Raw genomic sequence first — 144,179 nt, forward strand, 5'->3', positions numbered from 1 at the left:
CAATAGAATGTTATTTATATGGTGGATACAATCTGCCAGCTCTGCAGATTTTGCTGCGAAGAGACATAATCGTTAGATCATTTGTGGTCCTCTGTAGCTCAATTGGTAGAGCATGGCGCTTGTAACGCCAGGGTAGTGGGTTCGATCCCCGGGACCACCCATACGTAAAAATGTATGCACACATGACTGTAAGTCGCTTTGGATAAAAGCGTCTGCTAAATGGCATATTATTTTATTATTATTATCATTTGTTTTGGTACTGTCCATTTGTAGCTTGTTTTTGGACACAGGTCCAGGAATGGCTAAAGGATTGCAATATTTACCTGGAGCTAACCCTGCAGATAGCATTACCGGGTGATCTGAAAAGTCAAAGTCAAACGATCAATAATATAATAATACTTTTAGCAAAAATGTTTATTTTCAATTTACAATCTGTAGAAACAATGAGAATAGAAAGGTTCAGAACTTTTGTAAAACATCACAGTACAGTTGAAAAATATATGGCAAATAGAAATCCAATATGGATGGTGTTAAGAGATAGATGGGTGGTGTTGAATGGAGTTGAAGGATGGGACTAATAACAACTAACAACAACTAATAACAACAAGATAACTAAAAATGTACGCATACTGTGTCCATAATAAGTATATAGGTTATAGGTTGAGAGCTTTTGTGAAAGAGCACAGTTAGAAAGATATGGCATATAGAAGCGAACCGGATGGACATCATGAAAATGATCGGAGAGGTTGAGGGTAGAGGAAGTTCAGGAGTAAAAAGAAACAAAATAGAATTATTGTAAAATGGACTGTGTCCATAAAATGTATATAGAATGTATAAGCTGGAAGTAGAGGCCTAAGCATTGTTGTTCACTAGTTTACTCCAATTAGGGAAGGGGTGGTGGGGTTGGAAAGTAATAAAGGGAAATATATATTTTTTTAAAGGAAATGTACAGTGGGGAAAAAAAGTATTTAGTCAGCCACCAATTGTGCAAGTTCTCCCACTTAAAAAGATGAGAGAGGCCTGTAATTTTCATCATAGGTACACGTCAACTATGACAGACAAATTGAGATTTTTTTTCTCCAGAAAATCACATTGTAGGATTTTTTATGAATTTATTTGCAAATGATGGTGGAAAATAAGTATTTGGTCACCTACAAACAAGCAAGATTTCTGGCTCTCACAGACCTGTAACTTCTTCTTTAAGAGGCTCCTCTGTCCTCCACTCGTTACCTGTATTAATGGCACCTGTTTGAACTCGTTACCTGTATAAAAGACACCTGTCCACACACTCAATCAAACAGACTCCAACCTCTCCACAATGGCCAAGACCAGAGAGCTGTGTAAGGACATCAGGGATACAATTGTAGACCTGCACAAGGCTGAGATGGGCTACAGGACAATAGGCAAGCAGCTTGGTGAGAAGGCAACAACTGTTGGCGCAATTATTAGAAAATGGAAGAAGTTCAAGATGACGGTCAATCACCCTCGGTCTGGGGCTCCATGCAAGATCTCACCTCGTGGGGCATCAATGATCATGAGAAAGGTGAGGGATCAGCCCAGAACTACACGGCAGGACCTGGTCAATGATCTGAAGGGAGCTGGGACCACAGTCTCAAAGAAAACCATTAGTAACACACTACGCCGTCATGGATTAAAATCCTGCAGCGCACGCAAGGTCCCCCTGCTCAAGCCAACGCATGTCCAGGCCCGTCTGAAGTTTGCCAATGACCATCTGGATGATCCAGAGGAGGAATGGGAGAAGGTCATGTGGTCTGATGAGACAAAAATAGAGCTTTTTGGTCTAAACTCCACTCGCAGTGTTTGGAGGAAAAAAGAAGGATGAGTACAACCCCAAGAACACCATCCCAACCGTGAAGCATGGAGGTGGAAACATCATTCTTTGGGGATGCTTTTCTGCAAAGGGGACAGGACGACTGCACCGTATTGAGGGGAGGATGGATGGGGCCATGTATCGCAAGATCTTGGCCAACAACCTCCTTCCCTCTGTAAGAGCATTGAAGATGGGTCGTGGCTGGGTCTTCTAGCATGACAACGACCCGAAACAAACAGCCAGGCAACTAAGGAGTGGCTCCGTAAGAAGCATCTCAAGGTCCTGGAGTGGCCTAGCCAGTCTCCAGACCTGAACCCAATATAAAATATTTGGAGGGAGCTGAAAGTCCGTTTGCCCAGCGACAGCCCCAAAACCTGAAGGATCTGGAGAAGGTCTATATGTAGGAGTGGGCTAAAATCCCTGCTGCAGTGTGTGCAAACCTGGTCAAGACCTACAGGAAACATATGATCTCTGTAATTGCAAACAAAGGTTTCTGTACCAAATATTAAGTTCTGCTTTTCAGACCTCTACATGCTTTGTAAGTAGGAAAACCTGCAAAATCGGCAGTGTATCAAATACTTGTTGTCCCCACTGTATGTGTATATATGTATGTATGTATGTATGTATGTATGTATGTATGTATTGTGATGTCACGAGAGGCTGTGTCCTGGAGGGACGTTACATCCCCCTGAGGTGGCTGCAAACCCAGACAGCTATGGCTCCATCTGCTGGTATGGTCGGGAACTCCACCCCTCTATGGCCAATCTTCCCACGCAGCTGAAACAAATGAGGAGCTGATGAGCTGAAGGTTTGGGAAGGGAAGAGACACAGTCTCCAACCTGGGCTCTCTGGAGAACAAGAGTGCTGCACGTCCACTTCCATGAGGAATATAAGGATTTGGAGATACTTACCTTTGGGAAATACTCACCTTTGGATATATGCACCTGTGGAAATACGTGAGAGACATTTGGAAGGACTTTTTGCTGGGTTGGCCACTAGCTGCAACGTGGACTACAGTAAGGCTGGGGAAAAGTTATCTGAGCGAGTGAGAATTATGATTTTGGATGTGGAAGAGACATCCCTGAACTGTTAACCCTTAAAGAGCCACAAGAGAACAGAATTTTGTTATATTTTCGTTAATTTCCCAAGACCTATAATAAAATCCTTGTTTTGTTTGAACCTTGTCTCCTTGCACTACTTGAGCAATCCCGCTGAAAGCTGTGTAGCCTCTCGTGACGTCACAGATGGTGGAGAATACGGGCACGCTCAAGCGTTAATAGTGCATGTCAGAGGAGGATACCGAAGGTTTGATCACCCAGTTTTCCAAGTTGGCCGTAGGCTCCCCGCCGACTGAAATGGAGGACATATTGAAAGCCCTGGTTGCTGGCCAGCAAGCCCAGATGCAAGCAAACGTGGCTCTCTTGGAGGAGCAAAAGAAAGCCAACCTTCTGAAGGCAGAGGAATTGCAGTTGCAGAGACAGAGGGTGGTCCAAAATACCCGCCCAATAAAGGCAAGTGACTTTATATCTAAGATGGGAGCTACCGATGACATTGAGGCATACCTGCATGCATTTGAGGCCACGGCCACTAGGGAAGCCTGGCCCAAGCAACAGTGGGTTGGTCTGTTAGCCCCCTTTCTAACCGGGGAATCGCTGAATGCTGTCCGGGACCTGGGCCCTGACCAGGTTACTGACTATGATGCCCTGAAGTCTGAGATCCTCAGCAGATATGGACTCACAAAGTTTGGTATGGCCCAGCGCTTTCACAGCTGGACCTTCCAACCAGACCAACCTCCTCGGGCGCAGATGCATGAACTTGTCCGAATCGCAAGGAAATGGCTGGATCCGCAGAGGAATACAGCAGCGGCGGTGGTGGAGGCCGTTGTGGTGGATCGTTACCTACGCGCCCTGCCTTATGAGGCAAAACGGGTCATCAGTCAACAGGCCTTGACCACGGCTGATCTGACCGTGGAAGCTGTGGAAAAGTACCAGGCCACAGCGGAGATGCTGAATGCTTCCCGAAAAGACCCCAGGAGTGCGGCCCCACCACAAATGGGAAGAACCCGTCCAAAGGACCCCAAGGTCTCGAACCCAGCCACGTCAGGACTTATCCCGGCTCCAGGGGGAGCCAGAAACCAGGCGGGTCCAAGAAGAGTACACCAGGAGGGGGAAACTCGACAGTGTTACCGGTGTGGGGAGATGGGACATATCTCCTGGCAGTGTGGGAAACCAGCCGATGAACCTATGCCCACTGCGGAGTCCTCCAGCTCAGCACCCACACACCGTTTTGCCTCGCTCTTGGGAGTCGTAGATGGCGGCCCAGATCGACCCCCCCACCTGCCCGGTAACTGTGAATCACCATGATGTGGAGGCCTTACTGGATTCTGGTAGCCGGGCCACCCTGGTGCGTAAGGATTTGGTGGGCCCAACGTGTCTGACCCCGGGGAAAGTCCTCCCAGTTTCCTGTGTCCATGGGGACACCAGAGAATACCCCATTACTGAACTTACAATGACCAGCACACGGGGAACCATACACACGACGGCGGGGGTGGTTGATTCCCCTCCCGTCCCTGTCCTAATTGGACGAGACTGCCCAGCCTTTTACCCACTCTGGAGAGAGTCTCAGGAGAGGATAACCCGAGTACCTCGGAAACGGAGAGGCAAGACTCATCCTGGGAAGGCTCCGGTGCAATCCTCCGAGTTACTCACTCCCGCCCGGGCTCTGATAGGGATGGCAGGTGCCCAGACCGACACAGAGACGGAGCTACAGAATCTGGACAAAGAACTGTCTGGTCTGAAGGGGACCGCTGAGAGGTATCGTTTGTTAAAGCAACAGTTAGACATGAAGACAGAAGAGTTAGATATCCTCCAGGCTAAACTCCAACAGAGCTCCTTCCCTAAGCAACAGGAGGAGCTGGAGAGGCTGCGCAGGACCATCGAGGAGTGTGAGGAGACCCTGCGCAGTAGTAAGGAGGTCCAGAAGAAGGCAGAGGAGAAGTACAAGGTGTTGGAGAACAAGATGAAGAATGCGGAGGCAGAGAGAGAGAAGGAACTGAAAGCTGCTCAACAGAAGCTAAACTCTGCTAAAACCAAGGCTGATGCGTTCAGTAAGAAACTCAAGGAGAGACAACAGGAGGCTGAGTCCCTGGTCCTAGAGTTGGAGGAGTTGAAGAGAGAGCAGTCTGGCAAGCACCACGGCAATGCGGACGCCCTCTCCCGGCGTGATGCCTTCTTCGCTGCCTTTACCCGACGAGGACGTCGGTCCCGAGGAGGGGGATGTGTGATGTCACGAGAGGCTGTGTCCTGGAGGGACGTTACATCCCCTGAGGTGGCTGCAAACCCAGACAGCTATGGCTCCATCTGCTGGTATGGTCGGGAACTCCACCCCTCTATGGCCAATCTTCCCACGCAGCTGAAACAAATGAGGAGCTGATGAGCTGAAGGTTTGGGAAGGGAAGAGACACAGTCTCCAACCTGGGCTCTCTGGAGAACAAGAGTGCTGCACGTCCACTTCCATGAGGAATATAAGGATTTGGAGATACTTACCTTTGGGAAATACTCACCTTTGGATATATGCACCTGTGGAAATACGTGAGAGACATTTGGAAGGACTTTTTTGCTGGGTTGGCCACTAGCTGCAACGTGGACTACAGTAAGGCTGGGGAAAAGTTATCTGAGCGAGTGAGAATTATGATTTTGGATGTGGAAGAGACATCCCTGAACTGTTAACCCTTAAAGAGCCACAAGAGAACAGAATTTTGTTATATTTTCGTTAATTTCCCAAGACCTATAATAAAATCCTTGTTTTGTTTGAACCTTGTCTCCTTGCACTACTTGAGCAATCCCGCTGAAAGCTGTGTAGCCTCTCGTGACGTCACAGAATGTATGTATGTATGTATGTATGTATGTATGTATGTATGTATGTATGTATGTATGTGTGTATATATATATATATATATATATATATATATATATATATATATATATATATTATTTGCGAGAGAAAAAAACATATGGGGGATTGGAAGTGATGCAGACTATTACATTGATGGAAGTTAGAATCTATCTGCAATATTAAAGCTGATCTACCCCCTAAAAAAAAAAGTAGGTGTACCAAAACATTTAAGGGCCATTTTCTCAAAAGTGGGGTTACAAGTTTATCAACTTTCAAAACAGAATTACTTTCCCATTGTTCCTCAACTGCAGTGTATGATATGATATATGATCTACTTTTATCCAATGTGAAAAACACAATTTCAAATGTTGCTACATAGGACCAAATCCTGGTGGTTGGTCACATATGTATACTGACCGATTATATTTTATTTCATTCACTGGCTACGAACAAAACCTGGTGGATTTGTTGTTCAGCAGTGTTGTGGGAACCCCCCTAACATATCAGGAGCAGAAGGCTGAGGCAGTACGTGGCAGGCACCAGTCCCACTTCAGGATGGTCACATTTGATCTGCTCATAGGTCAAAATACTATCACTTGTCTGTCCTGGATTTCACCTAACAACCATTGATAATGTAATCAGTGCTGTGTGTATCAACCATACCTTGTTTTTCTACAGATGGAGGACAGGAGAGATGGTTTGTCATGGAGTCTCCTGACTAAAAGACAGGTTGATACAGATGTCTGAACTTGCACTCAGCATTAAAATTATACAAGGGGGTATACAAATGGGTGACTTGTCTCTAGGACAAGTCACCTTGTCCTAGAGAGATTTACACGGTTATCAAAATGTCACACCAGGGTAAGCCTACACAAAACACAGCCCTTATTTTAAGTGTTTCTAAAATCCCCTATGGGAAAAATGAATGGTGGGAAAACGATTGGAACCATTTTCTTGTTTAACCGCTAGGTTTAATGGGTATTATGACTCATACTGTTGTACTCTACTGCACTCTTGCAAGAACCTTGGTCAGTAGCTACAGAGTGGTGTGAGAAGAGTGCCATCTCCCTGCATCTCATATCTGCCTGTATTTATTGAACTCCGCCTGCTGGACCCATGGGTTGAGTTAAACTCTTCACCATTCCTGCCACCTGACTGTACCTGCCCATAACCTGTCATACATTACATAGATGGAAGGGACTTCATCACCCACTGGAGACTTGAAGACAGAACCTAACCCAGAGAGCTGTGCACGTCAGTGTGTGGTTAGATAGCCAAATCCTTAGAATAGATCATAGAAATAGAATGCCCTGCTAGTTCTGGGAAAGCTAACGTTGTACAAAAGATGTGTACGCTCCTTGTTCTATCTGTGCTTAAACTATACACACAATGCATTTTCATTTGCTAGGTAAAGTGTAGGCATACTGTCTTTCTAAGCAAATCAATATTATAGCCTATTTACAGCAGAAAATGTATTGTTTTTGTAACACACACACACCCATTGACTTTTTGTTGATAAATGTATCTACACTTAAGCTTTCCATGTTTGTGCAATGTCCACATGTAGCCTACACATGTAGGGATATTAATTCTACTCTACCCTACTCTGCTCTGCTGAAGAAAAAAAAATGTGGTTATTGAACTACAATAAGTGAAGTGGATGAACACCAGGTAATGGAATTACGTTAACGGAATTACATAATGGGTCCCTGATCTGTACTATACAGAAATTGATAATTATAGATATGAATGTCATTCTCCTCATGTTTCACAAGTTTGGACATTACAGCGCAGTAGAGCACAGTAGAGTACAGTGCAGTACAATTCAGCACAGCAGAGCAGAGCAGGGTAGAGTAGGATGGAGTACAGTTCAGAATAGTTCAGTAGAGTACAGTAGAGTACAGTAAAGTAGAGTAGAGTACCGTTCAATATACTGTACTCTACACACCTGTACTATACATTTCTGTATGGTATTGTACTGAACCTTACTACTGTACTGTATTGTACTGACGGTGCTCTACTTGTATTGTATTGTGCTATCCAAACTTGTGAAACATAATTCTATGATAGGTTCAGATTTGGTCCAGTCCGGTCCGTCTGTGGCCAGGGTGGACTGACCAAATGTCAACTACTTTTCAATGTCCGGTGTCGGTCAGAGCGCAGTGGGTGAGGATGATAGAAAGAGAGGGTGCTCATGGATAGGAGCTGGGAGAGGTGACATTAACTGGAGAGTGAGAGATAAAGGCAGAGAGGGAGAGTGAGAGAGGGAAGGGTTGTACAGATGACAGAAAGACAAAGAAAACAGTTTTAAGCTGAACATAACAGTATGCCAGTGGAAGGGATCATAGTAGCAGGTGACCCAACTGTGGTTTGTGACCATTATGATTTCCCATTGTAGCCAATTCAGTTGCAGTAATTCCATTACAGATTTTTTAGTAATCCCGTTACCAATTTGGTACCAGAATTACGAGTTTTAATCACTTAATAATTCATACACAAAATTGATATTAGTAAAATAATTATAACTAATTGGTAGGTCTACCATTATTGTTACTTCTGTGAACTTTCATTATCCTCCCTCATCATGAGAAAGAGAAAATATAAAATCTAATGAAATTACAAGGCACAAGGCAATATTCCTTAAATGTACAGAAGATAAACAATTTCTCCAAAACTAAATATAAGTGTTCATATTAGTTGGCAGGGGTCTTTAGGTCAACATAATTGTGTTTTGATGTATTTCAGATACCTTTTCCGACTTTTTCTGGTAGATGTTTTCTAAGACCCCTTTTCTATCTATTTATCCAGAAATTCAGAGCCTTTACTTATGCTTCTATGTATCTATACCTTCATTCTCTCAAAATATAGACTCTTAGATTTCATTTGACACCCAATTTGATATGCTCCTATGAACTTCACACGTTGGTGGTCATGGGTCATTTTTGATGGAAATGCCCAGTAGTAGAATACACAAGATTCAATTTCGAAATTTCAGCAGTTGTTCTCTTATTATGTCAGTCACTGACAGTCACTCAATTAGCCCATGGGTACACAGACCCGAGAACCACTGCGGCCCCTCATGATGAGTTCTGATTTTTTTGTGGCCCTCACCCCCGTAAAAGTTGCCCATCCCTGGGGTAGATTGTAAACAAAATAAAAGCTGAAGCCACACCAAACAAGCTAAAAAACGTGGAATAGCACAACACAGAGTGTACCATATAAGGGTACCCTGTGGTACAGTGGCAGAAATATAATCAAGGTAATACCTAACAAATCTGACACCTCGATTCTAAACTCAGCAAAAAAAGAAACGTCCTCTCACTGTCAACTGCGTTTATTTTCAGAAAACTTAACATGTGTAAATATTTGTATGAACGTAACAAGATTCAACAACTGAGACATAAACTGAGCAAGTTCCACAGACATGTGACTAACAGAAATTGAATAATGTGTCCCTGAACAAAGAGGAGGTCAAAACCAAAAGTAACAATCAGTATCTGGTGTGGCCACCAGCTGCATTAATTACTGCAGTGCATCTCCTCCTCATGGACTGCACCAGATTTGCCAGTTCTTGCTGTGAGATGTTACCCCACTCTTCCACCAAGGCACCTGCAAGTTCCCGGACATTGCTGGGGGGAATGGCCCTAGCCCTCACTCTCCGATCCAACAGGTCCCAGACTTGCTCAATGGGATTGAGATCCAGGCTCTTCGCTGGCCATGGCAGAACACTGACATTCCTGTCTTGCAGGAAATCACGCACAGAACAAGCAGTATGGCTGGTGGCATTGTCATGCTGGAGGGTCATGTCAGGATGAGCCTACAGGAAGGGTACCACATGAGGGAGGAGAATGTCTTCACTGTAACGCACAGTGTTGAGATTGCCTGCAATGACAACAAACTCAGTCCGATAATGCTGTGACACACCGCCCCAGACCATGACGGACCTTCCACCTCCAAATCGATCACGCTCCAGAGTACAGGCCTTGGTGTAACGCTCATTCCTTCGATGATAAACGTGAATCCAACCATCACCCCTGGTGAGACAAAACCGTGACTCATCAGTGAAGAGCACCTTTTGCCAGTCCTGTCTGGTCCAGCGACGGTGGGTTTGTGCCCATGGGCGACGTTGTTGCCGGTGATGTCTGGTGAGGACCTGCCTTACAACAGGCCTACAAGCCCTCAGTCCAGCCTCTCTCAGCCTATTGCGGACAGTCTGAGCACTGATGGAGGGATTGTGCGTTCCTGGTGTAACTCGGGCAGTTGTTGTTGCCGTCCTGTACCTGTCCCGCAGGTGTGATGTTCGGATGTACCGATCCTGTGCAGGTGTTGTTACACATGGTCTGCCACTGCAAGGACGATCAGCTGTCCGTCCTGTCTCCCTGTAGCGCTGTCTTAGGCATCTCACTGTACAGACATTGCAATTTATTGCCCTGGCCACATCTGCAGTCCTCATGCCTCCTTACAGCATGCCTAAGGCACGTTCACGCAGATGAGCAGGGACCCTGGGCATCTTTCTTTTGGTGTTTTTCAGAGTCAGTAGAAAGGCCTCTTTAGTGTCCTAAGTTTTCATAATTGTGACCTTAATTGCCTACCGTCTGTAAGCTGTTAGTGTCTTAACGACCGTTCCACAGGTGCATGTTCATTCATTGTTTATGGTTCATTGAACAAGCATGGGAAACAGTGTTTAAACCCTTTACAATGAAGATCTGTAAAGTTATTTAGATTTTTACAAATTATCTTTGAAAGACAGTGTCCTGAAAAAGGGACGTTTCTTTTTTTGCTGAGTTTAGAAATAGAAATCCTTCCATTTAAAAATGTGTTCCTCTTGTTCCTTTCCTCTTGTACATGAATAGCGAATAAGGGTGGGGCAGTCAATGTCCCTTCTGTCGGGACTCAAAGACACAGAGCTATGAAGGTTAAAGCGTGAATTGTCCGAGTGCTGGGCTGAGCAATGGCGACCGAGCTCGGTCATGAACAATTTTGCAACTGTTTAAAAAAAATACTGTGTCTACCAGGGTCAAAGTGCTAATACGCTAACACTGTCTGACCGCTTTGAGAGTATAAATGGGGAAGATTATTAACGGTCGAGAGAGAGAAAAATTATGCGTTTCAGCTTCGCAAGGGATTAAACCCTTCAAATGGCAATTAAACAGTGCTTTTCCAGTCCCAGAGAGCAAAAGTTAAAAGCAAGGCAGTTTATTCATGAAAGCCTCTGAAAGCCAATACACTGTTTTGTCTTCTCCCTTGCTCCCTACCTTTTTCTCAGTCACTCTAATCCGCATATTTTCGCTAAAAGCCCGCTAGTGTCTGAGCTTTGGCCCTGCAAAATGTCAATTAACCTGCCAATGGAAATCAGGGTGGCCCGACCTGAGTGTTCTTCCAACCAAAGGTTTGCCATCGCCTTCAGGAAGCTTCACCGTGACTAAATCTGAATGTAGACCTGGCAGCTTGGCCTTCTGGGAAACGCCAACACGTTGCCACCATGATTGGCATTTTCTTCTCTCTCCCTCAAGACACTGTTTCTTGCCAATGCATGTGTCTGTGTCACAGTCATTACATTGGTCTCCTTTCATGCATGCGAGTGGGAGAGGCACGTGTGCATGTGGTGTGAATGGGCATCTACATAGAAGGGAAATGTCATACAGTATATCACTGCCCCCTAGTGTTGAACCAAGGACTTTGTCATGACATGTCCAAGGCACAGTATACAGGGAGTTTCCTATTTATTACGAGACTTCAAAGTGACTTCATATGGTAAAATAAATACTATTAATTTGTTCCATATCGTAATATGGTAAGGAATCAGCCTGAGGAAGGTTGGTGGGGAGAGCTTCTTCAGTGTGGTCTCAAACCTCCAGCCTAGCCTCCAGTCTGCTCTGTCTGTGTACTCAATTAAGCCACCCTCTCAAATCTCAACATTTGGTAAATCCCCAGAACAGACTACACCACTACCACTTTACTTCCCCAGCCTGCCCAGTTTTTAAATCTTCCAAAGCAATCAGATTTCACACGTTCTACTGCCCCAAATTAGAGGCGTCTTTATATAATCCAGTTCCTACTACAGAGGCCTGGGGGCTTTGTGTGTGTGTGTGCGTGTGCGTGTGCGTGTGTGTGTGTGTGTAGAGAGACACATATGGTACAGAAAGAGATGTCGAGTTTGTGATGTTCTGAAGGGAAAGAGAAACAGACACAGAAAGAGGAATAAACAACAACAAGGTTGAAAAGGAAAGTCCAAAAAGATGAACTAGAGGAGGAGTGTGTGATGGAAGGAAGACGACAGGAGAGAGAGGGAGGCAGAGTGACGGAAGGGGTACATTTATCAAGGGGAAAGAGATTAAGGGAGGTTGACAGAGTAAGGATCACATGGAGATGTGTGGTGAGAGAGGGAGAGGGGAAAAGAGAAAGCAGAAGCCTGCCTCTGACAGTGTGCTCAGCCTGGCTGATGGCTCCTAATGAAGTAAGCCAGCTGCAGACGAACCGCGCTGACAGGCAACTAGACAGAGGAGGGAACACACACAACTCTCGGAGTCAGCCAAGACTAAAACACCCAAACTCTGTCTGTGACAGACAACCCATGCAATCAAGGGGTAGACTGCTACCCAGACGGCAGAAAATATATAAATGGTCACCTTAGTTCCTTTGCCATGTTACGTCTCACCAATAGGGGTTTTGTGATTACCAAGTGAGTTTACTCACCCTTGGGAGTGAAAGAAAACAGTGACACCTCAATTCATCACAAGAGCCACCTAATCAATGGATTGTGGTGTCTAGTATTTATACCCATCAATTGCAATTTCAACCATACCATTGACAGAGTTTATATTATTGATGACACCGAATCACTAGTCTCAGGAACTTTGCAAAGGCATCATCGCACCTCTTCTCCTTCTCAAATGAAAAGTAGTCAGCTGGCAGCGTCAGCTGGTTTTTAGTCAAATAACGGTCGACTACCTCGCGGCACTGACCTGGAAATAGGAACAGAGAGATTGGAGAGAAGAAGTGAGCCGTGCAATTTCCATCCAGTCTCCTTCTCTTCGAGGCGCGAATGGAGACAGTCCCGGGATCAATACCCTATTTCTGCATAGAAATTGTGCCGGGATGGTAGGCTAATTAGCTATGATTAGTAAAATGGGCTGTGGTCGAGAGACTCCACATTTACTACAACAAATAACGATCTATAAATAAATAAATAAAGTTTGAGGCTGATTGCATGCAGGGATTAATGAGATTAGGGGCCCTTATCTTGTAGATGAAATGTCTTTTTGTGAGACTTCTATCTTTAATTAACCTGCCTGTTATGGATTCTGTGATAGTTTTGGGTAGACAGGTGTTGAGGAGACATGCAAGGGCATTCGTTATTTGTTATGCTCTGCTGCCCTCTAAGGGACAAGAGAAGGAGAATAGCCTAATGTGGTTTCTTCTGACCTTATCAAATCGATTTTTATTTGTCACATGCGGCGAAAACAACCAGCCATACAACAGGTGTAGACTATAACGTGAAATGCTTATTAATGATGAAGGAGGGATGGATGGAAGGTACAAAGAGGAATAAAAGAGTGAAGACTAATGTAAAAAAGGCCAGTGATGTTTAGAGAAAATATTTTATGCTTATCGACTGGAACAGTTCAAAAACCATGCTTGTAAAACAGTCAAAATGTGTTAACAACTACAAAAGGGGTTAAGTCAGGAGACTCAAGCTTCCGTCTGCATGATGCCAGCACCTTTCTCTAATTACCCAATTACTCTTATCCACGGTGCCAATAATATTACATATGGGCTTAAACTGCCCTAGAATCACATTAAGGCAATCACGGTTTAGCGTGGGTTTATCTAGCTTGACGAGAAAGCAGTTTAAATGCATTCGCCATTCGCTTCCAGGTGTTGAATATTTCAGGGGCCTTTGAGTGGAAAATGTGATGTTTATCTGTGACAGAGTGTCAAGATCTGCCCGGTTCCCGTGACATCTCGGCCTCCGCTGCTTTCTAGTTAGTCAATCAGACAGACTGGGGATATGCCACACAGTGTTGGCGGTCTCTATGCAATGTTGTTGGTAAAAAATAAGGTTTTTAGTGATGATATGTGTTGGGCTATAGATAGTTCACAAGGTAGCCACATTCTTTTATGTTAGAGCCCAAAAACGATAAGGGTATTTTCAGTCAAGAAACTATAACACAATGGTTTACAGCACAGTACATTGTAATGTATAGTATCAGATAGTTTGTTTGTGTCCAGCAACAAAATCGACACCAAACACATCTTGAATTTAAGTGATTAATGTTGTATGCATTGAAAGCCTATCACCAATTTTCACCCTCCTTTGAGGCACACTCATATATATTCTATTTTAATTATGTCTGTAAGCAGAATGTAGCCCTGGGCAACTTTGTGTATGATCATGATATCATCTTACTGAGTCTACCTTTTAATGGGGCCGGGACGATACCGGTATCATGATAGTCGTTAGTATCATGGCAACGAAACAAAACACAAAGCGAATTTGGTCTAAGGCACTGCATCGCAGTGCTAGCTGTGCCACTAGAGATCCTGGTTCGAATCCAGGCTCTGTCGTAGCCGGCCGCGACCGGGAGACCCATGGGGCGGCGCACAATTGGCCCAGCGTCGTCCAGGGTAGGGGAGGGAATGGCCGGCAGGGTTATAGCTCAGTTGGTAGAGCATGGCGTTTGCAAAGCCAGGGTTGTGGGTTCGTTTCCCACTGGGGGCCAGTATAATTTTTTTAATAAAAATCTAAATTAAAAATATATAAAAATGTATGCACTCACTAACTGTAAGTCGCTCTGGATAGGAGCGTCTGCTAAATAACTAAAATGTAAATGTAAAATGGATTTCATTTCTTTAGGATATCAGCCCTAATTTTGGATATAAACATCATTATGTTGTCATCCAGAGTCACACTTATTTCTTTTCCAAGTTACAGCACACAATATTTTACATACAGCAGTTTTTTTTAAACTTGTATCGTCCCGGCACTACCTTTGCAAAAAAATTAAGTTTGACTGTTTATGTTTGCACACTGAGTTTACAGTGCTGTATTGAGAGTAGCTACAGTGCATTCGGAAAGTATTCAGCCCCTTGACTTTTTCCACATTTTGTTACGTTACAGCCTTATTCTAAATTGGATTAACTTGTTTTTATCTCTCATCACTCTACACACAATACCCCATAATGACAAAGCAAAAACAGGTTAAATGTATTAAACATTTAAAAGAGAGATATAACATTTACATAAGTATTCAGACCCTTTACTCAGTACTTTGTTGAAGCACCTTTGACAGCGATTACAATGCAAATAGTCTGGGTAGCCATTTGATTAGATGTTCAGGAGTCTTATGGCTTGGGGGTAGAAGCTGTTTAGAAGCCTCTTGGACCTAGACTTGGCGCTCCGGTACCGCTTGCCATGCGGTAGCAGGGAGAACAGTCTATGACTAGGGTGGCTGGAGTCTTTGACCACTTTTAGGGCCTTCCTCTGACACCGCCTGGTATAGAGGTCCTGGATGGCAGGAAGCTTGGAACAGTGATGTACTGGGCCATACGCACTACCCTCTGTAGTGCCTTGCGGTCGGAGGCCGAGCAGTTGCCATACCAGGCAGTGATGCAACCAGTCAGGATGCTCTCGATGGTGCAGCTGTAGAACCTTTTGAGGATCTGAGGACTCATGCCAAATCTTTTCAGTCTTCTTAGGGGGAATAGGTTTTGTCGTGCCCTCTTCACGACTGTCTTGGTGTGCTTGGACCATGTTAGTTTGTTGGTGATGTGGACACCAAGGAACTTGAAGCTCTCAACCTGCTCCACTACAGCCCCGTCGATGAGAATGGGGGCATGCTCGGTCCTCTTCTTTTTCCTGTAGTCCACAATCATCTCCTTTGTCTATTTTCAGGTTTCCAGAGATGTTAGATCGGGTTCAAGTCCGGGCCACTCAATGACATTCAGAGACTTGTCCCGAAGACACTCCTGTGTTGTCTTGGCTGTGTGCTTAGGATCGTTGTCCTGTTGGAAGGTGAACCTTCGCCCAAGTCTGAGGTCCTTGTCACACCAGCCTTAGCTTTGGCTCCCCCTCCTGTCCAGCTCAGGCGTTCGGCGTCACCGGCCTTCTAGCCGCTGCCGAACCTGCTTGATCCTGACGAGTCTCCCAGTCCCTGCCGCTGAAAAACATCCCTACAGCATGATGCTGCCACCACCATGCTTCACTGTAGGGATGGTATTGGCCAGGTGATGAGCGGTGCCTGCTTTCCTCCAGACGTGACGCTTGGCATTCAGGCCAAATAGTTAAATCTTGGTTTCATCAGATCAGAGAATCTTGTTTCTCATAGTCTGAAAGTCCTTTAGGCACCTTTTGGCAAACTCCAAGCGGGCTGTCATGTGCCTTTTACTGAGGAGTGGCTTTCGTCTGGCCAGTCTACCATAAAGGCCTGATTGGTGGAGTGCTGCAGAGATGGTTGTCCATCTGGAAGGTCCTTCCATCTACACAGAGGAACTCTGGAGCTCTGTCAGAGTGACCATCGGGTTCTTGGTCACCTCCCTGACCAAGGCCCTACTGCCCTCGATACTTGTAAAAATGTCAATTCTTAGTGTGCCTATGTTTGTCCTGTGCACCTGCATTCCTTTCTTTGGATGCTGAAATCCGTAGTTTTTGATAAAAGTAGCATTTTACGCGACCTCTGCCAGGGGAACCTTTGTTAACAGAGAAGGAGCATACCGTCATTGCATGGAAGATTTTATAGTTTTGACAGGGGATGTATAGAATGCAATTTTATATTAAAAAAGTATTGATTCCAACTGACAACTCTATAACAATTAGGACAAGCACAGGTAAATAGTAAGTGTTAAGGAATATATATTTAAGAATGCATCGAGTGGTAGTGCACATTTGAAGTCACTAACGTCCTACTCCTTTGGAAAATAGTGGGTTACCGGGTGCAATTTGACAGACGTTTTTTTCAAAAACTACAGATTTCAGCACCCAAAGAAAAGCTTGCATTTATACAGGACAAACAAATCAAATCAAATCAAAAACATAGGTTAGTGACAAGGTAAGCATTAAAGAATCAACATTTTTACAAGTGACTCGATGTAGTTGGTGGTACATGCAGCATGCTAGAACTCTGTATGGAAAATATGGCACAGGGATCTAACCAGAGGTTAAATTGGGATTTGGGAGGTGGGGGTTCCCTAGTTCACAGGCTCTTAATTAATAAACTGCTGTAATCTAGCTAGAGCTACAGTGAGAGTTAGCATTGGCTGCAAGCACACATTTTGACAGTGCTGTTATTGTTGGGTTATACCTTTTGTATTGTGATATGTCATTGATTGCTTTTGTTCTGTAAACGTTACTTGAGTTTGAGATGAAGAACAACATGGTTGATTAGAAATCGCTGTCACAGAGTTATCATTCTAAACACAACATAGACACTATTCAGAATAAACTCTCTTTGGAGACAACGTCAAGTTAGTGCAAGCCTGGGGATCGGGGGAGCTGTCGCACCTGCACTTAATAAGTGGTGTCTCGCTTGTTCTCCAGACCACGTCCCGTCTTGGTAGTGCACCAACTGAGGAGTCTGTCTTTGCCCATAAATTAATAGAGCCTTGAGTTAGCGCTTCATCAGTGTGGACCTTTGTCAAGTGTTTAGTCAGTTAATTAGCTGAGGGACCAGTCCATCTGGTGACCAATACCCACATCACCTGCCTGTTTCCCTCAGTATCGGCCCCTTCTGCAGCTGTTTGTGGCCAATGCAGTGACGTTTAGAAAGGGGATTTGTGGGGCTTGACACTCGCAACTGTGTTGGCATGTGCAGCATTTCCCAGGCGAATTATGAGTACTATGATAAACAAACTAGAACTCTCGAAGATCGGGTATTAACCAAATGTTATGGTCATTCTGTAGTCAACTCAAATCAAATCAAATCAAATTTTATTGGTCACATGCGCCGAATACAACAGGTGCAGACATTACAGTGAAATGCTTACTTACAGCCCTTAACCAACAGTGCATTTATTTTAAACAAAAAAGTAAGAATAAAACAACAACAAAAAAGTGTTGAGAAAAAAAGAGCAGAAGTAAAATAAAGTGACAGTAGGGAGGCTATATATACAGTAAAATAAAGTGACAGTAGGGAGGCTATATATACAGGGGGTACCGTTGCATAGTCAATGTGCGGGGGCACCGGCTAGTTGAGGTAGTTGAGGTAATATGTACATGTGGGTAGAGTTAAAGTGACTATGCATAAATACTTAACAGAGTAGCAGCAGCGTAAAAAGGATGGGGTGGGGGGCAGTGCAAATAGTCCGGGTAGCCATGATTAGCTGTTCAGGAGTCTTATGGCTTGGGGGTAGAAGCTGTTGAGAAGTCTTTTGGACCTAGACTTGGCACTCCGGTACGCTTGCCGTGCGGTAGCAGAGAGAACAGTCTATGACTAGGGTGGCTGGAGTCTTTGACAATTTTGAGGGCCTTCCTCTGACACCGCCTGGTATAGAGGTCCTGGATGGCAGGGAGCTTTGCCCCAGTGATGTACTGGGCCGTACGCACTACCCTCTGTAGTGCCTTGCGGTCAGAGGCCAAGCAGTTGCCATACCAGGCGGTGATGCAACCAGTCAGGATGCTCTCGATGGTGCAGCTGTAGAATTTTTTGAGGATCTGAGGACCCATGCCAAATCTTTTTAGTCTCCTGAGGGGGTCTAAAAGGTCATGCTGAAATCCCATTGAAGCTGGTTAAATAATGTCTTCAATTCAGTCATATATTTATATATATATATATATATATATATATACAGTGGGGAAAAAAAGTATTTAGTCAGCCACCAATTGTGCAAGTTCTCCCACTTAAAAAGATGAGAGAGGCCTGTAATCTTCATCATAGGTACACGTCAACTATGACAGACAAATTGAGAAAAGAAAATCCAGAAAATCACATTGTAGGATTTTTAATGAATTTATTTGCAAATTATGGTGGAAAATAAGTATTTGGTCACCTACAAACAAGCAAGATTTCTGTCTCTCACAGACCTGTAACTTCTTCTTTAAGAGGCTCCTCTGTCCTCCACTCGTTACCTGTATTAATGGCACCTGTTTGAACTTGTTATCAGTATAAAAGACACCTGTCCACAACCTCAAACAGTCACACTCCAAACTCCACTATGGCCAAGACCAAAGATCTGTCAAAGGACACCAGAAACAAAATTGTAGACCTGCACCAGGCTGGGAAGACTGAATCTGCAATAGGTAAGCAGCTTGGTTTGAAGAAATCAACTGTGGGAGCAATTATTAAGAAATGGAAGACATGCAAGACCACTGATAATCTCCCTCGATCTGGGGCTCCACGCAAGATCTCACCCCGTGGGGTCAAAATGATCACAAGAACGGTGAGCAAAAATCCCAGAACCACACGGGGGGACCTAGTGAATGACCTGCAGAGAGCTGGGACCAAAGTAACAAAGCCTACCATCAGTAACACACTACGCCGCCAGGGACTCAAATCCTGCAGTGCCAGACGTGTCCCCCTGCTTATGTCCAGGCCCGTCTGAAGTTTGCTAGAGTGCATTTGGATGATCCAGAAGAGGATTGGGAGAATGTCATATGGTCAGATGAAACCAAAATATAACTTTTTGGTAAAAACTCAACTCGTCGTGTTTGGAGGACAAAGAATGCTGAGCTGCATCCAAAGAACACCATACCTACTGTGAAGCATGGGGGTGGAAACATCATGATTTGGGGCTGTTTTTCTGCAAAGTGACCAGGACGACTGATCCGTGTAAAGGAAAGAATGAATGGGGCCATGTATCGTGAGATTTTGAGTGAAAACCTCCTTCCATCATCAAGGGCATTGAAGATGAAACGTGGCTGGGTCTTTCAGCATGACAATGATCCCAAACACACCGCCCGGGCAACGAAGGAGTGGCTTCGTAAGAAGCATTTCAAGGTCCTGGAGTGGCCTAGCCAGTCTCCAGATCTCAACCCCATAGAAAATCTTTGGAGGGAGTTGAAAGTCTGTGTTGACCAGCGACAGCCCCAAAACATCACTGCTCTAGAGGAGATCTGCATGGAGGAATGGGCCAAAATACAAGCAACAGTGTGTGAAAACCTATTGAAGACTTACAGAAAACGTTTGACCTGTGTCATTGCCAACAAAGGGTATATAACAAAGTATTGAGAAACTTTGGTTATTGACCAAATACTTATTTTCCACCATAATTTGCAAATAAATTCATAAAAAATCCTACAATGTGATTTTCTGGATTTTCTTTTCTCATTTTGTCTGTCATAGTTGACGTGTACCTATGATGAAAATTACAGGCCTCTCTCATCTTTTTAAGTGGGAGAACTTGCACAATTGGTGGCTGACTAAATACTTTTTTTCCCCACTGTATATATATATATATATATATATATAGTTGAAGTCGGAAGTTTACATACACTTAGGTTGGAGTCATTAAAACCCGTTTTCAACCACTCCACAAATTTCTTGTGAACAAACTATAGTTTTGGCGAGTCGGTTAGGACATCTACTTTGTGCATGACACAAGTAATTTTTCCAACAATTGTTTACAGACAAATTATTTCACTTATAATTCACTGTATCACAATTCCAGTGGGTCAGAAGTATACATACACTAAGTTGACTGTGCCTTTAAACAGCTTGGAAAATTCTAGAAAATGATGTCATGGCTTTAGAAGCTTCCGATCATTTGAGTCAATTGGAGGTGTACCTGTGGATGTATTTCAAAGCCTACCTTCAAACTCAGTGCCTCTTTGCTTGACATCATGGGAAAATCAAAAGAAATCAGCCAAGACCTCAGAAAGAAAATTGTAGACCTCCACAAGTCTGGTTCATCCTTGGTAGCAATTTCCAAACACCTGAAGGTACCACATTCATCTGTACAAACAATAGTACGCAAGTATAAACACCATGGGACCACGCAGCCATCATACTGCTCAGGAAGGAGACGCGTTCTGTCTCCTAGAGATGAACGTACTTTGGTGCAAAAAGTGCAAATCAATCCCAGAACAACAGCAAAGGACCTTGTGAAGATGATGGAGGAAACAGGTACAAAAGTATCTATATCCACAGTAAAACGAGTCCTATATCCTGAAAGGCTGCTCAGCAAGGAAGAAGCCACTGGTCCAAAACCGCCATAAAAAAGCCAGATTACGGTTTGCAACTGCACATGGGGACAAAGATCGTACTTTTTGTAGAAATGTCCTCTGGTCTGATGAAACAAAAATAGAACTGTTTGGCCATAATGACCATCATTATGTTTGGAGGAAAAAGGGGGATGCTTGCAAGCCGAAGAACACCATCCCAACCGTGAAGCACGGGGGTGGCAGCATCATGCTGTGGGGGTGCTTTGCTGCAGGAGGGACTGGTGTACTTCACAAAATAGATGGCATCATGAGGAAGGAAACGTATGTGGATATATTGAAGCAACATCTCAAGACATCAGTCAGGAAGTTAATGCTTGGTCGCAAATGGGTCTTCCAAATGGACAATGACCCCAAGCATACTTACAAAGTTGTGGCAAAATGGCTGAAGGACAACAAAGTCAAGGGATTGGAGTGGCCATCACAAAGCCCTGACCTCAATCCTATAGAAAATGTGTGGGCAGAACTGAAAAAGCGTGTGCGAGCAAGGAGGCCTACAAACCTGACTCAGTTACACCAGCTCTGTCAGGAGGAATGGGCCAAAATTAACCCAATTTATTGTGGGAGCTTGTGGAAGGCTACCCAAAACATTTGACCCAAGTTAAACAATTTAAAGGCATTGCTACCAAATACTAATTGAGTGTATGTAAACTTCTGACCCACTGGGAATGTGATGAAAGAAATAAAAGCTGAAATAAATCACTCTCTACTATTATTCTGACATTTCACATTCTTAATATAAAATGGTGATCCTAACTGACCTAAGACTTTTACTAGGATTAAATGTCAGGAATTGTAAAAAACTGAGTTTAAATGTATTTGGCTAAGGTGTATGTGAACTTCGAACTTCAACTCTATATATACAGTGGGGAGAACAAGTATTTGATACACTGCCGATTTTGCAGGTTTTCCTACTTACAAAGTCTGTAATTTTTTATCATAGGTACACTTCAACTGTGAGAGACGGAATCTAAAACAAAAATCCAGAAAATCACATTGTATGATTTTTAAGTAATTAATTTGAATTTTATTGCATGACATAAGTATTTGATACATCAGAAAAGCAGAACTTAATATTTGGTACAGAAACCTTTGTTTGCAATTACAGAGATCATACGTTTCCTGTAGGTCTTGACCAGGTTTGCACACACTGCAGCAGGGATTTTGGCCCACTCCTCCATACCTTCTCCAGATCCTTCAGGTTTCGGGGCTGTCGCTGGGCAATACGGACTTTCAGCTCCCTCCAAAGATTTTCTATTGGGTTCAGGTCTGGAGACTGGCTAGGCCACTCCAGGACCTTGAGATGCTTCTTACGGAGCCACTCCTTAGTTGCCCTGGCTGTGTGTGTCGGGTCGTTGTCATGCTGGAAGACCCAGTCACGACCCATCATCAATGCTCTTACTGAGGGAAGGAGGTTGTTGGCCAAGATCTCGCGATACATGGCCCCATCCATCCTCCCCTCAATACGGTGCAGTCGTCCTGTCCCCTTTGCAGAAAAGCATCCCCAAAGAATGATGTTTCCACCTCCATGCTTCACGGTTGGGATGGTGTTCTTGGGGTTGTACTCATCCTTCTTCTTCCTCCAAACACGGCGAGTGGAGTTTAGACCAAAAAGCTCTATTTTTGTCTCATCAGACCACATGATCTTCTCCCATTCCTCCTCTGGATCATCCAGATGGTCATTGGCAAACTTCAGACGGGCCTGGACAAGTTCAAACAGGTGCAGTTAATACAGGTAATGAGTGGAGAACAGGAGGGCTTCTTAAAGAAAAACTAACAGGTCTGTGAGAGCCGGAATTCTTACTGGTTGGTAGCTGATCAAATACTTATGTCATGCAATAAAATGCAAATTAATTACTTAATTTAATAATACAATGTGATTTTCTGGATTTTTGTTTTAGATTCCGTCTCTCACAGTTGAAGTGTACCTATGATAAAAATTACAGACCTCTACATGCGTTGTAAGTAGGAAAACCTGCTAAATTGGCAGTGTATCAAATACTTGTTCTCCCCACTGTATATACACTGCTCAAAAAAATAAACGGAACACTAAAATAACACATCCTACATCTGAATGAATGAAATAATGTTATTAAATACTTTTTTCTTTACATAGTTGAATGTGCTGACAACAAAAGCACACAAAAATTATCAATGGAAATCAAATTTATCAACCCATGGAGGTCTGGATTTGGAGTCACCCTCAAAATTAAAGTGGAAAACCACACTACAGGCTGATCCAACTTTGATGTAATTCCTTAAAACAAGTCAAAATGAGGCTCAGTAGTGTGTGTGGCCTCCACGTGCCTGTATGACCTCCCTACAACGCCTGGGCATGCTCCTGATGAGGTGGCGGATGGTCTCCTGAGGGATCTCCTCCCAGACCTGGACTAAAGCATCCGCCAACTCCTGGACAGTCTGTGGTGCAACGTGGCGTTGGTGGATGGAGCGAGACATGATGTCCCAGATGTGCTCAATTGGATTCAGGTTTGGGGAACGGGCGGTCCATAGCATCAATGCCTTCCTCTTGCAGGAACTGCTGACACACTCCAGCTACATGAGGTCTAGCATTGTCTTGCATTAGGAGGAACCCAGGGCCAACCGCACCAGCATATGGTCTCACAAGGGATCTGAGGATCTCATCTCGGTACCTAATGGCAGTCAGGCTACCTCTGGCGAGCACTTGGAGGGCTGTGCGGCCCCCCAAAGAAATGCCACCCCACACCATGACTGACCCACCGCCAAACCAGTCATGCTGGAGGATGTTGCAGGCAGCAGAACGTTCTCCACGGCGTCTCCAGACTCTGTCACGTATGTCACATGTGCTCAGTGTGAACCTGCTTTCATCTGTGAAGAGCACAGGGCGCCAGTGGCGAATTTGCCAATCTTGGTGTTCTCTGGCAAATGCCAAACGTCCTGCACGGTGTTGGGCTGTAAGCACAACCCCCACCTGTGGACGTCGGGCCCTCATACCACCCTCATGGAGTCTGTTTCTGACCGTTTGAGCAGACACATGCACATTTGTGGCCTGCTGGAGGTCATTTTGCAGGGCTCTGGCAGTGCTCCTCCTGCTCCTCCTTGCACAAAGGCGGAGGTAGCAGTCCTGCTGCTGGGTTGTTGCCCTCCTACGGCCTCCTCCACGTCTCCTGATGTACTGGCCTGTCTCCTGGTAGCGCCTCCATGCTCTGGACACTACGCTGACAGACACAGCAAACCTTCTTGCCAAAGCTCACATTGATGTGCCATCCTGGATGAGCTGCACTACCTGAGCCACTTGTGTGGGTTGTAGACTCCGTCTCATGCTACCACTAGAGTGAAAGCACCGCCAGCATTCAAAAGTGACCAAAACATCAGCCAGGAAGCATAGGAACTGAGAAGTGGTCTGTGGTCACCACCTGCAAAACCAGTCCTTTATTGGGGGGTGTCTTGCTAATTGCCTATAATTTCCACCTGTTGTCTATTCCATTTGCACAACAGCATGTGAAATTTATTGTCAATCAGTGTTGCTTCCTAAGTGGACAGTTTGATTTCACAGAAGTGTGATTGACTTGGAGTTACATTGTGTTGTTTAAGTGTTCCCTTAATTTTTTTGAGCAGTGTATATATAACAACGCCTAATCTCTTTACATGTTTCATGATCCCTCATTTAAGTCAGTTAAGAACAAATTCTTATTTACAATGACGGCCTACACCGGTCAAACCTGGACGACGCTGGGCTATTTGTGCGCCGCCCTATGGGACTCCCAATCACGGCCGGTTGTGATACAGCCTGGAATCGAACCAGGGGGTCTGTAGTGACGCCTCAAGCACTGAGATGCAGTGCCTTAGACCACTGCGCCACTCGGGAGCCCATACACCTGAAAGAGTTGGATGGCATCAGCAATATGGCACAGGAGGTTGAAATGTTACAGCAGGCTCAGCCAAACCGTCTTTCGGTACCTGGCTTTTAAATTCTGACTTGATTCCTCCAAGTAGTGCTCAGTTGTGAATCATTAACCTAATTGCAATGGCTTGATCGGCAGGTTTCATTTGAAAACATGCAACTGCAGTTGGCGAAGGGACACTCTTTTCACATCACTTCGATACAAGGTGATTTTCGTAGCAGGTTATGAGAGCATTTTTCGCTAACCCTAATCCTTTTCCTAACCTCAGTCTATTAACCAGTGCTGGAAAAAGTACCCAATTGTCATACTTGAGTAAAAGTAAAGATACCTTCATAGAAAATGACTCAAGTAAAAGTGAAAGTCACCCAGAAAAATACTACTTGAGTAAAAGTTTAGAAGTATTTGGTTTTAAATATACTTAAGTATCAAAAGTAAATGTAATTGCAAAAATGTACTTAAGTATCAAAAGTAAAAGTATAAATGATTTCAAATAGCTTATAATAAGATCAGACGGCACAATTTTCTTTTCTTTTTTTATTTGCGGACAGCCAGGGGCACACTACAACACGCAGAAATAATTGACAAACGAAGCATTTGTGTTTAGTGAGTCCTCCAGATCAGAGGCAGTAGGGATGACCAGGGATGTTTTTTCTCTTGATAAGTGAGTGAATTGGACCACTTTCCTTTCCTGCTAAGCATTGAAAAGTACTTTTGGGTGTCAGGGAAAATGTATGGAGTAAAAAGTAGTCCAAAATATTAATAGTAAAGTACAGATACCTAAAAAAAAACGACTTAAGTAGTACTTTAAAGTATTTTTATTTAAGTACTTTATACCACTGCTATTAACTTTTCTTAACCTGCTACTAAAAAGTAATTTCGGTATCGGAGTGCCGTGAAAAGAGTGTTTCCCGTTGTGCAAACATGCATAAAGATCGCAGAATTGAGATACAGTGGGGAAAAAACGTTTTTAGTCAGCCACCAATTGTGCAAGTTCTCCCACTTAAAAAGATGAGAGAGGCCTGTAATTTTCATCATAGGTACACGTCAACGATGACAGACAAAATGAGAAGAAAAAAATATCCAGAAAATCACATTGTAGGATTTTTTATGAATTTATTTGCAAATTATGGTGGAAAATAAGTATTTGGTCACCTACAAACAAGCAAGATTTCTGGCTCTCACAGACCTATAACTTCTTCTTTATGAGGCTCCTCTGTCCTCCACTCGTTACCTGTATTAATGGCACCTGTTTGAACTTGTTATCAGTATAAAAGACACCTGTCCACAACCTCAAACAGTCACACTCCAAACTCCACTATGGCCAAGACCAAAGAGCTGTCAAAGGACACCAGAAACAAAATTGTAGACCTGCACCAGGCTGGGAAGACTGAATCTGCAATAGGTAAGCAGCTTGGTTTGAATAAATCAACTGTGGGAGCAATTATTAGGAAATGGAAAACATACAAGACCACTGATAATCTCCCTCGATCTGGGGCTCCACGCAAGATCTCACCCCGTGGGGTCAAAATGATCACAAGAACAGTGAGCAAAAATCCCAGAACCACACGGGGGGACCTAGTGAATGACCTGCAGAGAGCTGGGACCAAAGTAACAAAGCCTACCATCAGTAACACACTACGCTGCCAGGGACTCAAATCCTGCAGTGCCAGACGTGTCCCCCTGCTTAAGCCAGTACATGTCCAGGCCCGTCTGAAGTTTGCTAGAGTGCATTTGGATGATCCAGAAGAGGATTGGGAGAATGTCATATGGTCAGATGAAACAAAAATAGAACTTTTTGGTAAAAACTCAACTCGTCGTGTTTGGAGGACAAAGAATGCTGAGTTGCATCCAAAGAACACCATATCTACTGTGAAGCATGGGGGTGGAAACATCATGCTTTGGGGCTGTTTTTCTGCAAAGGGACCAGGACGACTGATCCGTGTAAAGGAAAGAATGAATGGGGCCATGTATCGTGAGATTTTGAGTGAAAACCTCCTTCCATCAGCAAGGGCATTGAAGATGAAACGTGGCTGGGTCTTTCAGCATGACAATGATCCCAAACACACCGCCCGGGCAACGAAGGAGTGGCTTCGTAAGAAGCATTTCAAGGTCCTGGAGTGGCCTAGCCAGTCTCCAGATCTCAACCCCATAGAAAATCTTTGGAGGGAGTTGAAAGTCCGTGTTGCCCAGCGACAGCCCCAAAACATCACTGCTCTAGAGGAGATCTGCATGGAGGAATGGGCCAAAATACCAGCAACAGTGTGTGAAAACCTTGTGAAGACTTACAGAAAACGTTTGACCTGTGTCATTGCCAACAAAGGGTATATAACAAAGTATTGAGAAACTTTTGTTATTGACCAAATACCATAATTTGCAAATAAATTCATTAAAAATCCTACAATGTGATTTTCTTGATTTTTTTTCTCATTTTGTCTGTCATAGTTGACGTGTACCTATGATGAAAATTACAGGCCTCTCTCATCTTTTTAAGTGGGAGAACTTGCACAATTGGTGGCTGACTAAATACTTATTTTCCCCACTGTATGACGTCATTGTTTTAGGACTATCCATCAAGTTTTTAAACTATGCCGCACTACACGGTTAAATGAGCCAATAAATCAGCACAATCTACTTTTGGGTTTTTTGAAATTGCTGGCGTCTTGAAGCAAAAATTGGGATCATGTATACCATTATAAAAATAGTAGAGTAGAGCAATCTACAATGCGGCAAACTTAGCAAAACGAGGAATTTGTGGAACGTGCATGGGGGCCGCCATCATTATGCCCATCCGCTATTCTGATTGCTGAATTCAAAAAAGATTGTCAGTCCCATTAAGACCACAAGTTGGTGCAATGTCCTTAGAGGAGTGCAAATTGGCAACATTTGCTGTACATGTCACCATTCGAGGATCTATAAAGAGGTCACCAGTCGTGTACTAAAGTCCTCTTCTGTCTCTCATTGGCTCCGTGATTTACAGCAGTTTGTGATACAACATAATTTCTATGCACATAAATAATCGCACAAGCATGTAGGAGACAGCACAATGTTGGTGTAAACATTTTTGTGTGGACAAACTATTATATTACAAAAATATAATTTATTATTTTCATTTAGCAGACGCTCGTATCCAGAGCGAATTACAGGAGCAATTACGGTTAAGTGCCTTGCTCAAGGGCACAGATTTTTCACCTAGTGAGGTCAGGGATTTGAACCAGCAACCTTTTGGTTATTGGCCCAAAGCTCTTAACCGCTAGGCTACCTGTCGTCAAATGCGTTGTATGTCAGTTGTACATATGGGGCCATGATGTGAGGCTACATCACTACACATCTAATGGTATAACAAAAAATATGAGCTGCACATTGAAACCCCAGTTGTCTCTCCTTTCTCCCAAAGTGTGCACTTGGGTACTCCCACTTGCCCATGCCTCCTCCAACCCAATGCTTTTAGATTTGTGGGAAGTAGTAAACCGGTGTACACTTTAGGAGAAAGGAGATATTATGTGGACACACCCCCTGTACATACAGTGCCTATAGAAAGTCTACACCCCCTTGAATTTCGTCATATTTTATTGTATTAAAGTGGGATTCAAATGTATTTAATTGTAATTTTCTGTCAACGATCTGTACAAAATACTAATGTCAAAGAGGAAGAAAAATTATAAAATTTTTAAAAGATTAATGAAAAATAAAACACAAATATACCTTGATTAGATAAGTATTCCCCACCTGAGTCAATACATGTTAGAAACAACTTTGGCAGAGATTACAGCTGCAACTCTTATTGGGTAAGTCTCATAAGAGCTTTGCACACCTATATTATGCAACATTTGCCCATTATTCTTTACAAAATTATTTAAGCTCTGTCAAGGTGTTGGGGATCATGCCTAGACAGCAACTTTCAAGTCTCGCCATAGATTTTCAAACACATTTAAGTCAAAACTGTTACTTGACCACTCAGGAACATTCACTGTCTTCTTGGTAAGCAACTCCAGTGTAGATTTGGCTTTGTGTTGTAGGTTATTGTCCTGCTGAAAAGTGAACTCCTCTCCCAGTCGCTGGTTTAAAGCAGACTGAAGCAGCTTTTCTTCTAGGATTTTGCCTGTGCTTAGCTCCATCCTGTTTCTTTTCATCCTGAAAAACTCCTGTCAAGCATACCCATAACATAATGCAGCCACCATCGTGCTTGAAAATAAGGAGGCAGTTATTCCATATAATTTATGTGATTTTTTAAACCAGATTTTACTTCTGAACTAATTTAGGCTTGCGTAAACAAAGGGGGTGAATACTTATGCAACAACTATATTTTAGTTATTAAATTGTTATTAATTAGTACAAAATCTGTAGAATTGTATTTTCACTTTGACAATGAGTATTTTGTGTAGATCAATGACAAAAAAATTACAATATCTATTTTAATCCAACTTTGTAACGCAACAAAATGTGAAAAAAAGTTCAATGGGGTGTAGACTTTCTACAGGCACTGTATGTATTCCAAATCCGGAGGCTTAGCATAATCTAGATGGCAGCAGAGCTTCAGGTTTCCAAGCCTCCATGGCTAAGCCTCTTGTTCTCCATGTATCACTTCAAAAGATCCAATGCAGCAGTTTTTTCTCAATATCAAATAATTTCTGGGTAACAATTAAGTACCTTAGTGTGATTGTTTTAAATTAAAATGGTTTAAAAAAATAAACACAATAGCTTCTTAGAAAAAAGCAATTTCTCAAGCAAGAATTTTGCTACGACTGTCTGGGAGTGGTCTGAGGGGCCTAATTGGAGTGATGTCACCAGGCGGTCCAAAAACCCCAAAACCAGCCAAACAATCTGAAATTTCAGGCGGTCTTTTCAAACAGCTCGTTACACTAAAAGTACATTATCATAATTTTCACAATTTCACAGTGTTATTCCAACATCAGTGTGTTTCACTGCACTGCCCCTGTATCACTTTACTGTGGGCTTCCTATTTACTCTCTCTGTACAATGTATATATTTATGTAGACTTGTTTGATTACATTTACCCTAATCTTTCGTGGACAGGCGTAGCCATAAAATACAGTAGTTTATGTGAGATCTTGGTTCTGGTTTGCAGAGATTATATTTACCCCAAGTAGCCCATTTCTAATGATATAACCATGTTATATGAGAATAACTTACAATAGTGAGAATTTTATGGTTTAGAAAAAACTTGGACATGGCATGGTTAAATACAATTATTTATTAAACAATTGTTAATCAAAAATTAAATTGAATGTTAAAAAAACATTTTTAAAAATAACATATTGTACAAATGATGGCTCCTATTTCAACTCGTTTCGACATAAAAAAAACTAGAAAGGCACTGTGCAGTGAAGTCTGCTGAGCAATATATCAAAACACAAAATAACATTTTTACAGCATCTCTAGAATGTCACCATGAAATACATAGGATGTACATGTAGACAATGTTCTGATAATTTCTGGGGGTCAAGATAGAACAATACCTGCAGAACAGCAGGCCTTTTCTACTTCATTAAGACACTCCTAAAATCCTTACTTAACATCCATTACTCAATCCATTCTTGAGGTTTTGGTTTAAGTGTAGGTAAATCAACAGACCTGGGTCAAATTCATATTTCAAATACTTACACAAGTTTGAGTTGGGCTGGATTTAGCTTGGAGTTTGGGCATTTGGATCTAATTCAATTGGTTCCATTGTACAGGAAAATCTAAATTAAACACTCCTAACGTATTTGACACGTGTTTGACCCAGGAGACAAATGTACTCGAAGACAAATATACAGAAGCATGGTTTGACAACATGAGAAGTAACATACCTTTAACATACTGCCCAGTATGTGACAGGAGAAACATTAAAGAGCGAACACAGAAGCTTATATCTGGAAAAGAGTGTGAGAGGTGATCTGAACTGGGGATAGAAAGCCTTACAAAACATAGCAGCAAATGTTCAGGGGTGTATTTGTTAGTGCAAACCATTTAACGAAAATTAGTGTTTCTTATTGAACAAGTTCAGGTTAGTCCCTCCCCATTTCGTCCATTTGGTTCCTAGTGAATACACCCCTGGGATGGCAGGGTTAAAAAGGCAGCTTAGAACATACACCAGATGCCAATGACTTGAGATGCTTCTCTCCTAACAATTATTAAAAAAGGTCCAATGTAGCCGTTTTTATCTCAATCTCAAATAATTTCTGGGTAACAATGAAGTACCTTACTGTGATTTGTTTTAGACATTTTTTTTTCAAACATTTTCAAAAATAGCCTCTTAGGAGAGAGCCATTTCTCAAGCAACCTCGGACTGGAACAGATTCACCCAACACCAGGTGCCTCTGGCCACTCAGGGGGACCCTTGGGATTTATTTTAGATGTGCTCCTACAAACACAATGCATAAGTGTACACAAACTGAATCTCCCTTATTCCATGAATGCATCAACACTGGAAATTGACAGTAAAAACCTGCTCAAGGCTTATGTACCTCACCTTGTTACATAGGCAGAAGTAGCGCAGTCACCGTATAACACTGAAATGACCGTAATTCAAGAAATAAATACAAGCATTCCATAGATTTTCTGCGTAAAGGTTAGAGATGAGTTATTGTCATTGTTACATGTAGTTTATTTGATAATCTCTGGAGGGGAAAAGTGGTTTCGTGGGAGATATTCTTCAGTGAGCAAACCCGTGAATGACCTTGGAAGTAAGTTCGAGCAGGTCCCTGCGTCGACCAAGAACCATCCTAGATTTGGATCCTCTTTCATTATTTATTTTTTTGCGTTCTACTGTGCAAATCCACAATTACTGCTGCTGCCATCTAGTGGCCACAATCACAATCGTACGAAGACTGTTCTGCAGGGGTGGCGCAAGACTCCTGAGACTACTGCTGAACTGAAGAGTACTCTTCAGACTTGTACTGCCTCTGGGAGTTACCAATCTCTTTGGCATTCCAGATTAATATCTGACTTCTGATATGACATCTGTACAAGCATATAAGCGTCACCGTAAGAGGGTTTCAACACTTTTAGAAGGAGATGAAGATTGTTCTAAATGTGGCTTTCATACCAGGCCCCTTCAACGGTAGTTTCCATCACAGAAACCCATGTTCATCAAGTCCTTTGGGTGTTACAGGATTCCATTTAGCTATAGGTTTACTGGTGTAGTAACCTGCAAAAGACCAGGAACATATTAGAATACACCAAGAAAACATATTTTCCACCCCTGTAATAGACTTTTTAATGAAAGTTTTTTAACATTTATTGATTTCCAAAAAAATCTATCACTTTGGTCATACTAAAAACACAAATGGTGACATGGGTATGACCACAAACAACTAGGGCTCCAAGTGTCTTCCACGTCCCGTAGCAAATGATCTACAGACAGCTCCAGTTACCTGATTCAGGCCGGCTCTTGGGGGGCTCTGTAGGTTGGGCCTCTGGGATGGGGAGTCCCCCCTCTCCCAGGTCGCTGTCACCAGACGACACGTGTTGTTCCCCGCCTTTAGCGTCCGTCATCATGTACAGGGTGGGCCTCTGGTGGTATTTGGCCCGGTATGTTTCCGTCATACAATTGTCCACAGAGAAGTAGGTGGTGGGGAGGCCCATAGGTAGAACCATCTCCACTGTCACCGGGCACTCTAAGTCGTCCGTGTCGTCCCCTGGCATTGAGCTGGGAAACTTCTCCTCTCCGCTCTCACTGGCCGACAGATCATTCCGGTCCTGGTCCGACGAGCCTGACTTGGAGCTAGCGTCCGATGAGAGCTTGTGCTCGGCGGGCATCTCAATCCACCTGCGGAGGGTGGTTTTGGAGAGGGAGGGGATCGGACCGTTTTTGGTCTCATTTCGGGGGCTTGTCCGAAAGGGCTCCTGGAGCTGGGGAACGCAGAAGCCCGATTGGTCTGTCAATCGGTGGACGTAGCTCTTGGGAGGGAGAAGCGGGGCCAGGATGTGGTAGTGGGGCTGGGGGGAGGGGTCTCTGGGGACCAGGGGTGCTGTCTCTTCCTGTTCGGAGAAGGGGTCGGCGAGGTCGTCATGGCTGTTCCACTCTGAGCTGCTGGTCTTGGGCAGGTATGGGGGAATGGGGCTGACCCGGCTGAGGCTGCCATCGAGGTTATCCTCCTGCTCGTCATCCAGACCTTCACTCCTCTCCAGAATTCCATGCGTATATCGGAAGGCTCTTCTTCTGTCGCAGGGAGAATAGGACATACATCAATATATTTTCAAACTTGAAAGAAAACAGTCTATCCAGAATAAGATTGAATACTTTATCACGAGCATCAATACTGGCACATCAAAATGGGTCAATAGCAGAGGCTAATCTGGGAAGTCTTTACTCATATCCAGTTGACAGATTACTTTTCAGTTATAGTAAAGAATCAAAGAAACAACCCTTTCACTCTACTGAAAGTAGTACAATGACCATGCTTTACCTTTGTGAACTTGGACTCAATTTGAGGAGATGTGCATCTTGCAGGTCTGGAAACTTTGCTGGGTGTTCACCTGGAAGAATAGATTAAGTTCATTAGATTTGGTAAATTGCTAATTTGTTAAAGCATTTGACATACCCTGCATAAGGTATGAATTTATTGCTATTATAAGAGTGATTATAGTTGGCATGTTCCTCCATATCTAATAAAACATACAAAACAAACAAAAACGCTTAACCCAAAACAATTAGAAACAAGACTGCCCTATTCTGAATCAAGTACCAAAAATGACTTCTCTAAATACATTTTCAACCCTTACCCTCACTGACACACACAACTAAAATATTGATGTGCCTCTGCTCTGCTCCCATGTTCGAACAGGGTCACAGCATTTTCCTGCCCGTCTCTAGCTCAGACATGTTATCTAACTGGGGTCATGTTAAGGGTCTAGCCAGGTGCTGGGGGAAGAGGTATCAAAGTAGGACGGTAGTCTACCACTGTCTGATCCGGCATGAGTGAGGTGGAGGCCCCTCAAAGGGAGCTGGAGCTGAATTCCCAAGCTGATACCCATTTGCTAGCCTGAAGGCGAACGATGCAAATCCTTGCTAACGCAAGGTGAGAACTTCAACCTAGTGAGGAGAGGGTCTTACCCTGAAACGTGGGGGTGTGACAGGCAGGGGGTGCCCAGCGTCTGAACTTTCTGCGCCTTGCAGAGTTAGGCCCCAGTGGCAGAGAGCTATGTCAACTAACCAAGTAACAAGCAGTTTAAACGAGGAACCATCAGTGGGACAGTTGCAGAGAAGGGCATGACCACAATGAAAATAAACTAGGGCAAGAAAGTCAGGCCATGTCACATTTATCTTTCATTTCATTGCAAGGAGAAGTGTCAAGATGACCTCTAAGGCCCTTAGGCTCTCACAGGAAGTGTGGCTAAAAGAGGGTTGAAAAATTTTAACTGAACATAAATATAAACGCAACACGCAACAATTTCAAATATTTTACTGAGTTACAGTTCATAAGGAAATCAGTCAATTGAAATAAATGAATAGGGCCCTAATCTATGGATTTGACATGACTGGGAATGCAGATATGCATCTGATGGTCACAGATACCTTTTAAAACAAAGTATGAGCGTGGATCAATAAACCAGTCAGTGTCTGGTGTGACCACCATTTGCCTCATGCAGCGCGACACATCTCCTTCGCATAGAGTTGATCAGGCTGTTGATTGTGGCCTGTGGAATGTTGTCCTACTCCTTTTCAATGGCTGTGTGAAGTTGCTGGATATTGGCGGGAACTGGAACACACTGTTGTTACAAGGCACAACAATGGGCCTCAGGATCTCGTCACGGTATCTCTGTGCATTCAAATTGCCAGCGATAAAATGCTATTGTCCGTAGCTTATGTCTGCCCATACCATAACCCCCACCGCCACCATGGGGCACTCTGTTAACAACGTTGACTTTAGCAAACCGCTCGCCCACAAGACGCCATACACGCGGTCTGCCATCTGCCCGGTACAGTTGAAACCAGGATTCATCTGTAAAGAGCACACTTCTCCAGCGTGCCAGGGGCCATCGAAGGTGAGCTTTTGCCCACTGAAGTCGGTTACGACGCCAAACTAAAGTCCAGTCAAAACCCTTGTGAGGACGACGAGCATGCAGATGAGCTTCCCTGAGACGGTTTCTGACAGTTTGGGCAGAAATTCTTCGGTTGTGCAAACTCACAGTTTCATCAGCTGTCAGGCTAGCTGGTCTCAGACGATCCCGCAGGTGAAGAAGCCTGATATGGAGGTCCTGGGCTGGCGTGGTTACACATGGTCTGTGGTTGTGAGGCCAGTTGGACGTACTGCCAAATTCTCTAAAACGACATTGGAGGTGGCTTATGGTAGAGAGAATAACAATAAATTATCTGGCAACAGCTCTGGTAGACATTCCTGCAGTCAGCATGCCAATTGCACGCTCCCTCAAAACTTGAGACATCTGTGGCATTGTGTTGTGTGACAAAACTTCACATTTTAGAGTGGCCTTTTATTGTCCCCAGCGCAAGCTGCATCTGTGTAATGATCATGCTGTTTAATCAGCTTCTTGATATGCCACACCTGTCAGGTGGATGGATTATCTTGGCAAAGCAGAAATGCTCACTAACAGGGATGTAAACAAATTTGTGCACAACATTTGAGAGAAATAAGCTTTTTGTGCGTATGGAAAATGTCTGGGATCTTTTATTTCAGCTCATGAAACATGGGACCAACACTTTACATGTTGTGTTTATATTTTTGTTCAGTGTATAAGCACACTGACAGGGTGGGTGTGTTTGCAGCACTGTGTCAGACTTAGAACATCTGACTGGGTTGGAGACGTGAATGAGTGGCTTAGGATGTCTGTGACACGTCAGCACACTCAGCTTCTCCCTTTCCTTTTTTTGCACTCTCCGCGGGAGCATTACGGTCTAAATCCCTTCTGCTGGCATGCAATTATTACGCTGGGATCGGACTCCAGAGTCCAGGCTCTGTTTTCAGATTTTTTTCCCCCTCCCTCCCCTACCCTCCCCACGCTGCGTGTTTTTAAGCCGCTAAATCCGTGTGCCGATTCTCAATTTGATGCGGTTGATTTGTAATGTTGACAAGCAACCCTAACAATATGAATATGAAAAACAAAGCGGGGATGCAGTTTACAGCCCTCCATTACATTGCTCCTTACTGTAGCAAATCCTTTCTCTTCTTTACGGTCATGTGGGCTGTTGCCAAGAGAAAACCTGAGGGACTGGGGAGAGTAGCTGTTGTATAACAAAGAGCATGGCTTACAGAGATGCCTCTTGTCGCACTTTAAATCACAAAATGTTTCAGACATCGGCAATCAGATTAATATCTAATCAATGGCTGAATAATCTCTTAAGTGATTAACGGCAGAGTCGGGGTCACTAATAGCATTGTGGTGCACTTTTCACTTAGTGTTACAAATATAACCATTAGAGACCCACAAAGTCATTGAGGTAGTGTGTTTTAATAAGGTAATGTGGTTTTGGTTAATCTCCTAGAAGTTAGGGGCACAGCAAGTTCAAAAGTATAGTTCAGAAACTGTGTGGCTAACAAAACTGCTAATATATAAAAATAAAAACAATATTTCAACATAACGAGAAAGCATACTTGAATATATATGCTTTCTTGTTAAACACTGTAAAAATACATTTGTTTACTGGATAAATCCAAATGAGCACATACACTTTGAAACCCAGTTACTGTCTTTGATTGACTATGGCCTCTGGTGTTTGTGTGTACGTCATACAGTATTTAGTGTTCCAGCGGTGATGGTTATGAAGATACTGTTTCTGTGGACCTAAATCCCTGATCCCATTTCAGTGAATGGGACTACACTGAGCAGCCGAAAGGACACCTTCTCATGTGCCGAAAGCAAATCAAATCATCATCTTACTAATCACAGTAGTGATGTAATTTTGTTTCAAAAGCATACCATCTTAGCTCAGCATCTTTATGGGAGCTTCAGGTTATTTTGCAAATATCACACGTGTCGTCACGAACTCCAACCTAACCCAGTTTTTTTAAATGACAATACCAGAATGTGTTGACAGCTCTTTGAACATCTTAAATAGCTGTGTTGACGCAACGAAATGAGGCAACTTAAGACGTTTCAATTTTAAGATTGCAGAGTCAAGATTTGTAGAGCTCAGGGTTTTCTGCTGATCTGCAGTCCTTCAAATTCCTCAACATCAATCATACTTGCATTCACATTGCAATTCAGTTTCTTCTGTGAATCAATTATGGGAGGAGAAAAAGCTAACCATGGCAAAAATGTAGAGCTTTCGATAAATATAAATTTGATCTGATCAACGTACACTCATTTGAAAACAAAATGGACGACGTAAGATCAAGAATATCTTACCAACGGGACATTAAAAACTGTAATATCTTATGTTTCACCGAGTCGTGGCTGAACGACGACATGGATAACATACAGCTGGCGGGATATATGCTACATTGGCAGGATAGAACGGCTGACTCCGGTAAGACAAGGGGTGGCGGTCTGTGTATATTTGTAAACAACAGCTGGTGCATCAAATCTAATACTAAGGAAGTCTCAAGGTTTTGCTCGCTTGAGGTATAGTATCTCATGATAAGCTGTAGACCACACTATTTACCAAGATAGTTTTTGTCTATATTTTTTGTAGATGTCTATTTACCACCACAAACCGATGCTGGCACTAAGATTGCACTGAATGAGCTGTATAAGGCCATAAGCAAACAGGAAAATGCTCATCCAGATGCAGCGCTCCTAGTGGCCGGGGACTTTAATGCAGGGAAACTTACATCCGTTCTACCTAATTTCTACCAGCATGTTAAAATGTTCAACCAGAGGAAAAAAAACTCTAGACCACCTTTACTCCACACACAGAGACGCATACAAAGCTCTCCCTCGCCCTCCATTTGGCAAATCTGACTATAATTATATCCTCCTGATTCCTGCTTATAAGCAAAAACTAAAGCAGGAAGCACCAGTGACTCGGTTATAAGGAAGTGGTCAGATGACGCAGATGCTAAACTACATGACTGTTTTGCTAGCACAGACTGGAATATGTTCCGGGATTCTTCCGATGGCATTGAGGAGTACACCACATCAGTCACTGGCTTCATCAAAAAGTGTATCGATGACGTCGTCCCCACAGTGACTGTACGTACATACCCCAACCAGAAGCCATGGATTACAGGCAACATCCGCACTGAGCTAAAGGGTAGAGCTGCCGCTTTCAAGGAGCGGGACTCTAACCTAGAAGCTTATAAGAAATCCCACTATGCCCTCCAACGAACCATCAAACAGGCAAAGAGTCAATACAGGACTAAGATTGAATCGTACTACACCGGCTCCGACGCTCGTCGGATGTGGCAGGGCCTGTAAACTATTACAGACTACAAAGGGAAGCACAGCCGCGAGCTGCCCAGTGACACGAGCCTACCAGTCTAGCTAAATCACTTCTATGCTCGCTTCGAGGTAAGCAACACTGAAGCATGCATGAGAGCATCAGCTGTTCCGGATGACTATGTGATCTTGCTCTCCGTTGCTGATGTGAGTAAATATTTTAAGCAGGTCAACATTCACAAAGCCGCAAGGCCAGACGGGTTACCAGGACATGTACTCCGAGCATGCGCTGACCAACTAGCAAGTGTCTTCACTGACATTTTCAACATGTCCCTGACTGAGTCTGTAATACCAACATGTTTCAAGCAGACCACCATAGTCCCTGTGCCCAAGAAAACGAAGATAACCTGCCTAAATGACTACTGACCCGTAGCACTCACGTCTGTAGCCATGAAGTGCTTTGAAAGGCTGGTCATGGCTTACATCAACACCATTATCCCAGAAACCCTAGACCCACTCCAATTTGCATACCGCCCCAACAGATCCACAATTGATGCAATCTCTATTGCACTCCACACCGCCCTTTCCCACCTGGACAATTGGAACACCTACGTGAGAATGCTATTCATTGACTAAAGCTCAGCGTTCAACACCATGGTGCCCTCAAAGCTCATCACTAAACTAAGGACCCTGGGACTAAACACCGCCCTCTGAAACTGGATCCTGGACTTCCTGACGGGCCGCCCCCAGGTGGTAAGGGTAGGTAACAACATATCTGCCACGCTGATCCTCAACACGGGGGCCCCTCAGGGGTGCGTGCTCAGTCCCCTCCTGTACTCCCTGTTCACCCATGACTGCATGGTCAGGCACGACTCCAACACCTTCATTAAGTTTGCCGACAACACAACAGTGGTAGGCCTGATCACCGACAATGATAAGACAGCCTATATGGAGGTCATAGACCTGGCCGTGTGGTGCCAGGACAACAACCTCTCCCTCAACGTGATCAAGACAAAGGAGATGATTGTGGAACAGGTTGAGAGCTTCAAGTTCCTTGGTGTCCACATCACCAACAAACGATCATGGTCCAAACACACCACGACAGTCGTGAAGAGGGCACGACAAAACCTATTCCCCCTCAGGAGACTGAAAAGATTTGGCATGGGTCCTCAGATCCTCAAAAAGTTATACAGCTACACCATCGAAAGCATCCTGACTGGTTGCATCACCGCCTGGTATGGCAACTGTTTGGCCTCCGACCGCAAGGCACTACAGAGGGTAGTGCGTATGGCCCAGTACATCACTGGGGCCAAGCGTCCTGCCATCCAGGACCTCTATACCAGGCGTGTCAGAGGAAGGCCATGAAAATTGTCAAAGACTCCAGCCAACCTAGTCATAGACTGTTCTCTCTGCTACCGCACGGCAAGCGGTACCGGAACGCCAAGTCTAGGTCCAAAAGGCTTCTTAACAGCTTCTACCCCAAAGCCATAAGACTCCTGAACAGCTAATCATGGCTACCCGGACTATTTGCTCAGTTGTTATTGTTATTTTAAAAAACAAGGACATTTCTAAGTGACCCCAAACTTTTGAACAGTAGTGTACATATTACTCAATTACCTCGACTAACCGGTGCCCCCGCACATTGACTCTGTACCGGTACCCCCTGTATATAGCCTCCCTACTGCTATTTTTTACTTAACACTTTTTTTCTTAAGGATCAGACCCTTTTTTCCCATTTTCGCCTAAAATGACATACACAAATTTAACTGCCTGAAGCTCAGGACCTGAAGCAAGGATATGCATATTCTTGATACTATTTGAAAGGAAACACTTTGAAGTTTGTGGAAATGTGAAATTAATGTAGGAGAATAACACAAAAATTATATGGTAATACAAAATGTAAGTTTACACACTCCCAGGAATGTCATATATGACGGATCATTAGCTGATACACTAACTTTCACACATCTAGATGGCCGGGCGGGGTGGGTGTGGAGCCAGAGACAGCAGGGGTTCAAACTGTAGATCCCAGGTCCTACATTTGAATATAAAAATTGATTTTATCAAACAAAACTATACTACATTTTATCTCTAGGACCCTTAGGATGACAAATCAGAGTAGTACATCATTTACCTTCAGAGGTGAATGTATCAAACCAGTTGCCGTGATACGTTTTTTGTTGTTGTGCACTCTCCTAAAACAATAGCATTGTATTTTTTCACTGTAATAACTACTGTAAATTGGGCAGTTCAGTTAGATTGACAAGATTTTAAGCTTTCTGCCCATATAAGACATGTCTATGTCCAGTCATGCTAATCACATTATATAGTTAGCTCAACCGTCCCGTATACGGGACACCGATCCCGTAGAGGTTAAAACTGCATTGTTGGTTAAGGGCTTGTAAGTAAGCATTTCACTCTAAGGTCTACACCTGTTGTCCTTGGCGCATGTGGCAAATGAAATTTGATTTGATGCTCAAAGTGATCCGGGAACCCAAAAAGCTTTCAAGAGTATTTATTGACATCTAAAAATGGTTCCTTTTCCAGCTTGAAACCCCGATAGCACACAGATCAGAGGAATATAACTCAAGCTGGTATGGATGACAAGGACACAAAGATATAGGATCTCACAAGCAAACGACTCGTCGCGTTGCTCAGATTCACAGTTTTAAATTCAACTTCTGTACTTCAATACATTAATCACTCATATCATGATCTCTCACTCCATGATCGCGCCATGATCTTGCCATCACGGTTGACAACTCCATTGTATCCTCCTCCCAGAGTGCAAAGAACCTTGGCGTGACCCTGGACAACACCCTGTCGTTCTCTGCTAACATCAAAGCGGTGACCCGATCCTGTAGGTTCATGCTCTACAACATTTGCAGAGTACGACCCTACCTTACACAGGAAGTGGCACATGTCCTAATCCAGGCACTTGTCATCTCCCGTCTGGATTACTGCAACTCGCTGTTGGCTGGGCTCCCTGCCTGTGCCATTAAACCCCTACAACTCATCCAGAACGCTGCAGCCCGTCTGGTGTTCAACCTTCCCAAGTTCTCTTACGTCACCCCGCTCCTCCGCACACTCCACTGGCTTCCAGTTGAAGCTCGCATCTGCTACAAGACCATGGTGCTTGCCTACGGAGCTGTGAGGGGAACGGCACCTCCTTACCTTCAGGCTCTGATCAGTCCCTACACCCAAACGAGGGCATTGCGTTCTTCCACCTCTGGCCTGCTGGTCCCCCTACCTCTGCGGAAGCACAGTTCCTGCTCAGCCCAGTCAAAACTGTTTGCTGCTCTGGCACCCCAATGGTGGAACAAGCTCCCTCACGACGCCAGGACAGCGGAGTCACTGACCACCTTCCGGAGACACTTGAAACCCTACCTCTTTAAGGAATACCTGGGATAGTATAAAAGTAATCCTTCTAACCCCCCCACAAAAAAAATATAAAAAAATCATATATATATATATATATAAAAAATGAAAATAAAAAAATATACTCTAGAAATAAAAAATAACAAAATTAGATTATTATTTATTTTTTTCTAAAGTGGTTTCCCCACTGGCTATCATAAGGTGAATGCACCAATTTGTAAGTCGCTCTGGATAAGAGCGTCCGCTAAATGTCGTAAATGTAATGTAAAATATCAGTATGATAATCCTCTGGGGTGTCAACTCCACATTTACTTCGGCAGTTTGTTAAAATGTTATTAAGAAATAATTGACCATTTGGCCACTTAGTCATTTCATTTAATTCCAAAGTCATTACAAATTTCGTAAATACAATATTTGAGATTGTTATTAAAAGTGATTGAACGGGATTTTAAGCACCTACACATTTGTAACATATTGTACAAATTATAATTTGCAACATATCATACGAATTGCAGGAAAAAAACTAATATTTTTTCAGAACGTAACATATCATACGAAATGGTTGACGTTGTACACAATTTTGGCTCACGATCACTCCTTTCAAAACTACTAGCTGAAATTATATAAAAACTATCTAGCATCACTTTAACCCCCAACCCTGTCCATATTGTCCATAAGACCCATCATCACTCAACGTAATCCACCCACTCTGTATGGTTTATAGGTGTGTTGATGAAACCCTGGTCTAAGAACATGAAACCTAAAAAGGCACAATATTAATGTGGACTCTATCCCAGGGCGTTAACACTAAGGTTAACACATCAGTCACTGGCTTGTTAAGTGGCGTCAATGGGCTAGCTAAGCCTGGGAGCGTGGGAGCGTTACAACCCAGCTCCCAAATGGCACCCTATTCCCGATATAGTACACTACTTTTGACTAGGCCCATAAAGCTCTGGTCAGAAGTAGTGTACTATACACAGAGTGTACAAAACATTAAGAACACCTGCTCTTTCCATGACAGACACCAGGTGAAAGCTATGATCCCTTATTGATGTCACTAGTTAAATCCACTTCAAAATCAGTGTAGATGAAGGGGAGGAGACAGGTTAAATAAATATTTTTAAGCCTTGAGACAATTGAGAAGGTGTGCCACTCAGAGGGTGAATTAATTTAAGTGCTTTTGTACAGGGTATGGTAGAAGGTGCCAGGCGCACCGGTTTGTGTCAAGAATGGACATCCAGCCAACTTGACAACTGTGGGAAACATTGGAGTCAACATGGGCCAGTATTCCTGTGGAACGCTTTCGACACCTTCCAGAGTCCATGCCCCGGCGAATTGAGGCTGTTCAGGGGACAAAAGGTGGGGGTGCAACTCAACATTAGGAAGGTGTTCCTAATGTTTGGTATACTCAGTGTATTGTGAATAGGGTGTCATTTGGGACAGAGCCATAGACTAACGTACAGTATCACACCACAACACAGGACTGAGAGAGAAACCCTGCCTGGAAAAGGCTTTATGTTAATCATTTCCATTAATTTAATATAGGTTATTCGATTTACTATGTTCATTGAAATATGTGAGTATTAAAAAAAGGAGAGATATAGTAGCACACGACTGGATGAATGTTTGGAATTAATATGCAAAAGAGGCCTATTAAGCCATTGAGAAAGTGGACATGGCTTTGGTTGTGCTTGGTTATCCATTGGGAGTCAAAGGCACTATTTCCATCTCAACAGGTAGAAGCAGCAGAGCCAAGGAGTGCTCTCACACACACACACAGACACACACAAAAGCATGCACCAAGTCTTAGACACACACTAATACACGCCACAACAAAGGCTTGAGCACAACGACGTTCACTTGTTTGCTCAAAAACCTTCCGTCTTTCACAGACAAATGAACACTCACATACAGTGGGGGGAAAAAGTATTTAGTCAGCCACCAATTGTGCAAGTTCTCCCACTTAAAAAGATGAGAGAGGCCTGTAATTTTCATCATAGGTACACGTCAACTATGACAGACAAATTGAGAGAAAAAAAAATCCAGAAAATCACATTGTAGGATTTTTAATGAATTTATTTGCAAATTTTGGTGGAAAATAAGTATTTGGTCACCTACAAACAAGCAAGATTTCTGGCTCTCACAGACCTGTAACTTCTTCTTTAAGAGGCTCCTCTGTCCTCCAATTGTTACCTGTATTAATGGCACCTGTTTGAACTTGTTATCAGTATAAAAGACACCTGTCCACAACCTCAAACAGTCACACTCCAAACTCCACTATGGCCAAGACCAAAGAGCTGTCAAAGGACACCAGAAACAAAATTGTAGACCTGCACCAGGCTGGGAAGACTGAATCTGCAATAGGTAAGCAGCTTGGTTTGAAGAAATCAACTGTGGGAGCAATTATTAGGAAATGGAAGACATACAAGACCACTGATAATCTCCCTCGATCTGGGGCTCCACGCAAGATCTCACCCCGTGGGGTCAAAATGATCACAAGAACGGTGAGCAAAAATCCCAGAACCACACGGGGGGACCTAGTGAATGACCTGCAGAGAGCTGGGACCAAAGTAACAAAGCCTACCATCAGTAACACACTACGCCGCCAGGGACTCAAATCCTGCAGTGCCAGACGCGTCCCCCTGCTTAAGCCAGTACATGTCCAGGCCCGTCTGAAGTTTGCTAGAGTGCATTTGGATGATCCAGAAGAGGATTGGGAGAATGTCATATGGTCAGATGAAACCAAAATAGAACTTTTTGGTAAAAACTCAACTCGTCGTGTTTTGAGGACAAAGAATGCTGAGTTGCATTCAAAGAACACCATACCTACTGTGAAGCATGGGGGTGGAAACATCATGCTTTGGGGCTGTTTTTCTGCAAAGGGACCAGGACGACTGATCCGTGTAAAGGAAAGAATGAATGGGGCCATGTATCATGAGATTTTGAGTGAAAACCTCCTTCCATCAGCAAGGGCATTGAAGATGAAACGTGGCTGGGTCTTTCAGCATGACAATGATCCCAAACACACCGCCCGGGTAACGAAGGAGTGGCTTCGTGAGAAGCATTTCAAGGTCCTGGAGTGGCCTAGCCAGTCTCCAGATCTCAACCCTATAGAAAATCTTTGGAGGGAGTTGAAAGTCTGTGTTGCCCAGCGACAGCCCCAAAACATCACTGCTCTAGAGGAGATCTGCATGGAGGAATGGGCCAAAATACCAGCAACAGTGTGTGAAAACCTTGTGAAGACTTACAGAAAACATTTGACCTGTGTCATTGCCAACAAAGGGTATATAACAAAGTATTGAGAAACTTTTGTTATTGACCAAATACTTATTTTCCACCATAATTTGCAAATAAATTCATTAAAAATCCTACAATGTGATTTTCTGGATTTTTCTTTCTCATTTTGTCTGTCATAGTTGACGTGTACCTATGATGAAAATTACAGGCCTCTCTAATCTTTTTAAGTGGGAGAACTTGCACAATTGGTGGCTGACTAAATACTTTTTTCCCCACTGTAGCAATAAGTTGTCAGCCTTGATGAATAGAGACAGTTTGTGTCTTGGTGACTGAGGTTGGTGCGTTAAAAGGAGGGGTTATTTGCCACTGCAAAAATGTGGCTTTCATTGTTAATGAGACAGGTCCATATTTGGAGGAAGAATAAGGGGGCATATTCAGTTAGCATTAGGGATGTTGTGCTAACACGATAGCAAAACAACAATTAGCATTGCAGACGAGCGTCTGGGAAACCGCAGGAGCCAATCGGAGTAAATCAAGTGAGGGCATGATTTACTGCTTGGATATGGCCGTTTGAAGCGGCTGGACTTCCTCCCCCCACCCCTCCCCCCAACTCCCAACGGCCGTGACCTTTCAAAGCAGTCACACAGACAGAATGCCTTCTCTGAAGGCATTCTATCCATTTTAGCACGCTGTGGTTAGGCTGGCATCCCGGCAACAAGGAATATAACGCTGTCATTTAGGTGGGCAAAATCTTGGCTGTTCCAGAAGAGAGACATAACAGCCATATTCTCAACTTTTATTACTGTTGTTTGTAGACGTAACACTGCATATCCAGACAAAACAAAGTTTTGTAGTTTCTAAAATGGTGTTTACTATTTACATCTTATATTATTTTTTCATTGTTTTGCCATCTATTCTCCCACCCACATACCCATGTGCTTTTAAAAAGGATTTTAGCCTCTAATGGACCTCTGGAATCTACTCAGACCTATCTGCAGCACAGCCCGGACCAGAGTACCACAGCTGAACTCCTGCCAAATTGACTTAAAACACTGGAGCTTGTCAATACACAATTTGTAAATGGCAGGGAGTAGATTAAACATCCCAGGCTCAAATAGGGTGACTACGTCAAACACTCAGGTTATCAACAAGTAGTGCTGGGGGAACAAAATCGATACAGTTACCTATCGGGATATTCATTTTCATGATATATTGTATCGACAATATTGCAATATTAATTTTTTGGCACTAATTGGCTGTATCTGCACCAAAACTCCATTCATAGCTTGTTCTCCATCTTCTAGGGAGCCAATTTGTTTTCAGCACTTATTTTCATGACTGATCAAAACTCCTTTCCTCATGGCTCTCTCATCCCTCTGCAGCAGACATATGGTGAACAATATGTTTGCAACATCGAATCGCAATAAAATGACAGTATCGAATCGCAATACATATCGTATCGGCACCTAAGTATCGTAATAATATCGTATCGTGACAACCCATGCAATTCCCAGCCCTATCAACAAGTAAGCATATTTTATACAGTATATATATTTTATACAGTATATACAGTTGAAGTCGGAAGTTTTCATACACTTAGGTTGGAGTCATTAAAACTTGTTTTTCAACCACTCCACAAATTTCTTGTTAACAAACTATAGTTTTGGCAAGTCGGTTAGGACATCTACTTTGTGCATGACAAGTAATTTTTCCAACAATTATTTACAGACAGATTATTTCACTTATAATTCACTGTATCACAATTCCAGTGGGTCAGAAGTTTACATACACTAAATTGATTGTAACTTTAAACAGCTTGGAAAATTCCAGAAAATGATGTCATGGCTTTAGAAGCTTCTGATAGGCTAATTGACACCATTTTAAAAAACAAACAATTTATTTCACCTTTATTTAACCAGGTAAGCCAGTTGAGAACAAGTTCTCATTTACAACTGCGATCTGGCCAAGATAAAGCAAAGCGGTGCGATAAAAACAACAACACAGAGTTACATATGGGGTAAAAACAAAACATAAAGTCAAAAATGCAACAGAAAATATATATACAGTGTATGCAAATGTAGCAAGTTATGGAGGTAAGGCAATAAAAAGGCCATAGTGCAAAATAATTACAATTAGTATTAACACTGGAATGATAGATGTGCAAGAGATGATGTGCAAATAAAGATACTGGGGTGCAAATGAGCAAAATAAATAACAATATGGGGATGAGGTAGTTGGGTGGGCTAATTTCAGATGGGCTGTGTACAGGTGCAGTGATCGGTAAGGTGCTCTGACAACTGATGCTTAAAGTTAGTGAGGGAGATAAGAGTCTCCAGCTTCAGAGATTTTTGCAGTTCGTTCCAGTCATTGGCAGCAGAGAAATGGAAGGAATGGCGGCCAAAGGAGGTGTTGGCTTTGGGGATGACCAGTGAGATATACCTCCTGGAGCGCATACTACGGGTGGGTGTTGCTATGGTGACCAATGAGCTAAGATAAGGCAGGGATTTGCCTAGCAGTGATTTATAGATGGCCTGGAGCCAGTGGGTTTGGCGACGAATATGTAGTCTGGTCTGATGAAACAAAAATAGAACTGTTTGGCCATAATGACCATTGTTATGTTTGGAGGAAAAAGGGGGTACCTTGCAAGCCGAAGAACACCATCCCAACCGTGAAGCACGGGGGTGGCAGCATCATGCTGTGGGGGTGCTTTGCTGCAGGAGGGACTGGTGCACTTCACAAAATAGATGGCATCATGAGGAAGTAAAATTATGTGGATTTATTGAAGCAACAAGACATCAGTCAGGAAGTTGAAGCTTGGTCGCAAATGGGTCTTCCAAATGGACAATGACCCCAAGCATACTTCCAAAGTTGTGGCAAAATGGCTTAAGGACAACAAAGTCAAGGTATTGGAGTGGCCATCACAAAGCCCTGACCTCAATCCTATAGAAAATGTGTGGGCAGACTGAAAAAGCGTGTGCGAGTAAGGAGGCCTACAAACCTGACTCAGTTACACCAGCTCTGTCAGGAGGAATGGGCCAAAATTCACCCAATTTATTGTGGGAAGCTGGTGGAAGGCTACCCGAAACGTTTGACCGAAGTTAAACAATTTAAAGGCAATGCTACCAAATACTAATTTAGTGTATGTAAACTTCTGACCCACTGGGAATATGATGAAAGAAATAAAAGCTTAAATAAATTATTCTCTCCACTATTATTCTGACATTTCACATTCTTAAAATAAAGTGGTGATCCTAACTGACCTAAGACAGGGAATTTTTACTAGGATTAAATGTCAGGAATTGTGAAAAACTGACTTTAAATGTATTTGGCTAAGGTGTATGTAAACTTCCGAATTCAACTGTATGATATATATATATATATATATATATATATATATATATATTAAAGCTGATCTACCCCCACATTTTTTGGGTGAAATATCTGACATTTTGTTACAGAAAAATATCACGGAAGCCAAGAACAAGGCAATGAATCAACATGGTGCCGGAACAATTCAATTTACATTTACATTTTAGTATTTTAGCAGACGCTCTTATCCAGAGTGACTTACAGTTATTGAGTGCATACATTATTTTTTTATTTTTTCATACTGGACCCCCGTGGGAATCGAAACCACAACCCTGGCGTTGCAAACGCCATGCTCTACCAACTGAGCTACATCCCTGCCGGCCATTCCCTTCCCTACCCTGGACGACGCTGGGCCAATTATGCGCCGCCCCATGGGTCTCTTGGTCGCAGCCGGCTACGACAGAGCCTGGATTCGAACCAGGATCTCTAGTGGCACAGCTAGCACTGCGATGGAGTGCCTTAGACCACTGTGCCACTCAGGAGCGTAAATCAATTGATTCTCTTGTAGGCCTACTGTGTGTGCAATAAGCTATGAAAATTATTACATCTATTTCATTGGTCACCACTTTTTTTCTAATGAAAAACTGCTCAGTAACAGATAAAAAAAAGAACAAAAAAAGGGGAAAAGGTAGAGAAAATAAATCCCAGCGGTGAAAAATACATGAAGGCTTCAAAAGCATTTGTTTCCTAGCCAGGGAGTATTTCCACATGGATTGCTCTGCATACACAGACACTCAGGGGCCAGCACAGGGCCGACATAAAACACTACCCTTTTCCGCTTCAATTAGTCAGTTCACCAAACTTACATAAAACTAACCCACCTTCCCTCTGCTCTAAACACATTGTTTTAGACCTCACATTCACCCCATTCGTTGTTTCAAGAAGGGACACAATAAAGGGGGGGAGGGGAAAATGTGTGGTGCCACAGAAAAGTGCCTTTTTTTTTTATGTGCATGTGGGAATGCCACCTTCTGACAGGCCCGGTCGTGGCATTTTCTGCTCAGCTGGGCACAGCTGGGAGGCCCCTGTAAGCTCGCTCATCATCCCTGCTCTGTAAGGACAAACTCCATGGATTTCAATTCTGAGAATTGGTGACGGCTGTTTAAAGGGCTTCCGTAGATACAAAACAATGTTTTTTCTCTCCCTCCTTCTCTGTTGGGATGGATGGATCAGACAGTGGGAACATGTGATGGAAATCAGACCTAGTATGTAAGGTGTGTCTGAGCTGGGGATGTAACACATGTAAAAAAAATCTTAATGTTTAAACTGCCATTTTCTTACCAGTTTTCCGTAACAATTATAAGAAAAATTCAACATGAATTCACAATGCAGCGGCACTGCTGCCAGCAATGGTCCTCGACTCCTCTCAAGATTCGATTCCGCTAGGAGTCGACTCCTAAGATTCAGTATTTTTGGAAAGGAGGAGACTGATTAGTTGCCATACTTCCGAGAACACAAACACTTGCATCTTTTATAGCGAGCCAGCCAGGGATGGAGAGAGAGGGGAGGGGCACAGTATAGTCAGGTTGGCCACCAGGCAGACAGAGTCAGACCCGTGTACTAGACCTATCTATCGCAATGGAATGCTGTATCTCACAATTTCTTGGCTTGCAATGTCTCACAACTTCAGTAAAGCAGGGCCTATCATCAATGAATAGGCTAAGATATTCTACACACAACAGACCGAAGACCGAACACACACTTGCATCATTACCGAAGAGAAAGAGCAGTGGTGTAATCAATAGTCCAAACAGTATGCAACTAAAACTAGTTTCTATTGGACAAATTCAGAACTTCTATTAGACAAAATCTCGCAATGTCTTGCATGCCTCGCAAATTCACCAAAGTAGCCTAAAGGACACAGATTATGTTAGCTGTTGGTTTTCGGACATTTTCAATCTCTCTAGCTCAGGCCGTTATCCACACCTGCTTCAAGATGTCCACTATCATCCCGTGCCCCAGAAAGGGAAAGTAACTGAACGATTGCCGACCCGTAGCACACACTTCCGTCATCAGGAAGTATTTCAAGAGGCTAGTCAAAGACTACATCACCTCCTCCCTCCCCGACACACTCGACCCTCTCCAATTCGCCTACTGCTCCGACAGATCCACAGACAACGCAATCACCATTGCACTGCACAGTGCTCTCACCCACCTGGACAAGAGGAATGCAAATGTAAGGATGCTGTTCATCGACAACAGCTTGGCCTTCAATACCATAGTGCCCTCTAAGCTCACCACAAAGCTCACAACCCTGGGACTGAACTCCTCTCTATGCAACTGGGTCCTGGACTTCATGACAGGCCAACCCCAGGTGGTAAAGGTAGGCAACATTACCTCCTCCACACTAAGGCTCCACACTAAGGCTCCCCTCCTGTACTCCCTGTATACCCAAGACTGCATGGTCTCAGAGTTCCAACTCCATCATCAAGTTCGCTGATGACACGATAGTAGTCACGATAGTAGTAAGCCTGAATACCAACAACGACGAGACGGCCTACATGGAGGAGGTAGGCACTCTGACGGTGTGATGCCAAGTAAACAACCTCTCCCTCAATGTCAGCAAAACAAAGGAGCGGATTGTGGACTTCAGAACGAACCAGGCTGGGCACGCCCCCATCCTCATCAACGGGGCCACCGTGGAGACAGTCAAAAACATCAAATTCCAGACACCGTGGTGAAGGCTGTACGACAGCGACTCTTTAACCTCAGGAGGCTGAAGAAATCCGTCCTGACCCTGAGGGCCCTCACAGTGTTCTACAGGAGCACCATCGAGAGCATACTGTCAGGCTGCATCACAGCCTGGTACGGCAACTCCACCGCCGCTGACCGCAAGGCACTACAGAGGGTGGTACGCTCAGCCAAATGCACCATTGGGTGCACACTGCCTGCCCTCCCTGACGCTACAAGCTTGGCTCACCTGTATCTGGGGAGTTTCTCCCATTTTTCCCATTTTGCAGATCCTCTCAAGCTCTGTGCAGGTTGTATGGGGAGCATTGCTGCACAGCTATTTTCAGGTCTCTCCAGAGATGTTAGATCAGGTTCAAGTCTGGGCTCTGGCTGGGCCACTCAAGGACATTCAGAGACTTGTCCTGAACCCACTCCTGCATTGTCTTGGCTATGTGCTTAGGGTCATTGTCCTGTTGAAAAGGTGAACCTTCGCCCCAGTCTGAGGTCCTGAGCGCTCCGGAGCAGGTTTTCATTAAGGAGCTCTCTGTACTTTGCTCCGTTCATCTTTCCCTTGATCCTGACTAGTCTCCCAGTCCCTGCCGCTGAAAAACATCCTCACAGCATGATGCTGCCACCACCATTCTTCACCGTAGGGATGGTGCCATGTTTCCTCCAGACGTGACACTTGGCATTCAATCTTGTTTCTCATGGTCTCAGAGGCTTTAGGTGCCTTTTGGCAAACTCCAAGTGGGCTGTCATGTGTATTTTACTGAGGAGTGGCTTCCGTCTGGCCAGTCTACTATAAAAGGCCTGATTGGTGGAGTGCTGCAGAGATGGTTGTCCTTCTGGAAGGTTCTCCCATCTCCACAGAGGAACTCTGGAGCTCTGTCAGAGTGACCATCAGGTTCTTGGTCACCTCCCTGACCAAGGCCCTTCTCCCCCGATTGCTCAGTTTGGCTGGGTGGCCAGCTCTAGGAAGAGTCTTGGTGGTTCCAAACTTCTTCCTTTTAAGATTCCAGTATGAAAAATAAATAAAAATGTATGCACTCACTAACTGTAAGTCGCTCTGGATAAGAGCGCCTGCTAAATGACTAAAATGTAAATGTAAGAATGATGGAGGCCACTGTGTTCTTGGGGACCTTCAATGCTGCAGACATTTTTTGGTACCCTTCCCCAGATCTGTGCCTTGACACAATCCTGTCTCGAAGCTCTACGGACAATTCCTTCGACCTCATGGCTTGGTTTTTGCTCTGACATGCATTGTCAACTGTGGGACCTTATACAGTAATCCCTCGTTTATCGCGGGGGTTACGTTCCGAAAATGACCCGCGATAAGTGAAATCCGCGAAATAGATTATTTTTTTTTTTTTACAATTAGCAACTATTACATGTATACAAATACAGTGACTCACGTGTAGGCCGTTTCACTGCTCTTCAGACTGGGCCGCTGCATCCTGACTGCGCTCTGCAGTGTTCTCTTCTTCTGAAGCCCGCGGTGCAGGTGTGTTTGTTCGGGAGAAGAACATAGTGATAGGCAGCTGTTGTCGCTCTTTTTTCTTCTTTGCAAAAAGATCCTTGTACACCGACATGCCACCATCGATTACGTTGTAGAACTGTAACGAACGGCTCATCAAAGGGTCCCATTTCATTAGGAGATGTTCGAAATTACAAGATAATTTGGCCAACTTAATGTAAATTTGCCAAGCTGTTTTATGTACGTACACATAACTGCACGAGACGACAAAATGATAGCACAATTCGTAGCATGTTTTGATACAAGAAGCGGGAGTGAGTTTTTAGCGAATCAGAATGCAGAGCACAATGCACCAAAAAAAAAAAATGCATTATGAAAATCCGCGAAATAGCGAATCCGCGATAAGTGAACCGCGAAGTGGCGAGGGATCACTGTATAGACAGGTGTGTGCCTTTCCAAATCATGTCCAATCAATTGAATTTACCACAGGTGGACTCCAATCAAGTTGTAGAAACATCTCAAGGATGCAACAGAGTTCAATTTCGAGTCCCATAGCAAAGGGTCTGAATACTTATATAAATAAGGTATTTGCAAAAAATTCTAAAAACCTGTTTCTGCTTTGTCATTGTGAGGTATTGTGTGTAGATTGATTTTTATTTATTTAATCCATTTTAGAATAAGGCTGTAACGTAACAAAATATGGAAAAAGTCAAGGGGTCTGAATACATTCTGAAGGCACTGTACATGTTAATCATTTAATCCAAACTGCTTGCGCGTGACTGCGTAGCCAAGCGCTAAAATAGAACTTGGTTCTATTATAGACGCTGGACGCTCAGCAAGTCCCACCTCTCCCATCTACTCATTCGTTTTTATGAGCATATACCCACGTGGGTGATTGAAAGACGAACGAGGTCCACACTCCAGTCGGTGGCGGTAGTTCACCTTAAAGTTGGTTGCCAACCGCCATATAAAATCCACAGAAGAATGAACGAGGAGAGATGAATCAAAGAAAACAAACAAAAAACTAACTAAGTTTCCCCTTTTATCTGTGGATTAATTATTAGAGTAGAGAACACAGGATTTTGTGTGACTCAAAATGGGCCAACATTCTACAAAGATCCAGCAAAGAAATTGACCATATGCATTTCAGGTAAAAAAAACAACCCAATATTCATCTCCCAGGACAAATTAGCTAGCAACAGCAAGCTATTTAAATGTCCATTAATATTTCATATTTGTTTTGACCTGTCCCCAAATTAATATAGCTGGTTCACAGTTGGATTTGGTATTTTAACCTGCGTGTCATAAATGTGTCTGGTGGGGATAGACAAAATCATCATGCGCACGATGGCAGGCGGGCGGACGCATGCACGAGCGGAGCCGGTTTGGTAATCATGTAAGGATCCCAATCTCGTTTAGATGTTCACACCCCTAGTCTGAGCAGCAAACCCCCCTGCTGCTATTCATGTCAACTAATCTCCCTCTATCCTGTCTGGGGGCAGAACATTGCTTTTATAGCTAGTTGTAAACCTGGCTTTTATTCAGTTTCAGTTCTCTTTGAAACTGGTTGATTAAGTCTTAAGTGTTAAAAATGACCTTACATATTAAGTGTTCAAATACTTTTTACATTGATATTCACCCCTCTCCACCCCACTTTTCATGCTCATACATGCATTGTTCAGGGCAGGACACATCATATTACTCTATGCACTGCACAAGCACACATTAACTTTCCTCTGGAAAAGGTCAGATCCAGTAAATGAGGAATCGGTCTCACATGTACTTCCATACAGAATCTCCACCATTGGGCTATGACCTTAGCACCACTGATGGGACCATAAATCAAGGAAATTACAGAGTGGTGTTTCTTAATATCTCTAGACCTTATACTTCACATTAAACTTCTCGGGGGAAATTAAACTTTAGGACCTAATGACAAAGATTATCATTCTCTGATGATAATGACTCCACCAGTCTTCCTTCCCTCCATATCAGACACAGAGGCTGACAGAAAACTATATTTCCTACCATCGGAAAGGTTCAGCTGCCTCTTTTTCACTCATCGTCACTTTACACAATAATCAATATATTCTAGATGAGGTCTCATCCAGGTCGTCAAAATATTGACTTAAAATTAGCACAGCTGCCTCGTTTAATATTTTTTGCGTGTTCTTGCTTTGGGCAAAAGTGAGAATTTTCCCAGATGCTTTGGCTTTTCTGAGAACTAACAAACAAGGACAACATCATTAAAAATACCTGAGAAGCAAGTGTAAAAAACTAGCAAAACAAATAAGGAGTTGTGTACGTGAGGGCCGAAAGGCAACTGGCACAAAGCATCATGGGAAGGCCGGACAATTAATGGTGAATTACCACAGCGTTTGGAGGGGAAGCAGATCCTAGATCTGTACCTACTGTAGGGGAAACTTTACCCTGTAGTGCTTACCATAGGAGAAGGAGGAATGCAAGATGTCGGTCTTGGAGTCGTCACCTCGCCAGTGAGGGAAGGGGTCCCTGAAATTCACAAATTGGGAAGGGTTGAGTCAAACTCTGACACCACATGACAAAGGCCTTTCTTTCTAAGCATGTCCCTTTGTATGGTGTCTCTCGACATGCATGTTTTTCCACTACCAAATCCACTCCACACTACTTTGTTCTGTGAATGATTTATAATAATATGCCATTTAGCAGACGCTTTTATCCAAAGCGACTTACAGTCATGTGTGCATACATTTTTACGTATGGGTGGTCCCGGGGATCAAACCCACTACCCTGGCGTTACAAGCGCCATGCTCTACCAATTGATACTAATCTACAAAACTGCTTTTTTATTTTAGTACATGTATGGCTAAAATCCATTTCTCTTCTCGGTTGGTGCATTGATGAATTCAGGTGACTGAGAAGAGTCAATACTAATTGTGACCTAACAGGAATGGAACACTGAATTGAGAGGTGTTAACACAATAAGCTAGAGTGTTTCAATACAGTTGCACTATCACCTCTTAAAATCAACTAGCAATGAAGTTCAGTGATCTACAGACGCATGTAAAGAGATTATCTACATGAAGGCCTTTTAGAGAGATTTCACTTACCGATTTTGACATGGATATCTTGGTCTAAATAAAGTACCTACACTGAGTGTACAAAACACTTTTCTTTCCATGACAGACTGACCAGGTGAATCCAGGTGAAAGCTATGATCCCTTATTGATGCCACTTGTTAAATCCACTTCAAATCAATGTAGCTGAAGGGGAGGAGACAGGTTTAAAGACTCATTTTTAAGCCTTGAGACAACTGAGACATGGATTGTGTATTCGTGCCATTCAGAGGGTGAATGGGCAAGACAAAATATTTAAATGCCTTTGAACGGGGTATGGTAGTGGTGCCAGGCGCACCGGTTTGTGTCAAGAACTGCAACGCTGCTGGGTTTTTCACACTCAAGGTCATCCAGCCAACTTGACACAACTGTGGGATGCACTGGAGTCAAAATGGGCCAGCATCCCTGTAGAACGCTTTCGACACCTTGTAGAGTCCATGCCCCGACGAATTGAGGCTGTTCTGAGGGCAAAAGCTGGGGTGCAACTCAATATTAGGAAGGTGTTCTTAATGGTTTTGTTCACTCAGTATACAGTGAGGGAAAAAAGTATTTGATCCCCTGCTGATTTTGTACGTTTGCCCACTAACAAAGACATGATCAGTCTATAATTTTAATGGTAGGTTTATTTGAACAGTGAGAGACAGAATAACAAAAAAAAAATCCAGAAAAACGCATGTCAACATTTTTATAAATGGATTTGCATTTTAATGAGGGAAATAAGTATTTGACCCCTCTGCAAAACATGACTTAGTACTTGGTGGCCAAACCCTTGTTGGCAATCACAGAGGTCAGACGTTTCTTGTAGTTGGCCACCAGGTTTGCACACATTTCAGGAGGGATTTTGTCCCACTCCTCTTTGCAGATCTTCTCCAAGTCATTAAGGTTTCGAGGCTGACGTTTGGCAACTCTAAACTTCAGCTCCCTCCAAGATTTTCTATGGGATTAAGGTCTGGAGACTGGCTAGGCCACTCCAGGACCTTAATATGCTTCTTCTTGAGCCACTCCTTTGTTGCCTTGGCCGTGTGTTTTGGGTCATTGTCATGCTGGAATACCCATCCACGACCCATTTTCAATGCCCTGGCTGAGGGAAGGAGGTTCTCACCCAAGATTTGATGGTACATGGCCCCGGCCATCGTCCCTTTGATGCGGTGAAGTTGTCCTGTCCCCTTAGCAGAAAAACACCCCCAAAGCATAATGTTTCCACCTCCATGTTTGACGTTGGGGATGGTGTTCTTAGGGTCATAGGCAGCATTCCTCCTCCTCCAAACACGGCGAGTTGAGTTGATGCCAAAGAGCTCCATTTTGGTCTCATCTGACCACAACACTTTCACCCAGTTCTCCTCTGAATCATTCAGATGTTCATTGGCAAACTTCAGACGGGCCTGTATATGTGCTTTCTTGAGCAGGGGGACCTAGCGGGCGCTGCAGGATTTCACTCCTTCACGGTGTAGTGTGTTACCAATTGTTTTCTTGGTGACTATGGTCCCAGCTGCCTTGAGATCATTGACAAGATCCTCCCGTGTAGTTCTGGGCTGATTCCTCACCGTTCTCATGATCATTGCAACTCCACGAGGTGAGAACTTGCATGGAGCCCCAGGCCGAGGGAGATTGACAGTTCTTTTGTGTTTCTTCCATTTGCGAATAATCGCACCAACTGTTGTCACCTTCTCACCAAGCTGCTTGGCGATGGTCTTGTAGCCCATTCCAGCCTTGTGTAGGTCTACAATCTTGTCCCTGACATCCTTGGAGAGCTCTTTGGTCTTGGCCATGGTGGAGAGTTTGGAATCTGATTGATTGATTGCTTCTGTGGACAGGTGTCTTTTATACAGGTAACAAACTGAGATTAGGAGCACTCCCTTTAAGAGTGTGCTCCTAATCTCAGCTCGTTACCTGTATAAAAGACACCTGGGAGCCAGAAATCTTTCTGATTGAGAGGGGGTCAAATACTTATTTCCCTCATTAAAATGCAAATCAATTTATAACATTTTTTACATGCGTTTTTCTGGATTTTTTTTTGTTATTCTGTCTCTCACTGTTCAAATAAACCTACCATTAAAATTATAGACTGATCATTTCTTTGTCAGTGGGCAAACGTACAAAATCAGCAGGGGATCAAATACTTTTTTCCCTCACTGTATATAGTCCCATATAGTCATAGTACTGACTCATCGAAAACAGATAATTCACTCATTGAGTAATGTATTTATATAATATATTAATCAATTTGAAATATATACATAGGGATGAATTAACATATTGAACTATGTTGTTATAATGACTACACTATTGTCAGTAGACGCTGGATTGCATAATGTATTTTGGTCAGACTGGCGTTGGCCATCGACTGACTGCGCCTCTTGGGAGGAGAGCAGTCGTCAGCTAGTTGGGATCATTATCGCCAAACAAGACACACTGCCGAGCCAACAAATGAAAACCCTAGCATAATAACCTCAGTAGATTCTGCTGTGTGCACGTACAGTGCCTTCGGAATGTATTCAGACCCCTTGACTTTTTCCACATTTTGTTACGTTACAGCCTTATTCTAAAATGGATTGAATAAAAACATTTCCTCAGCAATCTACACACAATACCCCATAATGATGAAGCGAAATGTTTGCAAAAAAAAGTATAAAATAAAAATACGATTATTTATAGACCCTTTGCTATGAGACTGGAAGTTGAGCTCAGGTGCATCCTGTTTCCATTGATCATTCTTGAGATGTTTCTACAACTTGATTGGAGTCCACCTGTGGTAAATTCAATTGATTGGAAATGATTTGGAAAGGCACACACCTGTCTATATAAGGTCCCACAGTTGACAGTGCATGTCAGAGCAAAAACCAAGCCATGAGGTCAAAGGAATTGTCTGTTGATCTCCGATACAGATTTGAGGAAGGGTAGCAAAATATTTCTGCAGCACTGAAGGTCCCCAAGAACACAGTGGCCGCCATTATTTTTAAATGGAAGAAGTTTGGAACCACCAAGACTCTTCCTAGAGCTGGCCGCCCGGCCAAACTGTGCAATCGGGGGAGAAGGGCCTTGGTCGGGGAGGTGACCAAGAACCCGATGGTCACTCTGACAGAGCTCTAAAGTTCCTCTGTGGAGATGGGAGAACATTCCAGCAGGACAACCATCTCTGCAGCACTCCACCATTCAGGCCTTTATGGTAGAGTGCCAGACTGAAGCCACTCCTCAGTAAAAGGCACATGACAGCCCGCTTGGAGATTGCCAAAAGGCACCTAAAGACTCTCAGACCATGAGAAACAAGATTCTATGGTCTGATGAAACCAAGATTGAACTCTTTGGCCTGAATGCCAAGCGTCACGTCTGGAGGAAACCTGGCACCATCCCTATGGTAAAGCATGGTGGTGGCAACATCATGCTGTTGGGATGTTTTTCAGCGGCAGGGACTGGGAGACTAGTCAGGGTCGAGGGAAAGATGAACAGAGCAAACTACAGAGAGATCCTTGATGAAAACCTGCTCCGGAGCACTCAGGACCTCAGACTGGGGCGAAGGTTCAACTTCCAACAAGACAACGACCATAAGCACACAGCCAAGACAACACAGGAGTGGCTTCGGGACAAGTCTCTGAATGTCCTTGAATGGCCCAGCCAGAGCCCGGACTTGAACCCGATTTAACATATCTGGAGAGACATGAAAATAGCTGTGCAGCAACACTCCCCATCCAACCTGACAGAGCTTGTGAGGATCTGCAGAGAAGAATGGGAGAAACTCCCCAAAATATAGGTGTGCCAAGCTTGTAGCGTCATTCCCAAGAAGACTCAAGGCTGTAATCGCTGCCAAAGGTGCTTCAACAAAGTAAAGGGTCTGAATACTTATGTAAATGTGATATTTCAGTTTTTAATTTTTAATAAATTACGAAACAATTCTAAAAACCTGTTTTTGCTTCATCATTATGGGATATTGTGTGTAGATTGATGAGAGGAAAAACACAATTTAATCCATTTTAGAATAAGGCTGTAATGTAACAAAATGTGGAAAAAGTCAAGGGGTCTGAATACTTTCCGAATGCACTGTATATTAACTAAATCTCTTAATGCTTCAAATGATCTTAAGAGAATCAACAGCAGACGGAAAAGAACACTCCTGTTTACCTTGTCAGGTGTACCTCAGGTATGGGCCTCAGCTCTTTGGACGTGAAGTTCTCCACAACTGGCGAGTCCAGGTTAGCCGAGCCGTTGCTAAGGCGGTCGCTGCTCTCGTATCCCGACTCGGTGCGCTGGAACTTCCAGTTGTCACTGCGCACCTTCAGCGTGCTCGCCATCACCGTGCTGCCCTTTGACCTGTCCTTGCCCTCTGACTCCAGTGAACTGCGGCTGCCGCCCGTCTCGGGCCGCTGCTCGTCCTCGTAGATGGTCATCAGGCTCTTGGGCTTGTGCTCCTCGCACCCGCCCCATGTGAAGTCCCGGTCCCTGTCTCTTTCGGGGGAGGGTGGCGCCACCTCCTGGCTGGAGGGTATCCGGTGGGGACTGTGCTGCCGGTGCGCCTGACTCCCTCCACCACCACCACCAACGCCACTTATCACACTATCCACGTTTAGCACCTCGCGCATGGGCTTCCATGGCCGACTTGGCCTGCTGCTACTACTGCTGCTAGAACTGGAGTTACGGCCACCGTCCCGGCTCCCAGGGCGCTCCCGCGAGTCCTGGCTGCTGTCCGTGTCGTAGCCGTTAGAAAGCTGCTCCAGTCTCCGGCTGTAATGGCCGCCACCGGAGCCCCCACCGCCGCTGGGCAGGGCTGGTAGTACCTGGACACTGGAGTGAGGAGGCCCCTCATGAGTGGAGGACCTGCCGCCAAAGTGGGGGGTCCTCTCGGTCCTGGTGGGCCCTTTGCCCTGGCTGGCATACAGGTGCGGCTTGAAGCAATTCTCCGGCGGGGAGGCGGAGCGCGAGTACCTCTCTGGTATTGGCTCTGAAGGAAAGAGAGCGGGATTTTATGAGAATTTATTCAAGTGTAGTGTTTAGGAGGACATGGACAGTGTGTGGGTACACATTTCGTAAGGACATTGGCCTAGAGGTCTGTCTGCTACTTACAAGGATGTGGTAAGCTTTTTCTACAGATATTGCTGTTCAAATATGAAAGAAATATCAAGATCATTTACCCTAGATGTTAAAAGCTGCTGTCCTCTTCAAATTTGTTGGCTACAATGAGGTAGAAAACATCCAGCAAAACGTATTTAGAGCTTCCATGTTTTTCTTACAATATGAGACAAAATAAACACGTTGGGCGACATCTATAATAATATAATATGCCATTTAGCAGACACTTTTATCCAAAGCGACTTACAGTCATGCGTGCATACATTTTTGTGTATGGGTGGTCCCGGGGATCGAACCCACTACCCTGGCGTTACAAGCGCCGTGCTCTACCAGCTGAGCTACAGAGGACCACAGTCAATGACACATCTGTCATTACAAAGTCGCCAAGGCTTGTCTGAAAAGAGGCAAACAAAACCCACTGAGTCACATCAATTCCTCCGAGGCCAAAGTAGGGTGGGAGGAGAGGACCTTAAAAAATCCTTAGGAAAATAACCTTTTCTGGTTGATGTCGCTAAGAAAGTCACTTTTTCTACGGGGGAAATGCTGATTCCAACATTGCACTCGAGCTGGCGTACTATCCAAACTGCTGCCTTTAATGCCAAATGCCAGTGTATTGTGAAAACCTTGCCAAGTGCAACAACTCTCGACTTTTAATGCCATTCCAAGCCAGACACAGGGTTTTCTAAGGAAGACCGCAGGGGTGTAGTGGGGTATGGGAACAATGAGGTTGTGGTTTATTGTACGTCTGTAGACATGAGGAAGGTATAAATAATGGACGGCGGGATGCCGTGTGTGTCTCCGTGGCGTAGCAGTATGGGTAGCAACCTCACGCTGTGATGTCTGTGGAGATATTAATGATGAAAGGTGGCCGTGTGTGTGTGTGTGTGTGTGTGTATACGTACTCCCTGCTGGCTGTCCATGACTCCTTGAATAGAGGAGTCTGTTGCCTAGAGATGTGTATGACTGAGGACAAATTGTTTGTGTGTGTACGAGACAGAGTCATGCCGGCCACTTTCTAAAAATATGACTAGACTGGACATCTCCACTGGAACAGTACAGTGATATATGTTATTCAATGGGAGGGGTATGCAGTAAAGATTAACTTGTGAAATATATGCCCTTTTAATTGCCGTTCAACTATATTTACTGAAAGCGCTTCATCAAAGACTAACAGAAGATGCACTAAGGGACAATTATTCAACATTAGGATGACTGGGTCCAATGGGTCTGTTGGATGGAGCATTCATTGTTCCTCCAACATCAGGGTTGTGGGTTTTATTCCCACACATGCTACATTTGTACTGGTCTGGATGTACAGTTGAAGTCGGACGTTCACATACACCTTAGCCAAATAAATTTAAACTCAGTTTTTCACAATTCCTGACATTTAATCCTAGGAAAAATTCCCTGTCTTAGGTCAGTTAGGATCACCAGAATGTGAAATAATATAAATAAAATAATAGTAGAGAGAATAATTTATTTCAGCTTTATTTCTTTCATCACATTCCCAGTGGGTCAGAAGTTTACATACACTCAATTAGTATTTGGTAGCATTGCCTTTAAATTGTTTAACTTGGGTCAAACATTTCAGGTAGCCTTCCTCAAGCTTCCCACAGTAAGTTGGGTGAATTTTGGCCCATTCCTCCTGACCGAGCTGGTGTAACTGAGTCAGGTTTGTAGGCCTCCTTGCTCGCACACACCTTTTCAGTTCTGCCCACACATTTTCTATAGGATTGAGGTCAGGGCTTTGTGATGGCCACTCCAATCCCTTGACTTTGTTGTCCTTCAGCCATTTTGCAACAACTTTGTAAGTATGCTTGGGGTCATTGTCCATTTGGGAGACCCATTTGCGACCAAGCATTAACTTCCTGACTGATGTCTTGAGATGTTGCTTCAATTTATCCACATAATTTTCCTTCCTCATGATGCCATCTATTTTGTGAAGTACACCAGTCCCTACTGCAGCAAAGCACCCCCACAGCATGATGCTGCCACCCCCGTGCTTCACGGTTGGGATGGTGTTCTTCGGCTTGCAAGCATCCCCCTTTTTCCTCCAAACATAACGATGGTCATTATGGCCAAACAGTTCTATTTTTGTTTCATCAGACCAGAGGACATTTCTCCAAAAAGTACGATCTTTGTCCCCATGTGCAGTTGCAAACCGTAGTCAGGCTTTTTAATGGCGGTTTTTGAGCAGTGGCTTCTTCCTTGCTGAGCGGCCTTTCAGGTTATGTCGATATAGGACTCGTTTTACTGTGGATATAGATATTTTTGTACCAGTTTCTTCCAGCATTTTCACAAGGTCCTTTGCTGTTGTTCTGGGAATGATTTGCACTTTTCGCACCAAAGTACGTTCATCTCTAGGAGACAGAACCCGTCTCCTTCCTGAGCGGAATGACGGCTACGTGGTCCCATGGTGTTTATACTTGCGTGCTATTTTTTGTACAGATGAACGTGGTACCTTCAGGCGTTTGGGAGGTCTACCATTTTTTTTCTGAGGTCTTGGCTGATTTCTTTTGATTTTCCCATGATGTCAAGCAAAGAGGCACTGAGCCTTGCAATACATCCACAGGTACACCTCCAATTGACTCAAATGATGTCAATTAGCCTATCAGAAGCTTCTAAAGCCATGACATCATTTTCTGGAATTGTGATCTGTCTGAAAACAATTGTTGGAAAAATTACTTGTGTCATGCACAAAGTAGATGTCCTAACCGACTTGCCAAAACTATAGTTTGTTAACAAGAAATTTGTGGAGTGGTTGAAAAACGAGTTTTAATGACTCCAACCTAAGTGTATGTAAACTTCCGACTTCAACTGTACGTTTTATAACTGGAAGTCCCCTGATATAAAAATGTGTCTAAATCACCATATGAATATTCATTAATAGCATGACAGGGCGTGTGATCTTGGATTGAGGCCTTCACTGAGTCTCAGGTGTGCAGAAAGAGTTATGGGAGGTTATATTCCACAGCGCCTCGGATGTAACCTCCCCTGAGAGATGGAGTCGCTACGGATAGGGAATCTGCTGACGGGGCGTGCAAGAGTTAAATCACCTCGAACATAATTTACGCTGTTCACATTGTGTGTGTGAGAGACTCGTGTGATATTTTACGTGCGATTTTGTGCATGTGTGTCCGTCTATGTAAGCGTTTCTGTGAACTGGTCTAGCTGTGTGTGTGCGTGCATGTGTACGCACGTGCGACAAAGACAAAGATGGTCTAACTATGCATGTGTACAATGCTAACACAGCATGCTTGTCATTTAGGGTTGGAAGCTAAATGTCAACACAGTTACACTATGCAAGATGAAAACAGGGAAAAATGTGTCCTGGTAACACTAACTGCAATGTCCCAAATGATAACCTATTTCGTACATGGTGCACTACTTTTGACCAAAGCCCTGTGGTCAAAAGTAGTGCATTATATAGAGAATAGGATGACGCCAATGTCTCCCATTGACACCAACTCTCCCTATCTGACCTTAATGCTAACTTTCTTATTTTGCTATTATTTTTGTGAAGGGACAGAAAATCGTTAAAGACTCCAGCCACCCAAGCCATAGACTGTTCTCTCTGCTTCCGCATGGCAAGCGGTACTGGTGCATCAAGTCTGACACCAGCAGGCTCCTGAACAGTTTCTATCCAAAAGCCATAAGACTGCTAAATAGCTAACAAAATAGGTACACGGATTATCCGAGTTGATCCTTGTATTTTATTTTTCCACTGTCTCTATGCACACTCACAGGGCCCTACACACTACACACACTGACACTCCAACACACACACAAACACTCACATCATAATTTGCTCACACACACACGCACACCCCCTCACATAAAATTGTCATATGCACTGCTGCTACTCTGTTTATCATTTATCCTATACATATCTACCCCTATCGATTCAGTATCCCTGCACATTGTAAATATGGTAGTGGAACTGACCAGGTATATAGTATTCTTACTTACTTTATCGTGTACTTCTTACATATTTTTCTCGTATGTTTTTGTTCTACCTCATGTTATTTTTAGTATTACATTGTTATTGATTACTGCACTGTTGGGTTTAGAGCTCGCAAGAAAGGCATTTCACTGTCCTTGCGCACGTGACATTAAAACTTGAAACTAAAACTGTCAAGTAGCTTTGAAGTCAGCATTTTAGCAGAGAGCTAGCCTGGTCACGAGCAGCATTAGAGATAGATTTATTCCACTTACATGAACTCACCTCCAGCATCACCATTCATCAAGGCCATGACGCTAGCCTCTGTTAGCCTGGTGCATTCAATCATAATGGGACGTGAGCCTGGTGCTAACAGGGTGGCTATGGGGGCTAGTTCAATTTCAGTTCCTTGCACCTTGCCCTTAGTTCCAACCCGTTTGGTGTTCACAGAAATGAAACGACAGGACAGGTGAGGAAATATGACAGAGGGTTAGAGACCAAGGAGGAAAGGGGTGAAGTTGCCTGTAGACACTGATCTATGATCAGTTTGGCATTTTCCTCCAATGGTTCAGGTTAGGCTTTGGGGAGGGTATGCTGATCCTATTTCCGTTCTTATGAACAATTTAGAGATTGCTTTCAAATCGATCTACATGTAATTCCCCCACCAACACACACAGCAAACCTCAATACCTTTGAGGGACTATTTATGGTAGCATGGGAGGGGTTAGGCTATAGGAGGGTGGTAGTGGGTCTCCTGTAACCATAGATGTTGCCTTATTTCTATTGCTGGCCTAGATATAAGCAATATGGGTCCAGGGCCATGATCCTACTCTCACATACTCCACTAACGCTGTCATGTGAACACTCAAGACATTGAAATGGCACTTACGGACAGCAGCTAGGAATCCAAATAGAACAGGGCTGATATAGCCACTACCACAGTATCCAGTAGTGAGAGAACAGTATCCAGTAGTGAGAGAACAGTATCCAGTAGTGAGAGAACAGTACGTGGAAGGGCCTGATTAAAAAGGGAGGGAGAGATGATCCCCATCCTGACACATTGCTCCCAAACCACCCTGCCTGGTTGGCCATGCTTGTTTGTTGTGCATTTTTATGTTGGTAATGATGGGTTGTGTGTGTACTGTGTAGAGCATTGTGTCAAGGGTAATATTGTATTTTCATTGGTGTGTGTGTGTACATGCATGGTGCAATGCCACTATTGTTTCATATCAGTTGCTTTTCCTCTCTGTGTGTGTAGTATGTGTGTGTAGATTTGCCTGTGTGTGTGTGTGTGTGTGTGTGTGTGTGTGTGTATAGCTCCATACCACGGTAGCGGGTGTCCTGTCTCCTCCTCTCCGTCCTGTCCTGGTCTCTCCTGGAGGGGTGCATCCCCCGGACCTCCCCTGCCTTCTGGACCACCTCTCTGGAGATGTCCTTCAGACGGCTCTTAGGATCACTGGTGCCCAGCTTCACTGCACAACAGGGAGAAAGAAACATATTCTACACTACATTCCATTTCAGTCATTTTGAGAAACAGAGTGACATCCAATAGACAATACAAGGAGAACAACACACCAAAAAGAACAAGTAGTCAAACACGGAGGGGTAAAGTCCTTTCTACCTCTAATCCCAACACAAACTACAGTCACTTAGGGAGGGAGTGGGGATGGCCTATCTTCCACCTCCACCCCTCCTCTACTCCTCCTCCCTTCTATCCCCTGACTAGCCCCCAGGAGGCATTGAACAGTCCTGAGTTTAAGGAGAAGTTTAGGGCCGATCGATGTGCTGATGTATATGCCGGGCTTTTCTGCTTCACAGGGGGAAATGCACTGAGGTGGAACCAATCGTGCCGCGGAATACATTTTCTCTCCTCCAATCCTCCCTGAGTCTCATCTTTGTAGCCTCTTCTCTTGTAAAGTAGGAGAAAGCCAGATACGATGGATAGAACTAGAAGTATGTGCTGCGGTAATTGAAAATACCAAACAACCCTGTGAAGCACCCTGGTTAAAAGTAGTGCACTATATAGGGAATAGGGCACCATTTGGGACAGAGGTTAAAAGAGTCTGCCCTTAGGATCTTTCCTTGCTTCTCGTGGCCCCTCGCTTGTCTCTTCTCTTTGGAGGTGTACATACTCCTGATCCCTCGCTCACATTTGTCCTCATTCCCTTCCTGTTCCATCATTAAGGCCACTTTCTGAGCTCTGGCCCCCCTCCCTCCTCCCCTCCCTCCATCTCCCCCTCCCTCTCTCCCAGGCCTTACTCCTCCTCTCAAAGTCTGTCCCTCTACCCTTTCACTCTTTGGTTGCCTCTATCCATGCTCCCCCCTCCCTCTACAGTAGCTCTGTAATCTACCTCCAATCTCCTCTACCTCTAACCCCGTCACATCTTTCAGTCTCTTCTCTCAATCTATCATCTACCTCCCCAATCTCTCTCAGATAATACCCATTTTCCATTGCTATATGTAGAAATACCCATCCCTCTCCCTGTCTCCCATCATATCCATTCTCCCCCCCCAACCGCTTGTGTTGTACCTGGTCCTCGGCCCCCGCTAGTCTGGCCGCTGCCCTTGGTAAAGGTGGAAGGGGTCTGGCTCTTCTGTTTGAAGCTGCCGGGGCCCAGCAGGGCATTCAGGTTCTCCCTGGTCAGATCCAGCTTCTTGGGACCCGGAAGTGGAGACTCGGGTGCTGGTTGGTCGAAAAGGAGGAGAGGGATAGAATATTATTTAATTTTTACATATGGATAGCCTATGTCTCTTCATGAATATGTTTCTACTGGTGAGACAAATCAGGGTTGGGATCAATTCCAAACAACAATTCTTAGGTATTATGTAAATAAGCTGCCTATTATCATTCACTTTTCAGTAAATCCCAAAAATCTCTGGAAAAATGTAAACAAAAAAACAAAAGTTTAGCGCTACCCAATTAACATATTTGAGAAGATTGAACTGAACAAATGTACATTTTCTGTCTTTCTTCTTAAGCCAGCCTCTGAAGGCCAGTGAGCCGCAGTCACCATCACGACCTGGGGGCAAGGCCAGCTCAGAGAGTGGATCATTAAGGGGGATAAACCCCACCCCAAACAAATCCAGAGGTTTTTAATCCTCACACAGAAATGTTCAGCTCGTCATCAACAACTTCTAGGGAGGCTTTAGCGACGGGTATTATGGTCGAGGTCGACGTAAAAAATATATTAAAAATAAAATGTTTAATGCCGTCGCTGTTGGCAATGCTGCTGATGAACTCTCGTAGTTCAGTATCAAATCAAGTATTGATTGAGTGGTACAGAAAAGGTTGGAACACCATTAGCTAATACACTAATAAACAGTAATCCAACTAGAGTGCAAAATTCTAGGAACTTTCCCCAAATTGACAGCTTTTCCAGAAATCCCGGTTTGGAATATTACTGGAATCAGGAAACATTAAGCAGGAAATTTCGGGAATCCTCCAACCGGGATTTGGGGAATTTTAGTGAAGTTATCAGAATTTTGCAACCCTAAATCCAACTGAAGTGATGGGCATCCAAACTTGTTTTGAAGTTCAGCACGTATTTGTAAAGTCACTTTTGTCAACAGCACGTCTTTTCTGGTCATACAGTAAAAAAGAAAATGTCAAGCACATTGTGAGACTTCAAAAGATGCCAAAATGGTGGCCCGAACAGAATTCCACACTGCAACATGTACTGTAGTTACCCTTTTTAGAGACTCTCTCTGACTGAATGTGGTGAGGCTGACAATTAATAAAAGCAATTAATGTGCGTCTGGCACGGGGCACAAATTTAGACCAAAATATGTAAAGGAGATGCTAACCAAAAAGTTTGAGACCCACTGCTCTGTGGCAGTGGTGGTCATTTGGCTAGTGCATGCTGTTAAAAAAAGTTGTAACCACAGTCACACCATTGGCAACACTTGCTGGCATTAATTCCAAATTGCTGGTGCCGGAGAGCTCTACTCTTAGAATCGCTTATTTTAGGACCCCCTCTCGCTGTGAATTTACTGCACCGACTTAAATATAGCATCCCCCATGTTAAGCATGAATTAAAAGGAACTATGAATTATAAACGTGGTGTGTGGTTCCTGGAAATCATCTCGAGTGAAGCTAAGGGGTTGTTCAACCATTTTGGAAAGGGGGGCCGTTTGAATCTGGTCTCCAAAAGACCTAAACCAAGACCACATTTGGTCTCAAGTAAGAGATCATGAGATAGAGACTGCATCGCCATCGCAAAACACCTGAAGTCACATTTTGGGATGATAACACCATGAAAAGTGATTGTACATTTGACTTCATATTGTTGGCATCCTGGAAAAACCTATATTTTTGCATAGATTTGATATGCAAATGTAGGCAGTTATTTCCCTCAATGTGCTGTAAAAGTTCCATGACTCTAGGGGTAGTGGTGTAGTTCTTCCTATAGAGGAAAGAAAAGAGAATGTCCCTTTGTCCGATGTCTTGTATACCTTGGACGTCTCCGTTGACGGGGGACTTGTAGTTGGAGCGGTCACTGTTCTGGCGCGAGGCGTCGTCTACGGAGATGGCGCTGCCATCTGGGTTGGAGTAGAATAGGAGGAGGGGCTGGAAGTGGCCCTTGATGCATTTGGTGACCACGTCTTTCCACCGGGTCCCAATCTAAGATAGGGGAGAGGAGACTAGGAGGTCAATAGAGAGACACATGAAGAGTGTGTGTGCGCGTGTGTGTGCTCCTGCTTGAGAGGCAGAAAGGCAAAACTGGCATCTTCCCAATGTGACAAGAAAATAAAATGTCACCTATGTCTTACTGGCACTGACCAGTTTCCTCATCTCATTAGACAGAGAGGTCTTGTCAGAAGCCAAATGTGTCGTTTAGTGCCAGTCAATACACCTTACTACTTTCGAAAAGCCTGTATTTATTTGATGAGCATCAGTTGCCAAAACCTAAATATGTAAATGTTAGGTACCTTTGAGTACATCTTTCAGAAAATGCTGACTTGTAATTGAATTGGTTCATCCATTTAAAGGGCTTGGGCTCTAAGGAATAGTCTTCTCAGAGTATATACACTATATTATGCCTCATTTAAATGGATAGCGCACAAATAACAAAAACCATGGAGGAAAAATGTTGACACAACGCTTGCTTGAATTCAGGGACATTCTTTGAACCATTACCCTCAAAATGTATGGTGACCATAGACCAGAAAAATCGTATTCAGGCATGTCACGAACTGTTCAGAGAGGAACTTTCATTTTAGAATTCCACACAAAACTATGTCCAAGGAGACATTGCTGTGCACTGTAAAAGCACATTGTCCCTTTGTTCTTAAGTGAATATTATGTGCTAAAGCACTCACAATCACATTAGCTGAGCAGAGTTAGGCGCGTGCCTCACTACAAAACGCCACAGAGGCAGACTGGAGGCTAACAGATGCTAGTGTGCTCCTTAATTAACCAAATGAAGGAGAAGGAAAGAGGAGCAGAAAGAGAGAGACAGGAAAGAGAGAGACAGGAAAGAGAAAGAGTAAGAAAGGAATGTGACAGTAAAATGGGGGGGGCACTGAACCCCGCCTGGGACAACAACAACAACAAAATAGGCTTAGGGGAACCGCTGAACCACTGGTGCTGCAATAAATGATACAAGCAATTATGACAAGAATGATAGTCAACAAACCGCAACCATAAATGTCAAATATAAATATGGTTTAAAAGCTATCCATAAACTGTAGGGTATTTCTCCTCATTACTTGGTGTGAGTCCATAAGAGAATGAGTAGCAACACAGCAGGTGTATGGCGTGTTATTTGGTTGGCTCGGGTGCTGTACTGTAGTGCTCTGTCCCAGTCGGGCTGAAGTGCATACACAGCACAAACTGCTGCTGGATTGACTCCGAGCCAGCCAGCCCCTGCACCGCAGACCAGTCAAATGGACTGGACACACACCCAGTGTTGTTCATTAAACACATACACAAAATACACATTTTTCAATTTTTCAATTTGATATCCTGAAATGTGGAAGTCCACTAAACAGTGTAGCTCAACTGTGGATGACTGATGATGCAATTAACTGGGGAAAGACTGAAGGTGCTTCAATAGTTTCCACTGGGAAAACCTAGTACAAGTGCTGCTGTGTGTGTGTGGGTGTGTGTGTGTCCCCACGCTTGCGAACATGTGTGGGTGTTGGTGATTATTGCAGACTTTTCAACCCCACTGAAGGCTCATCAACCCGGGGGTGGTGAATGGTGATCGATGTGGCCCTTATAGGAAGATGGTGGCGATGGAGTTAAGACATGGCTCAGGGAGCTCCCTGCTCTCATTCTCCTTTTCATCAGCTCAACCAAGTACATTTCTGCATTTTGAGTTGCTGGCTAGGGAGGCTTTAGCTCCAGATAACAGATGATTTGTATCCCATGATATCATACATCAGCTTCCTGGAAAATCCTCTCATGTCAGATTGTATTCCTGATTTTATTTCAAATCAACTGGTTGAAGCCCTTTAAAGAAAGTTACCAACAAAATGTTACTTTAGTTACTATTCTATAATATTATACTGTATCTTAGTCCATGCCGCTCTGTCATTGCTTGTCCATATATGTATATATTCTTAAATCCCATTCCTTACTAGTTTTGTGTGTATTGGGTATATGTTGTGAAATTGTTAGATATTACTGCACCGTCGGAGCTAGAAGCACAAGCATTTCGCTAAACCCGCTATAACATCTGATAAACACGTGTATGTGACAAATAAAATTTTATTTGATGTGGTGAATTCCTTTTTCTTGTCACAGAGTGTGTGTGTGTGTGTGGGGGTGTGTGCATCACTATAGCAAACGAGACAGGGGAGAGTGTGTGTGGCGTGCGCCTGCCCATGCATGTATATGTGTATGGTCCGAGCAGCATATGTCACCACAGCAAAAGAGTGAGATGTTATGAGAGTGTTGGGTGAGGTGTGGTGTTTTTGCTCCCTTACTAGAGGACTTTTTGCTTATGGTCTTTTTCTATATCTATCCCTAACCCTCACCTCTTTGACCGTGGCGTCGTCGAAGAACACCCATTTGGCGGATTTGGTGTGGAAGGCGAAGGCACAGTAGTGGCGGCTGGAGTAACAGATCATCCCAACCAATAGAAGCTCTCCCTTTTTGGCGTCCTCGTCTGTCACCCGGTAGAAGAGCTGCGGACACACACACATTTCAATTACTTTATTTGGTTAAATTTAGCCCAAAACACTCCCACCCTGCCCTAAGACCTAAAGACTTAGGTTGGCTCCCCAAACTAATGTGTAGACTTTAGCTCAATGGATTAACACAGTCTTTTATCACACAGCAGAACCTTCTCAGTCAGATATACAGACATTTAACCAAAACATTCATGTTTGTCATCCACACGCATTAGCATTTGGACAGTCAAATTGCCCTTCAACTTGGATTGATACTGGCCTCGCTTACATGGTACATTTCCACATCTCTAGCAGCTTCCAGCGTGGTAGTTCAGGCGATCGTCAGTATAATTTCATCCTCCCACCAGTTTGAATAGACCGCTGGATGAGGAGGTTGTGAAATAGCCTCTTGTTTTTCCTGAATGGCCGGTTCTCTTTGGCCATGGGAGACAATGGATTCCTAGGCAGGGGGGAGGTTTTCTCCGACACCCAGCACAGTCACATGAACAGTACGAGTATGAATCAAGCCCTTTGTGGTACTTGGTGGGGGTTCTGCTAGACTAATCCAGTTCTGGAATGCGCTCAAAACGAGGGGAAAATAGGAATCTGTGCCTGTAGTCTTCAAGGGAGATGGTGTTGTGTAATATGTTGGGCCTGGTCTGTGACAGTTTGTTCTAGATTTGTAGCAGGTTTCAGTGAAGCTCATTCCTTTTCTTCTTGAAGGAACAGGGACAGTGTCAGCCAGAGTTGAGTGTTACAAATGCCAAGGACACTCTGTACTCCAACATACAGTCCCAACTCATACACAGACCACACCTTCCACACACGCACCATTCTCTTACACAAATATACACACACACACTCACATGTAACCTTTCTATGACCCACCCTCTCTCTCACACAATCGCACATAAACATCGTACTCTTCCATCGTGGCACTGAGGGGGCGTTGACACGATCTGGTCCTGCAGCAGGGGCTTTTTGATCAGCAGCGTGGGCCAACTGGGCATTGCACCATGCACTGCTTACGCAACGCTCCGACTTACGCAGGGATAAAGCCCACTTTATTTCCCCCATATGCTCCATGGCACCAAAATAAACTGACCCCAACACAACCAGGGCAAGGAACACCAGCTGTGGAGGCTCCAACAAACAAACAAACAAAAAAGACAGAAAGCAAATAGAGTAAAACCAGAATGCAGTGATTCTAACCATATTTTAGGAGTTCGACCAATTGAAAATGGTGTATTATTGTTGTTTTCCTATTTCCAGGGTTCGCATTTGGGGAGGTGAGGCGGCCATTTTGTTTAGGTGCAATCACTGCCTTGGCGATTTTAAAATCAGACTACTTGACTAATCTGTTTTATTCCGGGCTGACAGTCGAGAATTAGACGTGTTTTAAACTTATGTGGAGGTTCTTGGCCATCTCTAACTTTCTTCACAGGTCTTTGCCTTATCCCCGATCAAAGATCCAACTGTTTTCATGACACTTTCCTATTCTGAATTCTATAGATTCTTCTCCACTGTTTGAACCTTCTTTACTTTATCTACAACCCATCACTTTCATTAAACGAAACACAAGAGCAGACTGACTTTGACAAAGCGCTACACCAGTGTTTCCCAAACTCGGTCCTGGGGACCCCAAGGGGTGCACGTTTTGGTTTTTGCCCTAGCACTACACAGCTGATTCAAATAATAAAAACGTTGAATCAGCTGTGTAGTGCTGGGGCAAAAATCAAAACGTGCACCCCTTGGGGTCTACAGGACCAAGATTGGGAAAGACTGCGCTACACTATTGAACTGAGCTTCGTAGTAATATAATCCATCTGTTGTGCTTTTTGTCCCTGCTGGCTTGCCGTCCTTACCCCAGAGAGGTTGAGGTGTGGCCCCAGCGAGCGAATGACGTCCTCTGTGAGGTCTGACTGGTCTGAGTCCCACACGAAGCCGATGGTGACGATCTCCGGGGAGTTCATGAGGACCCGGCGGATCTTGATCCTCTGGCCACAGTTACTCTGGTGACAGCGAGCGAGGGAGAAGACAGTTAACTCGAGGAGCAGAGCTAACTAACCAGCTTAGCTAACAGGGCCGGGACGATCCCAGTATCGCAATCCTCGTTTGTATCGTGGCAAGGAAACAAAACACAAAGTGGATTTCACTTCTTTAGGAAAACAGCCCTAATGTTGGAAACAGACATCATTATGTTGTCATCCAGTCACATTTATTTATTTTCCAAGTTATAGCATGCAATATTTTACATACAGCAGGTTTTTAAAGGACCAAAAGAGTTTGATTGGCTTCGTGTTTTCATTTTTGCCATGGTAAAAATATTGCGATACTGCTGTCGTCCCAGCTCTATTAGCTAACTAACTAGCTAAGCAAAGTAACCAGACAACTAACTAACAAGAACCCTAAATACAACTTCACAGTGGGGGGGGTTTCTGCTGTTGTCCTGCTAGTGACTTTCTGACTTTCCCCTCCTAATAGTTGTTTAGTGTGATGAGAATGGAGGTGCATCCTGACTTGAGATATGTGTGCGCTAGTTTTTGCACAAAACTGCCATTGACATCAATGTATGATTTTCTTAATGCTTGAAAGGACAGACACTTACCGGACAGTTGCGGGAATCCCCTACGGTGCTGGCAGCTTGCAGGAGCTCTCCAAATGACTCGTCCCGCCTCTGATACACCTGTTGACTGAGAGAACCAGAAAGAGTGTGAGAGAACCAGAAAGAGTGTGAGAGAACCAGAAAGTGTGTGAGAGAACCAGAAAGAGTGTGAGAGAACCAGAAAGAGTGTGAGAGAACCAGAAAGAGTGTGAGAGAAAGTGTTTACAGAGAGAGACAAAGCTACAAAAGTCACTCAGTAACCCTAAGAGAAACATAGAGAAATTTGTGTTTTGTGTGACGTCAATAAGCATGGCTTACCAGAGGGCAGTGGTGGAGACATAATGCACTAGCTCAGTGAAGGGCAGGGGGTCGGAGGATGCCCCACAGCTACGGCACACAGACTGCAGGGGAGAGGGGAACAGGAACACAACACAGACACATGGCCGTTAGCTAGGCGCCGCTTAGCCACAGCCAAGCACTAATTATCAAGTCAGCGTGTCATTTCGCGAGGTGTAGTAGTTTGGGGGCAGTTATGGGGAAATTACTACTTTGGGGTGTTTGTGTGAACTGTGATGGGAGAGAGTGGAGTGTTTGTCAGTTGAGAGGAAAAGTGGCAGGTGGGGTGGGTTTTGGTTCGTGTCCGGTCTTCAGACTTAATCTATTGCCTCCTTTCTCAACTCTGGTCCACAGCACTGCTGGCTTTTACACTATAGGGCCTCTACCGAAACATCAAAGCAACCCTCCTGCTGGAGAGCTACTGGGTGTACAGGCTTTTGTTCCAACCCTACTGTACCCGTAGCACAGCAAACTGTTCCGCTACAGCGCACTCGACCACGACATGTTCTGACCCCAGCGGTCCCAACGCCACACGACACCCAATTCCACTAATTAAGGTCCTGTTGAGCAGCTGATTAACTGAATCAGGTGTGTAAAAGCAAGCTGGAAGAAGGGCCTGCATACCTTCTTGCTCTCAGGGAGGAGAGTTGGCCACCTCTGCATCACCATCAAACCCTGCATCAAAGCTGTCTGATACGTTGACGACAAGACTGCTCTGGGGTTTAGAGATGAACATCATACCGGCAGGGCAGGGAGGGAGGGATCTGAGGAAAACCCCCCTCTGTATTCCAGAGTAGCAGCCCCACTCTGGAGATGGGACGGATTGGGTAGCTCCTATCTCAGACAGTGATCCATGTGGCTGCTGCTGTACCCCCGGATGGGGTGTGTGTGTGTAATCCCTGTGCCTGCAACTGGATTTGGACCTGTCTGTCTGTCTGTGTCTGTGTGTGCTACCAGATGCTAGGAGTTTCCTTTAACCTGTTCATAGAGTGTCATGGCAAACTTCTGGTGTGTGATGCAGGACTTGGAGGTGCAGGCATCGGTCTCCTCAGGCACAATGTGCAGGTGGATCCGCTCCAGAATATTCTCCTGTGGAAATATAGCATGCCGATAAGAAATGGGTCAAAACATACAGGTAACAGTTTTCACCGAAACACCTTTAGCAAAGTTAGCTTGAGCTTATCCATAGGAATATTCACAATTCCAAATTGAAACTTTGGTAATCGTCCCACTCTATTGAAATATTAGCAATCATCAGCCAATTATTTTTCCTCAGCATGTATTACCCTCAACTCACCCTCAGCTATACACTTATCTCCTTAATGTACCAGTAAAGAGAAAAATCATGTCTGGTAAATCAATACTTCCCCCTGATTCATCTGTATAAACCTGTATTGTTTTGTGACGTTTAACAGCTAGGGAGTTATGCAGTGCCTCACTACTGTAGTTAAGGAACCAGTCTGAGTGCAAGCGGCCTCCACTAGAAACTCACTCATGTTGATACAGAATCCCACTGGGTTTATGAAACAGTCAGGCTGCTTTTAGACCTTCCTAATTTCACAGCCATTTAATCTGACACTGGCTAATTCTGCTCATAAATTACAGGGCCTTGATTCTGTCTTGAATTTACGCACGTGAACCTAAGATTCACATGGTTATTAGGGGATTATTAGGATAAAGAGAGAATACCTATATGGCCTTGCCAAATATGAACATGCACACAGCGAAACGTACATGTAACGCCCACTGAGAATTAAACACAGAATTAAATCAGTTGTAACAATGTTAGAATGACAACCAATAACAACAAGATAACTAATAATGTAAGCATACTGTGTCCATAATAATCATAATAAGTATATAGGTTATAGGTTGAGAGCTTTTGTGAAAGAGCACAGTTAGAAAGATATGGTATGGCATATAGAAGCAAATCGGATAGACATCATGAAAATGATCGGAGAAGTTGAGGGTAGAGGAAGTTCAGGAGTAAAAACAAACAAAATAGAATCATTGTCAAATTGACTGTGTCCATAAAATGTATATAGTATGTATAAGCTGGAAGGAGAGGCCTAAGCATTGTTGTTCACTAGTTTACTCCAATTAGGGAAGGGGTGGTGGGGTTGGAAGATAATAAAGGGAAATATATATTTTTAAAGGATGTGTGTATGTATGTACAGTGAGGGAAAAAAGTATTTGATCCCCTGCTGATTTTGTACATTTGCCCACTGACAAAGAAATGATCAGTCTATAATTTTAATGGTAGGTTTATTTGAACAGTGAGAGACAGAATAACAACAAAAAAATATGTCAAAAATGTTATACATTGATTTGCATTTTAATGAGGGAAATAAGTATTTGACCCCCTCTCAATCAGAAAGATTTCTGGCTCCCAGGTGTCTTTTATACAGGTAACGAGCTGAGATTAGGAGCACACTCTTAAAGGGAGTGCTCCTAATCTCAGCTTGTTACCTGTATAAAAGCCACCTGTCCACAGAAGCAATCAATCAAAATAAATCAATCAATCAGATTCCAAACTCTCCACCATGGCCAAGACCAAAGAGCTCTCCAAGGATGTCAGGGACAAGATTGTAGACCTACACAAGGCTGGAATGGGCTACTAGACCATCGCCAAGCAGCTTGGTGAGAAGGTGACAACAGTTGGTGCGATTATTCGCAAATGGAAGAAACACAAAAGAAATGTCAATCTCCCTCGGCCTGGGGCTCCATGCAAGATCTCACCTCGTGGAGTTGCAATGATCATGAGAACGGTGAGGAATCAGCCCAGAACTACACGGGAGGATCTTGTCAATGATCTCAAGGCAGCTGGGACCATAGTCACCAAGAAAACAATTGGTAACACACTACGCCATGAAGGACTGAAATCCTGCAGCGCCCGCAAGGTCCCCCTGCTCAAGAAAGCACATATACAGGCCTGTCTGATGTTTGCCAATGAACATCTGAATGATTCAGAGGAGAACTGGGTGAAAGTGTTGTGGTCAGATGAGACCAAAATCGAGCCGTGTTTGGAGGAGGAGGAATGCTGCCTATGACCCCAAGAACACCATCAAACATGGAGGAGGTGGAAACATTATGCTTTGGGGGTGTTTTTCTGCTAAGGGGACAGGACAACTTCACCGCATCAAAGGGACGATGGACGGGGCCATGTACCGTCAAATCTTGGGTGAGAACCTCCTTCCCTCAGCCAGGGCATTGAAAATGGGTCGTGGATGGGTATTCCAGCATGACAATGACCCAAAACACACGGCCAAGGCAACAAAGGAGTGGCTCAAGAAGAAGCACATTAAGGTCCTGGAGTGGCCTAGCCAGTCTCCAGACCTTAATCCCATAGAAAATCTGTGGAGGGAGCTGAAGGTTCGAGTTGCCAAACGTCAGCCTCGAAACCTTAATGACTTGGAGAAGATCTGCAAAGAGGAGTGGGACAAAATCCCTCCTGAGATGTGTACAAACCTGGTGGCCAACTACAAGAAACGTCTGACCTCTGTGATTGCCAACAAGGGTTTTGTCATCAAGTACTAAGTCATGTTTTGCAGAGGGGTGAAAAACGTATTTCCCTCATTAAAATGAAAATCAATTTATAACATTTTTGACATGCGTTTTTCTGTTTTTTTTTGTTGTTATTCTGTCTCTCACTGTTCAAATAAAACCTACCATTAAAATTATAGACTGATCATGTCTTTGTCAGTGGGCAAACGTACAAAATCAGCAGGGGATCAAATACTTTTTTCCCCTCACTGTATGTATGTATGTATGTATGTACAGTGGGGAAAAAAAGTATTTAGTCAGCCACCAATTGTGCAAGTTCTCCCACTTAAAAATATGAGAGAGGCCTGTAATTTTCATCATAGGTACACGTCAACTATGACAGAGAAAATGAGGAAAAAAAATCCAGAAAATCACATTGTAGGATTTTTAATGAATTTATTTGCAGATTATGGTGGAAAATAAGTATTTGGTCAATAACAAAAGTTTCTTAATACTTTGTTATATACCCTTTGTTGGCAATGGCACAGGTCAAACGTTTTCTGTAAGTCTTCACAAGGTTTTCACACACTGTTGCTGGTATTTTGGCCCATTCCTCCATGCAGATCTCCTCTAGAGCAGTGATGTTTTGGGGCTGTCGCTGGGCAATACGGACTTTCAACTCCCGCCAAAGATTTTCTATGGGGTTGAGATCTGGAGACTGGCTAGGCCACTCCAGGACCTTGAAATGCTTCTTACGAAGCCACTCCTTCGTTGCCCGGGCGGTGTGTTTGGGATCATTGTCATGCTGAAAGACCCAGCCACGTTTCATCTTCAATGCCCTTGCTGATGGAAGGAGGTTTTCACTCAAAATCTCATGATACATGGCCCCATTCATTCTTTCCTTTACACGGATCAGTCGTCCTGGTCCCTTTGCAGAAAAACAGCCCCAAAGCATGATGTTTCCACCCCCCATGCTTCACAGTAGGTATGGTGTTCTTTGGATGCAACTCAGCATTCTTTGTCCTCCAAACACGACTGAGTTGAGTTTTTACCAAAAAGTTATATTTTGGTTTCATCTGACATTCTCCCAATCCTCTTCTGGATCATCCAAATGCACTCTAGCAAACTTCAGACGGGCCTGGACATGTACTGGCTTAAGCAGGGGGACACGTCTGTACTGCAGGATTTGAGTCCCTGGCAGCGTAGTGTGTTACTGATGGTAGGCTTTGTTACTTTGGTCCCAGCTCTCTGCAGGTCATTCACTAGGTCCCCCCGTGTGGTTCTGGGATTTTTGCTCACCGTTCTTGTGATCATTTTGACCCCACAGGGTGAGATCTTGCGTGGAGCCCCAGATCGAGGGAGATTATCAGTGGTCTTGTATGTCTTCCATTTCCTAATAATTGCTCCCACAGTTGATTTCTTCAAACCAAGCTGCTTACCTATTGCAGATTCAGTCTTCCCAGCCTGGTGCAGGTCTACAATTTTGTTTCTGGTGTCCTTTGACAGCTCTTTGGTCTTGGCCATAGTGGAGTTTGGAGTGTGACTGTTTGAGGTTGTGGACAGGTGTCTTTTATACTGATAACAAGTTCAAACAGGTGCCATTAATACAGGTAACGAATGGAGGACAGAGGAGCCTCTTAAAGAAGAAGTTACAGGTCTGTGAGAGCCAGAAATCTTGCTTGTTTGGAGGTGACCAAATACTTATTTTCCACCATAATTTGCAAATAAATTCATAAAAAATCCTACAATGTGATTTTCTGGATTTTTTTTCCTCATTTTGTCTGTCATAGTTGACGTGTACCTATGATGAAAATTACAGGCCTCTCTCATCTTTTTAAGTGGGAGAACTTGCACAATTGGTGGCTGACTAAATACTTTTTTTCCCCACTGTATGTATGTATGTATGTATGTATGTATGATGTATGTAGGTATATATTTGCGAGGGAAAAAAACATATGGGGGATTGGAAGTGATGCAGACAATTACATTGATGGAAGTTACAATCTATCTGCAATATTAAAGCTGATCTACCCCCTAAAAAAAATAAAAATAATGTTAGAATGGTTCACATGACATTCCTGACCAAATTGCACTTAAAAATACATTAGGAAAAAAAACCTGTGATATCACTTTATATTTTTATTCTAGCTATGTAATTGAAACGGGGTTGTTGCCACACTGAAAATGGGACATTGGTTATAGAACAAACATTTAGTTTTTTGTTTTGTCTGGCACCTGACCTTTTGACCACCACCTTGGATTTGATTGGATTGTGGTTCTTTCAAAATCATTGTTTATTCAAAACAAACTCCAGTAGGAGACTGAAACCACAGGAATCTGAGGTAAATTTGACATAAACGGCACATGTGAGTAGTTCCCTGTGTTGCCGGGGAGCTCGGAGAGTGGGCTTATTGTTTCATTGGTTTGGCCTCTCGTTTTGTCATCACCTCCTGTTCTACAGTGAAAGAGAGACTTCATTTTCTCGTCCGTTTATCCTCCACTGTAGAATGAGCCCTCCTGAGTGAATGACCTCCCCACTCGAGAGCTGCTGCGCTGAACAGAAAATGGGTGTACGTTTGTGCTGAGTAGGTTTACAGCAATTTCGCTACAGCGAAAACCCAATACTGGCAGACAGAGAACACAATGTACTGTAGTGTACCGTCCCCTAAGCCCTATGTCTAAAGAGGAACTAAATCATGAGCTAAGATGAAGTCTAAAACTATACGTAATGTACAGTAATATTCCTAAATCCTGAATGTTTCTTAGTTGGTGTTGAAGCATCTGAACATTCCTGGTCCCAGCTTGTAATAACCTTTTCTCTGTTGGGTCTAAAATGAATGTTAAAAAGAACAGGGTAAGAAAGCATTACTACTACAGTGGAAGTTAGCCAAACTAAGCACAAGTGGACTGAACAGCTATGGTTATAATGACTCATTCAGAGGGTTCATAGAGACATCTTTAAACGACTCGGAGTGATGCTGCACACAGTGGGGAAACCGTAAAGGCCCAAAGATGGTGCTTCTGCTTATGTAACCCGCCACCATTATATATTATGGGTTGTGTCAAGGGGGTTGGTGGGAGAGGGGACAGGGCTCTATCAGACGGTGACCTCGATGAAATCTTATTTATTATTAATTTTTCATTTTTTCCATTTAGGGAGTAGATCAGTTTTAATATTGCAGAGAGATTGTAGCTTCCATCAATGTAATTGTCTGCATCACTTCCAATCCCCCATATATATTTTTGCTAATATATACACTACCGTTCAAAAGATTGGGGTCACTTAGAAATGTCCCTGTTTTCGAAGGAAAAACATTTTTTTTTGTCAATTAAAATAACATCAAATTGATCAGAAATACAGTGTAGACATTGTTAATGTTGTAAATGGCTGATTTGTAATGGAATATCTACATAGGCGTACAGAGGCCCATTATCAGCAACCATCAGTTCTGTGTTCCAATTACATTTACATTACATTTTAGTCATTTAGCAGACGCTCTTATCCAGAGCGACTTACTTGCATACATAATTTTTTTTTTTTTCATACTGGCCCCCCGTGGTACAAAATCAGCAGGGGATCAAATACTTTTTCCCCCCTCACTGTATGTATGTATGTATGTATGTATGTATGTACAGTGGGGAGAACAAGTATTTGATACTTTTATTTATTTATTTATTTCACCTTTATTTAACCAGGTAAACCAGTTCTGGCCAAGATAAAGCAAAGCAGTGCGATAAAAACAACACAGAGTTACATATGGGGTAAAACAAAACAAAGTCAAAAAAATACAACATAAATACATATATATACAGTGTGTGCAAATTTAGCAAGTTATGGAGGTAAGGCAATAAAATAGGCTATAGTGCAAAATAATTACAATTAGTATTAACACTGGAATGATAGATGTGCAAGAGATGATGTGCAAATAGAGATACTGGGGTACAAATGAGCAAAATAAATAACAATATAGGGATGAGGTAGTTGGGCGGGCTAATTTCAGATGGGCTGTGTACAGGTGCAGTGATCGGTAAGGTGCTCTGACAACTGATGCTTAAAGTTAGTGAGGGAGATAAGTGTCTCCAGCTTCAGAGATTTTTGCAATTTGTTCCAGTCATTGGCAGCAGAGAACTGGAAGGAATTGCGGCCAAAGGAGGTGTTGGCTTTGGGGATGACCAGTGAGATATACCCGCTGGAGCGCAGACTACGGGTGGGTGTTGCTATGGTGACCAATGAGCTAAGATAAGGCGGGGATTTGCCTAGCAGTGATTTATAGATGGCCTGGAGCCAGTGGGTTTGGCGACGAATATGTAGTGAGGACCAGCCAACAAGAGCGTACAGGTCACAGTGGTGGGTATTATATGGGGCTTTGGAGACAAAACGGATGGCACTGTGATAGACTACATCCAATTTGCTGAGTAGAGTGTTGGAGGCTATTTTGTAAATGACATCGCCGAAGTCAAGGATCGGTAGGATAGTCAGTTTTACGAGGGCATGTTTGGCAGCATGAGTGAAGGAGGCTTTGTTGCGAAATAGGAAACCGATTCTAGATTTAACTTTGGATTGGAGATTCTTAATGTGAGTCTGGAAGGAGAGTTTACAGTCTAACCAGACACCTAGATATTTGTAGTTGTCCACATACTCTAGGTCAGACCCGTCGAGAGTAGTGATGCTAGTCGGGTGGGCGGGTGCAAGCAGCGTTCGGTTGAAGAGCATGCATTTAGTTTTACTAGTGTTTAAGAGCAGTTGGAGGCTACTGGAGGAGTGTTGTATGGAATTGAAGCTCGTTTGGAGGTTTGTTAACACAGCGTCCAATGAAGGGCCAGATGTATACAACATGGTGTCGTCTGCGTAGAGGTGGATCTGAGAGTCACCAGCAGCAAGAGCGACGTCATTGATATACACAGAGAAAAGAGTCGGCCCAAGAATTGAACCCTGTGGCACCCCCATAGAGACTGCCATAGGTCCAGACAACAGGCCCTCCAATTTGACACATTGAACTCTATCTGAGAAGTAGTTGGTGAACCAGGCGAGGCAGTCATTTGAGAAACCAAGGCTATTTAGTCTGCCAATAAGAATGCGGTGGTTGACAGAGTCGAAAGCCTTGGCCAGGTCAATGAAAACGGCTGCACAGTACTGTCTATTATCGATCGCGGTTATAATATCGTTTAGGACCTTGAGCGTGGCTGAAGTGCACCCATGACCAGCTCGGAAAACGGATTGCATAGCGGAGAAGGTACGGTGGGATTCGAAATGGTCGGTGATCTGTTTGTTGACTTGGCTTTCAAAAACTTTTGAAAGGCAGGGCAGGATGGATATGGGTCTGTAAAAGTTTGGATCTAGAGTGTCACCCCCTTTGAAGAGGGGGATGACCGCGGCAGCTTTCCAATCTCTGGGGATCTCAGACGTTACGAAAGAGAGGTTGAACAGGCTAGTAATAGGGGTTGCGACAATTTCGGCGGCTAGTTTTAGAAAGAAAGGGTCCAGATTGTCTAGCCCAGATGATTTGTAGGGGTCCAGATTTTGCAGCTCTTTTAGAACATCAGCTGTCTGGATTTGTGTGAAGGAGAAGCGGGGGGGGGGGGCATGGGCAAGTTGCAGCGGAGGGTGCAGAGCTGGTGGCCGGGGTAGGGGTAGCCAGGTGGAAAGCATGGCCAGCCGTAGCAAAATGCTTGTTGAAATTCTCGATTATTGTAGATTTATCGGTGGTGATAGTGTTTCCTAGCCTTAGTGCAGTGGGCAGCTGGGAGGAAGTGCTCTTATTTTCCATGGACTTTACAGTGTCCCAAAACTTTTTGGAGTTAGTGCTACAGGATGCAAATTTCTGTTTGAAAAAGTTAGCCTTTGCTTTCCTAACTGCTTGTGTATATTGGTTCCTAACTTCCCTGAAAAGTTGCATATCGCGGGGGCTATTTGATGCTAATGCAGTACGCCACAGGATATTTTTGTGCTGGTCAAGGGCAGTCAAGTCTGAGGAGAACCAGGGGCTATATCTGTTCTTAGTTCTGTATTTTTTGAATGGGGCATGTCTATTTAAGATTGAGAGGAAATTACTTTTAAAAGAACAACCAGGCATCCTCTACTGACGGAATGAGATCTATATCCATCCAGGATACCTGGGCCAGGTCAATTAGGAAGGCCTGCTCGCTGAAGTGTTTTTGGGAGCGTTTGACAGTGATGAGGGGTGGTTGTTTGACCGCGGACCCGTTACGGACGCAGGCAATAAGGCAGTGATCGCTGAGATCCTGGTTGAAGACAGCGGAGGTGTATTTAGAGGGGTAAATTAGTCAGGATGATATCTATGAGGGTACCCATGTTTACGGATTTAGGGTTGTACCTGGTAGGTTCGTTGATAATTTGTGTGAGATTGAGGGCATCTAGTTTAGATTGTAGGATGGCCGGGGTGTTAAGCATATCCCAATTTAGGTCACCAAGCAGTACGAACTCTGAGGATAGATGGGGGCAATCAATTCACATATGGTGTCCAGGGCACAGCTGGGGGCTGAGGGGGTCTGTAGCAAGCGGCAACAGTGAGAGATTTATTTCTGGAAAGGTGGATTTTTAGAAGTAGAAGCTCAAACTTTGGGCACAGACCTGGATAGTATGATAGAGCTCTGCAGGCTATCTCTACAGTAGATTGCAACTCCACCTCCTTTGGCAGTTCTATCTAGACGGAAAATGTTATAGTTGGGGATGGAAATTTCAGAATTTTTGGTGGCCTTCCTAAGCCAGGATTCAGACACTGCTAGAACATCAGGGTTGGCGGAGTGTGCTAACGCAGTGAATAACTCAAACTTAGGAAGGAGGCTTCTGATATTTATGTGCAGAAAACCAAGACTTTTACGGTTACAGAAGTCAACAAATGATAGCTCCTGGGGAGTAGGAGTGATACTGGGGGCTGCAGGGCCTGGGTTAGCCTCTACATCACCAGAGGAGGACTAGAATAAGGATACGACTAAAGGCTTTAAGAACTGGTCTTCTAGTGCGTTGGGTACATAGAATAAAGGGGGCAGTTCTCCGGGCGTTGTAGAAAAGATTCAGGGCATTATGTACAGAAAAGGATATGGAAGGATATGAGTACAGTTCAGGTAACCCTAAGCGTTGGGTAACAATGAAAGAGATAAGGCGTCATTGGAGGCACCGATTGAGCCGGTCTCGGCGTGTATGGGGGGTGGAACAAAGGAACTATATGAGGCAGTTTGAGAGGGACTAGGGGTTCTACAGTGAAATTGTATAATAAGAACTAACCCAAACAGCAATAGGCAAGGCATAATTGACATGGGAGAGAGGCATAAAGCAGTCACAGGTGTTATTAGAGAGAGCTAAGACAACAACTGGAAATAGCGATAACGTTTGGGCTAAGACTAAACAGAATAAACAGGACAGGGTACCGTGTAAAGGAACAGTCCAGCAGGCATCAGCTGTGCAGCTGAGTGATCATAAGGTCCAGTGAACAACAATATGTGAGTCCGAGAGCAGTTCAAATTGGTGCTTCAGCACAGCTAGCAGGGAGCACAGTTGTAGTTTGCGTGTGCTAGCGGGCCGGGGCTGGCAGATGGATCTTCGTGGTCGTCGCAACTGGAAGCCTGATGAAACCACATCAGACTATTTCGTCGGCAAACCAGTCGTGTTGGATCGGCGGGGGCTCAGTGTCAACACTAGGAGGTCCCGTCCGGTTGACAGAGAGGTAGATAGCCGGGAGATGGGCCTGAGGCTAGCTCAAGGCTAACTGGTGCTTGCTATAGGGCAATGGTAATCAGCCAACAACAGGTTGCAGCTAGCTAGCTGGTTGTGATGATCCGGCGCTAGGGTCCAGTGATTCCGGCAGAAAGTCCAATAAGCTCTGGGTCGATAGCACGCTGGGTCGATAGCACGCTGTGCAGACTGGCCGACGAATTGTCCAGGCTAGAGCTAGAGCTGGCTGGTGGATAGTGTAGGCCACGGACAGTGGTGAAGACGCTAACGGTGACTAATAGCAGGTAGCCATTTAGTTGCGGCTACACTAGTATCAGCTTACGGTTCTTGATGAAAGTTATAAAGAAATAATAGAATCCTTTCCACATTGGGTGAGGCGGGTTGCAGGAAAGTATATTTAGTTAAAGAATGAAAAGTAAAAATTGAGAGATATATACAAAATAGACAAAAAAAACAAGAAACGGGATATTTACACAAGGACGATGAAATAAAAGCGACCGCACTGCTACGCCATCTGCCGATTTTGCAGGTTTTCCTACTTACAAAGTATGTAGAGGTCTGTAATTTTTATCATAGGTACACTTCAACTGTGAGAGACGGAATCTAAAACAAAAATCCAGAAAATCACATTGTATGATTTTTAAGTAATTCATTTGCATTTTATTGCATGACATCACCTACCAACCAGTAAGAATTCCGGCTCTCACAGACCTGTTAGTTTTTCTTTAAGAAGCCCTCCTGTTCTCCACTCATTACCTGTATTAACTGCACCTGTTTGAACTCATTACCTGTATAAAAGACACCTGTCCACACACTCAATCAAACAGACTCCAACCTCTCCACAATGGCCAAGACCAGAGAGCTGTGTAAGGACATCAGGGATAAAATTGTAGACCTGCACAAGGCTGGGATGGGCTACAGGACAATAGGCAAGCAGCTTGGTGAGAAGGCAACAACTGTTGGCGCAATTATTAGAAAATGGAAGAAGTTCAAGATGACGGTCAATCACCCTCGGTCTGGGGCTCCATGCAAGATCTCACCTCGTGGGGCATCAATGATCATGAGGAAGGTGAGGGATCAGCCCAGAACTACACGGCAGGACCTGGTCAATGACCTGAAGAGAGCTGGGACCACAGTCTCAAAGAAAACCATTAGTAACACACTACGCCGTCATGGTTTAAAATCCTGCAGCGCACGCAAGGTCCCCCTGCTCAAGCCAGCGCATGTCCAGGCCTGTCTGAAGTTTGCCAATGACCATCTGGATGATCCAGAGGAGGAATGGGAGTCTGTCATGTGGTCTGATGAGACAGAAATAGAGCTTTTTGGTCTAAACTCCACTCGCCGTGTTTGGAGGAAGAAGAAGGATGAGTACAACCCCAAGAACACCATCCCAACCGTGAAGCATGGAGGTGGAAACTTCATTCTTTGGGGATGCTTTTCTGCAAAGGGGACAAGACAACTGCACCGTATTGAGGGGAGGATGGATGGGGCCATGTATCGCGAGATCTTGGCCAACAACCTCCTTCCCTCAGTAAGAGCATTGAAGATGGGTCGTGGCTGGGTCTTCCAGCATGACAACGACCCGAAACACACAGCCAGGGCAACTAAGGAGTGGCTCCGTAAGAAGCATCTCAAGGTCCTGGAGTGGCCTAGCCAGTCTCCAGACCTGAACCCAATAGAACATCTTTGGAGGGAGCTGAAAGTCCGTATTGCCCAGCGACAGCCCCGAAACCTGAAGGATCTGGAGGAGGTCTGTATGGAGGAGTGGGCCAAAATCCCTGCTGCAGTGTGTGCAAACCTGGTCAAGACCTACAGGAAACGTATGATCTCTGTAATTGCAAACAAAGGTTTCTGTACCAAATATTAAGTTCTGCTTTTCTGATGTATCAAATAATTATGTCATGCAATAAAATGCAAATTAATTACTTAAAAATCATACAATGTGATTTTCTGGATTTTTGTTTTAGATTCCGTCTCTCACAGTTGAAGTGTACCTATTATAAAAATTACAGACCTCTACATGCGTTGTAAGTAGGAAAACCTGCAAAATCGGCAGTGTATCAAATACTTGTTCTCCCCACTGTACATATTATATACATTTTATGGACACAGTCTATTTTACAATAGTTAAATTTTTTACTCATGTCCTTCCTCTACCCTCAACCTCTCCCATCTATTTCTTATGTCCATCCAGTTTGATTTCTATTTGCCATATCTTTCAAACTGTGCTCTTTCACAAAAGTTCTTAACCTATAACCTATATACGTTTTAAGGACACAGTATGTTTTACATTAGTTATCTTGTTGTTATTAGTTATTAGTCCCAACTCCATTCAACCCCTCCCATCTTACTTACTTACTTACTTACTTACTTTATTGTCCCCATGGGGAAATTTTGTTGCAGTGTCATGTACACATTTATCTCTTAATACCATCGCTGCAATGTTTGTTATAGCACGTATGCCCTCATGTGTCCCCAACACACTCCAGTCTATCCCTGGGGAGGCCCCAGTCGCCTCTGCTCAGAGGCCCCCCTGGATACCTGGGTTCCGCCGGAAAGCCTGGTCAGTCACCACGGGAAACTTACAAAGCACTCGGCAGCATCGTCCATGAAGCCGAGCTGAAAGCGGTGCTCGTCTTTAAAGGTCTCTGCCAGGGCATGACGCAGGTTGTCCGAGGGCAAGGCGCGCTCCCGACTGTGCTGGAACTGGGAGAAGATGCCCTGCGGAACAGGAAAGAAGTTGGGAATTGACCAGACCATTCATTTAATTAAAGGTTTCCGAACAAACCTAACTGACTTTCAAGCACCTGAAAATGAAAACATTTAAAATGAATTATTAACAGCAGTTCTCAAGGGACAACTACGTGTCAGCAACGATAAATCCCTACAAAAGTAACTTATATATATATATATATATATATATAGTGATTGCTTGCAACAACTAAGACTTGATGAAGGGTGCATACCTTCAACGCACAGAAGATGCAAGAGTCTCCGAGACAGAAGTGTCCAGGAAGCTGCCTCAGACTGCGTCTGAAGATGTCCAGCTGCCACAGCACCTGAACAGGGGATTGAAGAAAACATATTATTGAGAAAGTATTGTCATGTTCATTAAATTCCTCATTTTCCACACCAAACTCTCATTATAACCCAGACTTGGCCAGCTAATACTTCCCAATAACCTTTGATGAAAGACAGGTTTTTATGGGATTTGTTTTAGAAAACACTCTTTCAGTTCTAAATGTGACACTTGAGGGCCAGTTAATAATTATGGGTGGAAATCAAGCTTTCTCCAGCTTACTTCACGTTGCGACCTGTCCTCAAACATTCTCAACCGGGGATTTAGGGCTAGTGATGTCCTTCCTTGGTGCTTAGAGTTAAAGGGGGTCTCTGGTTGAGTCAGGCCATGAGGAGGACAGAGGAAGGAGGGAGGGAGGGGGAAAGAAAGAGGGGGAGGAGGGCTCCTTGGAAACAAAGCCCTGGGTGTCAGAGATCTTCACCCAGCTCAGCCACGTCTCGCCCTCTGAGTCACGGCCTGGAAAAGTGACCTCACTGCGGGATAATTGCACCCGCCAACCCTCTCGCCAACTGCCATCCCACGAGACAAAAACAACCTTCCAGTTACTTGCTGGGACGTACTGACGAATTTACAGTGACTAAGCTATGGGCTTTGAGGCTGTAAAGTAATGCCGGTGGTGCTGTCGAGACCTTTCGTATAACTAAGCAACGCTAACATGAGTGATGTAGCCTACTAGAAATGAGAACATGTTTTGCATCGACTCGGCTTACCAGGTATTGCAATAAAGGGATTTGGCATTGTTGCAATTCACATTAAGCTTTTACTCATGTCCCTAATCAGAGATTAACTGTCTCTACTTCCATCCCATTGTTCTGGATACATAGCCATTCAAAAACAAAGCATTTATTGCAATTATCTGTTTATGGCCATTACCTCTGCTGCATATGAAGAAAACATGCAGTAATAATTTACTATTTATTGGTAAGATAGGACTCACCTGCACCGCACTGTTGAGAAAGCAGCTGTTCTGCCCCGGCTCGTTCAGCAGGCCTTTGGTGGGGGCCAGAGACAGCATGCTCCCCGGCTGGTAGGATTTGGCGAGATTGCCCCCCGGCTTCCTGAAGAACTTGACCCATGCCATTTGATAGAGGGTCTGCCTTTGGACGGGAGCGGAGTCACTCGGTGAGGCAGACTGGTGGGATCCCTCGCCCCGGCAAGACACGAACCCCCGACAATCTGAGGCTACGTTATTCCACTAGCAGCAGCTATTTTCCTCCTACACATGGGTGACTACTGCCACCTCTCCACAGCTCGATAGGAAGGTGATTTTACCTTGTCCACCACTTGGAATGGTCTTAAATGTCAAAATGTTGTTTTGTTTTTTTATCACTGGCTAGGAAGTGTTTTGAATCCGGAGAATATCATTTCTAAACAGATTGTTAGTCTGATTGTTCTTATGCATAGCCGTTTGACTCCTGAAGTAGGGGTGTTAGGCATTCTCCAGCCTGGATCATTCTGCACTGGGGATTCAGTACAGGGATGGGAGGGGCTGTGGGCCCCGGTTGTCTCTGGGGGCACTCCACATTGCCCTGACGTTATAGAGCAGTCAAATGGAATTGATCGGCCCTTTCCAAGGTTCATCCATAGCGAAGATCTAACCAGGCAGCTCTTACCATTGGATGTCAATTAGGTCTGATCTGTAAAACAAAGAGTGAAAGGAGACTTGAGACAACAAAATAATAATTTAAACTGAAAACAAAATGAACATCCAGGATAAACATTCTACTCTCAAGGACCAATTGTGCAATACTGTATCAGCTTTATGGAAAAAGGGGTGTTTGGATCTTCCTAGTCAGTCAATTATATTTCTGGCAATAGTAAACATCCGGCTTCACCTATTTCCAGGGCAGTAGTTGACCCCACCATCTTATAAATATGTCAACAAAGCTTATCCATTAACTTTTCTCAACACCCTTGTTCTAATTGTCTGTACATTTCCAGATGTACATTTAATATATCCCCTCAACACATTTATTGGAGTTAGGAAAACAAAGTAATTATTGATCATTTACAGTTCACAGTATCAATGTCTAAAACATTACCAAAGAGAACATTGTCCAGGTCTTAGAGAAATCAGGTCACAAATTCCAAAGTCCACCAAACTAAGACATTACAGCCGACTGTGCATACATATTACGTGCTGTAAAGCCCAAACCTTTCGTCATCTTGTCACTTTGAATAGTCGTGCCCCAGCTACCGAGATGAAGGTTAAACAAGAATGGAGCTATGCCAAGTCACACAGTAATATCATTAGCCCAGTAAACAATGTAGTGCAAATAAGCTACTTACAGCACGCCTTCCTTCAGGTTCAACGCCTGGTCAATGGCCAGTCTTTCAACATTAGGCCACATAGTGGCTCTCACAGCCATGCCAACGTGTGTGTTCGCCTTGGAGCGGACATAGCATTAGGCTGACAAGGCATGATCCTGCCTGGCCTGACCTGCTGCTCGCAATAGCCTCTCGAAAACATAACCGGGACACGAGTGTCGTAAACCATTTGAGATTCAGTTGATCCTGGAAGCAGTGCAGCCCACATGCTCACGGGCCTACCGACACACTGAACTTGAAACGCAACAACCGACCCGCAAGGCAGCCGCGACAGAGAGAACATAGAGCTGTTTCCCAGAATGCTGCTGGTGACATCTGCAATGTGTCATCTGCTTGCTTTGGACATGCTGGTTAAGGGCTGTTTAAGTACAATGCATGTACATACACTGTATTTGTGCTAAAGGAGCCGGGCAATTCAGTGCCAAGGTTATTAGGGTGACACATCCCACAGGGGAACCAGCAGACCACAGTCAACCAACAAGCTTCCTGAACCATGTGGTGTTTTGTTGTTCTTATCTGTCTGTTTGAAACTTGTAAAATGTTAGCTGAGGAACCAAGGACTCTATACTCATCTGCATTCTATTCACATTAGTGTTACCCATATAGCTAAAAATGTGGTTAGGGGAAGTTATCAGACCAGTGGGATAATCACAGGAAACGATCTAGAAGCATCCACTGTCATACAACTCATATTTCTGTTTTAAGTTAGGCACCTCGGAGTACATGATGATGCAAATACTGTATTCCACAGCTCACAAGCACCCATGTAGAACAGTGAAGTGCCATCCATAGCTTGACAATCAACCAATAGATCCACAGCATTAGTAATGTACTGCGACTGGTAGATACTGGGTGTCAAGGCATGCAGTCAGAAACAGACTGGCCATAGGGCAGTTCTGGCAAATGCCAGACGGGCTGGTCCATCTTTAGCCCAGTGGGGCTATCTAAATTGTGTGGGTTTTATGCAGAATATTATTTGACCAATAATGAGGGCCTCAAAGACAAGAAATGGCCAGAGTTGGGTACTTGACAGAAAGAAAAATGGGCCATTGTGTTAGAAATGCCCAGGCTGCATTGGCACTGGCACGACAGACAGCAACCAGACAGGACCAACGTATGTCTCAACAACATAATAGTCCTAAGGTCTCTATGCTAACCTTGTTAAAACATCGGAGATTGTCCTGTGTTCAGCAGTGCCTTCAAAACAATGCCGTCACATGCAGCCATCTTGGGTTTCGAAAGCCGACCTACTTATTTATCAGATCACATTTTATTTGGTCACATAAGCTGAATATAAAAGTTTTAGACCTTACTGCGAAAGGCTTATTTACAAGCCCTTAACCAACAACGCAGTTAAGAAAATAGAGTTAAGAAAATATTTACTAAATAAACAAAAGTTTAAGCAGAGAGAACAGTCTATGACTAGGGTGGCTGGATTCTTTGACAATTTGTTGGGCCTTCCTCTAACACCGCCTGGTATAGAGGTCCTGGATGGCAGGAAGCTTGGCCCCAGTGATGTACTGGGCCGTACGCACTACCCTCTGTAGCGCCTTGCGGTCAGATGCCGAGCAGTTGCCATACCAGGCGGTGATGCAACCGGTCAGGATGCTATAGATGGTGCAGCTGTAGAACATTTTGAGGATCAGGGGACCCATGACAAATCTTTTCAGTCTCCTGAGGGGGAATAGGCATTGTCGTGCCCTCTTCATGACTGTCTTGGTGTGTTTGGACCATGATATAGTTTGTTGGTGATGTGGACACCCGCTCCACTACAGCCCTGTCGATGTGAATGGGGGCATGTTCGGCCCTCCTTTCCTGTAGTCCACACTCAGCTCCTTTGTCTTGCTCACGTTCAGGGAGAGATTGTTGTCCTGGCACCACACTGCCAGGTCTCGGACCTCTTCCCTATAGGCTGTCTCATCATTGTCGGTGATCAGGCCTACCACCATTGTGTCGTCAGCAAACTTAATGATGGTGTTGGAGTCGTGGGTGAACAGGGAGTACAGGAGGGGACGAAGCACGCATCCCTGAGGGGCCCCCATGTTGAGGATCAGTGTGGCAGATGTGTTGTTGCCTACCCTTACCACCTGGTGGAGGATCGTCAGGAATCCAGGATCCAGTTGCAGAGGGAGATGTTTAGTCCCAGGGTCCTGAACTTGGTGATGAGCTTTGTGGGCACTATGGTGTTGAACGCTGAGCTGTAGTCAATGAACAGCATTCTCACATAGGTGTTCCTTTTCTCCAGGTGGGAAAGGGCAGTGTGGAGTGCAATTGAGATTGAGTCATCTGTGGATCTGTTGGGGCGGTATGCGAATTGGAGTGGGTCTAGGGTTTCTGGGATGATGGTGTTGATGTGAGCCATGACCAGCCTTTCAAAGCACATCATGGCTACCCACGTGAGTGCTACGGGGCGGTAGTCATTTAGGCAGGTTACCTGGCGTTCTTGGGCACAGGGACTATGGTGGTCTGCTTGAAAATGTAGGTATTACAGACTCGGTCAGGGAGAAGTTGAAAATGTCAGTGAAGACACTTGCCAGTTGGTCCGCGCATGCTCAGAGTACACGTCCTGGTAATCTGTCTGGCCCCGCGGCCTTGTGAATGTTTACCTGTTTGTCACCATTGATAATCATTATCGCGTTATTGTCACCAGTTTCATTGAATTATATTTTATGGCGCCGTTGAGGCCATCGACTCCTCTCAAGGATTTTGTTTGTGTAGCGGCAGTCATTACATTCTCACTGGTTTCAAAAGGAAACCAATGAACATATCACACTGATTGTAGGTCACACAGGATAATACCCCTGTGGTCAGGGCAGGTGACAGCATTCTTAAAGGACATGATAATGCAGTGCATGAGCAGCAGACATTGTTCTGACCTGTACTGGCTGAATACCAGCACACCAGGGAGACAGGCATGGGGTTTCATTCCAAACTGACACATATCCTACCTAACCTGCTGGTATAGAGTTGCTATGACAGGAAGAATGATAGCGTGACCGCGCAGGTAAAACTACAGAAGATGTTGTCAATAGCCACTGTGCTTTTAAGATAAACTATAATATTAAAATCAGACAAATGGATGCTGGTGCTATGAATACCATGTGATTTGAGTGGGAGTAAAGTGAGTGCAGTTGTGTTGAAATAGCTCGGCTTCCTGCTTTCAGTCTGTCTGGAGAAAGCCTGCTCTCCAATTGGCCACTCTCCTGCAGCTGAGTGATGTCATGGCATGGCATCTCGCATAACCCGAGAGACACACCCTTCCTTCAGAGGTCTGAGGCGTGGAAGACATCATTTCCTCCAGGCTGTGTTAATTATGCGTTTGATCGGTTTAGAATAGAGGATGGAATTCCATGTTGCAAAGTTACAGGCTTTTACAGACAAACAGAAATAAGCCAATTTAAAAGACTCTTAAAAAACGTGCAATGTGCAGAAATTGCTCCGCCATTTCCTGGTTGAAAAAATTCAAATAGTTATTCTAATTTTAGTTTGTGACAAAACATGCAATGTATAGTGTAAAGAATCATTGTCCATCTAAACCGCTGTGACATATATTTTCAGCTGTTTGAAGCTGGTGTACAAAACCGAAAGTAAAAGCTAAAAAGCAAAAGCAAAAACTAAACTTAAGAACAGGAAGCATAGAATGAGTGCACATGGAACAGATCTACCTCTTCTTAGACTTTCTTTCAATGACAGATCTATAACTCCCATTTCTATGTGAATTTGGTCGGTTTGCCCAAAAAGTTACATATTGCAGCTTTAAAATGGGTCTGTGTTAATGATGGCAAGACTTGTTTAGTAAGCACAGTGTGGCTTGAGCACTTATCCTTGGGTCTAACAGAAAGTGTATCAATATGCAGACATGTCAAATCCACCAACAAACATAGGCATCATCTGATCTCTGTGAAAAGCACATTCAACTGAGATGGCAGGCCTTTCAAGGGGCCAATGAATCACGTCTCTCTATTGGATTCCATTTGCATTTCCTTGTTCAACAACAACAACTGTCATTTGCATCCCTGACTAGAGCTGGGAAGATAAACAGAAAATTACTGACACCGACATTGCCTTCCTCTTACTGAAGCATTTTCGTGTACGTCGGTCATTTTCTGTGATTTTGATACACAACATTCCTTTAGATTGTTCTAAAATCATTATTTGGTCAACAGTAATATCCTAAGCATTATGTAGATTCCTGCTATGAACGTTTTTGCAGGACATTAGCCTACATTTACTGACAGATTAATCAATTAGCCTACACGGCTATAGCAACAATATAGTCCCCTGTAGCTCAGTTGGTAAAGCATGGCGCTTGCAACGCCAGGGTTGTGGGTTCGTTTCCCACGGGGGGACAGTATGAAAATGTATGCACTCACTAACTGTAAGTCGCTCTGGATAAGAGCATCTGCTAAATGACTAAAATGTAAATATACATTTTAGAGTTAGCAATCTAGCTAAGTGTTTTGGAGTTCCCACTTCCTCAGGTGGTGAATATTATAGCCTATAGGCCAATATGCAAAAATATGTATTTTTGGCTCAGAGAATTTGCGTACATCTAATTCTGGATCTTATTTTGACAGGTTGCACATCAAAATATCAATCATGCATTCCCTGGATATGTTAGATGAAATAGGCTACTACGTCAGTTGTCTTACTTGGCACTGGAAAAAAACTGTCTAGAGCCCTGCTGCTAAAGTAAAGTCACTGTCCATTAGAAAATATATTTTATCGTTGTATTTATTGTTATTCAGCAAAATAGCTACATTTATCACAATATTACTTTTTGTCCATATCGCCCACCGACACTTAAAAGGCCTTTCTGAACGTGTGGCCATGACCTTCACACTTGTTATCGTACAGAATAATTAAAGAGAACAAAACAAAATCGGCCAAAAATGTCTTTGAGGAGTAGCCAAGCGAGGGGGGTCGCCCGAGTCATTTCACTGGTCTGGATTTTTGGAATCGACCAAAGCACATGAAGGAGTTATGAGACTTTGTAAAGAGAGAGGCTTGCTTAGATGGTGTCTTGCGAATTCCAAGCGCAAACAAAAAAAATATATTGTCATAGAATAAATGCTAAGGCTAGCACCTTTGAGCAATCAGCTAGAGAGTGTCTGTTGTGCATCAGCATCTTTGACAGGGCAAGGCTGTCCGTTTGACATGAACACCGCAAACGTGACCTGGGCTACAGTGTGGGAAATGTAAGTCATCTGGTGCTGTAATTTATCTATTAGAGATGCGTTGATGAATGGCCTCAGAGAGGTTTAACTGATGTATTTTCTATGGCAATGACAAGAGCCTTCGATTAGTCGATTTGTCGTCAAACTGAAACATTCATTTAACATGTCAGATAAATAATCACAAAACGTGACTGTTCAAAAAGCAGCCACTGGCAGAAAAGGTGTCATGTACCTAATTTTACAGAAACGCAAAGCTCAGTTTTTTGGGGGGTTAGTAATTTTACATCAAGTTGCCCTAATACCTGTGTAACAACTTCAATAACTGACTTTCCACTCTTGTTGCCTCCAATAAGAAACTCCCTGAGGCATTTCCATACTTTCTCTACTGAATCCTTGATGTTGAACAGTGGTGCAGTGTGCCTTTGCTCAATGCAGATCAATACATCATCCCAGCTAGCTGGCGCATTACACACCTTTGTGACGGCTAAAGCGTGTCCCTCCCCACAACTTGCCGACTCTGACTCAACGCTGATGGATGGCTTTCCCAATAGGAGAAAACATTCAGTGGTGAAACTAGTTCCCTGGGGTGATAGAATGCCCAGTGCTTTCAGGCTAGCTGCTGCTTTTTGTCCTCAAATCAATGAGGTTTTAACAATGGTCTTTAAATGTAGATCATATTCTCTCTGAAGATGATGTTGCTCATCTTCACACCAATTCTGGCATATGAGATGATAAAAGGAAAGAAACGGTGTGGCTCATTGCACTTTATATTGATGCAGTAGGCTAAATCTATGGGTGTCAATCTTAATGAAAAGTAAGGTTTATATACGTTTTTCTTTCTTGCCATCTGAGCTAAGAGCTGTCTATGGCAGCATAACTTGGATGAATGCTAAAAATGTAAATATGGCAACTTAACATTTAATATTCCATGACTAATTTAAAAACATATTCAAACGAGTTGTTTTTCCGGCGCTTTGACCTGTGTGTTATTAAATTAATTAGACCAATCTGTTTCATATTTCGACTGTGGTCAACTCAATGTGTTCAGAAATCATACTTAAAATAACCTAAGACAGCTGCTATAAAAAAAATGTTTTAAAAATTATAAACTATTCCACTGTTTGCTATGATGTCCCAAAAATAATCTTCCTGTTTCACACATTATACGCATGTGTGAAATGGTAATATGTATTTTTGCATATCCCAAATCCCCCCGAGACACCCCCGGAGACTGTTTGCTATGACACCCCGTCTGACCCAAAATAGATGAGAACCAGACTGAGCATGTTTAGGAAATAACAAAGAAATCATGTCCATCCAGTGTCACTTTACTTACTCAGGTGTGAAGATATAACGGGGCACAAGTGAGGTATCTGATGAACTAACAACCAGGAACACATTCCTTTATATAATGTCTGAAGATGGCACTTTTCCTCTATAACGTACTGTGAACAATCGTAAATTGTATTCACATAGACTTGGGGATTAGAGGGAATGTTGACTTCCCAAATCAACACTACAAAACAAATACCCAGCGAGGAAACAGATTACGGTGTCGTTTGTTGACACTTCGAAGGTTCAGAACTTTAATTGCCTCCCTTGCTTACACTCTCCGAGGTTCTACTCAAGTGTTCACAAATGTTTCTTTTAAATGTTAATTGACGGCACCTTGTACCGTGAAAAGGAAAAAACAGACAATAGCGTTGAAGGTTGACAAGAAAGACTGTTTATTAGTTCCCTGACTTAATCTGTGGAAAACTGCAGTGAGAAACTTAAGTTAGAATGGATAAATAAATATTAAAGCTACAAAATATTCTCTGTTGGTACTTTTGGGGCCTATATGTTACTGCCAGAAACAATCACACTGTGGTTAACTGCTTTCAAAGCCAAGCTCTGCAGACCTACAGCAAGTTAAGAACTCAGTAGATTGACGTACAGTTAGCTGTCCATTAAATAAAACACAGGAAACATCCCTGACCAACTGGAAGTGTCATGCCCCTTCCACCCTCATGTACTGGGGCCTCATTTATCAACCATGCGTACATTTCTTAGTAAATTCTGGCGTATGTGCAGATTCTAGGATTCGCGTGTGGCACAAATTGGGATTTATCAAACTGTCGCACGCAACATATACGCATATTCTCATTGATAAATCAGAGCCATATGAGCGCTATAAACCTGCCAGGAAAATTCCCTCTATTTAACTTTATGGTAACAATATTGTAGCCTACCCATACAGTCACATACTCTCAAGGCTACAGGTCTATTTACTTTCGAGCATGCTTGGCTATTGAATGAGTGATTGATAAATGGTAGCTTACTATTTGTTCCGTAGCAGGAATAATCCTGCAATATGATTAGGATTTAGGCCTATATAAAAGTAAAATAAACATAGACGATATGCTGCTACGCGATCTCCTTACCAACGGCAAATGCATCCATTTTATCATTAGGCCTACGTTTGAAGGTTTTATTAACCTACCATTATTATAATTCCCATGCAGCAAACCTCCCATTTCCCCTAAACAATCAATAAGCCTATTTGCTTGCAATACAGTTGACCAACCTTCTTGAAGTTGTGTACACGCATGGTTTGGGATTTGCGTGGAAATACGCACATTTTCCCTTCAAGTTCAACGTTTATAAATACCAACCTTTGCCCCATGTGGGGCTGACGTTGCACATTGTCATCACTGTTTGTGTTGTGTCTTCATCAATGGAAAGACAGATTGATATTCCCAACGGACTGACAGAGTGGATTCCTGCTAAATGTAGGCCTAACAGACTAGTCACCAGTCAGTCAAGCCAGCCTTCTCTGTGCTGGCCAGGGTTGGGGTCAATTCCATTTGAATTCCAGTCAATTCAGGAAGTACACAAATTCAAATTCTCTCCAGTTTTCAATGAGGGAAATTTGGAATTGGAATTATGTACTTTCTGAATTGACTGGAACTGAAATGGAATTGACCCCAACCCTGGTACTGAACATTTCCAATGTGCGCTCAATACTTCACTGACTACTTTAATTTAAAAGCTACAGTCAGGCATAACTGTGGTGCTTAAAAGCAGTGAGGTGCGAAAGTGAAGAGAAAACCAATGTTTATTGATATCGTCCCCCGCACTCGGTTAGAACCTGCCTCACTTTGCTTCCTACACACATTTTTGCTTCAATTGGTTTCAAATCGAAAACACTTGTGTTTGTCACAATCCCTAGATGTTGCTGTAGAAGCCTTGACAGTAAGACTGTAAAAGACCTTGATGAAACAAATAAAATCCTCAAACCTTTTTGACCATGTAAAAATGCAAGCTGAATATGAGGAAACTGAGCTCAGCTGTGGGGAAATTAAACAAGACCCCTCTGATGATAAAAATCCTGAAATAACAGAAAGAAACAAAAACTGGAGAATTCCCTGCAGACTGGCGCAACAGTGGTAGGCCTGATTACCGGCGAGACAGCCTACAGGGAGGAGGTGAGAGCCCTGGCGGAGTGGTGCCAAGAAATAACCTCTCACTCAACGTCAACAAAATGAAAGAGCTTCAGGAGACAGCAGAGAGCACGCTCCCCATCCACATCGACAGGCCGCAGTGGAGAGGGTGAAAAGCTTCAAGTTCCTCTGCGTGCAAATCACTGACGACCTGAAACAGTCCATTCACACAGACAGTGTGGTGAAGAAGGCACAACAGCGCCTCTGGCCCCTAAGACCCTCACAGATGCACCATTGAGACCATCCTGTCGGGCTGTTTCACTGCCCCGTACGGCAATTGCAGAGTCCGCAACCTCAGGGCTCTCAAGAGGGTGGTGCGGTCAGCCCAACACATCACTGTGGGTATACTGCCTGCCCTCCAGGACATCTACAGCACCCTGTGTCACAGTAAGGCCAAGTAGATCATCAAGGACCTCAGTCACCTGAGCCATGGCCTGTTCACCCCACTACCATCTAGAAGGCAGAGATGTAAAGGTGCATCAAAGCTGGGAGAGACTAAAAACAGCTTAAATAGTCACCACTAGCTGGCCTCCGCCCAGTATCCTGCCCTGAACCTTAGTCACCGTTACTAGCCGGCTACCACCCGGCACTCCACCCTGCACCTTAGAGACTGCTGCCCTATGTACATAGTCATTGAACACTGACAAGCGACCACTTAGATATGGTCATTTTCACGTTTTCATAAATTCTTAGAATGTTTGGGAATTCCGTATACTAAGGCATTTGTGAAAATTCTATAGCAATATAGAATGGGAAAGCGTCCGTGCATTTGGACAATTAATAGACACTGCAGTAAATAAAACCCAATAAAAACATTTGTCTTTGTCCAGGACTGGAGTCTACACAGACTGGTGCACTATAGCCAATCAGAGCTACAGTAGACCTTTATACAAACAAGCCATTTGCCACATGGACCTGCAATCATTCACTTTGAACTGGACTGTGCGTTTACAGGCAGTTGCAACAGCGTGGCATTAGCTCATTAGAACGCATTTGCCAAAAGCCACAAAATACACCTGAATGGATTTCTGCAAATATGTAAACACTACGGGAGTCCTCTTACATTTGGGGACTTTACAGTCTGTTGATCAAACAACCATGAAAAAGATAGGCTCTCTCTCCATCAGTTATGCACATCAACAACAAGATCAACAACTAATGCTAGCCAGAGCAAGATGAGCTAAAATCTAACAAAGGAACATTAGATAAATCTTCTCAAACTTTTTCAGCTAGTTGGCCGTCAAAATTGCACTGATAAACTATGGGGAATTGCAGCCTCCTCGTCCTTCTGCAGCTTGCCTGCCAATGCATGCTTGTCCCAACTAAGCACCCAAGCTAACTGGCTAACGTTGGCTAGATTGCTAACTAGCTACTTCCAGACACAAATGAGAGAACACCTCACTCTGACCATTTTACTCACCGTAGCAGCACTGGTTAGGCTGTTTACATGTTATCTAGAGCATTCTTGACTAACTAACTTTTTTTGCCTACATTTACTGACACCGGTCATATTCAGCAGGTGTTTCGCATTCGTAAATTCATCAGTTGTTCTGCGCTCTGGCACACTCAGACGATAGTGCTCAGAGTAGATAGCATAGCCAGAGTGAATTTGCGAACGTAAGAGATATTAACTGTAGAACAGTCGTTCAAGTTCTTGCTAACTAAATGACACCTGCATCTCTAGCTGTGTATAGCCACCAAAAAACAATGAGGGGGTAAAGTTAGTCACTCACCCACTCCTCCAATGGCATGACATGACATACTCCTAGCTAGCTAACGTTAGGCTCCGTGTTTTTAGCTTGCTACATAAATAGATATGCTAGCCTATTAGCCACGTTATGACTGACTTGTGATCATTGCCCTTGCTAGTTTGATTGTATTGACATTCCCAGTCTTAGTTACATTCGTCCATTTTTGTCCAGAATATTGAGTCATTGAAACTGAAACAGTGCATCCCGAATGGAGGCAGCAAACAATGTACCAGGCCAGCTGTGATTTACAACCAGATAGGACTACCAAGAAATGTATTTGTGAATTATATTAATCATGCATTGAACTGCATCCATCTGTTCTGCCAACAATGCCTTAGTATATGTCATGGAATGTTGAGTCAAATATAACCTATTTTTAAAACCTCTTATGAAGTTGGCTTTGTAGCATAAACTGGGAATTTGATATTTCTGACAGATATTATGATTGTCTGTTTTGTCTTTTGCAATGGGAAGTAATAGTTGTAGATTTCGATTGGGCAATGCTTAAATTATTGTATTTTTGTATTCTTATTATTGGGACCTACTGGCTTATTATGTCCGAGTTTATGGACTGCTTATCCTTTAACATCATGCTGTGTGTGACTGTTGTCTTTCCATCGGCCCTATGCAGTGGTGCCTGGAGAAGTGGGTATACTCTAATTTTGCCCACCAAAAAATTATGCGCTGACTGAATGGATGCTGATAATTCTGAGTTTTTTACTCAGCTGGTCTCGGGAAGAAATTACGAGTCCTCACTGTCAGAGATCGAGTCAAGACCGAGTACAAATGTTTCCGACACCGAGACAAGACCGAGACACTCAATGTGGTTTCGAGACCGGTCTCGAGTACTACAATACTGCCAGGTACCCTAAAATCAAAGCTCATAAATAGTGCTGATTATGGGAACTGACTGGTGAACTGCACTGCATTGAGATAGCACTTTCTCTTTTCCGAATGGCACTTGATTTGACTATCCCAGTGAAGCATAAAAACATCACACCCACAAACTTCCATAGACAACAACAGTGAACTGACATAGACCTCTGAAACAACTTCTCCCATAAATATCCCATTCATTTTCTCCAGTAAAACACATTGTGTAACATGGGCCATGCTGCTACAGAAACAAGCTGGTTCTTCAGCATTCTATTATCTTCTCAAAGCTACCTTACTGGTGCCAATGAAAATATCCCACAGCAAAGTTTGGCATGATGAAAATTCTCCATGGGCTAAAAAGAGCATAGCATTATCTAGCAGTGCCCAATAAAGCTAATTATATCACCATAAGATAATCCAAATGTTGAGTTGTTATACTGAGGAGTGCATACTGTTTGTGTAAAATAGAGAATCATTTCTGAATTAAGTATTTTTTCCAATATTAATTGTGATGGAAAGAAGTTTGTAACCTTGTTCTAAAACATAACAAATTATCTTTCATATCAATTCGACTGATTTTGGAGCATTGTCAAATGTGAAAATCTAACCCTGTCACCCTCTAAGCCCATTGTTGTCCCAAAACATATTCATAAGTAGGCTATATTCATAACACGTTCATATTGAGCATAATTCTAAAAGTGAACACCACTCTTTCTCACCTCTAAATAATTCAAACAAACTCACATAACGTATATTAAGTAGCCTAAAATATCATATACTCTACACTAAACCATTGGTTTCTGATAAGATCATTTTTATTTCGGTTTGTAATACCTTACCCACAACTCAGGGTTTGAATGAGCTCTGTGCCTTTGATTGTGAGGAATATAAAAAAGAGAGCTATCCAAAATCACACAATCGAGGGCATGTCCTTGGGGGGCCTGATGTTTGAGGACGATGAGGTGTTAATTTTGCTAGCAAGGCTTTTGGGGAAAAATAAGGCGTCGTAGACTCACTGCATATCAGTGAAACTCACTGGGGAGTTGAGTACAAATTGTACTCACTGGTCATACAAAAAGATACAGTATTTCAAAATCACTGAGCTATGTGGTCAAAATACTAATTGACTGTCTGCTTATCACTCAGATGTTTGCTGAATGTTCTGTAAAAGTGAATAATGTACAGAAATGTGTTATTGGCAGTGTTGAGAATCTAGTATTGGTCATCATGACAAATATACTGAACCAAAATATATAAACGCAACAATTTCAACGGATTTACTGAGTTACAGTTCATATAAAGAAATCAGTGCAGCCATGGGTAGGCCTGTGAGGGCATAGGCCCCACCCACTGGGGAGCCGGGCCCACCCAATCAGAATACGTTTTTCCCCACAAAAGGGCTTTATTACAGACAGAAATGCTCCTCAGTTTCATCAGCTGTCCAGGTGGCTGATCTCAGATGATCCAGCAGGTGAAGAAGCCAGATGTGGAGGTCCTGGGCTGGCATGGTTACACGTGGTCTGCGGTTGAGGCCGGTTGGACGTACTGACAAATTCTCTAAAATGACATTGGCGGCAGCTTATGGTAGAGAAATGAACATTCAATTATCTGGTAACAGCTCTAATGGACATTCCTGCAGTCAGCATTCCAATTGCGCGCTCCCTCAAAACTTGAGACATCTGTGGCAGGGTGTTGTGTGACAAAACTGCACATTTTAGAGTGGCCTTTTATTGTCCCCAGCACAAGGTGCACCTATGTATTGATAATGCTGTTTAATCAGCTTCTTGATATGCCATACCTGTCAGGTGGATGGATTATCTTGGCAGAGGTTAAATGCTCACTAACAGGATGTAAACAAATTTCTGTACAAAATCTGAAAGAAATAAGCTTTTTGTGCGTATGGAACATTTCTGGGATCTTTTATTTCAGCTCATGAAACATGGGACTAACACTTCACATGTTGTGTTTATATTTTTGTTCAGTATAGAAAAGGTATGTTCATGAATGGAAAGGAAAGGAAAAGCATGAGTGTAGCTTAGCCCAAGATGTACTGTTAAAGGAGCCTACTGTTACTCCTTAAGGTCCTAGGACCTTATATGTTATTTATTTAGAGGTAGACTGGCTCTGGCAGCCAAAACAGCCAAGTAAAATACTCCATCTAAACGTGAACCGATTCTCAATTGCGATATACGGTTCTAGAAATACATTTCTCCCTGCTCTGCTGATGAGTTCTTTGCTCCACTCATTCAGGAGTTATAAAGCCCTAGTGCACTAATTTGATGGGGAATTTTATTTTTGTACATTTTAATTTTTTATATTAATAATTTTTTCATTGTGATTTATCAGGGGGTGCTGCAGCACCCTCAGCACACCTACTTCCCGCAGCTATGACTGTAACATGGAGACATGGCCATGTGGGAAAACTAACCCGAACCCTATAAAGGGTGTGTATCAATTTAACCTTTTGTTTAGATTTTTTTTTCTCGCTGATATGAAAGATAAGGTGAGTGTTAATGTGTTAATGTTCAGACCGAGCGTCACGGTTTTTAACAAAACTAGCCCTCTACAGAAGATGCCATCGTCGAATGACTTGTGTGTAATGTAATGGAACAGATGGCTAGAATGTAGCTCTGCATGATAATTTGGTTCAGTGCAGTCAAAAAAGTGATTTGCCTGTGTTTCATAATTTATTAGGTACACTCATCTAGTACCGGGTCGGATCCCCCCCCTTTGCCCCCATAACAGCCTGAACTCTTCGGGGCGTGGATTCTACAAGACAGAAACCTTTCCACAGGGTTGTTGGTCCATGCTGATGCGATGGCATCACGCAATTGCTGCAGATTGGACTGCGGTACACCACCACTACCGCTGACACCAGGCAGCGGTAGCGGTGGTGTCCTAACTGCCATCAGAATGCCAAATCCTAACTGCCATCAGAATGACGCAACAGGAACCGGGATTCGTCGGACTAGGCAATGTATTTCCACTGCTCAATAGTCCAGTGTTGGTGATCGTGTGCCCACTGGAGCCGCTTCTTCTTGTTTTTAGCTGATAGGAGTGGAATCCGGTGTGGTCATTGCTGCAATAGCCCATCCGTGACAAGGATCGAAGAGTTGTGCGTTCCGATATGCAAACCACTGTTGTACTGCGCCATTATTTGTCTGTTTGTGGCCCGCCTGCTAGCTTGCAAGATTCTTGCCATTCTCATTAGCGAGCTGTTTTCGCCACCAGGACAGCCGCTGACTGGATGTTTTTTGTTTGTCGCACCATTCTCGGGAAACCCTAGACACTGTTGTCCATGAAAAGCCCAGGAAGGCGGCTGTTTCTGAGATACTAGATCCGGCGTGCCTTACACCGACGATCAATCCACACTCAGTCGCTTAGGTCACTCGTTTTGCCCATTCTAACGTTCAATCGAACAGTAACTGAATGCCTCGATGCCGGTATCCCTGCTTTATATAGCAAACCACTGCCATGTAACTCACAGTCTGTAGAAGCGATACATTTTTGTGAACATGGTGGTGTACCTAAAACTGTCCTGTGAGTGTATATTTCCACACTGTTGGAATAATACTGTGACATTTGAAAATTATAATGCCCTTTTAGTGTAAGAGCTGTTTGAAAAGACAGCCAGAAATGTCTGCCTGTTTTGGTGGCATGGAGTTTTGGCCTGCCTGGTGACATCTGTCAATAACTGCTAATTTTCCGTTTTCCCCTCCCACTCAGACCACTCCCTGACAGTCCTCCCAAAATTCTTAATTGAGAAATTGCTCTTTGCTAAAAAGCTTTTTTTTTTTTTTTTGACCATTTAAAATCAAAACAATCACAGTAATTGTTACCGAGAAATACCTGGATATTGAGATAAAAACAGATGCATTGGACCTTTTTTGGGCTGCAGGTATCTTAGCAGTTAGAGCGTTTGGCCAGTAACAGAAAGGTCTGGTTCGAGTACCGGAGTTGACAAATAAAATCTGTCGATGTGCGCTTGAGCAAGGCACGAAACAAAAAACAACTAATTTGCTCCAGGGACGCGATACTACTATGACTGACCATGTAAAAGAACACATTTCACTGCATCTATCCGGTGTATGTGAGAATAAAACCAGGCCACGGCTGCATGGACAACGTAACCTGCCAAATTCAATAGATAGCAATTACACAATATTTTGGCCTACTAGTAGGATAGTGTTAACAATATAACACGATTGACCAGTCGACAAAAATATGGCATAGCCTATGGGAAATGGGTTTGGGAGGCTTTCAATAAGTACACTTTTATGAATTGCTGTCAGTGTCAACCGGCTATGTGACAAACTAGAATGTCGCAAGAACAATTAGGAAATATACTGTCAAGCCTGGCCGTTCCACAATTTTTAGGATATATAAATAACATGAAGGCTACTTTTTATTTAACGCAGTCATAAAAGCACTAGTAATACCGCACTAATAGTTTGTTGACGTTTTTGTTTCGTTCATGAATAGGCCAATGTCTATATATATTTATATAAACATGATAGGCTAACAAATCAGAAGTTAATCAGCGATGTCATACGTTTCGACTGAGTTTACCTGTAATTCAGGTACATTTCTGCCTCATGCGCGTTGATGATGGAAATTGTCGAGAGAAAATAACAAACAACCCAACCTAAACCAAAACAACACTCACCGTTTTAAAGAAATACCAAAATATCCCAAGATAGGGAATCTGCAGATCTTCCAAATGTGTTTGAATTCTTGAAATGGAAACAGCTGGATTTTCGGTGGAAATTGACGAAGCCTATGATCCTGTCCCAACAGTCGTTGCGGGATAAATTCCATAGAAGGCTCGTTATAAATTAAACCAAATAACTAAAAGCACGTGTTACAACTTAGCTGTTATCATCGTTACGGACTCTTTCTTCCTGTATAATTCCAGTTTTTGACACCATCGGTCCCATTCACTTGCTGTAGGCTATTCCGGTTTTTAGAGTCGTCTGTGTTTCTTGCAGTTGTTGATGCGCAGATGTAGTGAGCAATGATCGACTTCTGCACCTGAAATACTGGATTAGTGATGTTTTCAGAGCTGCGAGGTCAAACCCCGCCTCTTGAGCGGCACTCTATTTACTGCAGCCCTCTGTAGCCTACTGAACTACGTTCGCACAGGCAGCAACCCCGACTATCTCTGCGAGCGAAGGGAGGAGTTTCACTGCACTTTTTTGTGAACTTTCCACCATCAATCACTCAGGTAGGATGCGGTTTGAGAATATTGTGGCAACTGTTTCCAGGTGTGGAAGGATTTGAATTTGGCATACTGGTTGGCTATGCATTTTTACATAGTTTGTCCAGGTTAATAGCCTACTGTGCGTAGGCAACATACAGCCTTCCAACGCCAGCAATGTGGCGAGAATTAGGCCTAAAACAATGCTTGAGGACAAGGGCGAAATTGTAGTGTAGCCTAGATATTGTGGAGTCCAACGAACAGTTTCTTTACATTTGAAAACGCATTTCCTGTAATTCTACACATTGACATGATTTATTATCCCTCTTTTGAGGGGTATTTTGAGGGGTATATGGAGAGGTATTTTGAAAACCGTATAAGTGGAAGGATAAGTCTTCATCGTCATTAATTACGGTATTTCAAGGCACAAAACATGAAGACTGAGTTGTATTATAATAATGCACACATGCATTAATAAACATGCATGCTTATTTATTTTAAAGATGCACACTGCAGAAATCGCTCGGACATTTCCTGGTTGCTACAATTCTAATAGTTTGCCTAATTTCAGTTTATGTGTCAAAACAAGCAATGGGTGGCAGGTAGCTTAGTGGTTAAGAGCGTTGTGCCAGTAACCGAAAGGTCGCTGGTTCTAGTCCCCGAGCTGACTAGGTGAAAAATCTGTCGATGTGCCCTTGAGCAATGCACTTAACCCTAATTGCTCCTGTAAGTCGCTCTGGATAAGAGCGTCTGCTAAATGACTAAAATGTAAAAATGTAAATGTATAATCATTGCACCCTCTAAACCGCTGTGAAATACATTTTCCATTACCAAAAATATTGTATTTTCAGCTGTTTGAAGCTGGTGTACAAAACTGGAAAGTAAAAGAGGCAAAAAAAACAACAACTTAAGAACAGGAAGCATAGAAATAACGCACTTGGAACAGATCTACCTCTTCTTAGTCTTGTTTTCAATGAGAATGACAGATCTATAACTCACATTTCTATGTGAATTTGGTCGGGTCATCCAAAAAGTTACATATTGCAGCTTTAAGAAGATGCAAAAGATGAAGACTGAGTTTTATTATAGTTGGAGTTCCCCTACCTTATGCCCAGTCCAAATAATAAAAAAATATATATACTGTATAATAATTGAGTGTGAACACTTATGTCGTTGAATGTTGATCCCAACTCAGGAGTTGATCCCAACTCATGTTGATCCCAACATGGAGCAGCCCCAAAAACTATTCCAGCCAACAGGAAAAATCTGAGATTGACAGCGCTCTGACCCAATGAGAATGCCCCCGCCCGACTGAAATGAGTAGGGGAGGGGCGTGAATAAACGGTTCAGCTGAGTGGAGGCAATACAGTGCATCCGAACAGGGCCAGACTAACGCATTTGGGGCCATGGGGCACCTACCTCCATGGGGTCCCCCAAACCCCCCCCAAAACTAACAATAATAATATTTCTGGGGGTAAAACAGATTGTTTTGGGAAAATGGCTAACTTCCTGCATTTCAACACATTTTTTCATGAGGCTGAGAGAAAATGTGCTGTTTTATAGCTCATCTCATTCTTCACATTTTGCCATGAGGATGAGTGAAAATTGTGCAGTTTTAAAACACATTTTCTGCAATTCTACACATTTTGCAATAGCATATGAACATGTCATAAGCAATCTGAAATGAATATGGGGGACGAATCGACCTGTTCTGAATATTGGGGGGGACATGAACCCCCCCCCCCAATCCTTCGTGTCAATTTTGCCTGTGCTTGAGGATTATAAAGAACTGAAATCATTATGCCAATTCTGTTGCAAATGGTTTCTTAAATGTAAGCAAACGAAACGGAGCGGGACCTAGCTGAATTTGTCCAATAGAAACTCTCTCTTTCGTTGCAAAATGCAACTGTTTGGACTAATGATTACACCCTAGTTTTAGGGCCTACAAAAATGTGATGTAAGACTCCTGTTATCCAAACACCGTCTGCCCAATCCTGTTATATAAAGAAAGTAATGCAATACAATTATTTAAAAAATATCTTTTAAAAAATCAGTAGTGTAGAGTGCAAATCTTGTGCATTCTATTATTGTATTATATTCTTTAGTATAGGCTACTTTGCTCCACTTCTGTATTTTATAGTTGTAACCTACATGTATGTGTCTACGTCTGTAATTTGTTCATGGTGTGTCTACGTCTGTAATTTGTTTATGGTGTGTCTACGTCTGTAATTTTTTGATTGTGTGTCTACGTCTGTAATTTGTTTATGGTGTCTGTAAGTCGTTACGTCTGATATTTGTCTGGAACATTGTTCCCTCTGCTGCTGTATTGGTTGGACCAGGTCTCCCTTAGAATCTCTTTTTCATCTCAGTGATCTTCCTGAATAGATAAAGGTTAAATAAATACAAATAACAGTTCTGGTTAACACCATGCAAATGTGATTTGTCGCTCTCTCTCACTCTCATTTCCTTCATGGAAATAGAAAATGTAACTCATTAACCCCTAGTGCCTGGAGAAAGAGTGGTTAATCAAGGTCACATGATACCAGAGGCAAAACGTGACGTCATTTCAAGCTTCAGAGACAACTTTTACAGTTAATTATTTGAATTGTTGATCTAACACGTATATTGCATGCTTGTTACTCAGAAACACAGTTTTGTTTGGCTGTGGCTTTATTTTGCCATCCATGAGGCACTCTTTTTATAAACAGCCACAGATTTACAAAGGTCATCTAACCGCAACTTTTAAACCATCTGTTTCTTATTAATTCCCAGATTTGAAAGCGCTTTGAATGGTATCATATTTTGATTGACAGTGTCTTTAGAGTGCAATCCTCTTTTATCATCTTGAAGATCCTGAAGTAGTGAGCTGAATTTGGGACAAAGTTTTTAAAGTGATTAAATGCAATTTCTGCTGCTTTGGGCTCCGGTCCTATTGGCTGGCTACCCAGACTCCTTGCTCCGGCCAAACGCTACGCCACACACACGGACGTTAGTTTCTTCTCCGCAATGAGTCTGGATCCGAGTACCTCTCAGACAATTTCTAGAACGCAAACACATTCTAACGGTTCTGATTGGTCCCAAAAACCGATGAGTTGGGCCAGAGCCAGAACACACGTGGGTATACAGCATTTAGAAAATGTATAATTGGCCTTGATACTCGGATTGGTTAGAGATTATCCAATCGCTGATGACTTTGTTGGGTACAACACCCCTCACAAACGACTTCAACGATGGCAGTCTCAGACTGAAGTATGTAGCAAACATAGAGCAACGGAAGAATTCAGTTTGAGTCGTCAGGCAACCGGTCCTATCGATCAGCTTTAATGCAGTGTAGATCCCACACTAGATCCAATCGGTTGTACAACCCAATATGGGTTAATCATTTTCAGGCGGGCCAAAGGTCTCGTGAGCTTGCACTGGATAAACATTGGCTTTTAAACAAAGCTGTCCAATGGCAAAGAGTGGTCGAGGAAATCGGATTCGGCAATCAAATGTGCATTGAAAGGGGATCACAGTGTGGCCCAGGCTTTCCCCAGGAAGTACTTGAAAGAGCCATAGAATGCCTTTTCCCTCCGTAAACGTTTCCCTGGGGGACACATAGTGCTTCCTCTCACACCAGGGAACAAGTTTAGGAGTGTGTTAATCATTTTAAGCGATGTGAGCTAAGAGCCTACGCCACTGAGCCCTTATCTACGATCACAAATTCAAAACCATGCAGTGGATGCTGGCTTTTTACTGTGAGGAAGTGGACGTTATTCCCTCACTGGGTGGGGGGAATAATTAGACGGGAATGAAGAAGCCAGCGCTAGAAATAAAGTTGGTGTACTTCAACAATAAACACTGAAGTGCAATTACACTAGAAACATGATAACATACCAGTCCCTCCCAAGAGGCTAGGAATGTTTCTGTGCTTACAGGAAAGAATGAACAAAAAAGTGTTTTGATATCAGTGGGGGGGTTTGCACACAAACTGAGTTGACTTTCTTTCTGATGCTCTCTTTCCAACATTGGACATTCTCACCTTGCTTTGAAGCCATGCCACTGAATATCTATGCATGAAGATGGATCAGGCTTCGGCTATTTCCTTTCCAAGTTGAGTAACAACTTTCAAAAGTTGGTTTGTGACCTTGGGGACAGCAGTTGAATCCACAGATTTGTGCCCCATCTGCATCGCTCTGCAACACTGAGTCTGTCCGAATATTGCGGTATAGTTGCAGCATGTGCATGGACGGGTCATTGTCCGGTTTAGACCTAATGTAAATGCCTCCCGGGAATCAATGGCTCATTGGTCTCTCATTGTCCAGCTCTGGGTCATTGGCATTGCACACTGCACAATGCCTAAGCTGTAAACCAAACTTGTCCTTCCAGCAGCATTACACTTACCACTTGTCTTGTTCAGAGGTAATGGAGACTGTATGTTAGAGCAGTGGTTCCCAAACTGTGGGGCGCAGGGGGGGGGATTTCCTGATTCCGGTAATCTTCCAACCGAGATTCCTGGAAACCTGGGAATTGTTAGAAAGTAACAGGAATTTTGCAACCCTACACATACACAACCCGCCCTCTATGCAAAGTATAGCTTTCCGAATTAGAGACCAAACAGTTCTTGAACACAAATCTAACAGCATAGCAAACCACTGATCCTCAACACTACTCTACCTCAGCTGGGTTGTGAAGGGCATTTTAATTAAATATTAATTACCTAAACTTTGCCAGCTCTGCAAGGAGACACTGACTGCACATAAATGGCCCGCTGAGGATTTCTGCCTCTGCTTGCCCTGACTTCTCACCTTGAGAAAAGCCCCCAGTGAACAGCTAGTGATTTGCTGAACACAGTGCCTTGCCCAGAGGCTCAAATGACAAACCCATGTCCTCTGGCGTCCCACCAACCCAAGCCATTTTTCCACAATTCCCAACACTGCAGATAAAAGCAATAAGCTGCATTCAATTTGGAGTTGACATCTGACATCTCTCCAATCCAAATGTTATGTTTTCATTCACTTAGTTTGGGCTATTGATGTTTCTCTCACCAGCTAGCAATTTAGGTTGGCATCCCCCATGACTCACTCTGCCTACCAAACATATTGACCAATCCCCTTGGTGGAGAGAAATCAGCTCATGTTTATTTTAGATTTCGTTGGTGACCTTGATTGGGTCACCAGGCGGCTTAATGCCGTTTCACCCCAAATGCAGCAAGCCATTTGAAGGACAGCGGGGATATTTTCAGCATCCCTGTCTGGCTTTTCAATCCATACTTGTTTCTATTATTGGCAATGGGCAGACGCTGTTTGAAAACGGGGACAACCGCTAGCGTTCAAAAACAAGGCCACATTATCGGGCTTGCTTCTTTCGCAGAACTGTTCATACATTTGTGAAGCACACTTTCTTGTGAAAAATAAATTATTTTTTATTGTTAAAATGTATTTTATAACATAAGGAAGTGAAATTTCAACCACTCTGGGCAGAGTAGGTGGACTGGATACCATAGATTATAATTCCTGGATAAATATAGACCTAGAAGAAGTTGTTAGCACCCATGGCCCCCATTGTGGCAACGAACTGTGTCTAATCTCTCTCTTATGTAACTAGGGGTATTCACATTGTATGTAGCGGCTTGTTAGTGGTCATTCAATTGTAGCACTACCCATAGTGTTTTAGACACAACATCATGTTCAAGTGCTTTGTTTTGGACATTAGTGGGTACATGGTGAATAAGAAGGGCATGAAGGGGAATGTGTTCGGAGTCCTGTCATTAATTAGTTTGTAATCATGACTGACATCGACCAAACAGCCTATGGTCTATGGATGGTTACTTTGGGGAATGGGTAGAGCTAGTTAACCGGGTTGACACACACACACACACACACACACACACAGATGTATGCACACACACACACACATATACAGTGCCGATTTTGCAGGTTTTCCTACTTACAAAGCATGTAGAGGTCTGTAATTTTTATCATAGGTACACTTCAACTGTGAGAGATGGGATCTAAAACTAAAATCCAGAAAATCACATTGTATGATTTTTAAGTAATTCATTTGCATTTTATTGCATGACATAAGTATTCGATACATCAGAAAAGCAGAACTTAATATTTGGTACAGAAACCTTTGTTTGCAATTACAGAGATCATACGTTTCCTGTAGGTCTTGACCAGGTTTGCACACACTGCAGCAGGGATTTTGGCCCACTCCTCCATACCTTCTCCAGATCCTTCAGGTTTCGGGGCTGTCGCTGGGCAATACAGACTTTCAGCTCCCTCCAAAGATTTTCTATTGGGTTCAGGTCTGGAGACTGGCTAGGCCACTCCAGGACCTTGAGATGCTTCTTACGGAGCCACTCCTTAGTTGTCCTGGCTGTGTGTTTCGGGTCGTTGTCATGCTGGAAGACCCAGCCACGACCCATCTTCAATGCTCTTACTGAGGGAAGGAGGTTGTTGGCCAAGATCTCGCGATACATGGCCCCATCCATCCTCCCCTCAATACGGTGCAGTCGTCCTGTCCCCTTTGCAGAAAAGCATCCCCAAAGAATGATGTTTCCACCTCCATGCTTCGCGGTTGGGATGGTGTTCTTGGGGTTGTACTCATCTTTCTTCTTCCTCCAAACAAGGCGAGTGGAGTTTAGACCAAAAAGCTATATTTTTGTCACATCAAACCACATGACCTTCTCCCATTCCTCCTCTGGATCATCCAGATGGTCATTGGCAAACTTCAGATGGGCCTGGACATACGCTGGCTTGAGCAGGGGGACCTTACGTGCGCTGCAGGATTTTAATCCATGACGGCGTAGTGTGTTACTAATGGTTTTCTTTGAGACTGTGTTCCCAGCTCTCTTCAGGTCATTGACCAGGTCCTGCATTGTAACTCTGGGCTGATCCCTCACCTTCTTCATGATCATTGATACCCCACGAGGTGAGCTCTTTCATGGAGCCCCAGACCGAGGGTGATTGACCGTCATCTTGAACTTCTTCCATTTTCTAATAATTGCGCCAACAGTTGTTGCCTTCTCACCAAGCTGCTTGCCTATTGTCCTGTAGCCCATCCCAGCCTTGTGCAGGTCTACAATTTTATCCCTGATGTCCTTACACAGCTCTCTGGTCTTGGACATTGTGGAGAGGTTGGAGTCTGTTTGATTGAGTGTGTGGACAGGTGTCTTTTATACAGGGAACGAGTTCAAACAGGTGCAGTTAATACAGGTAATGAGTGGAGAACAGGAGGGCTTCTTAAAGAAAAACTAACAGGTCTGTGAGAGCCGGAATTCTTACTGGTTGGTAGGTGATCAAATACTTATGTCATGCAATAAAATGCAAATGAATTACTTAAAAATCATACAATGTGATTTTCTGTATTTTTGTTTTAGATTCCGTCTCTCACAGTTGAAGTGTACCTATGATAAAAATTACAGACCTCTACATGCTTTGTAAGTAGGAAAACCTGCAGAATCGGCAGTGTATCAAATACTTGTTCTCCCCACTGTATAAATACACTGAACAAAAATATAAACGCAACATGCAACAATTTAAAATATTTTACTGAGTTACAGTTCATATAAGGAAATCAGTCCATTTAAATACATTCATTAGACCTTAATCTATGGATTTCACATGACTAGGAAGACAGATATGCATCTGTTGGTCACAGATACCTTTAAAAAAAAGTAGTGGCGTAGATCAGAAAACCAGTCAGTATCTGGTGTGACCACCATTTGCCTCATGCAGCGTGACACATTTCCTTCGCATAGAGTTGATCAGGCTCTTGATTGTGGCCTGTGGAATGTTGTTCCACTCCTCTTCAAATGGCTGTGCGAAGTTGCTGGATATTGGCGGGAACTGGAGCACGCTGTCGTACACGTCGATCCAGAGCATCCCAAACATGCTCAATGGGTGACATGTCTGGTGAGTATGCAGGCCATGGAAGAACTGGGACATATTCAGCTTCCAGGAATTGTGTACAGATCCTTGCGACATGGGGCCGTGCATTATCATGCTGAAACATGAGGTGATGGCTGCAGATGAATGGCACGATAATGGGCCTCAGGATCTCATCACGGTATCTCTGTGCATTCAAATTGCCATCGATAAAATGCAATTTGGTTCGTTGTCCGTACCTTATGCCTGCCCATACCATAACCCCACCGCCACCATGGGGCACTCTGTTCACAACGTTGACATCAGCAAACCACTCGCCGTTGGACATACTGCCAAATTCTCTAAAAGGATGTCAGAGGCGGCTGATGGTAGAGAAATTAACACTAAATGTTCTGGCAACAGCTCTGGTGGGCATTCCTGCAGTCAGCATGCCAATTTTACGCTCCCTCAAAACTTGAGACATCTGTGGCATTGTGTTGTGTGACACAACTGCACATTTTAGTGGCCTTTTATTGTCCCCAGCACAGGGTGTTGCTGCTGTTGCATGCTGTTTAATCAGCTTATTGATATGCCACACTTGACAGGTGGATAGATTATCTTGGCAAAGCAGAGATGCTCACTAACAGGGATGTAAACAAATTTGTGCACAAAATTTGAGAGAAAGGAAGTACCAGTGGCGCTCTCAATGCGGATGTGGTCCGATGAGCGGATATTAAGCTACATAACTGTTTCACTAGTACAGACTGGAATACGTTCCAGGATTCATCCAATGGCATTGAGGAGTTTACCACATCAGTCACCGGCTTCGTTAATAAGTGCATTGACGACGTCGTCCCCACAGTGACCGTACGTACACATCCCAACCAGAAGCCATGGATTACAGGCAACATCCTCACTGAGCTAAAGGCTAGAGCTGCCGCTTTCAAGGAGCAGGACACTATTCTGGAGGCTTATAAGAAATCCCGCTATGCCCTCCGACGAACAATCAAACAGGCAAAGCGCCAATACAGGACTAAGACCGAAGAGGCAACTACACCAGCTCTGACGCTCGTCAGATGTGGCAGGGCTTGTAAACTATCACAGATTACAAAGAGAAGTCCAGACGCGAGATTCCTAGTTATGCGAGCCTACCAGACGAGCTAAAGGCCTTCTATGCTCTCTTCGAGGCAAGCAACACTGATGCATGAGAGCACCAGCTGTTCCGGACTAATGTGTGATCATGCTCTCCGTAGCCGATTAGAGTTAGACCTTTAAGCAGGTTAACGTTCACAAGGCCGCAGGGCCAGACGGATTACCAGGACGTGTATTCAGAGTATGCGTTGACCAGCTGGCAAGTGAATCTGGGTTTGGCGGATGCCAGGAGAACCCTACCTGCCCGAATGCATAGTGCCAACTGTAAAGTTTGGTGGAGGAGGAATAATGGTCTGGGGATGTTTTTCATGGTTCTGGCAAGGCCCCTTAGTTCCAGTGAAGGGAAATATTAAAACTACAGCATACAATGACATTCTAGATGATTCTGTGCTTCCAACTTTGTGGCAACAGTTTGAGGAAGGCCCTTTCTTGTTTCAGCATGACAATGCCCACGTGCACAAAGTGAGGTCTATACAGACATGGTTTTTCGAGATCGGTGTGGAAGAACTTGACTGGCCTGCACAGAGCCCTGACCTCAACCCCATCGAACACCTTTGGGATGAATTGGAACACCGACTGCGAGCCAGGCCTAATCGCCCAACATCAGTGCCCGACCTCACTAATTATCTTGTGGCTGAATGGAAGCAAGTATCCGCAGCAATGTTCCAACATCGAGGGGAAAGCCTTCCCAGAAGAGTGGTTGTTATAGCAGCAAAGGGGGGACCAACTCCATATTAATGCAGGTGTCCACATACTGTTGGTCATGTAGTGTATGTATGTGTCAGTCTGACATGCTTCACCATGACTTTGCATGTGGCATTAAGTCAGAGAATTTAGTAATGTACAAAGAAACCACTGGTGCAGGTGAGGTGTCTTGTTAACAAGCGTTACATAATCAGGGACGACTGCAAAGAGTGTAGATATATAGTATATATTCATTCACGTTAATTTCATCTCCAACATCTTCAGCTTCCTTTTTATTTATTTTTAAAGCCCTGCACCGACTCATATTGTTCGCCTGCTCTCACCGATGAGTAGGCTTGCACCGCTGCTGTTAGCTGTTAACAGGTAGGGGAGGGGAGAAAAAGGGATGACTTAAGCAACAAAAAAAATGGGCAATTGACCATGTTACATTAACTTTGGCGCGCACGGCCAAGTGGTGACTGTGTTATATTTTGCTGCTGTGTTTGCAGTATCCGTGGCAGCCTGGGCCCCAGCACTCGCGGTGGAATTGATGCTATCGCCTAAGTACTGTCTGTTAAGGAAACAAAATGGCCTCCACCATCAGGGATAGGAGGCATTTATTATTCTTTCCACTTCAACGTCATCAGAAAATGGTGGGTGATTTTGTATTTTTATGAACAAAATATCCTGGAATTCCAAGCTTTTTTTCCTCCTCAAATGTCTACTCCTGAACCAGGAAAGGGCATTCGATTGTGGAAGGGAAAGCTGTTGTCTCGATTCCAAGGCATAATAACTTTATTTACCTAGAATGCATGTCACTTGCTTGTAAGTTCATTACTCTTTCCTGACCATTAACCAATGAGAGAGGTTAATATATACTGTACATTGGCCATTCGGCAGGGGAGGCATTTACTGTAGATCAGCCCCAGAGGTGAAGGTCATAGGATGGTTCATTGTGAAACTACACTGTTTAATTGGTCTCTCGAGGATGCAGGCTGTCATGTAAACAGGAAGTAGATCTTGGTTGTTCAGGTGTCTCAATGCTATCTAATTACCATCATTACTTGCATGAACCAAAGTTGTTTCTTCAGTGTTTAATTATGCAGTTATAACTTTAAATCTTGCACTCAATGACGAAAGAGTTTTAGATTTTATTTGTACTCTCTGAAGTTCTCTGGATAAAAAAAACTGTCTGTCATTAACTTTGAGTGCAGCACTCAGTAATGATGTAGTTAGTTTCAGTAGGCTAATCAGTAATGATGGGGGATTGAAGCTTTGAGACATGTCATATCCTGACCCCATGACATCTCTCCAAAAAAGCGACTACTTGATTGGAAAACTATTGACAGTGAAATATAGCTCCGCCCTTTATGGAGCATGCATGTGCCCTGTCACCCTTTGACCCAACCTCATCAGTAAACCCTATACCAACCCATTAACCTCAGGATATTTTCTTCACTTGTATTTTTGGGCATCACACTGGGCTGAGAACCCCCTGTGAGATAGACCACCTGCTGTGTCCATTTACTAGGACCAGACCAAAGTCTACATACAGTATATTTACAGTACACTATCTACATTATTGTTAATAATACTGTAGAAATATACTGAACAAGGGACCTGTATCCCAGAAACAGATTAGGCCTGCTCCTGGACTAAACAGTACTTTAAATGGAGACTAAACAGTACTTTAAAAACTTTTAGTTAAAATACAGTTTACGCTTTGTCTGTGTCTGTGATTAGGGCTACTCCTGGACGGACCAAAAATCCCAATGGTTGGATATCAGTTATTGAAGAACACGTGTGGAGGTCAAATATCACTAAGGACTACTTATCCCATGTCCCAAATGCAGCGCTGTACGTTAGAAATTTGTGTCTCTGCCTGCGGAGTTAGGACAAGAGTAGAAACTAACATAAAATGTTACCAGTCAAACTCTCCAAATATGTCCCTTGGTCTTCTGATGAACCACATTCTCAGAGAGAAACACGTGCCTATGAGAGCAACAGTACAGTATTCGCTTTCAGAACACCTCCCTTTAGCTGTGCTTGTGAGACCTTGCCGTTTAGCATATACAATAGCCCACTATTTACCTGGAATCTACACTGATATTGCTCTGTTTCAGGCTCTTTACACGAGACATGGAAAGCCTTTTGAGAGATGAGTCTCACCCTTTTAGAGCCTGTGTGAGTGTCAGCTGCAAACAGTTGATTTTGGTGCTGTGTGTGCAGAATAATTCTCTGGGGACTGAAGTACATTTCCATGACACTCACTGGCTGTATGTGCAGTAGCAACAGCACCAATTGACGGCTTCACAAGACCATGAGAGTGCTATATAAACATTCAGATGGCTAACATGATATAGAACTCTGAAGTAACAACAAGAAGAACACCATTGGCATGTTTGTGTAGTAGTTATGAAGTTACGAAAACCAACGAGAATTGTGATTGTTGAGTATGTCTGTCCTGCATTTCGCAATCTCAGGTGATCACATGATTGAAAGGCAAAAGTGGTCTCGTCTTATCTGCAATGCCCCAGAGAGAGTGTGGTACGTAACCCGGGTAATGATCCATACTATCGGCCATGTTTTTGTTGGATTTTACAAAATACCGCGATGAAGGCATTCACCGAAACGCGTCGGTTTTAACAATGAAATGATTTCATTGAAATTGTTATTTTTGAAGCAAACTCCCATTGCCCTTCAAAGAGTTGCTGATCTTCTCATCTACAGTACTCCCAGAGCACAGTGTGTACAGGAGTGACTGGGAAGGCCTTGTCTTGGACCTTGCCGTGCTGCCGTGCACATTCCTGGATGTCTTGGTCTGCCAACCAAAGCCCCTCGATTCGCTCTGCCCACCTCCCTCCCACAGTGCTATCCGTGCCAAATAATACACCCCTGGGGGAAACAGGTGGAGATTAAAAACTAAATGACCCCACCCCCCACCACCAGCCAAAAATATTTCCTATCCGGGTTTTGATACTGGGCATAATCAAAGTTCAAAGGGAGTTCAGGCCGCCCTTGATAAACAGGCTGGATATAGCGTAACGGTCTTGGCAATGCCGCTGTGCTCAGATGCTGGGTGTACACAGAGCGCTCAGGAGACTGATGGAGAGGAATTCAATAAGACAGCCAAAGGCGAGGTTCATGTGGGCCAGTGCATTATACAGATTGCCAAACAGAGGCTAGGAATGCATGCAGCCACTGGACCCCAAGTCATGTGACCACTGTCAACCATAATCAGTATTCCCTGTCATTATGGGGCAATAGGGAGTGGGTTTGCAGCAACTTTCTAGCATTGAAATTCATAAAGCTTTATTGTCCAGCTGATTTACATGAGATGGAGAATTGTCTTTGGCATGTGGCTCATAAAACACAACACATTCCAAAGTTCTCTCTTTGTGGTAGTTGATGTGAATTGGTCCTTTCATCTTGAGAAATGGAGTAAGGCCGAAGTAATTCACCTGTTCATCCTGTATTTATTTTCTAACTATATTCCCAGCTCTCTAGTAGATTTATAATAATATGAAAATAATGTTTTTAATGAAAATGTCATTATTTTTATAAATATGTTGGCAAACGTTTTATAAAGACAATAAGGCGCTCAAACCCTGTAGTCTTCTCCTTGGACATCAGAACAGCCCTTAGTCGGGAGTTATCACACGATAATCCAAACCCTGTAGTCTTCTCCTTGGACATCAGAACAGCCCTTAGTCGGGAGTTATCACACGATAATCCAAACCCTGTAGTCTTCTCCTTGGACATCAGAACAGCCCTTAGTCGGGAGTTATCACACGATAATCCAAACCCTGTAGTCTTCTCCTTGGACATCAGAACAGCCCTTAGTCGGGAGTTATCACACGATAATCCCCGGGTTCTCATGCCTTATTGCTTAAATGTATATAGAGAACAAGGATCAAAAACAGTCTCCGAAAGCTGACATTTCCCGAGACCCATTTTCAGATTCACCAGTGACCAGCCAGTCTTGCAGTAAATTTAGCTTGCTTCAATGTAAAGTCGTATATTACACCCCATGGTTTCTGACGTAGCACACACCGCTCTGGTGATGATGGACAGCTAAACAAAAAGCTCAAGGTTTGTCGCTCTGCATGAGGGAAATGGTGGTCACACCAGATACCAGATCCACGCCCCTACTTTTTTTTAAAAGGTGTCTGTGACCAACAGAAGCATATCTGTATTCCCAGTCATGTGAAATCCATAGATCAGGGCCTAATGAATTTCCTTCAATTGACTGATTTCAGTATATGAACTGTAATTCAGTAAAATCTTAGAAATTGTTGCATGCGTTTTAAGATTTTTGTTCAGTGTAGTATTTAGTATTTACATAGTATACTTTTCCAAGTGCTCAACGTCATTTCGACTATAAAAGTGGAGGGAAGACTCACCACGCTTGTAAGTCACTTCCTGTTCACGAATACCCTATTTCCTGTGTATTGGGATAGCTGAAAGGTGTAGCTACAGAGAGACAGTCCAGGCGTGGATACAGCTCACCTAGCGGACTCGCTGATATGATGTGAGCGACCGCATTGTCGCCAAAAGGTGGGAGACGCATCAGTCATTGGTGAAACAGGTTTGATATGACAGCTCGGGCAGTGTAACCTTGAGGTGTGTTTATAGAACTGTAACTCTCATGTAGCTCAGACCAACATAGGGACGCGAGTGGTGATGGAAGACTACATAGAAGAGAACAAAGGTGCAATGTCATGCGGCCATGGATCCTTCACTGTAGATCAAGCAGAAACACTCACTGCTGAACAGTTATTCAAGCGTTTCTCTGGAAATATGTTAAAACAATTTGTGTCACTATCAATCACAAGGAAAGGGATATATAGTGTACTGTAATTCAGCAGGAAAAACAGCAATTCAATCATAAACTGAAGAAAAACTGAAATTATAACATTGTGCTTTACATTATTTCATTTAGCTCAAAAACAACTAATACAATAATCTAATGTCATCAGGCAGATGTAATTTCTCTTATACACATCAATGTACAGTATGTAAATATCCTATACTGTAACTCTAGCTAGTGTACACTAGCTGGTTGACTTATTTCAAGTGTAGTTTGAAGATGGGCAGAACACCTTGGGCATGGGCAGATCAGTCTAATAACAAGCTCCCTCACGACGCCAGGACAGCGGAGTCACTCACCACCTTCCGGAGACATTTGAAACCCCACCTCTTTAAGGAATACCTGGGATAGGATAAAGTAATCCTTCTACCCCCCCAAAAAATTGTAAAGTGGTTATCCCACTGGCTATAGGGTGAACGCACCAATTTGTGAGTCGCTCTGGATAAGAGCGTCTGCTAAATGACGTAAATGTGCCCTTGAGCAAGGCACTTAACCCTAATTGCTCCTGTAAGTCGCTCTGGATAAGAGCGTCTGCTAAATGACTAAAATGTAAATGTAATCAGTCAATCAGAGAAACTTCTGTTTTCGCCACAAAAAAAGTAGCTAACTTGCCCTAAGCAGGAAACCAAAAATGCCTCCTTCCCTCACTCTGACTCTATTCTGACCCTAACCCAGCGCAAGGACTTTTGGTTAGCAAACCAGGCAGCGTCTCAGAAGACCGAGCAACAGTCAGAAGTTCAAAGGTCATCAGACTCTGGGATAAACATGGGATCCAGGTGCATTGTGGGGAGGATGAGGGAGGCGCTGGCCCCCGCCTAGCCGCAGGCTACCCTGTTGAATGCGGGCCTCTGCACCGCAGGCTCCACCTAGGGCTCTGGGTACAGCTCTGGCATGGGGTTGTGTTCCATCTCGGGGACCTTGAACAACGGAGCCGGTCTGGTGGACTTGCCACCGAATGGGGTAGCCAACCTGGAGATGGATAGAGGATTGACAATGTTAAAATTAGCCTTGAGCCACTAACGAGGCAGACGGGAAGTGACAGATTGACTGAGTCATCTCATCAAAGAGTATAAGCCTCTGGCTGGAGGACATGTGCTGTTGACATGTTGTGACTCATATAAAGGAATACTAGTCAAAAGTTTGGACACACCTACTCATTCAAGGGTTTTTCTTTATTTTTACTATTTTCTACATTGTAGAATAATAGTGAAGACATCAAAACTATGAGATAACACATATGGAATCATGTAGTAACAAATCAAAATATTTTTTATATTTGAGATTCTTCAAATAGCCACCCTTTGCCTTGATGACACCTTTGCACACTCTTGGCATTCTCTCAACCAGCTTCACCTGGAATGCTTTTCCAAAAGTCTTGAAGGAGTTCCCACATATGCTGAGCACTTGTTGGCTGCTTTTCCTTCACTCTGCGGTCCGACTCATTCCAAACCATCTCAATTGGGTTGAGGTTGGGGGATTGTGGAGGCCAGGTCATCTGATGCAGCACTCCATCACTCACCTTCTTGGTAAAATAGCCCTTACACAGCCTGGAGGTGTGTTGGGTCATTGTCCTGTTGAAAAACAAATGATAGTCTACTAATCCCAAACCAGATGGGATGGCGTATCGCTGCAGAATGCTGTGGTAGCCATGCTGGTTAAGTGTGCGTTGAATTCTATATGAATCACAGACAGTGTCACCAGCAAAGCACCCCCACACCATAACAACTCCTCCTCCATGCTTTATGTTGGGAAATACACATGCGGAGATCATCCGTTCACCCACACCGCATCTCACAAAGACACGGCGGTTGGAACCAAAAATCTCAAATTTGGACTCCAGACCAAAGGACACATTTCCACCGGTCGAATGTCCATTGCTTGTGTTTCTTGGCCCAAGCAAGTCCCTTCTTCTTATTGGTGTCCTTTAGTAGTGGTTTATTTGCAGCAATTTGACCATGAAGGCCTGATTTAACACAGTCCCCTCTGAACAGTTGATGTTGAGTTGTGTCTGTTACTTGAACTCTGTGAAGCATTTATTTGGACTGCAATTTCTGAGGCTGGTAACTCTAATGAACTTATCCCCTGCAGCAGAGGTAACTCTGGGTCTTCCATTCCTGTAGCGGTCCTCATGAGAGCTAGTTTCATCATAGCACTTGATGGTTTTTGTGACTGCACTTGAAGAAACTTTCAAAGTTCTTGAAATGTTCTGTATTGACTGACCTTCGTGTCTTAAAGTAATGATGGACCGTCGTTTCTCTTTGCTTATTTGAGCTGTTCTTGCCATAATATGGACTTGGTCTTTTACCAAATAGGGCTATCTTCTGTATACCCCCACCCCCCCCCACACCTTGTCACAACACAACTGATTGGCTCAAACGCATTAAGAGGGAAATAAATTCCACAAATTAACTTTTTAAGGCACGCCTGTTAATTGAAATGCATTCCAGGTGACTATCTCATGAAGCTGGTTGAGAGAATGCCAAAAGTGTGCAAAGCAGTCATCAAGGCAAAGGGTGGCAATTTGAAGAATCTCAAATTATTTTGATTTGTTTAACACTTTTTTGGTTACTACATGAATCCATATGTGTTATTTAATAGTTTTGATGTCTTCACTATTATTCTACAATGTAAAAAATAGTAAAAATAAAGAAAAACCCTTGAATGAGTAGGTGTTCTAAAACTTTTGACTGGTAGTGTATATGGTCCTTACTACTATTCATATGAATATCCTGGAGTTACTTTCTGATCTTGTTATGAAGATAAGTGGCCATCATGTTTGTCTGCCTCTAGCGTCTCTTTTTTGGGGGGGACCCCTCACGTGCCACACAGTTTGGGAACCACTGCGCTAGGCTACCAGCCGCCCTCAGTCAGCTCTGTCAGCTGAGCCAAGGCTTAAACCTCCATTGCCGTGGGGGCATAATTTGTCTAGGGTCAGGAGTGTTACCGCTGCGCCCAACTCCGGCACGACAAGTACTATTTCAACCTAGGTGTGGTCCTGGACAGGTCCATCATCAGCCATACCTGTTGAAGCTCTTGTACCCTGGTCCTTCAGGCTTGGCCTCTGGCTCTGGCAGGCGGGTGGCAAGGCTATTGGCCAGGGAGGGGTCGTGGAGGTAGATGGCCTGGTCCCAGGGGGAGTGGTAGGACTTGGGGAGGCATGTGCTGTTGAACTTCTCTGGTTCCATTTCTTTTAGAAGTCCACCATAACCTGGGCGAAAGAGGGGGAGAGAGAATCTGGTGTAAGGGCCCTGAGACTCCACATAACCTTGCTTCGGTTAAAGTTTGTCAAATTGGTAGAAGTTGAGAGCGGGAGAGGAAGAATGAAAGGGAGAGGTGGGGAGGGAGAGCTAGACATAGAAATAGGGAAGAAAGAGAGGCAGTGAGAAACTGCATAACAGAGAGATGGTGTAATGATTCACAATGACGTTTGAGGCATCTATCAGATCAAATACAGTACTCCCAACCTGATTTTTGTCCAACACAAACCTCAATATAAACCCTGTGCAGCACTGCATGGGTCCTCCCTGTATGGTCAAAAATATGGTTAAGTTTCGCAGTGAACCAACATGAAGGACATTTTTACTGTGTAGTGTAAGGGTGACAGGGAAGGCCTATCAAATAAGTATCCTTCAAAACGAGTGTTCTTCACCAGGGGCGCCTGGCGAGCACATGTGTTACGTAACGTTGGGTGTTGCTGTGTCACGTCCAATCCATTTACAACGAACAAACCCTTTTCCTGAGTTGATGTTTTCCCAAGGAGGAAATGAGAAAGACCAAACATTGTCCCCTAAGGGAAGTTCTGCTGTTTTTTTGGGGAACTTCCTTCACAAACGCAAACCACAAGATTTACTCGGGCCACGGAAAGTGTTCACGTGCATGGCTGCGCATTTGGCAGCATTTGGCTGCTCCAATGTGTTGTGGGAAATGTACTGTGACTGCCGCACTGCAGGAAACACTGGGGGTTGGGGGTGATAAGAGAGAGATCATTGTATAAGTGACATGGGGTTAAGGCATGGTAGATATAGACAACAAGGCTAGAGACAAAGCTTTGACTCCATGTTTGAAGCATTGTTCCAAATGTGAAACAACCGCATCTTCTCATGTTCGTGTCATGATCTCAAGCCAGTCCGTCAGACAGACCCACACCACCAGAGGGATAAGATATTTGGGTAGCACTTTACATTACAGCAATGAATAAAGTGGTACCATGGTGATAACATGGTAGCATTACATATCTATTACCACTATATTACCATAATATTAGCCCTTTACTGCACTCTGTAATGTAAAGTGCTATCGATATGGGTATATCAGTGGTGTAACATTACAGCACAATAGTCTGATTTCGGTGCAGTGATTATTCGGTAGGCAGCATTTTCTTGCTTCCCTATTTCCTTGCTTCCCTATTCACACTATTCAACAAGCCATTAGACACCCAAAAGTGAAACATCTGGGTCCATGTCTTGGCTACTTCAAGAGTCATTACACTTGTGACATTCGATACCCTTTGACCCCATTTCTCGGCTACTGTAATTGCTGTGTCCACTGACTTCTCCGCCGACTCCCTCTCAAGGTGGTGGTGTAGTCGTATGTTCCCAAAATAGCATCACAAACTGTCTACCATGTACTCATCTGCTAAACTGGTATCCATATTATGTTGACGGGACTGGATCAGGAGGGCGAGCATGATCTGAGCATCTATCTCTTCCTGATGATATCAGAGGACAGCGAGCAGGGGACACAGGAAATACTCTGCGGATTTCCTGTGGAGGAAACTTGTTATCAAACTATGCCCAAGGTCGCTGTAAAAGGGGAGGGAAGGGGGAGAATGGATAGATGCAGAGAGTGAGGGAGAGATCCACAGAGAAAGAGCGAGAGGGAGAACAAGGAGAAAGAGAAAGAGAAAGACTGCTCCTGCCCTGGAGCCAGAAGACTCCACACAAGGATCATGTTTTCCCCCATGAAGGATGCCTAAGAACAAAAACATGCAATGGAATTAATAAAATGCCAAAACAATGAAGACTATCCCCACGCCTTAGCAAAACATTTCATAGTTTGCAAGGGAGCAAGGTGTAGCTATGACCATATTACTTAATACAAGTAAAATCCTGTCTAGGGGGTAAGGGGCTAGGGTTAGTTTTTTTAAAGGACATAAGGCCAGGGATATTCTCACCAGGCGGCATAACTTTTAATTTGGCCCAAGGCTTTGAGCTCTGTGCCCGATGCAGCTGCTCCATCATATGTTTTCAACTGGCCATGGCTTGATGACTCCAACATCACCGGCTCACCTGCGCTTGTATACAGTGGGGGAAAAAAGTATTTAGTCAGCCACCAATTGTGCAAGTTCTCCCACTTAAAAAGATGAGAGAGGCCTGTAATTTTCATCATAGGTACACGTCAACTATGACAGACAAATTGAGCATTTTTTTTCCAGAAAATCACATTGTAGGATTTTTAATGAATTTATTAGCAAGTTATCGTGGAAAATAAGTATTTGGTCACCTACAAACAAGCAAGAATTCTGGCTCTCACAGACCTGTAACTTCTTCTTTAAGAGGCTCCTCTGTACTCCACTCGTTACCTGTATTAATGGCACCTGCTTGAACTTGTTATCAGTATAAAAGACACCTGTCCACAACCTCAAACAGTCACACTCCAAACTCCACTATGGCCAAGACCAAAGAGCTGTCAAAGGACACCAGAAACAAAATTGTAGACCCGCACCAGTTTGGGAAGACTGAATCTGCAATAGGTAAGCAGCTTGGTTTGAAGAAATCAACTGTGGGAGCAATTATTAGGAAATGGAAGACATACATGACCACTGATTATCTCCCTCGATATGTAAGTCGCTCTGGATAAGAGCGTCTGCTAAATGACGTAATGTAAATGTAAATCTGGGGCTCCACGCAAGATCTCACCCCGTGGGGTCAAAATGATCACAAGAACGGTGAGCAAAAATCCCAGAACCACACGGGGGGACCTAGTGAATGACCTGCAGAGAGCTGGGACCAAAGTAACAAAGCCTACCATCAGTAACACACTACGCCGCCAGGGACTCAAATCCTGCAGTGCCAGACGTGTCCCCCATCTTAAGCCAGTACATGTCCAGGCCCGTCTGAAGTTTGCTAGAGTGCATTTGGATGATCCAGAAGAGGATTGGGGGAATGTCATATGGTCAGATGAAACCAAAATATAACTTTTTGGTAAAAACTCAACTCGTCGTGTTTGGAGGACAAAGAATGCTGAGTTGCATCCATAGAACACCATACCTACAGTGAAGCATGGGGGTGGAAACATCATGCTTTGGGGCTGTTTTTCTGCAAAGGGACCAGGACGACTGATCCGTTAAAAGGAAAAGAATGAATGGGGCCATGTATCGTGAGATTTTGAGTGAAAACCTCCTTCCATTGAAGATGAAACGTGGCTGGGTCTTTCAGCATGACAATGATCCCAAACACACCGCCTGGGCAACGAAGGAGTGGCTTCGTAAGAAGCATTTCAAGGTCCTGGAGTGGCCTAGCCAGTCTCCAGATCTCAACCCCATAGAAAATCTTTGGAGGGAATTGAAAGTCCGTGTTGCCCAGCGACAACCCCAAAACATCACTGCTCTAGAGGAGATCTGCATGGAGGAATGGGCCAAAATACCAGCAACAGTTTGTGAAAACCTTGTGAAGACTTATAGAAAACGTTTGACCTGTGTCATTGCCAACAAAGGGTATATAACAAAGTATTGAGAAACTTTTGTTATTGACCAAATACTTATTTTCCACCATAATTTGCAAATAAATTCATTAAAAATCCTACAATGTGATTTTCAGGAAAAAAAAATCTCATTTTGTCTGTCATAGTTGACGAAAATGATGAAAATTACAGGCCTCTCTCATCTTTTTAAGTGGGAGAACTTGCACAATTGGTGGCTGACTAAATACTTTTTTCCCCCACTGTAAATCATGCTAATGACTCCACTGACATCCAGGTTACTGAGTCGTAGGGGTCATTAGTTTAGAGTAGAGGTTATGTCACAGTAGCAGCACCCACCTGTTGCAATGTTTTCTGGGTTGGGGGCGGTGATTGGGTCAGGCGTGTTCGGGGGCGTTTTAGAATGTACCACTCCCAAGCTGTTGCTTTCTGTGGATTCTTGACTTTGCGTTTGAAGAGTTACACCATTCTAAGGGGAAAGCGAGAGAGGAAGGGAGGGATGGATGGAGGGAAAGGGAGGGAGAGATACAGTTTAGAGCAAAGGTCATAGAGAGGGGGACAGAAAGAGAAAGCGGAGATGGGGAGAGCGATGGAGAGGTCAGTGAGTGTCTTTATGTAGAGCCAGTAACATAAGTAGCATTGTTTTCTCATGTTTGAATATCCTGTGCTGTGGTCCAGAGTGGGTAACTTTCATCCTCCCAGAGATATTTGTAGTAATGTATGCCAGGACTTCCTCAGGAAATGTTGACAACTTGAAATACATTTCCCTTTGCCCCAAAAGGTGAACAAACGGGGACTGCAAGATCAAACTATTTTAATTTAGAGTTTTAATCATTTAAATAGATTGTGTTAATATATTCCAAACAACCTTAAAATGTACAGGTAACTGCCAAAATAAAGGAAACACCAATATAGTGTCTTAATAGAGTGTTGGGGCCACCACGAGCCAGAACAGCTTCAATGCGCCTTGGCATAGAGTTCCAGACACTTGGAGAATCTATTGGATTCGTGGAAAACACTGTCTCTGGCGCTGCTCCAGAATCTTCCATAAGTGTTCAATTGGGTTGAGATCTGGTGACTGCGACACACACACACAGCCTTTAAACCCCCTATGCTCCTTTGAGACGCCTCTTTCAAAGTCACTGAGATCTCATCTTCTAGCCATGGTAGCCAAAATAATGGGAAACTGGGCATTTTTATACATGACCCTAAGCATGATGGGATGTTAATTGATTCATTATCTCAGGAACCACACCTGTGTGGAAGCACCTCATTTCAATATACTTTGTATCCCTCATTTACTCAAGTGTTTCCTTTTATTTTGGCAGTTGCCTGTATGTCTGTGTGTACAGTGGGGGAAAAAAGTATTTAGTCAGCCACCAATTGTGCAAGTTCTCCCACTTAAAAAGATGAGAGAGGCCTGTAATTTTCATCATAGGTACAGTCAACTATGACAGACAAAATGAGAATTTTTTCCAGAAAATCACATTGTAGGATTTTTAATGAATTTATTTGCAAATTATGGTGGAAAATAAGTATTTGGTCAATAACAAAAGTTTCTCAATACTTTGTTATATACCCTTTGTTGGCAATGACACAGGTCAAACGTTTTCTGTAAGTCTTCAAAGGTTTTCACACACTGTTGCTGGTATTTTGGCCCATTCCTCCATGCAGATCTCCTCTAGAGCAGTGATGTTTTGGGGCTGTCGCTGAGCAACACAGACTTTCAACTCCCTCAAAGATTTTCTATGGGGGTTGAGATCTGGAGACTGGCTAGGCCACTCCAGGACCTTGAAATGCTTCTTACGAAGCCACTCCTTCATTGCCCGGGCGGTGTGTTTGGGATCATTGTCATGCTGAAAGACCCAGCCACGTTTCATCTTCAATGCCCTTGCTGATGGAAGGAGGTTTTCACTCAAAATCTCACGATACATGGCCCCATTCATTCTTTCCTTTACAAGGATCAGTCGTCCTGGTCCCTTTGCAGAAAAACAGCCCCAAAGCATGATAATTCCACCCCCATGCTTCACAGTAGGTATGGTGTTCTTTGGATGCAACTCAGCATTCTTTGTCCTCCAAACACGACGAGTTGAGTTTTTACCAAAAAGTTCTATTTTGGTTTCATCTGACCATATGACATTCTCCCAATCCTCTTCTGGATCATCCAAATGCACTCTAGCAAACTTCAGACGGGCCTGGACATGTACTGGCTTAAGCAAGGGGGACACGTCTGGCACTGCAGGATTTGAGTCCCTGGCGGCGTAGTGTTTACTGATGGTAGGCTTTGTTACTTTGGTCCCAGCTCTCTGCAGGTCATTCACTAGGTCCCCTGTAGTTCTGGGATTTTTGCTCACCGTTCTTGTGATCATTTTGACCCACGGGGTGAGATCTTGCGTGGAGCCCCAGATCGAGGGAGATTATCAGTGGTCTTGTATGTCTTCCATTTCCTAATAATTGCTCCCACAGTTGATTTCTTCAAACCAAGCTGCTTACCTATTGCAGATTCAGTCTTCCCAGCCTGGTGCAGGTCTACAATTTTGTTTCTGGTGTCCTTTGACAGCTCTTTGGTCTTGGGCCATAGTGGAGTTTGGAGTGTGACTGTTTGAGGTTGTGGACAGGTGTCTTTTATACTGATAACAAGTTCAAACAGGTGCCATTAATACAGGTAACGAGTGGAGGACAGAGGAGCCTCTTAAAGAAGAAGTTACAGGTCTGTGAGGCCAGAAATCTTGCTTGTTTGTAGGTGACCAAATACTTATTTTCCACCATAATTTGCAAATAAATTCATAAAAAATCCTACAATGTGATTTTCTGGAGAAAAAAAATCTCATTTTGTCTGTCATAGTTGACGTGTACCTATGATGAAAATTACAGGCCTCTCTCATCTTTTTAAGTGGGAGAACTTGCACAATTGGTGGCTGACTAAATACTTTTTTTCCCCACTGTATACAGCCTCAAACAACTAGCTCTCAGAGGAAGTGTCCTGTATGGGATTTCTAAATGGTAAGTAACAGATTGGACTCTCGGTTTCAATTAGTTTGCAAGGTACAGTATATGGGGAAATGTCCCTATTTGGTCTGAGTAGCATTCAGCTAGTTCTAAAGTAGACTCTAGGGCCTAAAGTAGACACTAGGGCCTAAAGTAGACACTAGGGCCTAAAGTAGACACTAGGCCTAAAGCGAGACCTAGGGCCAAAGTAGACACTAGGGCCAGTAGACTCTAGGGCCTAAAGTAGACATAAGGCCCCAAAGCAGACAAAGGGCCTAAAGTAGACACTAGGCCTCAAAGTAGACCTAGGCCCAAAGCAGACACTAGGGACCTAAAGTAGACCCTAGGGCCCAAAGCAGACTCTAGGGACACTAGGCCTCAAAGCAGACTTAGGGCCTAAAGTAGACACTAGGGGACACTCCGGCCCCGAAAGTAGACACTAGCCCAAAGTAGACTCTAGGGGGACACTAGGGCCTAAAGTAGACTCTAGGCGCCCAAAGCAGACTCTAGGGGGACACCAAGGGCCCAAAGTAGACCTCTAGGGACAAGGCAGACACTAGGGTTACGTACCACCTAGGGCCCTAAAGTAAACACTTCGGGCTGAAGTGAGACTCTAGGGGCCCAAAGCAGATACTAGGACCCAAAGTAGACACTAGGGCCTAAAGTAGACTCTAGGGGACACTAGGGGCCTAAAGTAGACTCTAGGTCTAAAGTAGACACACTAGGGCCTAAAGCAGACACTAGGGCCTAAAGACTCTAGGCCCCAAAGTAGCCCCCAGGGCCCAAAGTGAGACTCTAGGGCTAAAGTAGACTCTAGGACCTAAAGTAGACACTAGGGTACGTAACGACACTAGGCCCTCAAAACGAACCTCTAAAGGAGACACCAGGGCCAGTGCGAGACACTAGGACCTACAAGCAGTGGGCCTAGTCACTAAAAGCAGACCTAGGGCCAAAGTAGACACTAGGGCCTCAAAAGCAGACCTAGGGGCCTAAAGTAGACACTCTAGGGCCCACAGCAGACACTAGGGCCCAAAGAAGCCACTAGGGCCCAAAGTAGACACTAGGCCCTAAATAGACACCAGGGACCAAAGCAGACACTAGGGCGTAAAGTAGACACTAGGCCCTAAAAGCAGACACTAGGGCCTAAAGCAGACACTAGGGCCTTAAAGTAGACTCTCAGGCCCCAAAGCAGTACTATAGGGCCCAAAATGTAGACACTAGGCCTAGCGACAGCTTAGGGCCCAAAGCAGACTCTAGGGCCTAAGGTAGACACTAGGCCTAAAGTAGACACTAGGGCAAGTAGACACTAGCCTGCGGCAGACAGCCTAACTAGAGTAGACTCTAGACACTAGAGGCCTAAAGGAGACTCTAGGGCCCAAAGAAGACACTAGGCCTAAAAGTGCCAGCAAGTAGACACCAGGCCCTAAAGCAGACAACTAGGGCCTAAAGTAGACACTAGGGCGCCAAAGCAGACACTAGGGCCCAAAGCGAGACACTAGGGCCCAAAGCAGCACACTAGGGCCTAAAGGAGACACTAGAAGCAAAGCATCAGACCCTAGGGCGATACCTAGAGTAGCAGACGTATAGGGCCCAAAGTAGTATCACCTAGGGCGCAAAGCAGACACTAGGGCCTAAAGTAGACACTCGGACACTAGGGCCTAAAGAAGACGTAGGGCCTAAAGTAGACTCTAGGGCCTAAAGTAGACCCCAGGGCCTAATGTAGACCCTAGGCGCAGACTCTAGTGGCGCGTATAGACTCTAGGGCCTCAAGAGACACTAGGGCCTAAATAGACTCTCTAGGGCGAGGGCAGACACTAGGGCCTAAAGCAGACACTAGGCCCTAAAGGAGGCTCTAGGGCCTGTAAGTAGACACTCAGCCTAAAGGAGTCTCTAGGGCCACAAGCAGACTAGGCCCCAAAGTAGACACTAGGGCCTAAAGCAGACACTAGGGCGAGCAGACACAGGCAGAACAGGGACACTGGGGGGGCAACCCAAAAGACACTAGGGCCCAGAGACTCTAGGGCCTAAAGCAGACTCAGGGCTAAAGAAGACGCTAGGGCCAAAGTGGACTCTAGGGCCCAAAGTAGACCCTAGGGCCTAAAGTAGACACTAGGCCCTAAAGCGAGACACTAGGGCCTGAAGTAGACACTAGGGAGACACTAGCCTAAAGCAGACACTAGGGCCCGGAGCGCAGACACCAGGGCCTAAAGCGACACAGGCAAAGGAGAGCAGACATAGGGCCTAAAGTAGACACTAGGGCCTAAAGTGAGACACTAGGGCCTAGGGCAGCCACTAGGGACAGGGCCTAAAGCAGACTCTCAGGGCCTAAAGCAGACACTAGGGCCTCGAAGTGAGACTCTCAGGGCCTGAAGCAGACCCCAGGGCCCGAAGCAGACACTAGGGCCTGGGCCAGCACACTCTAGGCCTGGGCAGACTCTAGGCCAAAGCAGACTCTAGCGGACACTAGGGGGCCTGGGGGCAGACATCTAGGTCCTATAAGGAGACACTAGGTTAGACACTAGGCAAAGGAGTCTCTAGGAAAGGAGTAGAGACACTAGGGCCCAAAGGGAGTCCTAGCCTAAAAAGTGAGTCACTAGGCCCTAAAGCAGACTCTAGGCCTAAAGTAGACTCAGCGCGAAGTGGGCGACCCAGGCGCAAAGCAAAGGGACACTAGCCGTAAAGCAGACACTAGGGCGTAAAGCAGACTCTCAGGGCTCCATGCAATCAGGCGAGAAGTAGCCTAGGGGAAATACCAAGCGAGACCTAGGGCCCAAAGCAGACACGGGCCTAGTGACTCTAGGGCCCAAAGCAGACTCCAGGGCCTCGACACTAGACCCAAGCGGTGACACTAGGCCCTAAAGCAGACTCTCAGCCTCAAAGTAGACACTAGGGCCCACGCGCAGACACTAGGGCCTAAAGTAGACCATGGACACTAGCCTCAAAGTGACACTAGGCCCACGCAGACACTAGGGCCTAAAGGAGACACTAGGCCTGTAAAGGAGACCTAGGGCCTAAAGCAGACACTAGGGCCTGAAGTAGATGCTCCAGTCCTAAAGCGACACTGGATGTAGACTAGGGCCTCAAAGCAGACACTCAGCGTAGCACACTAGGCTGCAGCAGACACTAAGGGCCTAAAGTAGACTCTAGGGACACTAGGGCCCCAAAGTAGACGCTAGGGCCTAGGGCGAGGGATCTAGGGCTGTAAAGTAGACTCTAGGGCCTAAAGTAGACCCTCCAGGGCCCAAAGCAGACTCTAGGGCCCAAAGTAGACTCTAGGGCCTAAAGTAGACACTAGGGCCCACACACTAGGGCCCGAAGTAGACACCAGGGCCTAGGGGAGGACAGGGCCTAGTGGCAGACCTAGGGCCTGGGCAGAAAGGGGACTCCAGGCGCCTAAAGCAGACCTCTAGGGGCCTAAAGCACACTCTAGGGACCTACAGCAGACACCCAGGGGCCAAAGCGATGATATTACTAGGCGTAAAGTAGACACCCAGGCTAACAGACACTAGGGCTCTAGAGCGTGTGAGTCTCTAGGGCCCCAAGCAGACACTAGGGCCTCCTGGAAGGGCCCCAAAGCAGACCTAGGGCCAAAGGCAGACCCAAAGGGGACACCAGTGGGCCTCAGCAGCAGACACTCAGGGCCCAAAGTAGACACTAGACAAAGGCCAAAGTAGACACCTAGGGCCTAAAGCAGATTACCCGGGCAAAGCAGACTATAGGGCAAAGCAGACGCCTAGGGCCCTAAAGCAGACACTAGGGCGTAAAGCAGACACTAGGGGCCTGAAAGCAGACACTAGGGCCTAAAGCAGACACTAGGGCCTAAAGCAGACACTAGGCCTCAAAGTAGACCTCTATGGGGCACACTAGGGCCCAAAGTAGACACTAGGGCCTAAAGTAGACACTAGGGCTCCAAAGTAGACACTAGGGCTCTAAAGTAGCCTCTAGAATGGCTAAAGAATGACTCTAGGGCCTGAAGTAGACTCTAGGGCCTTTAAAGCAGACTCTAGGGCCTAAAGTGCAGACCTTAGGGCCTAAAGTAGACTCTAGGGCCCAAAGACTCTTGGCCCAAAGTAGACTCTAGGGCGAAGTGACTCTAGGGGGATACTAGGGTCTCAAAGTAGACTCTAGGGCCTAATGGGACACTACTAGGGGGACACTAGGGCCCAAAGCTGACTCAGGGCCTAAAGTAGACTCTAGGGGACACTAGACCTAAAGTAGGCCCAGGGCCTAAAGTGGCAGACACCTCCAGGGCCCAAAGTAGACACTTGGGCCTAGGCAGCCTCTATGTGGGCCCAAAGAACACCCAGCCCTACAGTAGACTCTAAGCTAGAACTTAGGGCCTAAAGCAGACTCTAGGGCCTCAAAAGTGCAGACTCCAGGGCCCAAAGTAGCCTCTAGGGGACACTCAGGGCCCGAGGGCGGACTCTAGGGCCTAAAGTAGACACTAGGGTCATCACCTAGAAACTCAGACCCCAGGCCCGAAGGAGACAAAAACTAGGGCCTAAAGTAGACCTGTGTACACAGGGCTAAAGTGGATTCCAGGCGCCTTAAAGCAGACACTAGGGCGCAAAGCAGACACTAGGGCCCAAAGGCAGACTCTAGGGACACTAGGTCCCAAAGTGACTCTAGGCCCTAAAGTCGACTCTAGGGCCCAAAGTAGACCTCTAGGGCCTGGGCACACTCCCCCAGGGCGTAAAGTGCAGACACTAGGGCCCAAAGCAGACCCCAGGCGCCTAAAGCAGCCACTAGGCCTGGGGGCGGACACTGTGGGCCCAAAGTAGACCCAGGGCCCAAAGCAGACACCAGGCCCTAAAGTGCAGACCCAGGGGCCCAAAGTAGACTCTAGGGCACTAGGCGTCAGTGGCAGTAGACACTAGGCCCAAAGTGCACTAGGGCCTAAGCGACCCTCCCTAAACATCCCAGGGCCTAAAGCAGACTCTAGGCCCAGCAGACTGTGACACTTAGGGGCCTAAAGCAGACACTAGGGCAAAGCGGCAGACACTTAGAGTGCAGACAGGGACACTAGGGGCCCAAAGTAGACACTTAGGGCCTAAAGTAGAACCCCAGGCTAAATAGGCCTAAAGTAGACTCTAGGGCCTAAAGTAGACTCTAGGGCCTAGCACACTAGCCCTAAAGTGACCTAGGCGTGGACACTAGGCCCTAAAGCAGACCTAGGCAGTATGACACTAGGGCAAAGTAGACTCTAGGGATCTAGGGACACTAGGCGTAGCAGGCACTACGCAGAAGTACACTAGGGCACTCTAACCCAGGGCCTCAAAGCTACCCCAGCCCCAGCAGACCAGTGCACTAAAGGGCCAAGCAGACACTAGGGCCTAAAGCAGACACTAGGGCCCAAAGTAGACACTCCAGGGCCCAAAGTAGACACTAGGGGCCCAAAGCCGACCCCAGGCTCAAAGTGACTCTAGGGACACACGTAATAGCTAGCAGACACCCAGCCGGGCAGACACTAGGGCCTAAAGTAGCCCCCAGGGGACACGATAGGGCCTTAAAGCAGACGCTAGGGCCCAAAGCAGACACCAGGGCCGAAGCAGACACTAGGCTAGCAGACGCAGCAGACACTACCTCAAAGTAGACCCCCTAGGGAACCTTATGTAGGAGACTCTAGGCTAAAGTAGACTCTAGGGGATACTAGGGCTCTAAAGTAGACTCTAGGGGCCCAAAGCAGACACTAGGCCCAGACAGACACTAGGGCTCCAGGGCAGACCCTAGGGCAAGTGCAGACTCTAGGATTCAAATAAAGCCCGAAGTAGACACTAGGGCTGTAAAGCGCAGACACCCAGGCAGGGCCTAAAGCAGACCCCAGGCCTGGGTGAACCAAAGTAGACCTAGGGCCCGGGCACAGGGGACCTAGGGCCCAAGTAGACTCAGGCCCAAAAAGTAGACTCTAGGGCCCAAAAGTAGACCCTAGAGCCTAAAGCAGACCCTAGGGCCCCAAGTAGACTCCCAGGGCCTAAAGCAGACTCTAGTGGGCCTAGGGCCCAAAGCAGACTCTAGCAAAGCAGTCACCAGACAAATAGGCCCAAAGTAGGACCCTAGGGCCTAAAGTAGACACTAGGGCCCAAAGTAGACTCTAGGGCCCAAAGCAGACCTCTAGGGGACACTAGGTCTAGAGCAGACACTCAGGGCCCGGAGCAGACACTAGGGCTGCAGCAGACACTCAGGACCAAAGCAGACTCTCAGGGCGCTGGGCAGACACTAGGGCCGTAAAGTAGACACCTAGGGCCTGCAAAGCAGACTCTAGGGCCCAAAGCAGACCCTAGGCCTAAAGCAGACTCTAGGGCCTCAAAGCAGACTCCCTAGCCCAAAGCAGACCTCCAGCCAAAGCAGACCTATACACCCTAGGGGCCCAAGCAGACCTAGAAGTGATAAGGGGACACTAGCCCTAAAGCAGACCAGGGCCCAAAGTAGACTAGGGACTAGGCCTAAAGTAGACCCTAGGGCCAAAGCAGACTCTAGGGCCTCAAAGTAGACACTAGGCCCTTAAGTAGACTCAGGCCTCAAAGCAGACCCCAGGGGCACCATGGCTCAAAGCAGAACTGGGGCGTAAAGTAGACTAGGGACTAGGGCCAAAGCAGACCCCAGGGCCCAAAGTAGACTCCCAGGGGACACTAGGGCCTAGGGCAGACACTAGGGCCAAAGCAGACTCTAGGGCCTAAAGCAGACACTAGGGGCCTAAAGTAGACACTAGCCCTGAGGGCAGACACTAGGGCCTGGGGTGACACTAGGGCAAAGCAGACACTAGGGCGCAAAGCAGACACTAGGGCCTAAAGCAGACACTACAGGGGCCTAAAGCAGACACCAGGGAAGACCCTAGGGCCTAAAGCAGACACTCCAGGGCCTAAAGCAGACCCTTAAAGGCCAGCGCAGACACCAGGGGCCTAAAGAAGACACTAGGCCCAAGTAGACCTAGTGGGCCCAAAGGTAGACTTAGATACAGAATACTAGGCCCAAAGTAGACTCTAGGGCCTGAAGTAGTCACTAGGGGACACTAGGCCCAAAGTAGACTCTAGCCTAAAGTAGACCCCCTAGATTTCTAGGGCCCAAAGCAGACTCTAGGGCCTAAAGCAGACTCTAGGGGGACACCAGGACCTTAAAGTAGACTCTAGGGCCTAAAGCAGACACTAGGCTAAAGCAACGACACTATAGGGGCCAAAAACAAAATAGAAAGGCAACACTATGGCCTCAAAGTAGACTCTAGGCCTAGCGGCAGACTCTAGGGCCTAAAGTAGACTCTAGGCCTGTGGCAGACCCTAGGGCCTAAAGCAGACACTAGGGGCCTAAAGTAGACTCTAGGGGGACACTAGGGCTCCTAAAGTGTAGACTCTAGGTTAAAGTAGACACTAGCTAAAGTAGACACCAGGGCCTAAAGCAGACTCTAGCCCAAAGTAGACCCTAGGGGACACTAGGACCCGGGGCAGACCTCCTAGGGCCTAAAGGTAGACTCTAGGGCCCAAAGTAGACTTAGGGTGCCACAGACACCAGGCCCAAAGTAGACTAACTAGGGCCCAAAGCAGACTAACTAGGGCCTAAAGCAGACACTAGGGGCCTAAAGGAGACCCCAGGCGCCCAAAGGAGACCTAGGGCCGCAGACCGAGATCACTTAGCGCAAAGTGACTCTAGGGCCTAAAGCAGACTCTAGGGCCCAAAGCAGACACTAGGGCCAAAGGAGACTCGCTAGGCGCCCAAAGTGCAGACCCCAGAATCAACAAGACACTCGGGCTAAGCAGACTCTAGGGCCTAAAGCAGACTCCCGCCAGGGGCCTAAAAGAACAGGGCCTATAGTAGACTCTAGGCCTAAAGCAGACACTCAGGGCCCAAAGAGAGACACTCGGGCAAAGTAGACAAGGGACACTAGGCCTAAAGTACACACTAGGGCCTAAAGCAGACACTCAGGGCCCAAAGTGCAGACCCTCAGGGCCCAAAGTAGACTACATCAGGGCCCAAAGGAGACACTAGGGCGTAAAGGAGACACTCAGGGCCTAAAGGAGACACTCAGGGGCCTAAAGGAGACACTAGGCCTAAAGTGCAGACACTAGGGGCCCAAAGGCAGACTCTAGGGCCCAAAGCAGACACTGGTACCAATAGTAGACCTTGTGGGCGTGAAAGTAGACTCTAGGGCCTAAAGTGCAGACTCTAGCCAAAGGAACACTAGGCCCTAAAGTAGATCAGCTCATGACCGATCAGGGCCCCAAGTAGACCCCAGGGCCCGGGGCAGACACTAGGGCCAAAGCAGATCTCTAGGGCCCAAAGGGAGACACTATGGGGCCCAAGCAGACACTAGGGCCCAAAGTAGACCTAGGGGGATACGGGCGTAAAGCAGACACTAGTGGCCTAAAGTAGACTCTAGGGGACACTAGGGCTTATTAAGCAGATAGGGCCCAAAGTAGACTCTAGGCCTAAAGCAGCTCTAGGGGACACTAGGGCCCAAAGTAGACAATACAGGGCCTAGGGGAGACTCTAGGGCCCAAAGCAGACTCTAGGGCCTAAAGTAGACACTAGGCGCAGCAGACTCAGGCCCGGGGCAGACTAGCCCAAAGCAGTACTAGGGCTCTAAAGCAGACTCCCTAGGGGACACTAGGGCCTCGAAGCAGACACTAGGCCTAAAGCAGACACTAGCGCAGACAACATAATAGGGCCTAAAAAGTAGACTCCTAGGACAAAGCAGACTTAGGCCTAAAGTAGACCCCTAGGGCCTAAAGTAGACACTAGCGAAAGCAGACACTAGGCCTAGCAGACACTAGGGCTAGCAGACACTAAGGCCTAAAGGAGACCAGGGACACTAGCCCACAGACACAGGCCTAAAAGCAGGCTCTAGGCCCTACATAGACACTAGGGCCTAAAGTAGACTCTAGGGCCCAAAGTAGACTCTAGGGCCTAAAGTAGACACTAGGCCTAAAGCAGACACTAGGCGCCCCAAAGTAGACCCGCTGCAGACACTAGGGCCCAAAGCAGACTCCAGGCCCAAAGACCACAGAACAGCAAGCAGACACTAGGGCCTAAAGTGACACTAGGGCGCAAACGACACTAGGGCCTAAAGCAGACACCAGGGGCCCAAAGCAGACACTAGGGCCCGCAGCAGACAACTAGGCTCCAAAGTAGACTAAGGGCCTAAAGTAGACGCTAGGGCCCTAAAGTGGACACTAGCGCTAAAGTGTGACACTAGGCCCAAAGTAGACACTAGGGGCCTGGGCAGACACTCGCAGCCTGGTAGACACTCAGGGCCCAAAGTAGACTCTAGGGACATCATACCTAAAGTAGACCAGGGACACTAGGGCCCAAAGTAGACACTCTAAAGCAGACGAAGGCGAAAAACAAAAAACAGACCTAGCCTACAGCAGACTCAGAGGCCCAAAGTAGACTCTTAGGGGACACTATGTCTAAAGCAGACTCTAGGCCCCAAAGAAGACTCAGGGGACAGACTAGGGCCCAAAGCGGATCTAGGCCTAAAGTAGACACTAGGGGACACTAGGGCCCAAAGCAGACTCTAGGGCTCAAAGCAGACTCTAGGGCCCGAAGTAGACTCTAGGGCCCAAAGTAGACTCCCAGGGGAACTATTCTAAAGCAGACTCTAGAGGGCCCAAAGCAGACTCTAGGGGACAAACTAGGGCCCAAAGCAGACTCCTAGGCCCTAAATGGCACACTAGGGGACACACTCAGGGCCCAAAGTAGACCTCTAGGCCCCAAAGTAGACTCTAGGGCCTGAAGTAGACCTAGGGCCTAAAGTAGACCTCTAGGGCCAAGCAGACTCTAGGGCTCAGCAGACGCCCAAAGCAGACACTAGGGCCTAAAGCAGACACTAGGCCCCAAAGGGCACTCTTGGCCCTTAGCAGACACTAGGCCTAGCGGGTGACTCTAGGGCCCAAAGCAGCCTCCAGGGCCCAAAGGCAGACTCTAGGGGACCTAAAGCAGACACTCGGGCCCAAAGAAGACACCAGGCCTAAAGCTGCACTAGCCAGGCCCAAAGTAGACTCTAGGGCCCAAAGTAGACACTAAGGCCTAAAGTAGACACTAGTCTTGTGCAGACACCAGGGCCCGCAGACACTAGGCCCTAAAGTGCACCTTAGGGACACTAGTGGCCCAAAGTAGACACTAGGGCCTGGGGCAGACACTAAGGCCTAAAGTAGACACTAGGGCCCAAAGCAGACACTAGGCGTAGCAGACACACTAGGCCCAGCAGACTCTAGGCCTAAAGCAGACTCTAGGGCCTAAAGTAGACTCCCAGTGGACACTAGGCTCAAAGTGCACACTAGGGCCTGGGGCAGACACTAGGGCCTAAAGCAGACACTAGGCCTAAAGTGCAGACACTAGGTGGCCCAAAGTAGACCTCCCAGGATCTAAAGCAGACTCCAGGATCTAAAGCAGACTCTAGGGCCCAAAGCGAGACACTAGGCGTAAGCAGACACTCAGGGCGCAAAGCAGACACCAGGCGAAGCAGACACTAGGGCCTAAAGTAGACTCTAGTGGGACACCAGGTCCAAAGCAGACACTAGGGCCTAAAGTATAATTCAGCCCAAAGCAGATTCCCCAGGGCCCAGCAGACTCTGTGGCTCAAAGCAGACTCTAGCCTGGGCAGACACCAGGGCCTGTGCAGACACTAGGGCCTAAAGTAGACACACTAGGGCCCAAAGTAGACTCCAGGGCCCAGCAGACACTAGGGCCCAAAGTAGACTCCAGGCCTCGTGCAGACTCTAGGGGACACTAGGCGAAAAGCAGACACTAGGGCGAAAAGCAGACACCAGGGCGTGTGCTAGACACCTAGCGTAACCTGACATCAGGTGGCCCAAAGTAGACATTAATTAGCCCAAAGTAGACACTACAGGGGCCTAGCAGACACTAGGCCCAAAGTAGACACTAGGCTCCAAAGTAGACACTAGGGCCTAAAGTAGACACTCAGGGCCTAAAGTAGACACTAGGCCTAAAGTAGACTCTAGGGCCTAAAGTTGACTCTAGGGACTTTCAGGGCTCAAAGCAGACACTAGCCCAAAGCAGACGATAGGCTTGTAAGAGACGATAGGCCTAAAGCAGACACTCAGGGCTTAAAAGCAGACACTAGGCGCAAAGCAGACACTAGGCCTAAAATAGACACTAGCCTAGCAGACACCTAGGCCTCGGTGGCAGACTCTCTAGGGACACCAGGCCCAAAGCAGACCTCTAGGCCCAGCAGACTCTAGGGGATACCAGGGCCTTCCAAAGTAGACTCTAGCCCAAAGTAAACACTAGGGGACACTAGGGCCTAGCAGACTCTAGGGCTCAAAGCAGATTCTAGGGCCTTGGTGCAGACTCTAGGGCCTAAGAGACTCTAGGGCCTGAAGCAGACACTCATAGGCCCTATAGTAGAGACTAGCCTCATAGTAGACCTCCTAGGCCCAAAAGCATTCTCCAGGCCCAAAGTAGGACACTAGGGCTCAAAGAAGACACTAGGCTCAGCAGACTCTAGGCCTTGGTGCAGACCTAGGGTATACTAGGCCTGTGCAGACTCTAGGGCCCAGCAGTCACCAGGGGACACTAGGCTCAAAGTAGACTCTAGGGCTCAAAGTAGACCTAGGCCCAAAAGCAGATTCCTCTAGGGGACACTCAGATCTAAAGTAGACCTAGGGCCTAAAGTAGACACTAGGCGTAAAGTTGACTCTAGTCAAAGTTGACACTAGGCCAAAAAGTAGACTCTAGGCCCAAAAGTAATACTCAGGGGCCTGGGGCAGACTCTAGGGCCTAAAGCAGACCTAGCTCCAAAAGTAGACTCTAGGGCCTAAAGTAGACTCTAGGGCCCAAAGTACTCCCAGGGACACTAGGGCCTAAAGTAGACCCTAGGGCCTAATGGCATACCAGGGACACCAGGCCCTAAAGCAGACTCTAGGGACACTAGACCTAAAGCAGACCTAGGCCAAAAGCAGACTCTAGGGCCAAAAGCACCTAGCCTAAAGTGACACCTGTGGCCCAAAGTAGACACTCAGGGCCTGCAGACCCCAGCTCAAAGCAGACTCAGGCCTAAAGCAGACCTAGGTGAGACACTAGGCCGAAAGCAGACACCTCTCAGGGCGCAAAGCAGACACTAGGCGAAAAGCAGACACTAGCGAAAAGTAGCCACCAGGGCCTAAAGCAGACACTAGGGGCCTGGGGCAGACACTAGGGCTCCAAAGTGGTGACACTCAGGGCCCAAAGCAGACACTAGGGCCCAAAGTGCAGACTCCTAGGGCCTAAAGCAGACTTGTGGCTTGTAAAGTAGACCATAGGCCCAAAGTAGACCTCCCTAGGGACACTGGGGCCTCAAAGTAGACTATAGGCCTAAAGTAATTCCTTCTAGGCTTAGCAGACTATAGGGCCCAAAAGCCAGACCTCTAGGGGACTGGGCCTAAGCAGACACTAGGGCCTAAAGCAGACACTAGCCTACAAAGTAGACTCTAGGATCTAAAGTAGACTCTAGGATCTAAAGTAGACTCTAGGGCCCAAGTGACACTAGGGCCTAAAGCAGACACTAGTAGCAGACACTCAGGGGCCTAAAGCAGACACTAGGGCCCAAAGCAGACACT

The 144,179-nt window shown here is 44.5% G+C and overlaps 2 protein-coding genes across 2 annotated transcripts; both read right to left on the reverse strand.

Moving 5' to 3' along the window:
- Positions 1–30,008: 30,008 nt before the first annotated feature.
- On the reverse strand, positions 30,009–107,285 carry LOC121572095 (inactive ubiquitin carboxyl-terminal hydrolase 53-like). The gene is made up of 17 exons (XM_045221749.1): positions 106,858–107,285; positions 89,515–90,214; positions 88,465–88,557; positions 88,085–88,219; positions 75,301–75,411; positions 74,305–74,387; positions 73,990–74,074; positions 73,247–73,393; positions 71,247–71,396; positions 68,718–68,886; positions 66,796–66,948; positions 65,591–65,737; positions 59,381–60,197; positions 54,613–54,680; positions 33,172–33,241; positions 32,137–32,924; positions 30,009–31,910 (listed from the first exon to the last, which is right to left on the reverse strand). Exons 2-17 carry the CDS (start codon positions 89,656–89,658, stop codon positions 31,834–31,836), a joined length of 3,237 nt encoding a protein of 1,078 aa, XP_045077684.1. The 5' UTR covers positions 89,659–90,214; positions 106,858–107,285; the 3' UTR covers positions 30,009–31,833.
- A 15,163-nt stretch (positions 107,286–122,448) lies between these two features.
- Positions 122,449–129,103, reverse strand: LOC121572972 (myozenin-2-like). Its single transcript, XM_041885009.2, has 3 exons — positions 128,983–129,103; positions 124,966–125,152; positions 122,449–122,913 (listed from the first exon to the last, which is right to left on the reverse strand). Exons 2-3 carry the CDS (start codon positions 125,127–125,129, stop codon positions 122,811–122,813), a joined length of 267 nt encoding a protein of 88 aa, XP_041740943.1. The 5' UTR covers positions 125,130–125,152; positions 128,983–129,103; the 3' UTR covers positions 122,449–122,810.
- Between the last annotated feature and the right edge of the window lie 15,076 nt (positions 129,104–144,179).

Source organism: Coregonus clupeaformis, chromosome 8, assembly GCF_020615455.1.
Source record: "Coregonus clupeaformis isolate EN_2021a chromosome 8, ASM2061545v1, whole genome shotgun sequence".
NCBI classification, from domain to species: Eukaryota; Metazoa; Chordata; class Actinopteri; order Salmoniformes; family Salmonidae; genus Coregonus; species Coregonus clupeaformis.

Coding starts and splice junctions, on each gene's coding strand:
- LOC121572095 (XM_045221749.1), bottom strand. CDS start 89,658: ATGGCATGGGTCAAGTTCTTCAGGAAGCCGGGGGGCAATCTCGCCAAA. Junction 68,887..71,246: donor ACGACGCCACGGTCAAAGAG/GTGAGGGTTAGG, acceptor CCCCTATCTTAG/ATTGGGACCCGGTGGAAAGA. Junction 66,949..68,717: donor CGTCAACGGAGACGTCCAAG/GTATACAAGACA, acceptor TCGACCAACCAG/CACCCGAGTCTCCACTTCCG.
- LOC121572972 (XM_041885009.2), bottom strand. CDS start 125,129: ATGGAACCAGAGAAGTTCAACAGCACATGCCTCCCCAAGTCCTACCAC. Junction 122,914..124,965: donor GGGTACAAGAGCTTCAACAG/GTATGGCTGATG, acceptor ATCCATCTCCAG/GTTGGCTACCCCATTCGGTG.